This window comes from Sarcophilus harrisii, chromosome 6 (assembly GCF_902635505.1).
Source record: "Sarcophilus harrisii chromosome 6, mSarHar1.11, whole genome shotgun sequence".
NCBI lineage: Eukaryota > Metazoa > Chordata > Mammalia > Dasyuromorphia > Dasyuridae > Sarcophilus > Sarcophilus harrisii.
The window spans coordinates 100,262,478-100,406,656 of NC_045431.1; positions in this window are offsets into that span (position 1 = coordinate 100,262,478).

The window sequence follows — 144,179 nt, forward strand, 5'->3', positions numbered from 1 at the left end:
TGAAGTCTGGGCCACAAAGAGCTGGACAGGCCAAAGCAAATGATTTCTTTTAGCAAACACTTTAATACCTCCTGAGGCTTCTCAGTCTTGCAAGGGAAGGCTTTTACCCAATTAGTAAAAGTGTGAACAAAACCCAAAAGTAGTTTGAAGCCCCCTGAGAGGGGTTATGAGTGTAAAATGTATTTGCTAGTCCTCCCCCAAAAAAGCCAGATAGGCTTCAAGAGGTGGGGGTGGGGGGAGGGGGAGAGACATTTAATGGCCCTTTCAGAATTTACAAGGGCACAAATTGGGCAGACCTGACAGATCTGTTTAATTGTTTCTTTTAGTTTATGAACAGTGAGATACATTTCTTTGCGGAAACAAGGGATTGGAAAGCATTTTTTTTCCTCAAGTAGATAGCATGGTGTAGGCCAAAAAGAAGTTTCCACTGACTTGTCTCTGCGATTAGAAACTGGCCTGAGAGTAAAAGGGTATACCACTTTCTGAGTTATATAAAGGGGTATAAGAATCAGAGAGCTCTGGAATTAAAGTTGCCATGGTCAGGAGCAGCAGGGGGAGCTGAATCTGCAAGCTCATTTCCCTTAGCCTGAAGTATCCTTCTGGTGTCCTTTACAAAAATAACAGAAACAAAAAAAAGGACAGCTTGCAATAGCTGTAGAATCCCTTGCATATTTAATAGGAGAATTTTTTGCTGTCAAAAGTCCCCTTTTTTCCCACAAAGCTCCACAAGTGTGTAAAATATGGAAAGCATATTTAGAGTCGGTATAGATTATTCACTCTCATTCCTTTCCCCAATTCTAAAACTCTAGTAAGGGCAATGAATTCAGCTTTCTGGGCAGAAGTCCTGGGGGAATGGCTTAGTTCCAAAGGACTATTGAGGGTCACCACAGAATAATCTGCCTTCCCCAGTAAAGACCCCCTAAGTCCTAGCCCTACCTTCCATCAATGTACAGGGTAAAAGGCCTTAAGTAGGACTAAGCCTGGGGCAAGAAATTAGTTTAGCTTTCAAGGTCTTAACAGACTGATAAGACTGTGTGGACCTTCAGACAAAGAAACTTCATAGCCCTGGATGGGGGAGGGCTGCAGCCAGAGAAGCCACTCAGGTAGGGCTGAAGATCAAGATACCTACATACTGGATAGCCAGGGCCTGTCCAAATGTGTGAGGGGCTGTCATGGAACTCCTGAAAGATTTCCATGTTATGGACATGACTGTCCATGTTAATTGGTCAGGAGTTTTATTCCCCTGGATTTGCCCCCTTCAAAGGCAAAAAGAAATTGTGAATCTTTATGCAATGGTATGTAAAGGAAAGCATTTTTAAGATCTAAGGTAGAAAACCACTGTGTCCCCTGGGATATCTGTATTGGGCCCATGACTTCCACTGACCATTTGCTCTGATTATAGAAATTTGCTATAAGAGAAAAAGCATATAATAGCATCCTTTAGGCCTCAGCCTGAGAGCACATACATGACAGGATAAAATATCCTTAGATCTCTTTTACAGATGATCATGCAGTAATAATTCTACCTCATAGCCAGACTCAGGAATAATCAGGTGGGAAACAAAGACAGAACTGGGAAACTGAGTCAGAAGCATCCCAACACAAGCAGAGGCTAAGGTTGTCCTCCCAACTCTTGCCCAGATAAGATGTCTATCTATGATAGTTCAGGAAGGCTGAGTAACTTATGGCATTTCTCTTGAATGGTGGGTTACTGATTTAATGATCAGGCAATTAAATGTAAAACTCAAAAAATTATCAGTTACAATTAGAGATTTTATCCCTAATGGCAAATTCTATTAATTAAGCCTTAGGGCTAGATACATTATTTTAAAAGTTTACCAGGACTTACACACATAGGAGATTTTGTTTAGTATGATTGATTTATGTTTAAACTTATCCTGGTACAAAGGATCAATCATTATACATGCTTATAAATTCTTGGCAAACTATAAAGCCTAAACAAGCTAATTTCTCAGGGCTGATGCTTACCCTGATGGTTTCAAGAAAACTGGAAAGCTTACAAATTAGGGGAAGTTGACAGAGACCCCAGGGAAGTGGCTGAGCTTGCTATTGCCCACCCCAACTATTCTTAGTGTTTTCATGGGTTTTGCTGTTTGATACCTCCCCCCACTCTGTGAAAGGGGAAAAAGCTGTTACGTACCTCATACATGTAGGTGAACTGTACATGTAGGTGAACTGATAATAATGATTTCACCTCACTCTTCTTGTTCCATACACAGTAATTATCAATTTTTGATTTAACATGATGACAATAACTCCAAATAACTTAGTTAACAGTTAAAAAATTTTCCTTATATTCAAATAGTCTTAGCTGTAGTTTTTATTCCCTTAAATACATTTCCCTTTTTTTTTTTTTAAGGAAGAAAACAAGACAATTCTTAAAATTGAGATAGAACAGATTTTAAAATTGACTTAATTCTAGTTAATGAGATTCCCTAGATTCTGACTAAATGTTCTAGACACTGAATTTTCATTTGGTAATTTTCCAATTTACTCAAATAATTTCTCTTTTGTGAGCCAGGCAAAGGCGTAAAGATGAATGTTTTTTAGTGACAGGAGCCTCAAAAGTCTGACTCTAGATAACAAGAGTTTTTAAAGTAGTAGCAAACTGTTTTTCTGTTTTCCTAAAATTCCCAAACTCTTCTGTCAACACTATCAGTGCAAATAGATTACATTTTACCTATCCTTTTAATGGGTTTTAATTAGAGATCCTTTAAAATTGCTTTTAATATCATATCTCAGACAAATTTCCAAATTACTTTTACACATACATAGAAATCATTTATCTGTTCGTCAAGTCTAAAATAAAAAGAAACCCATAAGATATGAAGCAATTATATCCAATAAAGCAGTTAAAATTCATATAGCATATTTTATGCTAAACACTTTTGCAATCGTGTGGTCTTCACAAAAACTATTATTTACTTTTATAAATCAGAAAACAGAGATAAAATAATTTGCCATAAATTACATAGCTAATTCATATACACAATTGAAATAGAGAATGGTGGTCTTACCAAATGCAGAAGCTGACTGGCTTTCTCAACTCACACTGCCATGCTGTGTGGTGGTACCAGAGGTATCAGAATTCTTGCCAGGTAATTCCTGAACAGAACCTGCTGCAAGCTGGGGTGAGTGGTACCCTTTAATAGTAGTTTCAGGTGTCAGGGTTCAGAGACTGCTAACAATGGAATCTGACCCCCACTCTACTCCTATTCCCCCAAGCTGAGTTAGGGAGGTGATTGGGAAAGTTTGTCTGGGGTCCCCACAGATGCTTCCTCTATTTCTACAGATGAAGCAGAATTTGAGTTTTAATCTGATCTGAGATGAGAGGACTGAAACAGAGGAACTTGGACTACATTGATCTTGTTAGCAGTCATCAAAAAACACTCAGAACTTCCGAGAATAGAATGAAGACTATCTTTTAATACCTTCTGGCATGCTTTCCCAAAGGAACAGACGGGGACTCCAGACAAGAGGAGCCGAGGTTAGCAAAAAGTTGCTATTTACTCAGTTTGTTTTTCTTTTTTCTTTTCTTTCAGAATGCAGTAAATTCCTGGAATTATCCCTAATGTTTCAGAAATTTTTCTCACAATCTTAAAATGATGAATTGCTAAACTTCCTAATCATTGCTTTCAAAATTTTGAGAATCTACTAAGATATTATTTTACGTTTAATTAGCTAACTTTTTTGTGTAGCAACCAACTTGGTCAGAGCTAAAGTCCACAGGAAAAAGTTAGGCTTTTAAAGAAATTTTCCCAGCATTCCAAATACAGCCTAGAGTTTTTCTTACTGGTTGCATTTCAAATCTTTCCAGGTAACAAAATCTAGTTTATGGGACTAATATAACATAGACATTCTGCACAGAGAAGCAGACACAGACAAAATGACATGAAAGAGGACTTTCCCATCTTTGCCAAAAGCCATAAAATTTTGGCAAAAGCTATCCTATAGCACTTTGTCTTTTCTGGCATCCCAGAGATGGTGAGAGAGTAGAAAAGGTTTCCTAAAAACTTTCTCCCAAATTGCAAGAATTTCCCATTCTAAATGTCCCCAGTCAAGGAAAACTTCTGTGCAAGGAGCTGATGGTAACCCAGACAAGTCTTCTCCCATTGGTTTGGGATGTCCTAGCTATAGAACTGTGGAAGAATAAAATGGGGGTCTTACCTTGCCAATGAGGGAATCAAATCAGGAGAGGTCAGATTCTCCCTGTATGGGCCATGAAGGGAACCCCCAAAGGTTGAGGTCACAGACTGGTATTGCAAGGTGTCTCAAAAGAATTTACAGGTTTGAACCCATTTCTTAGTCAAGGGGCAAAGTTTATTGTAATTGTAAGGTCAATTAGAAGCAGTCTAAATTCCAAGAAAATTTAGCAAAGATACAGAAGCAAGAAGACACATTTATCTAATTCTTTATGGTAAGATGGTATATATATATATATATATATATATATATATATATATATATATATATATATACTAATTTTATAGCCCAGAAATCGAACTGAGAAGGGATCTCTGGAATTTGGCTATCATTGACCAATAGATTATCCTTCTGAAAGACAATGAACTGAGGAGTAGTCTATTCACTTTTGTCTCAGGAGTTTGATTTGTGGGACTATCCTAAAACTGGAAGATTTTAGAATTTTCAGATTGGGTGTGGGGGGCCTCAATCACAGATTTTAAATCTAGAGGACATAGAATCACTGACTTATTGTTAGAACAGAAGTTCCTAAGGTCAAAGGACCTTAAAATTATTGCTATATCTCCTAGAAGCTATATTATATCAATTTTGCTCTCTCCCTAAGAGCAAAATTCCTAAATCCAGTCCGAGATCATCTACCCAAATCTCCTCTGACTTTGTCCTTCAAGTACTTTTCCAGCTTATAATTGTTCTTATCCATGAAACATTTCTCCAATTTCTCCCTATATTATCCTTAAAGCATTTCCCAAATTTTATACTTCAAAACAGATTCTTTCAAAACCTCCCTTATTTCTCTCTTTCTTTGTTTCTTTTTATAACTTTTTTTATAATGTTTCTTTGTTTCTGTTTCATTTATAAAAATTTCCCATTCCCAAAATATGGTACAAAATTGTATTTGGATTTTGTCACAGATATTTACTCATTAATAAAGGTACCTTTTGACAGGGAGAACACTTCACTATGATTATCAATCTTTACACTTCATCTTTGCTCTTCCATGAACCTTATCATGTGACTACATTACTGTGGCCAAAACATATCTTTACTCAGATACCAGCCTTCTGATGAAGCTCCGATGCCTTCTTTTTGTCTGCTTCCCTAAGTCCTACATATCAATGAATGCATGGATGAATGAATGAAATATTTATTTATATGTTCTATGTTTCTGGCACTGTGCTAAGTATTGAAGACATAAATGGAAAAACAAGCTATCCCCTATTCTCAAGAAGCTCAGTTCTGTCAATAGCTAGGAGATTCTAAATGCAAATGAGCTGGAAAGCCCTATTTTTTTTTTTTTTGTGTGTGTGTGTAATGTCAATTCAGATGCTAATGCATTTTCTTTCATATTATTTGCATTGAAAAAATTATATCAGCTAGTTATACTGAACCATCCTGAACCATTTGACAATATCAAAGACTTGTTTTGAAGGATTATATTCTAGGCGCTCAAAAGCTGTGTCTCCTTTGGAATTGGGAGCTATATCCACAGAATAGCTGCCCAGTTACAACTCTTCAATTAGTTTTTTTTCTCTAGAAAATGGCCATGATGTTTGTTTACTAGCACTAATGGTGATCTGAAGTTCTAGCTCAGTATATAAAGGACTAGACAAAAGTTTTAAAACGGAAAACATATTAGCATAAAAAATTGGTTTAATAAGTAGGAAGGTAGGATTTTGGATATGTTATTAGTTTTGCCATCCATTGCTACCTTTCCTATCCTTAAAAATAAGTTCTAATTCTCTGAGTTTTTAGGAATAGATTCAAATTTATGACATTAATGAGGTCCTGGATTCCTAGGTAGAGTTGGCAGGGAGAGCCTGGAGTACTGATAAAATTACTCCCTGAGGGAGTATTTAAAAAGGATCAATTTAACATTATTCACTCTCTATGGAGTTTGTGGGTAGCCCCACCTTTCTATGTCCAGTCTGAAATTTAGAAAGACACTTGACACTGAAATTCAGGTATTAAGGAAAATTTATTAAAGGAGAATCTTCAGGAATCATTTTAGTGTTTCTGTTCAGAAGTTGGTTCCATTCCTCTTTGGGAAGGGGGAGCACTTAGTAGAGAAGTAAGAGAAGCTTTATACTTGTAATCTTGGAGCAGTCCCCTCTCTTCAGAGAATGGATTGGTTCATTGCTCCCAGGTAATAATATTTCTGTGTTCCAACTCTATGTTTCCCTTTAAATATGTATAAACATGTGCCATGTTCAAAAATAGTGGTGTGTTGTTTAATATGCAGTTAATAGAAAATTGTGACAAAAAGGAATAAAAAAATAATAAATGGTTCTTTCTAGGTTTTGTGAAATGAGACAGTGAGATATTTGGATATTTACTGAGGAGGTGATCAGATATTAGAAAACTTGAAATCCATAAGCATTTTGTTATTGTGTAATGCTGAAGAAACTGAGCAAGACAGAGATTAGAGACCAATTCAATAATTTATTAAATGGAGAGAAATACTGGGACCAATGGATCCATGTTGATCCCAGGGCTAGACAAGACTATCATCTCAAGGAGTCAACCCCAAGTATCTGGGCAGCAAGCTTTTTATGGAATAACAAGAACAATGACATTACTGATATTCTAATGACATCTGAAATGGATAAACCTTTATCTTGTCAAACATTAAGGAATGCCTATACAACCTTTATCTCAAACATTAAGAGGGGATGGTTATAACCTAAGGCAGAATACCGAAATAGGACAATTGAGGAAATGGGTCACCCCATAAAAAGGGAACTTTGGCATAACAATTGCTGTTGTTTAACTATAGTTTGGAAGATAATTTGCAGAAATAAAGAATATACTGAAAAAAAAAATTAAAAAGCACCATATACTTTTGTTTTAGTTTTTAAGAAATAGCATTATAAGATTGGAGCAAAATAAAAGCCAATAAATCTGGTGCCCAGGATAATCATCAATGAAATACATATTTTTTTTATTAAAGCTTTTTGATTTTCAAAACATATACATGGATAATTTATCTTTTTTCATTTCCTGAGGAAATTATGATTAAGTGACTTGCCCAGGGTCACACAGCTAGGAAGTGTGAAGTGTTTGAGACCAGATTTGAACTCAGGTCCTCCTGACTTCAGGGCTGTGCTCTATCCACTGCACCACCTAGCTGTCCCATGGATAATTTTTCAACTTTAATCTTTGCAAAACCTTGTGTTCCAATTTTTCCCCACCTTCCCCCCACCTTCTCCCCTAGATGTCAAGTAATCCAATTTTTGTTAAACATGATTAAAATACATGTTAAATCTAATATATGCATACATATTTATACAATTATCTTGCTGCATAAGAAAAGAAAGTAAAATGCAAGCAAACAACAGCAAAAAGAGTGAAAATGCTATGTTGTGATTCACTCTCACTTCCCACAATCCTCTCTCTGGGTGTAGATGGCTCTCTTCATCACAAGTTCATTGGACCTGGCCTGGATCCATGTCCATTGGAATTGATTATTTTATATATATATATATATATATATATATATATATATATATATATACACACACACACACACACAGAGACATATTTATATCTATATCTATATCTATATATCTGTGTATATATATCTTGTTGTTGCTGTATACAATGATCTCTTGGTTCTTCTCATTTCACTTAGCATCAGTTCATGTAAGTCTCTTCAGGCCTCTCTCAAATCATCCTGCTGATTGTTTCTTATAGAACAATAATATTCCACAACATTCAGATACCATAACTTATTCATCCATTCTTCAACGTTCAGTTTTCAGTTTCTTGACACTAAAAAGTTATTCTCAAATGACGTTTGAAGTCAAATTCAGTTGGGGAAATTGATATAGGACCCTAGGACTAAAGACCTTTTTATGGGTAGAGATGCTGGGATAGTACCTATTGTAATGAGGAAGCCAAGACCCTGGTTCCAGTGATACTAATAGGAAAGCTACAATGAGAAAAACAATAGCATAGTACTGGGGACACTTCAACAAGAAGAAAAATCAGACTGAGATCAAGCCTGGGAGGATCTCCACTTTACCTTAATAAAACTTCTTAGTGAGAATGGGAATTATGGGAATGACAGTATCTGTTATTGAGGAATGTCAGGGAGTCTTCTCAACTTGTCTTTTTGAGTCGCTATATTTTCCAGAAACATTGGACACAGAGCATGCAAGAGCATGTGTCAACAAAAGAGCCACCCTGAGCTGACTTATTTGTTGCTTGTATTCCAGGCTGGAATCCCCTTGTGTTCCTGAAACTAGTCTGCTGTACTAGGCTGAGAAACTGCATGTACAGCTGGAGCCCTTTAAATAGACTTTTCTATCCTCATCTTCTAGCAGTTACCAGGGGAAAATAATTCATTCAGCTTTTGCCACCACCTTGCTCCTCCCTTTCCTACTTCTACTTCATCTTTTCCCTCTTTAGGAAGAAATTTTTGTCTTCTCTTCCTTTCTGTCTTTCCTTATTGACATAAATCTGCAAACTTCTGTATATCTCTGTTCTGACTTGAGGGTTCCACATGCCTTGTTATTTCTCTTATAATAAATCTGTTGCAAAGCAGTGTCTCATAAACTTGTGATACTGTTTTTGGTTAATTAATTATTCTTACTTACTGGGAACTACCTTCAGATACTTCAGCCAGCTGAAGGAATAAAGGATGTCTTCACTTTCCAAATTCTAACACAGTGTGGCAAAGCAATAGTCATCCTGCCCTAGTTTAACTCTGAGCTTCTTATGAAGAGGAAATTCAAAGTCTCCCTTAGACACTTTTGATCTTGGTTAATCTGAGCATATATAGTTTCTTTGTTTCATGGATCTCTCATGCATTTGGAGGGTTGCTTGCTAGATCCACATAACCTAAAAGGACCTTGAAAAAATTCATTTTGCTCCTGGCAAAGGAACGTGCCCATGACCATACTGATAGCTGTGATGGTTTGTGAAATTTGTATGGTAACAGTTCCCTTCCAGGACAAAAGTTCACTACAAACTGCATTGGGAATAAGAGTGAGAAATCTAAAATGCTTAATTTTTATCCATGTCACACATTGCCATTATCAGGTCATCTCTTCATTGGAAGGGCACATAGAAATCCCCAGAAAGTGTAAACTAGAAGATGTATTTCTTCAAAGAGAAAATTTTAGTAGTACTTACCTGATGATTTTTCTATAATTTGAATTTAAATCCTTTCTTATTAATAAATTTTAAAACAATCTAAAATTGTCTTTGAAAAGAGCTAAAATTTTCAATGGTGTCTTTAATATAATTTCAAAATCAAAGAAAAAATCATTCTAGTTTAAACTAGGCTAAACTTTTTTTTGTTGTTGTTATAGGGTTGCAAGGTGAGATCAAGAATCACTCTAATGTGAAAATTAAAATAAATCTTTAAAGCTTCATTCATTCTATAAGAATTAATTAAGTATTTTTTGTGCATACTAGATGTTAAGCATTGGGCCACAGAGGGGGAAAAAAAAACAGTTTGTAGAACAGGGGAATTTGGAATGACTTTCCCCAGAAAAAAAAACCATGTTGTAAATGATAACTGTTTCAAGGCTAACATACAAGGGTCTCTTTAGCCCATGAGATAATTATGTGTGAATGAAAACTAGCAAAAATAATATCATTGTAATAATATTTGTAATTATAAAATAAAATTATGAACTTGAATTGATAGCATCAATACTTAATGAAATCAACAACATTCTTTAATTAGAGAATGAAGGTGGAGGTTACCAAAGATGTTTTAAAAAGAACTGTGTAAAGCATCAATGACTTAATAAGTAGCACATAAAAAGTGAGACGATGCCTAAAATGAGGGGGTGCAGAAGATAGAGCACAACATATGGCATCAAGAAGCCTAGAGTTCAAATCCAGCCTCAAATATTTATCAACAGGATGAGGCTAGGCAAATAAATCCCTTTTATCTTTTTCAACTTCAGTTTCATTATGTGTAAAATGATTTGTCCAAAGAAACACTGTTAATGATTAGACTAAGACTTCAACACAGAATTTCATGACTCAAGAACTATGATTTTGCTACTATACTATCTTACTTGATAATAGTTACTTGTTTTCAGAATTTGGGGTGTTACTTTTATTTGATGAAAGCACATTCTTATCAATACTCAAACTTATCAGCAATAGATTCAGAAACATAATAGAGAGATATAGAAAAAGGGGAAATGGATATAAAGGAGATAGTGTAGTGTAGAACTTTTTTTTTTAACTCATGACAAGATAAAAAGAAGTTATTCATGGGTATGTGTGTGAAATATTCTCAGAGATAAAATTATCTGAACTATGAATGGTGAAAGAACAAGGCCTATGGGTACATATTTCCCCTAGTTCAGGAAATGTAAATATATATATATATATATATATATATATATATATATATATATATATATAATGAATTAATTTTGAGTTGGTTGATTAGTTGATTGGTTGATTGGTCACTCACAGGGGTCCTCAAACTACGGCCTGTGGGCCAGATGTGGCAGCTGAGGTTGATTATCCCTCTCACCCAGGGCTATGAAGTTTCTTTATTTAAAGGCCCACAAAACAAAGTTTTTGTTTTTACTATAGTCCGACCCTCCAACAGTCTGAGGGACAGTGAACTGGCCCCCTATTTAAAAAGTTTGAGGACCCCTGACTCAGTGTATGAGGTGCCAGGAAATAGAATTCCTAGTGTAGAAGAATTCCCTACCATTGCATAACAGTAACTGATACCTGGTTTCAAATGTAACTAATAGATTTAGAATTGTATGGAAAACTGAGTTGTCTCACACAGACTCATGTACACACACACACACACACACACACACACACATACACACACACACACACACACGCACGCGCGCGCGCCCGGTTTTGTGACTATAGAGTTGGCTTTGCATATGTGATCCTTGGCAAGTTGCTTAATCTTTCAATATTTTAGACAGCTTAATTTTTTCTTTTTTGTTTAACCTGATATTTTATATGTTTAAATTACTCACATATTTTCAATACTTTTAAAATGTCTTTTTCTGATTATACATATATATTAACTTGCTTAATACATATTTCTTTATGAATAAAAACAAAAGGGAAAAACTAGGAGAGAGAAAAAAAAACAGAAAAAAGAGGTAAACATAGGATGTGTTCATTTACATTCAATCTCCACAGGTCTTGATTGAATGCAGATGGTGTTTTCTATCCAAAGTCTATTGGGGTTGTTTTTGATCACTGAACTGCTGAGAAGAACCAAATCTTTCAGAGTAGATCATCACACAAATCTTGTTGTTACTGAGTACAATGTATTTCTGATTCTGATATATTCCTCATTCTGCTTGTTTCTTTCAGCATAAGTTCATGTAAATCTATTCAGGTCTTTCTAAAATCAGTTTTTTTTTTAATAGAACAATAATATTCCATTACTTTCATATGCTACAGCTTATTCTTCCTTTCCTCAATTGATGGGCATCTGTTCATTTTCCAATTCTTTGCCACAAAAAAGATACTGCTACAAACATTTTAGCACATGTGAGTTTTTATCCCTCCTCTATGGTTTCTTTGGGATACAGACTCAGTAGAGGTCTGCTGGATTAAAGGATATTCAGAGTTTTATAGCCCTTTGGCAATAATTCCAAATTACTCTCCAGAATGACTGGATCATTTTACAACTCCACCAACAATGCATTAGTGCAGTTTTCTCACATCCCCTCCAATATTTGTCATTATTTTTTCCTGACATTTTATCTGGTCTGAGAGGTGTGAGGTGATATCTCAGAGTTGTTTTTCTTTTTTTTAATTTGCATTTTTCTAATCAATAGTGATTTAGATATTTTTCATATGACTATAGATGACTTTAATTTTGTCATCTGAAAATTATCTGTTCATATTCTTTGACCATTTATCAACTGGAAAATGACTTGTATTCTTGTAAATGACAAAATTCTTTATATATTTTGGAAATTAAACCTTTATCAGAAACACTGGCAGTAATTTTTTTCCCAGATGTGCATTTCCCTTTTAATCTTGTTTGTGCTAGCTTTATTTGTACAAAATGCTTTTGATTTAATGTAATCAAAGTAGTTCATTTTGTATTTCATAATGTTCTTTAGTTCTTCGTTAGTCATAAATTCCTCCCTTCGAAATGAATGCAAACTGTTTGCATTTTTGTTTTTCTTCCCAGGTTATTTTTACCTTCTGAATCCAATTCTTCCTGTGTGACAAGAGAACTGTTTGGTTCTGCACAATATATTGTATCTAGGATATACTGTGACATATTTAACATGTATAGGATTGCTTGCCATCTGGGGGAGGGAGTGGAGGAAGAGAGGGGAAAAGTTGGAACAGAAGTGAGTGCAAGGGATCATGTTGTAAAAAATTACCCAGGCATGGGTTCTGTCAATAAAAAGTTATAATTATTAAAAAAATAATAATAATAAATAAAGAAATAAATTCCTCCCTTCCCCAAAGATCTGATAAGTAAATTATCCCTAGCTTTCCTAATTTGCTTATGGTATCACTTTTTACTCCAAAATCATATATCATTTTGCCCTTATTTTGGTATGGGGTATGAGATTTAGGTCTATGCTGAATTTCTGACATATTATTTTCCAGGTTTACCAGCAATTTTTGTGCAATAATGAGTTCTTATCCCAAAGCTGGAAGTTGGGGGTTTATCAAATACTAAATTAATGTAGTCATTGATTATTGTGTCATGTATATTTAATTTATTTCATTGATCTATCACTTTATTTTTTAGCTAGTACCAAATGGTTTTGATAACTGCTGCTTTTTAATATGATTTTAGATCTGGTACTGATAGCAACCATTCTTTGTATTATTTTTTTTTCATTAATTCCATTGATATTTTTGACCTTTTGTTCTTCCAGATAAATTTTGTCCCTGTTTTTCCTAGCTATATAATATATATATTGGCAGTTTGGTATAACACTGAACAAGTAGACCAATTTAGGTAAATTGTAATTTTTATTATCTTAGTTTAGCCTATCCATGAGTAATAGATATTTTTTTTTGAGATTTTTATTTATGTTAGAAGAGTTTTGTAATTGCGTTCATATAGTTCCTGGGTTTGTCTTAGCAGATAGACACCCACTTATTTTATTTTGATTAAAAGTTATTTTAAATGGAATTTCTCTTTCTATCGCTTGCTTCTAGGTTTTGTTGGTAATATATAGAAATACTGATGATTTGTGTGGTTTTATTTTATAACCTGCAACTTTGCTAAAGCTGTTAATTGTTTCAAGTAGGTTTTTGGATGATTTTCAAGGATTCTGTAAGTATATCATTGTATCATCTGCTAAGAGAGAGAGTTTTATCTCATCGCTTATTCTAATTCTTTTAATTTCTTTTTCTTTTCTTATTGCCAAGGCCAACATTTCTAGTGCAATATTGAATGATACTGGTGATAGTGGACATCATTGTTTCATCCCTGATTTTATTGGGAAGGAATCTAGCTTCTAAAATTATAATTATAAGCATTACAAATAATGCTTGCTGTTGGTTTTAGATAGATACTGATTATTATTTTAAGAGAAACTCTCTTTATTCCTGTGCTCTCTAGTGTTTCTAATAGGAATAGATACTATATATCATCAAAGCTTTTTCTGCATCTATTGAAATTATCATATGATTTCTATTGCTTTTCTCTTTAATATGGTCGATTATCACAATAATTTTCCTGATATTGAAATCCCTGCATTCTTACTATAAATCCCACTTGGTCATAGTGCATTATCCTAATTATCTCCAGGACCAGATGGAAATTATTTTGGGGGGAGTTCATTGATGATTTATTCAATTTCTTTTTTCTGAAATGAGACTATTCAGGGAATTTCTTTCTATTTCTGTTAATCAGGGAAATTTATATTTTTGTAAATATTCATCCATTTCAGTTGGATTGTCAGACTTGCTGGCATATAGTTGGGCCAAATAGCTGCCAATTATTGCTTTAATTTCTTTTTCTTTGGTGATATGTTCACCCTTTCCATTTTTGATGCTGGTAATTTGATTTTTTCTTTTTCTTTTCTAATCAAATTAACCAAAACTTTATCTATTTTGTTGGCTTTCTCATAAAAGCAACTCTGTTTGTTAATTAATTAATAATTAATAGTTAATCATTAATTAAAATAAAATTTTGTTAATTAAACTATTTAATTAACTTATTAATTATTCAATAGTTTTCTTCATTTCAATTTTATTTATCTCTCCTTTGAGTTTCAGAATTTCTAATTTGGTATTTAATTGGGAGTTTTTAATTTTTTCTTTTTTTTTTTTAGGTTTTTTAGTTGTATGCCCAATTCATTCATCTCCTCTTTTTATGTTTTATTCATATAGCTATTTAAAGACAAAATTTCCCCTAAAAACTGCTTTGGCTGCATCCCATAAGTTTTAGTATGTTGTCTCATTACTGTTAATCTCTTGGTTGAAATTATGGATTGTTTCTATGATTTGTTGACTGATCTACTCATTCTTTAGAATTAAATTATTTTATTTCCAATTAGTTTTTAGTCTATCTTTCCTTGGCCTTTATTGAAAATAAATTTTATTGCATTGTGGTCTGAAAGGGAAGCGTTTACTATCTCTGCTCTTCTGCATTTGATTATGAGATTTTTATGTTCATTCATTCTGTAGGTACCATGTACTGCCTAGGAAAAAGTGCCTTTCTTTCTGTCCTTATTTTTTCCCCCAGAGTTCTATCATATATAAGTTTTCTCTTTCTTGTTTATTTTGTTGTTAGATTTGCTTCACTCTGAGAAGGGAAGATTTAGGTCCCCCAATAATAGAGTTTTGCTCCCTATTTCTTCTGTAACTAGCTTAGTATCTTCTCTAAGAATTTGGATATGCTATCACTTGGTGCATATATATTTAATATCATTAATAATCATTGTTTACAGTACCTTTTATCAAGAGGTATTTTTTTCCCTTATCTCTATTAATTAGATCTATTTTTACTTTTGTTTTTATTTGAGATCAGAATTGCTTCCTCTGCTTTTTTTTTTTTTTTTTTTTTTGCTTTAGCTGAAGCATAATAAATTCTATTCCAGACTTTTACCTTTAATCTGTATGTGTCTCTTTGTGTCAAATGTGTTTTGTGTAAACAACATATCATCGGATTCTGACTTTTAATCCACTTTGCTATTTACTTCCTTTTTATGGAAAAGCTTATTCCATTCACATTCACAGTTATGATCACCAGCTCTGTTTTGCTCTCCATTCTATTTTATCTCTTGCATATATTTTGTTCTCTCTTTCCATCCTGTCACTCCTTAGCAGTGTTTTGTTTTTAATCCATCCTTACCATCACCTGACCTAGTTTCTATCATCCCTCCCTACCTTGTCTTTCCCCTTTCTCTTATTATTTCTGACATCCCTTTCATCCAATTCTCCCTTTTCTTTTCCCTTTCTCCTTCTACATTTTTCTACATTTCTACATTTTTATAAGGTAAGATAAATTTCAGTACCCAAATGGATGATTCAGTTATTCCCTCTTTGAGCCAAAACTGCTGAGATCAATCTTAGGACAATGCTCATCCCCCTCCTTTCTTTCCCTCTATTGTAATAAATCTTTTGTGAATCTTCATGTGATCTAATTTGTCCTATAATATCTTCCTTTCCTTGTCTCCCTGTAGTCCTTTCTCACCCCTTAAATGTTTTTTTCCTTGATATCATCACATATGTCCATTGTCCATAATGTCCATTCACAACCACACCCTTTGTTCAATGATGGCATCTCTATCTGCCTCAATAACAGATACAGTTCTTAAGAGTTACAGTTATCATTTTCCTATCTAGGGATACAAACAGTTTTAACCTTTAAGTAATATGTGTATGTATATACATATATACATATATACATACATATAAACTGCCAGGTCCTGAGTAATCCTGACTGTTGCTCCTTGATACTTGAATTGCTTTTGTCTGGCAACTTGCAGTATTTTTAACTTGAGATTGTATTTCTGGAGTTTTGTAACAATGTTTCATGGTATTTTTCCATGTGCAAGCTCTTTCTAAAGGTGATGAATGGATTGTTTCAATGAGTATTTCCCCCTCTAGAATATTGGGACAGTTTTCCTTAATTATTTCTTGAAAAATGCTATCCAGAGTCTTTTTTTTTTTTTTTTTTTTTTTTTTTTTTTTTTTTTTTTTTTTTTTTTTTTTGTCATTGCTTTCAGATAGACCAATAATTTTTAAATTGTCTATTTTGGATATATTTTCCAAGTATCAGATGTTGTTTTTTAGATGTTGTTTTCTTTAGTGATTTTTTTTTTTTTTTGCATTTGGCCAATTGTATTTTTTAAGGAATTGCCTTCCTTTTCCAAGCTGTTTATTCTTTCTTGCATAACTCTCATTTCCCATTTTTCTTCTATCTCTCTTATTTGCCTTTTAAAATATTTTATGAGCACTTCCAAGAATACTCTTTAGGGTTGAGACTAATTCATCTCATTCTTTGACATTTCCTCCATGGAATTGTCTGAGTTGGTGTGAAGGTTCTTTTCTGTTTCTTGCTCATTTTCTTTCTTTTTCTTTTTGTATTTCTTATTTTTTTTTTTCCTTTAATAGTTGAACTCTGCTCCTGGAGGAAAGAGGATGCTATCTCAAGCTCACTGTACAGTTCTGAGCCTTGGTTTTGAACACAGATGCCCCTTGTGTTTGGTGTTTTTCTAATAGTAATGGTAGCTTTATCTGATCTTTCCAGGAAAATCCTGGTTTCCCAGAAGTTGCCTTCTGAGTTCATACTGGGAGCTGCCCTACTGGTTTGCTCCTCTACTGAACCAGGATTGAGAGTCTAAGTTGCTGATCTGCTATGTTTAAAATGCTCTCCCTGGCTTTCTTGGACATTATCTGAGCTGAGCTGAATATCCCTTTCATTTTAGTGGGACTAACCTTTTTTTTTTTAAGTTTTCCTGGAACTGAAGAGTGATTTCATTCCATCATACTCTGTTCAGAGGCTTGCTTTCATATAGTTTTCAAGAGAAACAGGGAGATTTTGAGCACTTTCCTGACTTCACTCTACCTTTGTGGCTCCATGCTTCTAGACAGCTTTTTTAAAGTTATGAGAAAAGGTGTCATCCTTCATTGGAAAGCAGGCAGTTTCCTCAATCTAGAATTCCATAATAAATGTTAAATCACAGGTCTATTCCCTAACTTAATAGCTAGCTAGCTAGACAGATGGATAAATGGGGAGGGGAGGGAGGAACAAGACTGGGGGGGGGGGTAGAGAGAGAGAGAGAGAAAGAGAGAGAGAGAGAAGAGACTATGGATATACACACACATATATATATTTGTGTGTGTATATGTATTATATATATGTGTGTGTGTGTGTATGTGTGTATCTATAAATAAACTTTAAGTTGAATCCAGAGATATATAAATTCAGAATCTTTGTCAGACATAAATTATTATTCTAAGTATTTAATCTAAACTATTGTGATGGAAGCTAAGAAAACAGCTGGAAGGTGCAAAATCCCATCATTGTTGAAAAATTGGCAATTACAGAAGAGAACCATCAGTGATTCTCTGTCCTCCACATGGGTTTATATTTCAGAATACAAGGGCATTTCCTGGTGCTTTCCCAAGACAGCCATCTTTTTTTTAAAGATGAAAGTTTCTGGATTTCAATCAATTTTATAGGCATATATAAGACTCCTAAAGGAAGTGCAATACAAACTAGCTCTACTCTCTACTTTACTCTGGGGAATGTGTATTCCCTAAGAGCAGAGGAGAGAAACTTCTTTCATCTCCTCCTCTCTTATTCTGTCTGAGTCTCCTCTCATTTTTTATATTCATCTTGGCATGGAAGAAAGGAATATGATCCCTCTCTCCCATATCCGTAGTTGATCTGGTTGTCTAGAATAACCCTTTTCTTTAAGAAGTGGCAGAGTAGGCTCATGGAGCTTTAAGTCATGCAAATTTTAGGGCTTTCAGCCTCTATGTCAAGATTGTATTCTCAAGTCAAGTAGTATCCTAAGCTCCCTGCCTTACTGCCTATCCAAGTGGCCAATTTTAGTTATTTTAAATGGAATAATTGATGTTTAGCAAAAGATCTTAATGATAATTTTTCCTACCTTGGAGGAAAAAAATAAACCAAAATGAACAATCATTATGCTCCATAGTAGCCTAATTTGGTAAATGAGAGTTTCTACAGATGAATTTAAAGTCCTTTCCAGTTCTGGAAGATTCACAAAGCATTCTCTTTGTGATCCAGAGAGGGATGTAGTAAAAGCAAATGATATTGTAGATTCTAAATTTTTACACATAATTATTACTGATCCATATTTTACAGATGAATAAAACGAATTTTAGAGACTTGCCCAGTGTTGTACACTGTACAGGACAAGTCTGACCTACAATCAGAATCTACTGTTTCTATTTCTACTGCTGTTTCTATTTTACTATAAAGTAATAGTCCTATTTTATTCTAAATCTCATTGTTAATTTAAGACAGGGACTAGAACCACTGCATCATTATAACCTTTCAACTTGTTACCTAAAAAGATATCTACTGAGGGATAAAAGATATATATGGACCATGTTGTTCATTCTTAAAGAGGTCCATGACATCAAGAAGGTGATGGCATGACATGGCAAGTGAGTTGGATGTAGTGAGGATGGACTTTGCAGTCATTAGCCTCACTCTGTTCCAGAGTCATGCTAGCAGTCATTTAACTGGATGGAGAGGTATTCTCTTTTCTTGAAAAAATAGATCTTCCTTCAAAAACATTCTAGGTTTCACCATGTCCTGCTCTTCTCTTCATGAAACAGAAATAGGCAGAAGAAGATCCAATGAAAAGATAATATCTGCCTCTTTTTCTTTTTTTACGTTTTTGTTTTTTTCCTTCCAAGTCTCTATCTCTCTATTAGATGATTCACCATCAGAGGACTTCGTTTTTCTAAACTATCAGTAGCTTAACAACAAATTATTGGATAAGTGAAAATCTCAATGGTAAGAAAGAACAAAGAAAGGAGATTTTGCAAAAATCTTGATTTTCAGTGAAATTTTTAAATATTTGTTGGACTGTTAAATAAAACAACAGAATAACAACAATAATAAAGAAATCAGAGATCTTGTTCAATAATCTTACATATTAAGTAATCTCATACATTTGTTATCAGGAAATATTTTAACAACATTAATAATAAATTTATATTTTTAATTTAAATTATTTTTTTGTTTTTATTTCCCTTTTATCTCTAGCTTTTTCCACCACAACCAGAGACTAATCTTTTATGACAAATAAAAATGGGAAAAAGCAATTTAGCTGCAATATTCCACAATATTAATGTGACTCCAAGCAACTCATTTAACTTTAGTTTGACTGAGGTTCCTCATTTGTATAATGAGGATAATAATCATACCTAATTTCCAGGGTTGTTATGAGAAAGAGATGAGATAATAATTATAAAACACTTAATAAAATATCTAGTATATCATAGGCACTATGTAAATGTTAGCAATGATGATGTAATACAATTTTTAATTATGCTCCAAATAATGGATATTTGCCTTGTATACACTTATTTTTAACAATAACAACAATGACAAGAATAAAGCTGTTATAAATATAAATGATAAATGTGGAATTTTTCCATTTGGGGCATTTTAATATATATGTATCTATTAGTGAGATCTCTGCATCAAAGAATATGGATATTTCAGAATAGGCACGCTAACTGCTTTCCATAATGTTGGGATCAGTTTTCAACACCATGATCTCCTCTAAGAATTTTAATAGCACCTGAAGTAATCTTCCTATGGTATGGCCTGCCTGGTTAGTGTCAAAGTTGACATTTTCTCATAGTTGTAACTTCTTGATTGATTGGTTTTAGTTTTTGGCTTATCAGATTAAATTATTCTAGGGCATTTATAAAGAGACAATGTTCAATACAATTTTAGGATTAATTGGGAAATCAAGGATCAATGATGTGATTGGTCATGAATATGATAAATAGTATAGAAGGTTCCTGGGCTCTGAAAGACACATCTGTGCTTCTCAATTGTGAGTTGCCTTTCAATTTGTTTGTTTAAGTGCACCTTTAAGTTTGTGTGTCTAAGATTTTATGTTATCTCATCAACCTCTTCTAGGACTACAATGTCATGGATTATTTTCCAGAATTCTCAAGCATCAATTTGTTACATTCTAACTTATGTCTAGAAGCCTTAACATATGTTTTCTGAATAAGTAAGTTTCATAACTGTTTTTTCCCTGAAACATCAGCATACTGATCAATTAAGCAGAAAGCTTTGCAATAATGAACGCAAAAACAAAACAAAACAAAACAAAACCAAAAATAAGCAAATTTCATTAGTCAGAGTTTGAAAGTATTGAGACATGTACAGAAAATACACATAAACAACAACTAATGTGTTTCAGAAGAATCCTTAGCAGCTATTTAATTATCATGTAAAGTAAACTATGTGGTCACACCATTTATGTTCCTTTTGTAAAAAAAAAAAATCCACAAGTAAGTTTCCATTAATAAAGAATCAACTTTCAGTATTATGACCAAATTTTTAAAAAATAAATAAAAGAAAGATTTGGAAAAAAAAAAGATTTTAAGTCTCAAAGAGGAAAGGCATAGAAAAACTATAGATTATTGATTAAGCAAAACATTTGTCCAGCATCTAAGATAACATGAAACATACATACATACATATGTGTGTGTGTGTGTGTGTGTGTACAGAAAGAGAGACAGAGAGACAGAGAGACTGTGGATGGTGAATTATGAACACAAAGCTAAATAGCTTTAATTTAATATGAAGAACAACAGAAAAATTGAATGCAGGAAGAAGTATAACATATGGAGTGACCTCTTTCTTTTTTAATAACTTTTTTTTTAATTTTCAAAAGAGATGCAAAGATAGTTTTCAAGATTCACCCTAAAAAATTTGAGTTCCAAAATTTTCTCCTGCCTTTCTCCCTATTCCCCAGACCACAAATAATCAATTATAGGTAAAACATGTGCAATTCTTTATACATTTCCACATTTAACATGTTGAATAAGAAAAATCAGATAAAAAAAAAAGATAAAAAATCAAACAACAACAAAAAATGAAAATATTATATTGTGATCCACAATCAATCCCCATAGTCCTCTCTCTGGCTGCAGATGGCTCTTTCCATCACACATCTATTAGAATTGGCCTGAATCACCTCATTATTTCAAAGATCCAACTCCATCACAGTTGATCATCACATAATCTTGTTGTTGCTGTTCTCTTGCTTCTACTCACTTCACTTAACATCAGTTCATGAAAATATCTCCAGCTCCACTTGAGACTTTATCAAATCTCAAGAAGAAAAAGCTAAGAAGAGAGATTAAGAAGATAGATAAAGGAAAAAAGTGGTATGGATTAGAGTAGGATAATTATTCAAGTATCAGTGGAAAATTTTGAGTTCATTGGGATTTGCCCATGAGTTGTAATAGTAGTATTCCTTGAAGAGGGTGGCAAGAAATAGGTGGTTAGGAGAAAATTAAGTTTCATCAAGTATTAGAAACTGGAAGGAATGTAAAAGAAAGAGAATTTCAATCAAACAATGATTTGGAATTTACATATGGAATATACAACAACTGTTTTACTCCATGACATTTCAATACTTCTTATTTTGTGCATTACTTATCATGTACCTTAAGGGAAAAAAAAATCTTCAACTCAATCCTTTTCAGAGATAATCAAAGATTTCATGCAGAACTTAAAAGTCTTAATTCCTAGGAAATTAATGCTAACAGGGAGATTGATTCATATTCAGAAAATGACTTTTGGTCATGCTGCCAACTGCTATATGTATTTGTATAAAATCTATTGAAATTTCAGTTCACACAAGGAATCTTATCATGTCTTTATGAACACACTTTTTCCATCATCTCAAAGTTAAGGAAGAGTTGTGACTTCAATACAGATCACTATCATTCTGTTATTACATGTGAGATGTGGTAAATTTAGGGGATACAGAGCTGATCTTTACAATTTATACTCTTTGTGACTCAGGAAACTAGCTAAAACTATGTAAGTTCCAGATGAGTTACCAGTCTTCATGAACAGCAAAGCTTTCTACAACAGAATTTGTTCACGCAAATAAAATCATGCACTTACCATGGACTTGAATTCTAATCATTCATATTTTCTTCTCTATTTATGTTTTAGTCAGTTATAATGGATTTTATTTAAACTTTTAAACATTAAGAAACTCTACAGTGAAATAAGCTTTAAGAAATATTAAAATGAATTATAATTTGATTAATCTAATTTTTATGACATTACCTTTTAAAATATTTTGTTTTTTTCAATTTTTATGTAAAGACAAATTTTGATATTTATATTTTAAAATTTTTTGAGTTCCAAATTTTCTCCCTCCCTTTCTCATTCCCCTTCCCTGACATGGTAAGCAATTTAATATAATCTAGACTTGTTCAGTCACATAAAACATATTTGTCAGGTTGTAAAAGAAAGCACAGGCCCAAAGGGGAAGGACAAGAAAAAATACAGAAAAAGAAAAACCTTGTGTTTTGATCTGCATTCAGATACCATCAATACTTTCTTTGGAGGTAGATAGCATTTTTCATGATTTTTCATGGGTCCACTGTATTACTGATAACAGCTAAGTCATCCACATTTGATTATCATAAAATATTGTCACTGTGTTCCAGAAGGTCCTGCTCACTTTACTTTGCATCAGTCTTATAACTTTTTTTCAGATTTTCATGAAGTAGCCTATTTATTTTTTATAGTATGATACCATTTCATTATAATCACATATCACAACTTCAGTTTCCAATTCTTTGCCACTAGAAAAAGAACTGCTATAAATATTTCTGGTACAAATAGATCTTCCCCAGCCCCTCTTTTAAAATTTATTTAGCTTACATACCTAGTAGTGGTATTTCTGGATCAAAAGATGTGTAGAGTATGATGGACCTTTGGTCATTATTCCAAATTGTTTTCAGGATACTTGTATTAATTCATAACTCTCCGTAATGGGACATTAGTACCTTACCAGCCACATTCCATTCAATATTTATCACTTTCCTTTTTTGTCATATTAGCCAATATAAGGGGGTGAGGTGGTACATTAAAGGTTTTTTTTTTTAATTTGCATGTTTGTAATCTATAGTGATTTAGAGCAATTGTTCATATGACTGATTTTTTCATCTGAAAACTGATTATTCATGTTCTTTAAATTCAATAAGGAATGACTTCTATTCTTATAATATGATATTTGAGAAATGACCCTTTTAAATTTAATATAATTAAAATTATCCATTTTCCATACAGTAACCTTCTATCTGTTGTAACACAAATTCTTCCCTTCATACTTCACAAGCAGACTATTTGTTGCTTTCCAATTTGTTTTCGATGTCATCTTTTACATTTAAACCATGTACATATTGTGATCTTATCTTAGTATACAATATAAAATTCTGGTTTATACCTAGTTTCTGCTACATTGTTTTCCCAACATTTTTAATAGGAACTTCTTATTCCAAATGCTAGGGTTTGTGTATTTATCAAACATTGGATTAATGATCATTTAGTACTAAATCTTGTGTACTTAATCCAGTTCACTGATTTATCATTCAATTTCTTAGCCAATACCAAATAGTTTTGATAAATATATCATTATAATACAATTTGAAATCTAGCATTGCAGGCTACCTTCCAATTTTCCTTTCCCTAATACTTTTGATATTATTATTCTTTTTTTCCTAGATGAATTTTGTTGTTGTTTTTTGTAGCTCTACAGAAAAAAAAATTTATAAGCTCGAATGATATAGTACCAAGTATTTTGATTTAGATAAAAGCCATTTTTATTATATTAGCTCTGACAAAACACGAGCAATTAATATTTTATAATTGTTTACATATGACTTTATTTATGTGAAATATGTTTTGTAATTGTGTTCATTAGTTCCTGGGTTTGTGCTGAGAATAATATTTTGAATTGTCTATAGTTATTTTAAAAAAGGACTTTCTATTTCTAGCTCTTGTTGCTAAACTTCATTAGTAAAATATAGAAGTGTTAGAAATTTATGTGGCATTATTTTATAGTCTTCAAATCTGTTAAAGCATTAATTATTTCAAGTAATTTTAGTTGATGATCTAGAATTCTCTCAGTATATTGATTATATAATTTGCAAGGAGTGTTAGTTTTGTTTTCTCATTGCCTATTCTAATTCTTTTAATTTCTTTTTCTTCTCTCCTTGCTAAAACTCACATTTTCTGGCACAATATGAAATGAGTGATGATAATGAGCATCCTTGCTCCACCCCTTATCTTTATATTATTCCCATTACAGACAAGGCTTTATGATTGTTTTCTTTAGATACTACTTATCATTGTTAGGAAAACTCTATTTCTTTGTTCTCTAATATTTTTAATGGGAATGAATATTGAATTTTGTCAATCTTTTTTCTGCACTTATTGAGAAAATCATATGATTTCTGCTAGTTTTGTTAATTATATTATCAATTATACTGATAGTTTTCCTAATATTAAACTAGTGCTTCATTCCTGTTATAAATCTCACCTGCTCATAGTGTGTGATCTTCATGACATATTGCTGTAATCTACTAGCTAGTATTTTATTTAAGTTTTTTGTTTTAGTATTCTTTAAGGAAATTGTTCTAGTTTTCTTTCTCTCTTTTGACTCTTTCTGATTGAGATATTTGTGTCATAAAAGGAATTGGTCGGACTCTTAAATAACCTCAGACTAGAAAAATAATTTGAACAAGCTATAAAACTCCCCAAGAAAAAATCCCCAGGGTCAGATGTATTTAAAAGTGAATTCTGCCAAACATTTAAAGAACAATTAATTTCCACAGTATATAAATTATTAGGAATAATAATAATGATATTAATTTATATACTATGGAAATTTTATGCCAATTTTTGTGCCATGTGGTGATGACCCTTTATTCTTGAAAAGGATCAAAATAGCATCACTCTCTTAGAGTTGAGTTACTTTGTGTTTCACTGTGTCTGACCAGACCAATATGAGGTCAGAATGCTCTGCAACAGTTTGGACACAAATTATCCCTCTGAGCATTTGGGATGGATTCTCTAAGTGTATCTTCTATTTTTTTCTGAGCTACTTCAATTCTGCTTTGCTCATAGAGCACAGTGCCTTCTCTGGTGAGAACATGCCATGCTGGGTGATCCTGTATCAGTGTCTCACATATCATACAATTGATTCTAAATTTCTTGAGAGATCTTGAGAGTATCCTTATAATATCTTTTTCTGACCACCTTGTGAGCAGTCCCCTATGTGGATTCTCTTTAAAATAGTCTTTTTGGCAGGTGTACATTTGACATTTGGATAATTTGGTCAGTTCATTGGAGTTCTGTTCTCTGTAGTTGAATTGGAATACTTGGCAGTTCAGTTTAAGAAAGGATATAAGTGTCGGGTATCTTATTTTGTCAGTTGATCTTCAGAATCTTTTTAAGCTACATACTGTTGAGAGAAAGATTCCTACATTAATTTTTCTCCAGATGTCTATCATATCTAACTTAAAAAAATATATTGACATCTTTAAATTTGTTCTTGGTTATTTTGTGCATAGATTTATCTTCTGAGAGTGGAAAGTTAAGGTTCCCTATTAGTATAGTTTTACCATCTATTTTCTCCTATAACTCATTTAACTTTAAAAATTTGATTGCTATATCTTTTGGTGTATATATGTTTACTATTTTAGGAAGATACAGTTTTTTTCCTTATCTCTTTTAATTGATCTGTTTTTGCTTTCATTTTGTCTGAGATAATGATTGCTAGCTTTGCCTTTTTATTAAACTTCAGCTGAAACATAATACATTTTGCTCTATACTTTTACCTTTATTCTAAGTCTCTCTGCTTTACATGTTTTTTTTTCTCATATACACAATATTGCAGGATTCAGATTTTTATTCCACTCTACTATCCATTTCTGTTTTGGAGTTACTTCATCCTATTTATATTGACAATTATGATCACCAACTGTATGTTTTTTCTCCTTATTTATACATCTCTCCTTTTCTGACCTCCTTTTTTTATACATCTCTCCTTTTCCTCCCTCCCTCCTTCCCTTCCCCTCTCTCTCTCTCTCTCTCTCTCTCTGTCTCTCTGTCTCTGTCTCTGTTTCTGTCTGTCTGTCTCTCTTCCACTCTCTGGCCAGTTCCCTGAGTAAATGCAGTCATCATAAAGGAATGAACAAATATTCTTCTTGGTGGATCCCCCAAAAGGAAACACCCTGTACCTGGAAGGTTGCTTCATCTTAAAATTCACATATCAAATGCGAATTCTTAGCATAGTGCCTTCTTTGTTCACAACCTCTTAAAAAATCCCTTAGTGTAAAGGTATTTTGAGAATCTTACCCAGAAAGGACTGTATACCTTGCCTGAGATTTTTTTTCCTATTCAGAGACTGAATAGCTTAACAAGAGATTTTTCTAGCCAAAAAAACCAGGAGTTGTTACTTCTGTGGAGTGGTGATGATGTATGTTGTATGTTGTTTGTTTAGTATATTGTCTTTATTGTTATGGTGCTATTGTTATGGTGTGTTTGTAAATTCTGTATTACTTTTATGCTATAAGTTTCTTCTTCCCTTATGTCTTGTTTAAATCAAGGTTCTGAGCAGTAATAAATTTATACCCAGACCCTTTTAAGTCTGTGCCTGTTGAATGTGAATTCTGACACTAGATTACTCTCTCTCTCTCTCTCTCTCTCTCTCTCTCTTTCTCTCTTTCCCATCCTGTCCCTTTTCTTCTGACCATCGCCTCCCTCAATCTGCCTTCCTTTTTGTATCTTCCTCTTTTTCCTATTCCCCAGTTCCCTTACTTCCCTAAAGAAAAGGTATATTTCTTTACCCAACTAAATGCATATGTTATTTCCCATCTTGAGTCAAGTCTGGGAACCATAAGGTTCAGAATTGTTCTTTTCCTCTGTTCTTTTTCTCCATTGTAACAATATTTTTGGGGTATCTTCATGAAATATAATTTATTCGTTATACTTTGTGCTTTTCCTCTTTCTCATCTTTAACTTTTTTATATCATCTCATCAAAGTCAATTTATGCCTATCTTCTCTATGTATTCTCCTTCTTATTGCTGTAAGACTGATATAATTCTCAAGAGTTAAAGGTATCATCTTCCTCTTTAGAGATATAAACTGTTTAACCTTGGTGGGTTCCTTATGGTTTCTCCTTCCTCTTTACCATTTTTTGCTTCTCTTCAATCTGATATTTAAAAATCATATTTCTGTTTGGTTCTAGTCATTTCATCAGGACTGCTTGAAAAGTCATCTATTTCACTGAATAATTATTTTTTCCCCTGAAGGATTATCAGTTTTATTGGATAGGTGATTCTTATTTTTAATCCAAGCTCTTTTGTCTGTTGGATTGTCATGTTCCAAGTCTTCTAATCTTTGAATGTGGAAGCTGCTAAGTCCTGTCATGATTGTGGCTTGATATTAGAATTTTTTTTATCTTGGATGCTTGGAGTATTTTCTCTTTGAACTTGAAATTCTGGAATTTTGTTATAATATTCTTGGAAAGATCTTTTTCAATATGTGATCAGTGGTGATCTTTCAATTTCTATTTGCCATCTGGTTTCAAGATATCAAGGTATTTTTCCTTGATAATTTCATGAAATATGACATCCAGGCTTTGTTTTTGTTTATCATGATGCTAAGGAAGTTCAATAATTCTTAACTTATTCTTTATTAACTTAAGCTCATTCTATTTTCCAAGTTACTTATTTTTCAATGCAATGCTTCATATTTTCCTTTATTTTTATCTTGATTTTATTGGATTCTTGATGTTCATGAAGTCTTTATCATCTATTTACCAAATTATAATTTTAAAATATTACTTTCGTCATTTAGCTTTTGTATTTCCTTTTCCAATTTTACTTTTAAAGAATTTCCCTCTCTTTTCCAGTGTACTATTTTTTCCATTTAGCTGATTTTACTTTTTAAGGAATTATTTTTATATCCCCCTTCACAGTTTTGTGCTTCCTTTACCAAGTTTTTGATTTAAAAAATATTATTAAAGCTTTTTATTTTCAAAACATATGCATAGATAATTTTCAGCATTCACCCTTGCAAAACATTGCGTTCCATTTTTTTTTTCTCTCTTCCTCCTACCCCCTTCCCTAGACAGCAAGGAGTTGTTGATTTTTTTTTTTTTTGCATAACTTTTATTTCTTTCCCTAATTTTTTTCCATCCTCTTCTATTTCATTTTCAAAATCCTTTTTGAGCCCTTCCAGGAATTTTTTTTTGGGGGAAGGGAAGGACAGAGACCAATTCATATTTCCCTTTGAGATTTTGAATGTAGGTGTTTTGACATTTTAATCTTCTGCCTAGTTTGTGTTTTGATCTTTCCTGGCCCCATAGGAACTTTCTATTAGCAGCGTTTTATTTTATTTTGATTTATTTTTTTTTTCTCTCTCATTTTCCAGTTATTTCATGACTTTTAAAAAGTTTAGCTCTATGATTTGTGCAAAGAACACTCTTCCAAGCTTTTTCCGGAAGGGGTCAGGGATTGTTGCATCAGGACCTCTGAACCTATTGACTGACCCATTATGCTTACGCTGGTGGACCTGGCCACTTCCCTGCTATATTAGCGACTGGAAGTTTCACAAACAGCCCATTGTGTTGCTAAGCTACTCTGCCAGAGCTGAGAAATGCTGGTTGTTGACCTAGTTGGTTTGCCCAGACAATTCTCATGTTGGACTATATTCTCCTTTTACTACAGTAAACCAGACCTTTCCTAAATGGTCCTTCTAAATTGTTTTGGACTTGAAAATTGTTTCACCCGAACATTTTATGGATTATTTCTCTCCAGAATTCATTCTGAGGCATTATTAAAGTTTCTTGGTATTTTGGAGCCAGCTTACATTTCAGAGAGCTGATTGTAAAATACTTAATGTTAGAATAGATACTTCATAAATCATCAAATGGGCAGATAGCTGGTACAGTGGATAGAGCTCTGGGTCTGGGCTCAAAAAGACTCATCTTCTTGAGTTTAAATCTTGCCTCAGAAACTTATTAGGTATGTGATTCTGGACAAGGCACTTAGTTATATATGCCTCAATTTTTTCATTGGTACAAATGAGTTGGAGAAAGAAATGGCAGAACATTGTAGTATTTTTACCAAGAAGACTTTTAATATGGTTATACAGAGTTGGACATGATTGAAATGACTAAACAAAAACTATAAATACTATAAACAGCAAATAATATAAAACAGGGCTAGATTTATGGCTGATTTTGTTGATTGTCTAGACTTAATTAAATGATGGAGAAAAAGTTAAAGATGGAGAGTAAACTTGAAATAATATCAAGCATACTTTTTTTTTCAGACAGCTAGTTGTTATACAACACATATCTCTTGATATTGTGAGTCAAGAATCAATGGCAAGAGAAATAAATACTGGACACAGCAGTTGTTTTGTTCCTCCCTTCTTCATAGTAAATTCAATAACTGTATATCTTAGTCCCTATACTCATTTTCTGTCCATTATTTTTTTCCAGCAGAAAAGAATTTTAGAGAATTTTCCTTCTAATTCTGATTGTTGCTTACTTTCTTTGTAATTTCAGACAATAATTTTAATGACTTGATGTATCAATTTCTTCATTTTACAAATGAGGAGACTGGACTGGGTAAATATTAAGATCTTTTTTGGCTTCAAATCTATGATTCTTGATCTTAGGTCAATTAGTCCATCAATAAACACTTATTAAGATTAAGCTCTTCTTATGTACTAGGCACTATGATAAGTGCTAGAAATACAAATAACAAAAACAAGTAAAAGACAGTACTTAATCTCAACTTGCTCACAATCTAAGGGGAAAGACAACCAGCAAATGGAGTACTAAGAAGATATTTACTCAATAAATAAGGAAAGAGGTTAGATAAAAGAAGGCTCTAGAATTAAGCAGAGTTGGGAAAAGCTTACTCTAAAAGATCAGATTTTACTTGGAATGCAAAGGAAACAAGGTAAGTTAGTAGATGGAGTTGAAGAAGAATATTCTTCAATTTCTAAGCAAAATTAAAAGCTAGAGAATATATCTGGATATAAGAGATAAAGTATCTTGTTTGTGGAACAGCAAAAAGGACAGTGTCACTGTGTTGAAGAGAACACTGAGAAGAGTAAGGTTTAAGAAGACTATAGAAGGCTACTAGGTTATGAAAGAATTTGAAGGTCAAACAGAGATTCTCCATTTGACCCTAGAAGTGACTGGAAATAACTGGAGTGTGCTGAGTGAGGTGACATGATTTAGTTCCATACTTGAGAAAAATCACTTTAATGGCTGAATGGAAGATATATTGGAGTGGGGAGTGACCAATAGCAGGCAAACTCACTAATAGGTCCTAGTAATAGATTCTTTCTTTCAAATGTTTTTCATCAACTGATATCCACTAAAACCTAATATTGTCTTGAAGATACCATATGTACAGATAGCACCTGAAAGACTGTCTTTCTTTCACATCCTCCAAGATAAAGCAGAGAAGGCCTGCTCTTTTCATTTCAATGTCACCTTCATACTCTTCTTTTGTAGCCACAACTGCATCATCACTTTTAAAGTTGTTTTTTTTCTCTTGTCCAGATCATTTTATAAAAAAATTTTCCTCAGTTACCTGTCAAGAAAATATTTAGTACTCATTTTTATAAGTTTTTGAGTCTTCTTCTCTTCCCCTCTTCTGAAGATGATAGACAATTTGATATGGTTTATACATGTCCTGTACATCCTTTTTATTATAATCTTTGGATCCTCGGGTCTTACATCTTAATTTTTTTTGTAAGTCAAATAGTCTGTTCATTGTGTAATTTTTCAATCCCCTAAAATACACAGAATTTTAAATCTGCAGTCTCACCAAAAAAGGTTGGTTCCGGGGCCAGGGGGGAGATAAGCGCAGACTGGGAGAGAAATTAGGTTCTGAGGAGAGTCTCAAAACGAAAGTGAAAGCACAGATCTCAGCACAAACTCCCAGCCCCAACCCACAGTACAGGGCTTTTCCTTGGGGCAGTTGTGATCCTGCATGGCAGGAGGACTCAGCCCGGGTTAGCCTCCAATCTGTGCAGTGGGGGGCTCGGCTTGGGGCCATAGAGCTTTCCCAGGGTTGATTTGTTGGGCAGAGACGCTGGGGTAGAGTTCTGGGCAGAGTGCAGTAGAATCGGAGGTCTAGGGTCAGCTGCTAATACTCACAGTCCCACAAGAGGCTCTGGCCTGGGGCAGTGACACTTTCACCCCTTAGTCTCTAGCCTAGGGCAATTGCTAACCCACACAGTGCAACTGGGCACTTCCATAGCTTGGCCAGTGCTGAATACACCTCCTGTTGGGGGAAGGGAAAACTCTCACTCAGCACTCCCATACCTTGGAGCTGGAAATCGGTTTACATCTCTCCAGTAATGCAGAGGAAGCTGGTAACCCCCTTGACTAGGAGACATACCCTAAAGGGTTTAAAACATGAATAAAAAGATGAAAAGAACGATTGATAGCTTCTATGCAGAAAAAGAGCAGGTCAGCAAACCTGAAGAGACAGCAAACAGCAAAAATGCACCAGACTGTCCTCCTTTACATGATGCTCTCATAGAAGAGACCATTAAAAGTCTCAAAAGAGAGTTAGAAGATAAATGGGGAAAGGAAAGAGAAGCCTTCAAGAGAGCAACAACTTCCTGAAATAATGAATTGAAAGATAAAAAATTCCAGGAAATGCAGGGAAACAAAATTTGTGAATTGGAAAAATAAAAAATCTCAAGAAAGTAAGAATTGTGAATTGGAAAAAATAAAGAATTCACTAGAAAGTAGGATTTGTGAATTGGAAAAGAAAAAGAACTCACAAGAAAGTAGGATCTGTGAATTGGAAAAAGAAAATAATTAAGTAAAAAAAAAATTACTGAAATGGAAAAAATTCCACAGACCAAAACAATACATTTAAAAACTCAATTGGACATATACAGAAAGAAGTAAAAAAAGCTAATGAAGAAAATAATTCTTTAAAAATTAGAACTGAACAAATAGAAACTAATGATTCATTGAGACAGCAAGAAGCAGTCAAGCAAAACCAAAAAAATGACAAACTGGAAAAAAACATGAATTATCTACTTTCAAAAACAACAGACTTGGAAAATAGATCTAGGAGAGATAATCTGAGGATTATTGGACTTCCGAAACTATGATGAAAAAAAGAGCCTAGATACTATTTTACAAGAAATCCTCAAAGAGAACTGCCCAGATGTAATAGAATCAGAAGGTAAAATAGGCATTGAAAGAATTTATCTAACATCTTCTGAAAGAAACCCTAAAATAAAAACCCCAATGAATATTGTGGCCAAATTTCAGAACTATCAGATTAAGGAAAAAATTTTACAAGCAGCCAAAAAAAAAACAATTTAAATACTGAGGTGCCACAATAAGGATCACCCAAGATCTGGCTGCCTCTACATTAAAGGAGCGAAGGGCCTGGAATCTGATATTCCGAAAGGCACAAGAACTTGGGATGCAGCCAAGAATAAACTACCCAGCTAAGCTGAGCATTTTCTTCCAGGGAAGAAGATGGACATTCAATGAAACAAATGGAATTCCATTTGTTTCTAAGGAAAAAACCAGAACTAAACACAAAACTTGATCTCCAACCATAGAACTCAAGAGATGCAGAAAAGGTAAAAATAACTCTTGAGAATTGTATTTCTGTTGATACATATAGAGTAAAGGTAAAAGGCTGGAGCAAAATCTATTATGCTTCAGGTGAAGTCAAAAAAGCAGGGGTAGCCATCCTTATCTCAGATCAAGCAAAAGCAAAAAATTGATCTAATTAAAAGAGATAAGGAAGGTAACTACATCCTGCTAAAGGGCAAGCATAAACAACAAAGCAATATCAATATTAAACATATATACAAGTGGTATGGCATCCAACTTCCTAAAGGAGAAGTTAAGAGAGTTGCAAGAAGAAATAGACAACAAAACTGAATAGTGGAGATCCTCAACCTTGCACCTCAGAATTAGGGACAAATCAAACCACAAAACAAATAAGAAAGAAATTAAAGAAGTAAATAGAATATTAGAAAAATTAGGTATGTTAGATCTTTGGAGAAAATTGAATGGAGATAGAAAGGAATATACTTTCTTCTCAGCAGTTCATGGAACCTATTCAAAAATTGACCATATATTAGGACATAAAGACCTAAAAATAAAATGCAAGAAAGCAGAAATAGTAAACTTCTTTTCAGATCATGATGCAATAAAAACTACATTCAACAAAAAGTTAGGGGGAAATAGACCAAAAAGTAATTGGAAACTAAACAATCTCATCTTAAAGAATGATTGGGTGAAGCAGCAAATTATAGATACAATAATTTCACCCAAGATAATGACAATGATAAAACATCATACAAAAATTTGTGGGATACAGCCAAAGTGGTAATAAGAGGGAATTTTATATCCTTAGAGGCTTACTTAAATAAAACAGAGAAAGAAAAGATTAATGAATTGGGCTTGCAACTAAAAAAATTAAAAAAAGACCAAATTAAAAACCCCCAATCAAATACTAAATTGGAAATTTAAAATTAAAAGGAGAAATTAAAAATATTGAAAGTAAAAAAACTATTGAACTAATTAATAAAACTAAGAGTTGGTTTTATGAAAAAGCCAATAAAATAGATAAGCCTTTGGTAAATCTGATTCGAAAAAGGAGGGAGGAAAATGAAATTAGTAGTCTTAAAAATGAAAAGGGAGAACTTTCCACTAAAAAAGAGGAAATTGGAGAAATAATAAGGAGTTATTTTGCTCAATTTTATGCCAATAAATATGATAACCTAAGTGAAATGGATGACTACCTCCAAAAATATAGACTTCCCAGACTAACAGAGGAGGAAGTAATTGCTTGAATAGTCCCATTTCAGAAAAAGAAATAGAACAGGCAATTAAACAACTCCCTAAGAAAAAATCCCCAGGACCAGATGGATTTACATGTGAATTTTACCAAACTTTTAAAGAACAATTAGCCCCAATGCTGTATAAATTATTTGATAAAATAGGGAATGAAGGAGTCCTACCAAATTCCTTATGACACAGACATGGTACTGATAACTAAACCAGGTAGGTTAAAAACAGAGAAAGAAAATTATAGACCAATCTCCCTAATGAATATTGATGCTAAAATCTTAAATATTAGCAAAAAGACTACAGAAAATCATCTCCAAGATAATACACTATGATCAAGTAGAATTTATACCAGGAATGCAGGGCTGGTTCAATATTAGGAAAACTATCAATATAATTGGCCATGTTAATAACCAAATTAAAAAACCATATGATCATCTCAATAGATGCAGAAAAAGCATTTGACAAAATCCAACATCCATTCCTATTGAAAACACTTGAGAGTATAGGAATAAATGGACTTTTCCTTAAAATAATCAGCAGCATCTATTTAAAACCATCAGTAAGCATCATATGTAATGGAGACAAATTGCAACCATTTCCAGTAAGATCTGGAGTGAAACAAGGTTACCCACTATCACCGTTACTATTTAATATTGTATTAGAAACGCTAGCTTTGGCAATAAGAGCTGAGAAAGAGATTAAAGGAATAAAAATAGGCAATGAGGAAACCAAATTATCACTCTTTGCCGACGACATGATGGTATACTTAGAGAACCCCAGAGATTCTACTAAAAAGTTATTAGAAATAATCCACAACTTTACCAAAGTTTCTGGTTATAAAATAAACCCACATAAGTCATCAGCATTCTTATATATCACTAACAAAATCCAACAGTCAGAGTTACAAAGAGAAATACCATTTAAAGTAACTACTGATAATATAAAATATTTAGGAATCTATCTGCTAAAGGAAAATCAGAAACTTTATGAGCAAAATTACAGACCACTTTTCACACAAATTAAGTCTGATCTAACCAATTGGAAAAATATTAAATGCTCTTGGATAGGGCGAGCAAATATAATAAAGATGACAATATTACCTAAACTAATCTATTTATTTAGCGCTATACCAATCAGACTCCCAAAAAACTATTTTAATGACCTAGAAAAAATAACAACAAAATTCATATGGAAAAACAAAAGGTCAAGAATTTCAAGGGAATTAATGGGAAAAAAAATCAAATGAAGGTGGCTTAGTTGTACCAGATCTAAAATTATATTATAGAGCAGCAGTTACCAAAACCATTTGGTATTGGCTACGGAATAGATTACTTGATCAGTGGAATAAGTTAGGTTGAAGGGATAAAACAGTCAACAACTATGGCAACCTAGTCTTTGACAAACCCAAAGACCCGAGCTTTTGGGATAAGAACTTACTGTTTGATAAAAATTGTGGGAAAATTGGAAACTAATATGGCAGAAACTAGGCATTCATCCACACTTAACACCGTACACCAAGATAAGGTCAAAATGGGTTCATGACCTAGGCATAAAGAAGGAAATTATAAATAAATTAGAGGAACACAGGATAGTTTACCTCTCAGACTTGTGGAAGGGGAAGGACTTTATGACCAAAGCAGAACTAGAGATCATTACTGATCACAAAATAGAAAATTTCGATTATACCAAACTGAAAAGTTTTGTACAAACAAAACTAATGCAGACAAGATTAGAAGGGAAGCAATAAACTGGGAAAATATTTTTACAGTCAAAGATTCTGATCAAGGCCTCATTTCCAAAATATATAGAGAATTAACTCTAATTTATAAAAAATCAAGCCATTCTCCAATTGAAAAATGGTCAAAAGATATGAACAGACAATTCTCAGATGAAGAAATTGAAACTATTTCTAGTCATATGAAAAGATGCTCCAAGTCATTATTAATCAGAGAAATACAAATTAAGACAACTCTAAGATGCTACTACATACCTGTCAGATTGGCTAAGATGACGGAAAAATATTGATGATTGTTGAGGATCCGGAAAACTGGGACATTGATGCATTGTTGGTGGAGTTGTAACGAATCCAACCATTCTGGAGAGTAGTTTGGAACTATGCTCAAAAGTTATCAAACTGTGCATACCCTTTGATCCAGCAGTGTTACTACTGGGCTTATATCCCAAAGAGATTATAAAGAAGGGAAAGGGACCTGTATGTGCACGAATGTTTGTGGCAGCCCTTTTTGTAGTGGCTAGAAACTGGAAACTGAATGGATGCCCATCAGTTGAAGAATGGCTGAATAAATTGTGGTATATGAATATTATGGAATATTATAGTTCTGTAAGAAATGACCAACAGGATGATTTCAGAAAGGCCTGGAGAGACTTACACGAACTGATGCTGAGTGAAATGAGCAGGACCAGGAGATCCTTATATACTTCAACAACAATACTATATGATGATCAGTTCTGATGGACCTTGCCATCCTCAGCAATGAGATCAACCAAATCATTTCCAATGGAGCAGTAATGACCTGAACCAGCTACACCCAGAGAAAGAACTCTTGGAGATGACTAAAAACCATTACATTGAATTCCCAATCCCTATATTTATATTTTTGATTTCCTTCACAAGCTAATTGTACAATATTTCAGAGTCTGATTCTTTTTGTACAGCAAAATAACGGTTTGGTCATGTATACTTATTGTGTATCTAATTTATATTTTAATATATTTAACATCTACTGGTCATCCTGCCATCTGGGGGAGGTGGTGGGGAGTAAGAGGTGAAAAATTGGAAAAAGAGGTTTGGCAATTGTTAATGCTGTAAAGAAGTTACCCATGCATACAACCTGTAAATAAAAGGCTATTAAATTTAAAAAAAAAAAAAAAAAAAAAAAGGGGGAGAGAAAAAAAAATATTCACCCTGTTAAAAAAAAAAAAAAAAAAAAAAAAGTATTGTCCCAAGGGTAGAAGTTCCTAGTTGTGATTCTAGTTATCATATAGAAGCATGGATCAAAAAATATATGCCAGAAAATTGTCATATTTGAAAATTAGATTCCTAAAATGTTCAGCAAAAATTCAAATGTTGATTAAAAAGCTGCCAGTGAAAATGAGAGTATATAGTAATGTTTGTGGTCATAAAGATGGTAACCTTGATTGTCCTACTGATCTGTATACATTATATATTTTGACTTTTATATTATGATAATTTTTTAAAGATCCTCTCAGGGTTATTAAGGAAATCAAAAGCAAAGGAGTAACAATTGAATTAGTAAGGATTTTTAAGTCTACAGGCTTTCTGGATTATACTTTTAATGAATTTAATTGATTAGAAATTGTACAGATGCTTAAGAAATCAATGTGAATTAAAAAAATGTTTCCAGAATTCAGACTAATATGTAATCTAAATGTATTTGCTTTGATTGTCTAATAAAAATACTTAAGTAGAAATAACACTTTTGCTTCAATGATCTTTTCCCACTTTTAACAGACATTCTTATAAACATTCCTATGAACTTCAATGGTTTTGATGTATTTTACAATCCACTTATATCTTTAAAGGTAATTCACTTTTCTTTTGATTTTTACATTCATTCATTAAATGCTGATTCAAGTAAAAGAGAATTACTAAGGTCAGTATCACTTCTTAAAGAAGTAAGAGAAAAATGAAGCCAGGAGCGTGAAGTTTTCTTGTTTATCACAAACACAAATTAAAATAACAGAAAATACTGAAATAGATATGTTTGTGTATCTGTGTGTTTGAGTTTGTGTGTGTGTATATACAATGTTATCTTTTGAGGAAAATCTATATGTGTGTAAATATTATATATATTAGTATATTATATTTTATATACACATACATGTATGTTTTATATATATATATATATATATATATATATATATATATATATATATATTATATAATGTCTGGAGACAGAGACAGAGGCAGAGGGAGACGGAAACAGAGAGACAGAGACAGAAAGACAAAAAAAGCAGAGACAGAAACAGAAAGAGAGAGACAGAGATGGAGATAGAAATATAAAAAAAGAGAATCAGAGAAACACTTGGAGATAGATGGAAAGCTAGAAAGCAAAACCTATTGTCAAGTCTTGACTGGCACATTGAAACATACTGGATGTGTGATCATGATCAAGTTACTTAACCTGGAAAGGTTATTCCCAGAAAAGTCTTTAAGACCTTCAAGTATAAAGAGTTGCCACTTTGTATTAGTGGAGGAAATTTCTTCACCAAGAATCCTCTAAATAGATGAAATCACAGGCTCAGAAAAATACATTGTGTAGTCAGTGTGATTTTAAAAAATTATCAGAAATGTTTTCCAAACTACTTTGGACCTACCCCAACATTTTGTATTTCAACTATCAATTCCAGTTGCTAACCATATTTAGTTATATGTAGAATATTTTTTCATAACACTATTTCTCTAGCCACTGGGGAGTTGCAGGACAGAGGCCTGGATTTTGCTTGTGGGAGGTAGGAATTGCTTCCAATTATGATATTGCAATAATATATCCTCTTCTGTGGATTGATTTTTATGTTCTTTTAAGAAGGAATCCTCATCCCTACTCCTTGCAAAGAAAGATTCTAAAAGGTAAAAAGAGAATACTACAAAGGTAACTAATTTAATCAGGACCCACTAGGAATTCCTGAGTTGGGTTAAATGAGCAGTATAGATTATAATGCTCCAATCTTTTTATAAATTTCTTATTTTATTCAGTATCCATTGTTATATAATAATGATAACTCACATTTATGTAGCACTTTAAGGTATACAAAGTAATTTATGTGCATTAATGACTGCTGTTGATAATAATAATAGTAATAACTGACATTTCAGATAATGTTTTCAGATTCACACAGTCCTTTATTTATATTGCTTCATTTGATCATCCAAACAACACTATTCATACTTTGGATATAACTATTCTTCTTCTTTTTTTTATTATTTAATAGCCTTTTATTTACAGGATATATACATGGGTAACTTTACAGCATTAATAATTGCCAAACCTCTTGTTCCAATTTTTCACCTCTTACCCCCCCCACCCCCTCCCCTAGATGGCAGGATGACCATTAGATGTTAAATATATTAAAAATATAAATTAGATACACAATAAGTATACATGACCAAAACGTTATTTTGCTGTACAAAAAAAATCAGACTCTGAAATATTGTACAATTAGCTTGTGAAGGAAATCAAAAATGCAGGTGTGCATAAATATAGGGATTGGGAATTCAATGTAATGGTTTTTAGTCATCTCCCAGAGTTCTTTTTCTGGGCATAGCTAGTTCAGTTCATTACTGCTCCATTAGAAATGATTTGGTTGATCTCGTTGCTGAGGATGGCCTGGTCCATCAGAACTGGTCATCATATAGTATTGTTGTTGAAGTATATAATGATCTCCTGGTCCTGCTCATTTCACTCAGCATCAGTTCGTGTAAATCTCTCCAGGCCACTGGGATTATATCCCAAAGAGATTATAAAGAAGGGAAAGGGACCTGTATGTGCACGAATGTTTGTGGCAGCCCTTTTTGTAGCGGCTAAAAACTGGAAACTGAATGGATGTCCATCAGTTGGAGAATGGCTGAATAAATTGTGGTATATGAATATTATGGAATATTACTGTTCTGTAAGAAATGACCAACAGGATAATTTCAGAAAGTCCTGGAGAGACTTATATAACTATTCTTCTATGTGTATTACTATTCCTATTTTATAGATGAAGACATGGAAATAATAACTAAAGAGCCAGATTTTGTACAAAACTAGGTTCTTTGACTCCAGATCCAGAACCTTCTTACTGTATTACCTTGCCCCAATATAAACATTGTTTGAATGAATAAATGAATGAATGAAATTATAGGTAATAGGATGATAATGGAAAGGTAGATGGTTGGGAAAGGTCTAATTATTTATTTTTTAAATGCAGTATTTTTGAATGGGTTTGAGTTTTTGCTGCTTAAAAATATTGCATTGATGGTGAGTATAGTTGATTGGTGCTACAAGTTGAACATATTTTACTTCCTATTGTTAATCTAGAAGGGAAACTTTGTGGTAAGTGGAAAAATTGTGGTAAGTGATTGACTCATGACAAAATGTACCTTTTCAGTATCAATCATTAAAGTTACACTAAAAAAGCAGAATTTTTATTTCTTTCTTTATTTTTTGCTCTTGCGTCTTTGGTATCTGTCTATTCAGTGTCACTGGCAGTATCATAAGTTAATCAACTGGCACTGAAGTACAGCAAAAGAATAACTGATCCCTATTCAGCAAAATTATTCATAATATTCAGTGAAAAAAAGTAAAGACATTCAGTAAACTTTCAGATTTTTAGGTCTTTCTATCAACAAACCAGAACTCAGTAGAAAACTTAACCTATAAGAGCCAATATCCAAGATTAATTTTAAGGAACTTAATGTGGACAAATTATTTATTTTTTCTACATGGAAATGTATACTATATATTTACGATTGACTCCAGAAACTGGGTAGCCCTAAAGAAAGATTTTACAAATGAGGTAAAGCAAAGGAATAAATAGAGGCATTAGAGGGAAAGAGGAATTTGTAGTTCTGAAAATCTACTCACATCAGGAATGGGTTAACTAGGCAATATTACTTATATACCACAAAAGGTATAGCACTATCCAAAAATCTACTTTAAAAAGGGGGGAGAGAAAGGCAGAAAGGAATGCAAATGTGGGGAGGGAGAAAAGATAAGGGAGGGATCTAAGGGTAAGGGGAGATTAAGTAATAGTAAGGAAAATTAAGGAGCATAATTAAATGAGATTTAGCAGAGATAGGAAAGATATGCATAAATACTAAAACATAGATCATGAGTCAAATTTATTAGGTAAAAAAAAAAGCAAAAAAAACACGGCTAGTAGTCATTTATCTTAGACATCATCAGCTTGAAGATTCAATCAAGAGAGAAATTTACATTTTTGTCAGCCATACTAATATTGTTTTTGATGCATATTTAAATATGGGTAAATAAGTGTTTGTGTGTATATGTATATGTGTGTAGGTTTGAGTATATATTCATGTTGCTCTATGTATGTGTGTGTGTTTATGTGTGTGTGTGTGTGTGGTGTGTGTGTCTATTAAATTTAATTATACTTAACTACAGCCTGCTTGGGAGATATATGAGGGGGATGAAAAGGGGAAAAGAACAAAGTTTTTAAAAAGTGCACAGTAGAAAATAAAAGTAAAGGATGGACAGAAGTAAAGAAAAGATGGACACTCATTAATATAATTTCTTTTACTATTATATATCCTTTCTTGAACTGGAAATTCATTGTTATATTCTGAATCCTCCTTGACATTCTGCTGGGTACATGACAATGTTCTATTTTGTTTTGTTTTATTTCCTGTCTTTCTATTTTCTATTAAATTAAAATAATAAAAAGGTAAAAATTTTCAAAAAAGAATAAATTATTTCATCCTAATTCAGATTCAATCAGAACTTTAGATTTTAGGAATCAGGGATCCATGTGTCATGTAATTGAGGTGAGGAAATCAATTTTCTTATCCATAAAATAAGTCACTAAATAACCTACAACTTGTCTTCAGATTATAAAAATACTTCTGTGCTACCTAAGTGAAATCCAGAACACTCAAAACAATTTAACCTAACACACCATGCAAAAATAAAACCAACTGATTGAAGAATGTTTACTGTTAGTCAGTAAATTTATGAAGCAGCTACTATGTGTCCTCAGCACGGTATTAAATGTTAGAAATACTTTCATTTTCAGAGGTATTAAAGTTGGTTAAAAACCAAGGGAAGACATATCTTTTGATCTCTCACTGACAGATACTTTTTTCTAAAATGATTCAAACACATTGGTTCTTGTTTCACAACAAAGCAACTTTATATGTTTGTGCTTCTACTAAGAAAAAAATTAAAAATTACTTCACCAAGACTACCCAAGAAGCCTTTTGAGAAACATTATATCCAATTTTCATGTAAAAGTCAAAGACTGACAATATTTCATATGAAATGACTATTTGTCAAACCAATTTACAAAGTATTTTTTTTTTTTTACCAAAAGGCTACATTTCCACAAAATATCTGTGTTGCTAATCTAATGTGAAGTGAAAAAAAGAAAGAAAATCTGCAGTAAGCTGAAAGTCATAAATTTTGTTGAAACATTTATCTCTAAGAAATCATTGTCTTCATAGTCAACTGCCATTTTTCTGAGAGACTCCACAGTTTTCAATTATGAAACCTTAATGTGATGTTGTAAAATAGTCAATCAGACTGAACACTCTCCAGTTTGTTCCCATTGACTTTCTTTTCATAGAAAAGGTTAATTTGTGTAAAAAATAACCTCAGCAATGCATTTACCTAGCATAAATATAAAAATAGTATTTTTTTTAAATAGTTGAGATGGCATTTTTTTTTAGATTTGCCATTTTTCAAATTAAATGTGATTGTCAGTTTTTTACTAGACAAAAGACAACCAGTCTCTCTAATCAATCATCAGAAAGCTAGATATGATGAGACCTTTTTTTTTTTTTTTCTTTTCATCACAGCAACCCATTATAAGATATCATGGAATGGTGACTCATTCAATAGTAGGAAATAGAAATGCCCAATACCATGAAGGATACCCATGGTAGCAAAAGCTGGTCACATGGGCTTTCAGAAGCAATTTTTGTTTGAAAATAGTTTTATTTCATCCATTACCTTGTCTTCCTAATTTTTTATATCTTTCCTTATTTTTTGTATTATCTGATGAACAAGTAATTCCTTTGCAAAAATAAACTTCCTTTACCTTCTGAAGTCATTTGACTTTGGCCTGGCATTCTGGTGGCATCTATATATTCTGGAGCCATGTATCCATTACCCATTCCCTTCCCCACTGATCTACTCAGGGTTTTCTTTGCCACTTCTGCCTAGGATATCATATAATGCCTATGAATAGCCATTTACTGAGATAGAAACTTAAGATTTCTATCTATAGCAACCTTCTTAAATCAAAGGTATCCAACTCCCCTAAATTAGTAAAACAAAACAATACAAAACAAAACACACACACATAAACACACACACAAACAAAAAATAAAACTTCCTAGTGTGACCTGAAGTCAATATATTTTTATGTGTATTTGGAAATGTTTAACAAAATAAATTTAAAAATACAATATAAAAAAGATAATATTAATTTGCCTTTTGTCAAGTTACCATCCAATCTTCAGGGATCTTACTTATAAAGACTCCATTGGGGCCTCAAAGAATACACTAAGGTTTCTCCAAACCTGCCCAATAATCTGCCCAGTAATACAATCTAAAATATTATGATCTCTTCAGGATTATATTTTAGTGTGTTACTATTTCCTATTTCCAATATGAAAGATTTCTCCTTAAGGGCAAAACAACCTACTGTTCTGAGGTTGGAAGCTGTCCTTGGTGGAAGATACCAAGATCTGTAGTTCACCTACTTGTTCCTTTGGAAGCTTCTTCCTTTCTCATTCAAAACCCACTCTCATTTTGGTCTTCTTGGCCTTAGACTTTAAAATTAGGCTCTGATTATGAGTTATTCACATGACTTTGTACTTCAGTAATCTTCATTTCTATTTTACTAGATACTGGAAACTGTTACCTGGTACATTAGGTTTTGATATCAGATATTGGAATATAAGAGCCTTGAAAACAGGGAATATTTTCCTAGCATATATTCACATCCCTATTATTTACCATGATGAATGACACTTAGTAAATGCTTTACAATTCATTCCTTTTGATTCTCCATTTCCTCACTTAAAATGGGGAGGTGTTTTAAAGAGGATAGCATGCTGTTTCAAGAATTAGGAAAACCAGAATTCAAGTTCCTATTGTGTCTATAGTCAAGTCCCTAACCTCAGCCCTCATCAGGAAGGCAGAGGGTGAAGTTCAATCTGTCTTAGAAGGTTAGTCTTTCTATTTACCTTCAATTTTTCACACTTCTCTTTAAATCTAGTTATATTAGTTATTTCCTGGTTTGATTGACTCTAGACAGTGTTCTCTTCATTCTGAAATATGAAATACATGGAATAAATTTGTCAAACTAGAAATATTTATGTACATTTTTTATTTAATATAAAAAAGAAAGTGTAGCATATTTATAAGAATTCAGAATTGGAAGTCATTTTATGTAGTGAGATCAACAATTAGAATTCATGAATTTGTATATCATTCTGATCCTAAGGATGAAAACATTCACACTTCTTTGCCTTGCCTAAGCATGCAGGTATTCATTCTATGTAGAAAATGAACAGCTTTAAAAGGCTGAAACATTTGTTCAAACAAACTTTAAGTTTCAATTACCTTTAAAGCTAGTTGTTAACATCTTATATATCTCAAAGATCCCGGTCACTGCTAAATTCCTAAAGAATAAAGAGGACCAATATGTAAAGTTCTTTCTGACTTCATTTCCACTATTATTGTTTTAAAAATGTCTAAAATATTCACTATCAAAATATGGTTTTACAACTTGACAATTAGGAAATATATTGCTTGCCAGACAATGCCCGTTTAGCATGTTTTTTTATAGCAAAATAGAAAGAACCCTGAATTTGGAAGAGAGAAATATTTGGAATCTAATCTAACCTCTGGCATTTCTTTGTTTTCCAAGCAGAAGAGAGCCAACTACCCTGCCTAAATCCAATTTCCAAATCCCTAGAAAAAGAAAAAGTTATCATATAACTAAAATCAGTGGTTTTAACTCCTGGGGCTCTAGTGAGTTTCAAATAAGATCATCTCTTCAAAGTGATTGGAAGATAATAAAGCATTCTATAAATATTAGCTATTATTTATATTGATCAGCACAAAACCATCATACAACAGCCATAATATATCCTGCACAAGATGTATTTTGTTTTTGCTAAAGATATGAATAATATTGGAAGAACTGGCTTTAAGATTTAAAGGGAATTTTATGAAATAATTAATTTTTTGTTTTTGGTTTTTTTCCCCTGGTTACATGCAAATTTTTTTTTCTTATATATGTACATTCATTTTTTATATATTTTCATATGAATAAAGTCAGAAGAGAAAAATCAGAACAAAATGAAAAATCACAAGAGGAAAAAAGATGAAATTAATAGAATACAGAATAAATACTTTCTTCAATCTTTTAAAACATTTTTTGAGTATTTTCTTTGTCTTTTACTTATCACAACAACACTGTTTAAATCAGTAATTAAAAGTTAAAATGAATAGAAAAGAGCATCCTTTCCTCCTATTGGAGCTGAGGGGATCAGAATAATCTAAATACAGAATTTGACACATGTTAAGTATGAAAGAAAATCAGAGATTTCAAGATGAGGTAAGTAAGGTATATATTCTAGGCATGGAGGTCAGCCATTACAAATATATGAATGTCAGAGATGGAATGTCATGTGAAGAACAGAAAGTAAACCAGTATGACTGAATCATATAATATATGGAAGATAATTATATATAAAAACAAACAAACAAAACCAAAACAAAACTCCAGAAAGATTAGAAAGTAACAGTTTGGAAGATATTAAAATACAAAAAGAAGAGTTTATATTTGATACTAGAAGTAGTAGAAAACCACTGGTGTTTACTGAATATAGGGTGACACGGGAATAAATGGGCTTTTGAAAATTCATTGGAGGCCATGTGGGAGAAAAATTGCAGCTGAGAATGACTTGAAATACAATGCCAAAAAAGGAGCATGTTTCAATTGTCCAGGTGAGAGAAGATAAAGGGTTGAAATAGAATGGTAGCAATATAACTATAGATGCAAAAAGCTTGTTTAGATAGAAACAACAATATTTTACAACTGATTGAGTGTGTGGTGTAAGTAAAAAAGAAGCTGAGGATAACACTTAGGTAATGAATGTGGATGATTGGGGGGATGATGGCACCTTTTTATTTATAAGGAATTTGAAAGAGAAAAAGATCTCACCAAGTAACAATAATAGAGATAGAAAAGAGGAAAAAAACCTTACGTTAGAGTCTTGTGGATCCATAGTTATTGGACATGACATAAGATACCTCAGCAAAGGAGTTTGGGAAGGAACTCTCAGACAAATGGAAAGTGGATCCAGTAAAGAACAATTTCATGGGGGGAAAAAATGACAAGACAAAGTGTTCAAGAAGAGAGGATGAGCAATACTCTCAAGTGATGCAGAGGAATTCAGAAAAAAAAATATTGAGAAAAAAGTATAAAATTTGGTTGATCATTGGCAATTATAGAAAACAGCTTAAGCTGAGTTATGAGTTTAGAAGCTAGGTTATAGATATTTGGAACATAGGAAGTGAAGATATTAAATGTCAGTGTTTTGGTTTTCTTTTTAAATTTGACCAAGGAATGCTTAAATGTTAATTATATTGCAAATTTATCTTTTCCCTTTAATAGGATTTGTCTTTTAGTATATTGTATACAAATATTTGATGTGGTTGTTCCTTGAACATATTTATATGTTACCCTATGTAGTTCTGAATGAGCTTTCTTGATATAGGCTTTATTTCTTCCTACCTATTATTTTCTCTTTTATTTCAAATTGGAAAGTGTGAAGTTTGACAATTACATTCTTGGATGCTACAATTTGAATTTTCTTTTCTCAAAAGTATTTTGGTACTGACTGCTCCCTTTCCCAATATGTTTTCTCTTTTATCACCCTCTCCCCGTTCCCATATTCCATTCTCCTCCTATTTTTCTGCAGGGTAAGATAGATTTCTATTTCCCTATTGACTGTGTGTGTGTATATATATATATATATATATATATATATATATATAATTTCCTCTTTGAACCTATTCTGATAATAAGTGTAAGGTTCAGTCATCCTCTCACCCTCTCCTTTGCCCCTTTACCTATTCTTTAAAATCTTTTTTTGTTTTTTTTATGGCAGATAATTTGCACTTCTCCCTTTTCCTTTCTCCCAGTATATTCCTCTCTCACCCCTTAATTTCATCATTTTAAAAAAAGATAATATCCATTCATTCACCTCACAGCTGTGTCCTCTGTCTACATATATATGTCTTCTAACTCATATAATAATGAGAATGTTCTAATGAGTTACAAGTATCATTCTTCCATGTAGGATTGTAAATAGATAAAGCTTATTAAGTCCCTTATGACATCCCTTTCCTAATTATCTTCTTATGCTTCCCTGGAGTTCTGTATTGGAAAATCAGATTTTCCATTCAGCTCTGCTCTCTTCATCATAAAAGATTGAAAATTTTCTATTTCATTGAATGAGCACTTTTTCTTCTGAAGGTTTAGACTCAGTTTTGCTGGGTAGTTGATTTTTGGTTGTAATCCTAGCCCCATTGGTCTCCAGAATATCATATTCCAAGCCCTCCACTGCTTTAATGTACAGGCTTCTAAATCTCTTATAATCCTGACTGTGGCTTCACTATACTTTCTGGATGCTTGCAATATTTTCTCCTTATCCTGAGAGTTCTGGAATTTGGCTATAATATTCTTGAGAGTTTCTCTTTGGGGATCTTTTTCAAAAGGTTTTTTTTTTACTTCCTGCCTCTGGAATAACAGGACAGTGTTCTTTCATAACTTCTTGAAAGATGATGTACAGGCTCTTTTTTATCATGAATTTCAGGTAGATCAGTAATTTTGTATCAGTAATTTGGGATCTCTTTTCTAGGTTATTGTTTTTCCAATGAGATATTTCACATTTTTTCTATTTTTTTCATTTTTTTTTTTTTAGTTTTGCTTTATTGTATCTTGTCATTAGCTTCCATTTGCTCAATTTTATTTTTTTAAGCAATTATTTTTGTCAGTGATTTTGTACCTCCACTCCCAATTGGCTAATTTTGATTTTTAAGGCATTTTTCTCCTCATTAACTTTTTGCACTTCCTTTTGTACTACCCTCAATTCTTTCCCTAATATTTCTTCTGCCTCTCTTACTTGATTTTCAGAATCCCTTTTGAGCTTTCCCTTTTGAACCTAATTCTTATTTTTCTAGGAGGCTTTGGATGTAGGAACTTTGACTTTGTTATCCTCTTCTAAGTGTGTTTTGAACTTCCTTGTCACCATAACTTTCTTTTTCTTTTTAGAGTGCTTTCTAAATATTTTTAAAATATAGCTTTTTTAATTGACAAAACATATGCATGGGTAATTTTTCAACATTGACCCTTGCAAAAACTTCTGTTCCAACTTTCCACCTCCTTCCTTCCATCCCCCTCCTCTAGATGGCAGGTAGTCCCATACATGTTAAACATGTTAAATACAATATATGTATACATACTTATACAGTTATCTTGCTACACAAGAAAAATCGGATTTAGAAAGAAGGTAAAAATAAGAAGGAAAAGAAAAACAAAAATGCAAGCAAACAATAACAGAGTGTAAATGCTATGTTGTGGCTCACACTCATTTCCCAGTGTTCTTTCACTGGGTGTAGTTGGTTCTGCTCATTACTGATCAGTTGGAACTGATTTGGATTCTTTCATTGTTCCTCATATAGTATTATTATTTAAGTGTGTAATGATCTTCTAGTTCTGTTTATTTCATTTAGCATCAGTTCATGTAAGTCTCTTCAAGCCTCTCTGTCTGTATTCATCCTGCTGGTCATTTCTTACAGAACAATAATATTCCGTAACACTCATATACCACAATTTACTCAGCCATTTTCTAATTGGTGGGCATCCAATCAATTTCCAGTTTCTAATCACTACAAAGAGGGCTGCCATAAACATTTTTGCACATACAGGTCCTTTTCCCTTTTTTAAGATCTTTTTGGGATATAAGCCCAGTAATAACACTGATGGATCAAAAGGGTATTCACAGTTTGACAACTTTTTGGACATAATTCCAGATTGCTCTCCAAAATGGTTGAATTTATTCACAACTCCACCACATTTCCCTACATTCCCTCCAATTTTTGTCACTATCTTTTCCTGTCATTTTAGCCAATATGAGAGGTATGTAGTGGTATCTCAGAGTTGTCTTAATTTGCATTTCTTTGATCAATAATGATTTGGAACATCTTTTCATATGGGTAGAAATAGTTTCATTTTCATAATCTGAAAATTGTCTGTTCATATCCTTTGACTGTTTATCATTTGGAGAATGGCTTGATTTCTTTTTTGTTTGTTTGTTTTTTCTTTTTTTTTCTTATAAGTTTTTATTGGCAGTACATATGTATGGGTAATTTTTTACAACATTATCCTTTGGAGATACTGTGACATATTTAACATGTATAGGACTGCCTGCCATCTGGGGAAGGGGGTGATGCGCGATAAAGTCGGAACAGAAGTGAGTACAAGGAATAATGTTGTAAAGAAATTTTTTTCAAAATTAAAAAAAAATTATCCTTTGCACTCACTTCTGTTCTGGCTTTTCCCTTCCCTCCCTCCACCCCCTCCCCCAGATGGCAAGCAATCCCATACATGTTAAATATGTTATAGTATATCTTAGATACAATATATGTGTGCAGATCCGAACAGTTCTGTTGCTGCACAGGAAGAGTTGGATTCAGAAGGTAAAAATAACCTGGGAAGAAAAACAAAAATGCAAACAGTTCATACTCATTTCCCAGTATTCCTTTTCTGGGTGTTGATTCTGTTCATCATTGATCAATTGGAACTGAATTATATCTTCTCTTTGTTGAAGATATCCACTTCCACCAGAATACATCTTCATACATTATTATTGTTGAAGTTATAATGATCTCCTGGTTCTTTTCATTTCACTCAGCATCAGTTCATGTAAGTCTTTACAATCCTCTCTGTATTCATCCTGCTGGTCATTTCTTACAAAACAATAATATTCCATAACATTAATATAGCACATTTTATTCAGCCATTCTCCAATTGATGGGCATCCAATCATTTTCCAGTTTCTTGACACTACAAAAAGGGCTGCCACAAACATTTTGGCACATACAGGTCCCTTTTCCTTCTTTAGTATCTCTGGGGTATAAGCCCAGTAATAACATTGCTGGATCAAAGGGTATGCAGTTTGATAACTTTTTGACCATAATTCCAGATTGCTCTCCAGAATTGTTGGATTCGTTCACAACTCCATCAATAATTCATCAGTGTCCCAGTTTTCCTTCATCCCCTCCACCATTCATCATTATTTTTTCCTGTCATCTTAGTCAATCTGACAGGTGTGTAGTGGAATCTCAGAGTTGTCTTAATTTTCATTTCTCTGATCAACAGTGATTTGGAACATTTTCATATGAATGGAAATAGTTTCAATTTCATCATCTGAAAATTGTCTGTTCATATCCTTTGACCATTTAGCAATTGGAGGATGGCTTGATTTCTTATAAAATTAGAGTCAGTTCTCTATATATTTTGGAAATGAGGCCTTTATCAGAACCTTTAAATGTAAAAATGGTTTCCCAGTTTGTTGCTTCCCTTCTAATCTTGTTTGTATTTGTTTTGTTTGTACAAAGGGTTTTTAATTTCATATAATCAAAATTTTCTATTTTGTGATCAATAATGATCTCTAGTTCTTCTTTGGTCACAAATTCCTTCCTCCTACACAGGAGTGAGAGTTAAAAGTATCCTATGTTCTTCTCATTTATTTATAATCTCATTCTTTATGCCTAGATCATGAACCCATTTTGATCTTATCTTGATATATGCTGTTGTGTGGGTCCATGCCTAGTTTCTGCCATACTAATTTCCAATTTTCCCAGCAGTTTTTGTCAAATAGTGAATTCTTATCCCATAAGTTGTGGTCTTTGGGTTTGTCAAATGCTAGATTACTATAGTTATTGACTATTTTGTCCTGTGAACCTAACCTATTCTACTGATCAACTAGTCTATTTCTTAGCCAATGGTTTTGGTGACTGCTGCTTTATAATATAGTTTTAGATCAGGTATAGCTAGGTCACCTTAATTTGATTTATTTTTTCATTAGTTCCCTTGAAAGTCTGGACCTTTTGTTCTTCCATGTTGGAATCTTTACAAAGTGTTAACTCATTAGAGTTGATAGAGACAATAATTATCTAATTTAGCATGATTCAGTATGATTGATCTGATCCTATGAGGAGATGTTAGGGGCCAGAATTTGAAACAAGGTACTAAGTGAAATTGAGGAGACAATGTTTAAATCTAGTTTAGCATTGATTTAATCATACAACAAATAATGGTTTCCCAGTGATATAATGATTGGTGTGTACTCAGTGAAGAGCATATGAGCAAGAAGCTCTCAAGGCCAAAAAGCACTCTGGGACACACAGAAGCCCACAAGCCCACTCTTGTAGGCAGAATCAGATTCATTCCATCTTCCACCTTTGTGCTGGCTGGAGACTGAAGAAAGCAGAGGCAAAGGACAAACTGCAAGAGTTCTTGGAGAAAATAAACATTTGGATTTTATCAGCTGGCTGCATTTGAGGTGATTATTACTTTGAACTGAAACTAAGGTTGCCTCCAGAAAACCTCCCCAAGAAACTTGCTCCCAGAGAGAATCATTATATTATAGAAAAGAAGAGTACACTACACTTCCAGATGAATTTTGTTGTTATTTTTTCTAGGTCATTAGATTAGTTTCCTGGGAGTCTGATTGGTATAGCACTAAATATACAGATTATTTTAGATAGTATTTTAATCGTTACTATATTTGCCCAATCTATCCAAGAGCACTTAATATTTTGTCACAATAACTTTCAATAGTCAGAAAATTTTTTGTTAACTCCTCATTTTCTCAGTCTATTACTTGGCTTTTAACTCTTTGTTAAAGTAGGACTCTGTTTCCAGGATGGAGGGTGTACTGTCCCAAGCTTCAAGAGTTTTGTGAAGCCGTTTTCAGATATTTTTCTAGGGACCTGACTACAAGTCCCTCTTTCTGCCCTGGAGTTATTATGAGTATCCCTACCATAATGTAGGTATAAGATCTAGTGTACTAACTCAACACAGTTCTGCTTTCTGAAGCTCATCTTGTGGCTTGGGGCTGGGGCTATACTGACATGTACTCTGCTGGAACTGCACATTGGACTCCCACCCTGCTTTCCTTTCCACCTTTCCTGCTGATCTTCCAAGTCCTCTTTGGTGTCCCTGAGCTGAGAAATCTGGAAGTCATAAGTACTGCCACTGATTCAGAGGCTGTACTGAATCTGATTTGTTGTCAGGTTCACCATCTGGAGCCCGGTCCAGGGCTGGGCCTGGGTGCAGGGCTATATTGGCACATCTCACACCAAGACTGCAAGTTAGACTCCCAAACTGGTATCACAGACCTTTTCTGCTAACTTTTTAAGTTGTTTTCTGCTGGAAAATGTTTTGCACCATCTTTTTGGGTATTTTGATGCCCTAAAATTTGTTTAAAGTTATTATTTAAAGGAATTTGAAGGAGAGGTTGGGCAAGTTCCTGTCTTTATTCCATTATCTTGGCTCCCCTCTTTATTATATTTTCAAGATGTCCATTTCTTTGGCAAAATTTTCTCATTTGTCCCTGAAACAGTTTTTTCTCAAATATTAGATGAAAGAAAAGAAAAAAAATTATGACAAAGAAGAAAAGAATTATTGAAACATTCTTATTAGAATACTGCGAAAAAGAAATAGCCAGAAGAAAATTCAGGCAAGCAGGATAACTTTGAAAGTCATATTTTAAACTTATTGTATACTTAAAAAGAAAAGTAAGTTTTATGTAAGAGATTTGTACTTTCACATTCAATTCTTGATTTGTTCATTGTATATGGAAATGTTAATTTTATTAGCATTTGCTATATTCAGACTAAACATAACAAAATTGCTATGTAAAACAAATCAGGATTTTCTGAAGAGTTTGATTTGTCTCCTTATCTCTTCCTTTATTTCTTTTAGTAACTTCCAATCCACTCTATTCTACTCTTTGTTTTGGCTTTGTACCAGTAATCATTCCTGAGTTACTCTCATATTTTCAAATTTTACCATAAGAGTTTTCAGTCCATAGTATTAGAGTATTATTTTCATCACTTACTTTATTTTCTCCATTTATTCATTCATTTCTTTCTTTCTTTCTTTCTTTACTCATCAATTTGTTTCTTTTATTTTTATGCTTGCTTTCTTATTAAAACACTATTGAGAAAGGCTAATTAAATATTTCTTCTGAACTTTAGATTTGTAAACTGTTATGGTTATCATGGATCAACACAAGGACTACATTTAGGGCAGAGTATTGTAATAAAAATATTTAACTTTGTAGACTAAATTTGAATATTAGAAGGAACCTTAGAATCCATAGCACTTCCTAATGTCACCAGAGGAATCTTTACTATGATATACTTAAATGGTTATCTAGACTTTGCCTGAAGAAATCCAACAAATGGGAACTCATTTCTCTTCCAGGAAGCCTATTTTGGTTGTGGACAACTCTAATTATTAGGAAGTTTTTATCCCCCTGATACTGAACCTAAATCTATGTAACTTCCAGCCACTGATCACACTTCATCAATGAAAACTTTATAGGATGAATTGTAAACATAATTGAAAGTATTCTTACTGATGCTCAGTGAAACGAGCAGGGCCAGGAGATCCTTATATACTTCAACAACTATTCTATATGATGATCAATTTTGATGGACCTGGCCATCTTCAGCAGTGAGATGAACCAAATCATTTCCAATGGAGCAGTAATGAATTGAACCAGCTATGGCCAGCAAAAAAACTCTGGGAGATGACTAAGAACCATTACATCGAATTCCCAATTCCTATATTTTTGCCTGCCTGCATTTTGGATTTCCTTCACAGGCTAATTGTACAATATTTCAGAGTCCGAGTCTTTTTGTACAGTAAAATAACAGTTTGATCATGTATAATTTTTTTTATCTAATTTATGCTTTAATATATTTAACATCTACTGGTCATCCTGCCATCTAGGGGAGGGGATAGGGGGAAAGAGGGGAAAAATTGGAACAAAAGGTTTGGCAATTGTCAGTACTGTAAAATTACCCATGCATCTTGTATATAAAAAGCTATTAAAAAAAGAAAGAAAGAAAGTATTCTTACTCCAATAATAAATGAATATAAAATATAAATCAAAATCCTATGATTATGGATACCAACATTTAAGAGCTGGCCTTGAAATCAGAAAGACCTGACTTCAAACCCTATTTCTTACATATATTTAAAATAATTGCTTTTATACTGGCTATTTATAAACAACTCACTAACTTCTGTGTAATCTAGACAAATTTCTAAAATCTAGAGTTACAGATAAACTCCTATTCTAAAGCACTACAGAGTATGTCCACACTGGGAGTTATACAAGGGAAAAATCACAGATAATAATCAAACAAAAAATAATGGTCAAAGCATGATATTCAAAAGATTCTGAAAAGATAAATCTACTAATTTCTTCTTCTTGCTCTCTTCAAAAAAAGGGAATTTTACCCATATTAGTAATATTGGAATATAAGCTTGAAATAGGATTTTTATAAGACAATTCAAGTAGAAAATTGCATCATAAACCTTGCCCACCCTTTTCATAAAAAAACTATTTTTCCCAAGGAGGATCATGTAAGAGAGCATTAATAACTTAGTAGAAACTCATTCTTCTTACTTGGAGAAAAGCAAAGCCACTCCAAAAAAAAAAAAAAAAACATTTTATAGGTAACAACATCATCCTCACACTTAAAGAAAAGCACCTTGTAAATATAGATGGAAAAATGCTTCCTGATTCTAACAATTCCCTAGTCATAAAAGGAAGGAAGAATCAAGGACACACAAAAACACCATAATGGATGCAATTTTTTCAAACTCTAAGAACATTCAATTGAGTTTGAGTTCAGATAGAATAAGAAGTAATTTTATGTAGTACTGGAATTTAAAACTTTTGCATTACTAGAGCTAGATTTTTGACAGAGATAGCATCAAAGTATATTTTAACTTGATTGTAGCATATTTAGGGAGAATGCTATGGTATCATAGTATAATAGTAACACATATTTTTGTTATAAAGATGGCACATTTTAATTTTTAGGTTTTGTATTATCAACCAACATTTGCTAAGCATCTATTACATGAAAGTATCATTCAGACATGGGAATACAGAAATGCTTGTGATAGTGCCTGTCAGGAAGAGGCTTTGGAATAACAGCAGTAGGAAGGAAAGGGTTAACAAAAATTTTCATTTTCATATTCTCAGTTAACTTACTATACTTATATTGATCTTTTCTAATGCAAACATATTTCTGGCAAAATGTGTAATGAACACTGGAGGTTTGCCTGACCTCGTTATTAGAATGGTATGAGGCAAGTAATTTTTATTAGAATTTCAATTAGCTTTCCTACTCTTATGATGTTTTACCTCTATCTTTCCTTTTCAGTATCTCCTAAGGTTACTTAGAAAGATCTTTTAGGGAGACTGTGTTAAAAGGTACAACTACAGAACACACTATTTCAGTTTGTATATAAAAATGAGGTCACCATATGTTAACCAAATCAGATTCATTGAAGAGAAAAAGATGACATAATTCATGAAGAATTATTCAGGGACTCCTAATTGGAAAAAAGGAAGGTCTCAGCTTAATGTAAAAGGAGAAAGTGAGATAGAAGTGCCAATATAACCTAGTGAGTATATCTGAAATGGATTTTAAATATTATTGTCATAGTGGCACATAAAAAAACTGGAAAAGACATGAAAACAAAGGGCAACATCCTGATGATTATTGCTCTATTTTAAGCTTCTGGGAATTGAAATTTATAATTCCAATTCCCTAAGGTATTTCTGTAATAAAAGAAAATTCAACTTGGTAATCTGTTCTTTGCATTAAAAAATCAGATTCCAGCACTTAGAAATGAATTAAGACTTGGTCCTCATTCTGCAGATCTCCCATCTTCTCATTTTATAGATGAGGAAAACTGAGGCCCATAGATACTACATAAAAAAAGAAACTTGTTTCTGCTACTACAGGTAGTAGCTAGATTATAAAACTTAGATTTGAATCTGAATTGGTTCCCTACACATTTTTTTCCCTTGTTCACAGTTTTGTGATGAGCTTTTAGGAACACTATAGCAATAATCCAAGACCATATCCTTCCTAAGGGCTGTACCACATCAACAACATATCTACAAGCTTACTGTTTATTGTTTAAAATTGTAAAAAATTATAAAAAAAGAATTGTTTTCAAATAAAATTTCAAGATAATAATAAGCCTAGTCTATAGGTAATTAAAAGTAATATAAGCAAGCATAGAAAGGAACGACAATAGGGGAGAGAAAGAAGAGCTGGCTGAGGAAAAGGGATAAAGAGAGAGGTGGAGGAGAGAACAAAACATCTAAATTCTCTTTTAGGTCACAGACCAACAATATGCCTTTTGCCATGTATAGAGTCTACCCGCTTGAAATGTTACATCTCCAAACCTCCTCCATAAAGAGTGAGTAACAACCATACATCTCATCTCAGGCTAAGCAAAAATAAACAAACAGACAAAGAGATCACATAATATTTGAGGTGTAGTCAGACAAAGGAGAAAATAAAAGAAGCAAGGGTTTCCTAAAGTTTTCCTAAATTTGTAGCAAACAGTGAAACACTGCTCCCTACCTCCCTGTTATGGCAAAGATAAATATTGTCCTTTGGAAATCTTTAACTAGCATTAAAACACCAAGGGTACCTGGTGTTTCAAAATAGGGAAATGAAAAAACAAGTGATTCTATTTTTCACAGCTTCTTAGTTTTATCAAGCGTTCTCATTCTTTTCTGTAGTCACAGACTCTTCATGCCAAGTACAGCTACTTAGGTAAAACGTTCTTCATCTGTACACCAGATACTACCATTCTCTTCTCCCCAAGAATTTTGATTCAGCAATTATTCCCTTTCTCATATATTTCCAATTTCTCCCTCTCCATTATCTCCTTCCAATATGCCTCTAAACATGCTCAGGATCTCTTCTAGATTCCCACCTTCAACCAGAGAATAACTTGACCCTTCTATTCTATTTTGGATACTGCCCACTGTCTCTTTCTGTTCACTGTTGAACATTTTGAATAATTTTTCTAGTCCTAATGACTTCATTTCCTCATCAATATATCTTCAGTCTCTTGGAGAATGATTTCCACTATTCAACCAACTATTGAAACTACTCACTCAAGTCACCAGTGATCTCCTAATTGTCCAATCCATTCATATTTCCTCCAGGGAAGAAAGAAACTTTAATTTACCTATTATATTTTGACATAATAAATTTTTGAAGAAAATTTAAATAGACTAGATTGTGATCTAGAAAGAACTCTGCCAAGATAGCCTTTATTCTCGCCTCTCTCACTGTCTCATTCTCTATATGCTTCTTTTTGCTGTTATCCTTTTTTTATAAGTATATGCCCGATCTATCCACTTAGATGTAAGCCCTATGAGCACATAACTCTACAGTAGATAACATTGCCTAATAAATGTTGACTAGTTGCTTTAATTGCTGCTCATTTTCTTTGATCACTGAATTGTCTGTTATTGACTACATCTCTGTACTAGATATTTTCTCTTTAAAGACTAGAGATTACATATTCTCCTTCAATGTTTGTTTCCCTAGACTGTTGTTCTATTTCTTATTTCTTATTAGGGTCATCCTTAAGTGCCTGCTTTTTGACTTTTTTTCTCTTTGTCAGGGTTCTTTGTCTTAGCAACATCTTTCTGTCCCATGACTTCAATTCATAGAGCTCTGCAGATGACTTATAAATGTTTTCCTCTAGTCCTGAATTCTATATCTAGCCTCAGACCTGTATCATCAACTGCCTGGGTATTCCTATATGCTGTTCAAACTCAACATGTTGAAAATTTAGCTTATTGTCTTTTTTCTTGACTGAACTCTCCTTTCTGTCTTTAGCTTCTGGCACCACTACTCATTTCAGAAGTTTACTTCTGATACTCATCATCCATCTGCCTTTTTCCCTCCTTCCCTCTCTTCTTTTCTCCTTCCCTCCCTCTTTCCCTCCCTCCCTCCTCTCTCTGTCTCTCTTTCTTTCTCTCTTTGTCTCTCTCTGTCTGTCTCCGTCTCTGTCCCTTCTCAGTCTCCTGTAAGATTCAAATAGCGACCTATCAGTTTTACCTCTGCAATGATTCTCACATCAATCTGTTTTGTTCTGTCATAACTGCCATTACCTTAGTATATAAGGTCTTTTACCTTGTGTCTATACAATTTGAGTGGTTTTATTACAATTAGACTATTATCCATGTCTTTTTTCTTACAACATTACCTGTACCTTGTTTGCCCTCATTTTCTCTCATTTAATTCCAATCTGTTCTTTTAAGTCCAATTCAAATGACAGCATTCATCTTTGAGAGACAGAATGATAAATTGTAAATGTTTGCCTTGCAGTCAGAGGACCTGAATTCAAATCCTGTCATCTTCTAATTTTGAGTAAGTCACGTTAATTTCTTTGAATTTCAATTTCCTCATGTGTAAAATGAAGAGGTTGCATTTGATAGTTAAAAAGTTCCTTTCAGTTTAAAATCTATGATCATCTATTGTTCCTTCTCCTATGATTACCAGTTTCTTCCTCAGACTTTAAATTTTTCTTCAAAACAAATACTTTGAAAACAACAGTGCTAAAGGTATTAGAGATGTACTCTTTTCCCTTTAAAATAATAAATCTTGTGTACTAGAGAAGTTGACATTTAATTTACCCAAGGAGTAAGACACAATGTTGGCACCTTGTATGATCAAGTTAACATCTTGTCTAGCTTTTATCTTTATTTATTTTATTTTTAGTCATTCAATCAATAAGTATTTATTAAGTTGTTTACTTATTTACTAATATAATAAATATTTATTGTCCATTTTATTGTTTATGCATTTGTTTATCTAATAAATATACTACTAAAGTTTTCAATTTTTATATTAAAGCAACTAACATAGCACTAAAATTTTCTGAAGGACTGATGGTATACACTGATTAAAAAGAATTTCTTCATCAGGAATTTCCTACACCATTGAAATTTCATATGGATAAAATTTACATATATGTGTTCAGCATATATTGTTTTGTAGATCATGTTGTAATCAGGAATAGAGAAATTGTTAGAATTTAAGAAGTACTTTTGTCAGGATTACAAGACAAATATTAAACAGTGGAAAAATATTGAACATTATAAAAATTTTAATCAGGATGTCATTATCAAACGTTTGATATTGTCTTTGAGAAATGTATCAAAACCTTTTGAGGACAATAAAAATAATGAATAAAATAAATTATTTGCATTGACTTACTAAAATCTTACAGCAACCCAGTTAGCTACAAAGTAGAAATAATATCATTCTCACTTTAGAGATGAAGATACTGAGGCTCAGAAAGACAAATGAATTTTCTCAGAGGTACAGAATTATAAGTTGGGCATCAAATTAGATCTTTTATGGTCAGGTAAAAATGATGGCAGGTTTTATCTATTGGGTCCTTGATAGCATTCTGAAATGCTGAGATTCTTCTTTATTTTCCCTAAATATAAAGTAGTTCATATGTTAATTTAAGCTTTCTAAGATAAGGAAAGTCTTTTTTACTATCATATTTAGTTTCCCTAAAAGTGTCAAGCCAACCTTACTAATGAAAAATTTATCTTATCAGGGAAGCAGTGGTATTCCTAAGTAATGTGAATCATTCATATTTCCTCCAGGAAAGAAAGAAGCTTTAATTTACCTATCATGTTTTGACATAATAAATTTTTGGAGAAAATTTAAATAGACTAGATTGTGACCTAGAGAGAACTCTTACAAAGATAGCCTTTATTCTCTCCTCTCTCACTGTCTCATTCTCTATATGTTTTATTGTGCCGTTATCCTTTTTTTATAAGTATGTGCCCTATCTATCCACCTAGTTGCAAGCCCTATGAGCATATATCTCTACAGTAGATAACATTACCTAATAAATATTGACTAGTTGTTTAAATGAAAAATAGAGACTGAGCTGTAAAATTTGTCATTTCAAATGAATTTTTTTGCTGTACCCTTTCAACATTTGTTATTCCAAACTATCTAGAGATATTTAAAAACTTTATCAAGTTCTATGTAAAAATAGATTTTTTTAGTCAAAGTTGTATAGCATATAGAGAAAAGTGGTTGAAATAGCCTTGACCTTGAAATCCGAACTGAAATTTAATCCAAGCTTCAATCCTTCCCAGGAGTAAGAACAGGGGAAGTCACTATACCTCCTTGGACCTCAATTTCCTCTTCTATAAAATGGAGAAAATAATAGGTATCTCATAGAATTGTTATCAGGACAGAATGTGGTTATGATAAAGTGCTTTACCAATCCAAAAGTGCAATATAAGTGTTAGAAAGAATTACATTAGTAATTTTCTTGTTTCATGTCTTATCTTTTCCATCATCAATCAAAATTACCTGTACCTATAGCAAACCCTAAGCAAAGAACAGTATTAGATTTTCCTGGTGTAGTGCAGATTTTTTCATATTGTAATATTACATTGAAAATATTTCACTTCCTCTTTATAGCTACTCCCCATTGGTGTATAGGAATGAAGATGTTTATCTGGGTGCGTTCTTCTTTCACACACACACACACACACATACAGACACATACACACACACACAAAGTCATTCTCTGTATAGGTCCTTGAAAAAGAAGGCATTTAATTTTGTCCTAGAACAAAAATCACAACGATTCTTATGAAGTTATAATCTGAGTTTGTCTGGAATTTGGAATTTGTGTAAGAATGTTAATGATTCAATAGTCAAAGGATACTGGTAGCCAGATTAGGCATGGTGAAATATTAAACACACAATGTATTCCTCTCTGCCTGTAGGGAAACTACTGGATTGTATCCAAATTAACCCTCTATCTTAATTGTTACCATATGTATAGATTTCATGTTTTTCTTCATAACTGTCAGTTTAGATTATGATAAGCAGAGGTGAAAAGGCATAGGTGATATATTGGGATGCTAACTGGTATAAAATGACAGAATGAACCACATAATTATTTGGGTTGCTTTACTTCTGGAATTCTAGAATTTTCTCAATTAACTCTTCTGTTCAAAACCAGTTCTCTTTGAATTCTCCCTCCCATATCTTCTACTTTCAATTACTGTGCAAATCTATAGATTCTGCCCCTACAGTATATCTCATATCTATTTCTTTCTTTTGATTCTTACTTACTCTGCTCTTATTTAAGTTTTTATTATAATTTCTCTGTACTGTAATAGTAGTTTATTAAATGATATTCCACCCTCCATTTTATTCTTTTTTTCTAATACATCTTACAAATACATCTTTAATCCATACTACACGTTTAGTTAACATACCAATCTAATCTGCATCAAGTTTACACTTCTTTCCTGCAATTCTTGTCTTTGATCACTCTACTACTAAAACATCCTTAATTATTTGCTATTGCTTACCTTAAAAATAATCCATTCTCCTTACCTAGGCATTCAAAACACAAGGCATAATATAATTGTTCTTCCAGCTATTATCCTATTACTCTCAAATGAAAATAAATTTTTCCTCATTACCTGAACACATTTTTCTATCTACACTTCTGTTTATACTAGTGTACCTCTACTTCCTCCACCTCTTCCATTTAAGACTAATTCTTCCCTTCCATGGCCCAGCTTAACTACCACCTCTTCCAAAACACCTTCTTTGGCTTTCCAAGTTGAAAATGATTTCTTTGTCCCATAAATACTTAGAAAACTTAGCTAACTCTTAATAATTTAGTCACATATTTTGGGGGCTAATTACTATATTTTATATTTTAAGTAGTTTCTAACTTGATATTTTATACAATATTTAATTTTTTTCTAAAGTTAGTTTTATTATTTTCAATTAACAAAAATCTATTTTCTCTGCCTCCTATCCTTCTGCCCCTTCCATTAAGAGAAAAAAAGGAAAAGAAAAGAGAAAAAAACAGAAATTTTGTAAAAAATATGCATAATCAAAAATAAAAAATTCCACCACTGGTCATGTTAAAAAAATACAAGCCATATATGTATCTTGAATTCATCATCTCTCTGTAAGGAGGTAGAGAAATATGTTTCATCACTTCATCATTGGTTTTCTTGAGTTGCAATAAGTTAGAAAATCACATTTCTTAAGTGTAATGTAAAATTCTTTGTCTTTAAGATTTTGTCATGAGGCAGAAGAGAGAAGAAAGAGAAGAAAAAAAGGATAAAATATACAACTTTATTATATATTTAAAAGCAGTAGACAATAGATTTGCCATTTCATGTGTAATTTTAAAATTATGCTACATTATGGAGCTACTTGATTTATTTCACAATTTTAAAAATAACTAACTACTGGGGCAGCTAGGTAGTGAAGTGGACAGAGCACCAGCTCTGAAGATACGAGGACATGAATTCAAATTTGGTGTAACCACTTAACATTTCCTAGCTATATTACCCTGGACAAGTCAAAGCTCAATTGCCTCAGGAAAAAAATAATTATCAATTAATTAACCAAAATAATTTAATTAATTATTAATTTTCATATTTAACAATTTTATATTTATAAACATGAATTGATTGTAGAGGGCTGAAACTCTGAAAAAGGTATGCTTAAATCAGACAAGAGAGCACTTAAGGCTAATTACCTATTTAATGTAAGATAATGGTTCTATTGGCATATATTTAGATGATGGCTCTCCTCATGATTGGCGCCTGATGAACGGGTGGTAGTGAGGTAATCATAGACAGGATTGGAGGCTGGGGGAGAAAAGTTAGACTCACTTGGTAGCAGGACAAGGAAGAGAAGAGAGGCTGGAAACTCTGGACTCTAGAATCCAGGATACATCTTTGGCAAGCTGAGTGGCAGCTTGGCTGCCTCCCTTACTTCTCCCCCTAAAGACCAAGGACTTTGATTTATCCTAAATCTGGCTGATCCTGAGGCCCTCCAGGGAGCTAGTCTGGACATTATATTTGGCCCCCCAATGTGGACCAAGAACCTTAATTTCAGTGAAGAAGCCCTGTGACCAGGGAATAGGGTGAGTATTAAAATAGACAAAGAGGGAGCTTACTTTGTTAAGGGCTAAACTAGTCATTTTTGTTTTCTAGCTGAAATGGGGCAGATAATAGGAAGAGATTTTCCCCCACCCACACCCCTACCCTGAGGGAGCCCTATAGAAAGCATACTTAAACTAATAAAGAGGCAAGGTTTGCTTGTAACTTGGGAGCAGATTGGTGGACTCTTGGATATAATAGAATGCACAGACCCTAGAGTCTTCAAGGAAGAAGAAATAGAGGCAAATAATTGGAAATGAGTAGATCAACTATGTGAATATAACAATAATAATGGTCCTGATTCAATTTCTAAGTAAACATTATATATATGTGTGTGTGTGTGTGTACATATATATATATATATGTATATATATATAATGTATTTATACACACAAGATAATACAATTGGCCTTAAAGATTCCTGCAAATTCTAGAAAAAAGAAAACTTCTGAGGAGAACAGCCAGACAAGGAAGCATGAAGAGAAAGAGGAAGAGAAGGGACAGGGTAATGAAAATATTGCCAAAAGGCATGGCGAGTTAAGTGAACTTAAAAGGGCCTGGTGATTGTCACTCTCACAGCCCAGCTTCACCTCGCCTACACTCCAGCAAGCTCTTGTCCCTCCCCTATCCACTTCACCTTCCTGGGTGGAAGAAAGGAAAGGAGTGGAAAGGGCAATGATATCACCAGCACCTCCACCCCAGCAACCTTTGACCCCTTTGACTTGATTGCAAAAGGCACTACTTAAAGGGACAGAGGAAGGATAGAATACAGCTGATTTGAGAATAGTAATTTATCCTGTAATTGAACAGCTTAACCCTTCAGATCAAGAAAGAAGAAGATATATTATCTTATGTTAAGATGTTATTACAGAATTTGGCTTTTGAAATTTTAACCCCTAGTGACTGAAAAACTATAGAAAGAACATGCTTAGAACCTGGACAAAACTTGTGCCTTTCTGAATATAGTGAACTCTGTAGGATAAAAGCACAACAAAATAAGCAAACTGTAGTTAATACATCAATCATCTGTGACCAACTAACAGGTGTACATTCTTATGCAGACACTTCAGCACAGATTAATTACCCCATAGCAGCATATAAGCAAATTGCTTCTGCTGGTATCAAAGCATGAGGCTTTACCTGTCCTATGCTCACTATCTATATAAATGGCATATATTGGTCGACACAGGTCCCAATCATATAGTCATTAGAAGTGACAATTGGCCCAGTCATTGGCCAAAGATTACAGCAGACACCTATATGTCTTCATGGTAGGATCAATAGCAGCTGTAGTTAGTGATACCCCTTTGAGATGGATATTTGAAGGCAAAACAGGGGTTTTCACTCCTTTTGTAGTTGGAAAAAGTCCCCATCAATCTATGGGGAAGAGACATTTTGCAACAGTTGAGATTATAAATAAGTACTTCAGTTTTTTAGTCAGGGATGCTGTTGAAGGCCTGTCAACCCTCTCACCTGTTCCTATTCAATGGAAAACTGATACACCAGTGTGGATAGCTCTTTAAGGAACTTCAACAGCAAGTGAGAAAGAATCTAGGTAATGTTTATATCTTGCATATCCACTCTCATAGTGGACTTCCAGGTTCTATTATTGATGGTAATTCAAAGGCAGATAGCCTTCTAACCATGTTGGCCAATACTCCTTTATTTCAGGCAGCCCAAGAATCTCATTCTAAATATCATCAGGCTACTTGAGCTTTACATTTTCAATTTGGGATAACAAAAGAGGAAGCTAGGAGCATAGTAAAAGCCCTCTTTTCCACATTCCTATGCTTCCTCCAGGAAAGAACCCTTGGGGTTTGAGCCCAACAAAATTTGGCAAATGGATGTGACCCATTATAAATATTTTGATCATCTGTCTTTTATCCACCTTGTAGTAGATACTTTCTTAGGATTAACTTTTGCAATACCAGCAACAAAAGAGACAGCCCAAGTGGTCCCTTAATTCCTTATACAAGATTTTGAAATTATGGGTGTGCCACAAGCAATAAAAACAGATAATGGACCTGCATATACTTCTAAACATTTTGTACACTTTTGTGCACAATATAAGATTTTACACACTACTGGCATACCCTTTAATCACAGGTAATTGTAGTGAGGAGAAACAAACATCAAGACACTCCTCCAAAAAAGAAAGGGGGAGCCACAGGTAACCCTAGAGAACTTTTAAATTTAGCTCTTTACACAATTAATTGATTTTGATTTTTTGATAAAGATGCACTGGCTCTAGCAGATAGGTTTTATAACCCACTGGAAGGTCAGTGTCCAGTGCAAGCACCTCTGTTATCTTTAGATAATTGCCAGGTAATGTGGAGAGATCCAGAAAGTGATGAATGGAAGGAAACAGATAGGTTAACTGCTTGGGGAAGAGGGTTTGCTTGTATCTCTACAGATGGAGAAGCAATCAGATGGGTACCAACATACCATATTCACTTTGTCCATCAGAGACAGATATAGCAGACCCTTTAAATGAAGGAGAAGACCCAAAAAACATCATGTGGTTCTATCACTGATTGTGCCCACCACTGAAAGAGCATGGCACTTATGGCAATTGACTCATGGACATCAAAAAGCGTTAATTAGATTGATGCAAAACTTCAAAACTCTCAGGAATCATTGGATTCCCTGACACATGAAGTAATGGACAATAGATTGGTTTTGGACTATCTTTTGGCTGCCAAAGGAGACATATGTGTGATTGTTATTTACATACCCTCCTTCTAGGACTTTTAAAAATCTTTTACAATCCCATGTTGATTCATATTGTTTGTTATATCACTACTTGCATGTATAATTAATATTTGTTACACTACATTGAGCCTGCACCGGGTGCGAGAAAAGTCATCACTACTAGCCTGTGCTTTATTGCTATGTGCTTGTGTAATACCTCCCATGCTGATGGATTTGTGCATACCTGTTTCTAGTAAGACCTTTCAGCCCAGAAACCTGCTAACAATATCTGGCTTGACTCCTCACTTCCCTTTGGTGTTTTTCATCTCTCTTCCTGAGAAGTCAGGGGGGTGTGATCACCTTTTTTTTTTTTTTTTGGTGTTTTCACCCCATTTCCTGAGGAATCAGGTAGGGTGTGATTACCTCCTTTTTGGAGTTCTCACCTCACTGAAAAGTCAGGTGTGAGCACCTGTGTTCTAAAACAAAAGAAAAAGGGAGATGTAGAGGGCTGAAACTGACAATGACAAAAGTTTTATAGTGTTAATGTTGATGCTATGGGAGTAAAGAGAAAAGATTCAACTTCAAGGACTTTTCCAAGTAGTTTCACATGATTTGAATGTGATGGTTGCAAAATTTTAAAATGTATATTTGAAAAAAAAAAACTAAATATAAATGTACACACACACACACACACACACACACATTGTACTTTGATTTTTCAACATGTTGTAGAGATGACATTGGCTTCTTAAGGCTAGATCAGGATAAGAAGGTCTATCAGTTTTCAAGGTTTGTGGTATCAGCTTGGTGACAGATTGGGTTCTTGGTATTGATGAATCTGGTGAAATTTTAAGAGACTTATCAATAGAAATGAGACACACTTAACTTAGGTCAGTACAATGATCAGACTTAAAAGTTTAGAATGCAGACATAGGTAACTGTGGCCCATAAATTGTAATCTAAATTACTTCATTTACCATCCAAGGTTAGGAAAGCATTTACCATGAAGCAGTAAGATTTTTGAAACATAACCCTGAGATAGACCTCACATGCCTCAAATAGAAAGCTAAATGCTCTTTCTATGTCCTTGAAATATTAAATCAGATTACATGCTGCTTGTGGGCAGGAATTATTTCATGCTTTGTATTTGTATTATGAACATAAGAGTGCCTGACACATAAAAGACAAATAGTAAATAATTGTTGTTTGATATATAAAGTCACAATTTTATATATATATATATATATATATATATATATGTATATGTATATAAAATCCATATATATGCATACACACATAGACATAGACACATCATATATATATATATATAATATGTATATATATAAATAGATACACACATGGATATATATATATATATATTGTTGGATACATACAACACATACACATTCACACAATAATTTTAAATTTCATTTACTAAAGTAGAGATGGGTTGGAATCTATGTTGAAGGAGAATGTATCCCTCCCCAATAGAATCATAAACCATTAGAATGTTAAAAATAAGTATAGAAATAGAAGAGAAAGAAAAAGAAGAAAAGTTTAAAGAATCCCAATTTTAGCTGTAAATGGAAATATTATATAATGGAAAGAGATGTTAAATGATGCTAGAATAACAACTGCAAAGTACATGCCCAGATGGTTATTTTAAATAATTGGTATGGGTACTGATAACTCAACATGGGCTTTTGTAGAGCACCAAAGAAGTTGGAAAACTTCTTTGAACAGATGTTTAGGGGATATCTAGGAGCACTGGGTATTTTTACTCCATCTTGCATTTAGTAGCTAGTATTTTTGTTTTTAATAGTCATGAGCCTCTAATTAAAATACAATAAGAACAAAACAGCAACCCTAGAGAAAATCTTCTCTAAGCAGTAGGGTAGAATGGGGGCAGGAAACTAACTGAAATAAATCCAACAAAGTTAAAGGAAAAATATTTTTGAAAGAGATTAAAAACTAAGTGTACAATTTGTTTTTAAGAAACCAGAAACATTATTGTTTTATCCTACTATCAAAATAAACGAATATATTTGAAATTATTGGATATTTTTACTTTATTGGAAAAAATCTTAATATTCCATGAATTTGTTTTGCTTTTGTTTTAACTAATGCTTTTATTGTTAAAGTCAACATCTGATAAGAAATCACCAATTCTGTATCTAAGCAGTTCTGAAATTTTTCTGTGTCTTATGGTCTTAGAGAATTTTTGGAAGACATTGAGGGTATATGTCCCAGAACTGCCCAACAAACATGCAAAAAGAGGAAAAACATAAGCCTAAGTCCCTCTGTCCCTGAGAACAGCTTTATGATAATCAATTGATTATCGACAATCTTTAAGTGCCTACTAAGTGCCAGGAACTGTGCTAAATGCTATAAACACAAAAATTCCTTATTTACAAAGAGCTTAAAATAAGGGATCACATACCATGTGGCTGTCTTCCTTTTCCATGAAATCAGAATTTTTAAAGTGGTCAAGAATAAGTAAAAAATGTCTATATGGCCAAAGGCAACTTGAAATAGTGGAACACATGTTGGCTCTGGAATCAAGGATGCATTTGAATATCAAGTTTACAGGGAAGTAATATGTATTGGGGAATCAGGCTTTATTTCCTTTATTGATAAACTTGGGGTGAGGGGTTAGATAGTCTCCAAGGTCATTGAATTATAGATCAAAACCTGAAAGGATCACAAAGGCCAATATTCCATCCCTCTCATTTTACAGATGAACCATTGGACTTTTCACCATAATTAATACATAAAGAAGTAATAATTAATAAATTATAAGTTTCACCATACTTAGCACCTACTAGACAAAGATTGTTGTGAATATCATGTGGATGAGATGTGTATCAAATGGAACCTCAGACACTTACTAGCTATTTCTGGTAAAACCATAAAACCTCAGTTTATCTCCAATTTCTTATCTGTAAAATGGGTATGACAGTAATATAACTAATTTCTTAAGGCTATTATGAAAATCAAAAGAGATTGAAAAGTGTAAAGCTCTTAGCACAGTTCCTACCACATAGGAAGGCATTTCATATACATTATTATTACTATTATTTTTATTATTCCCTTTAAGATCTGATCCAAAATGTTCTCTCCTTATTCCCTCACCACTTCAAATGCAGGGAGAAAAATTGAAAGACTTTGCTCTCCTCTTCTCCACATTCCTAACAACTAATTCTATGGCCATCTCTATTTCATCCTTTCTTTTTCCAAACTGAGAAAGGAACTTCTGCCTTTTCTTACCACTTATGATATTGATTTACTATTAAGATTTCTTTTTTAAAAAATTCTGAAATAACAATTCATTTCTACTTATTCTTCTGATTTTTTTGTTTTAGATTATTTACTCTGCAAATCTTCATTTCTTTACTATCTATGGATAAATTTCAGAGAGTCCATAAATTTGAAACTTTTTAATATTTTAATAACTATTTCAATATAATTGAACTTTTTATAATCTTATGTAATTTAATTTTGAAAACATTCTCAGAATGGATTCATTATCCTTATGAGATTACCAAAAGAGTTTAGATTACAAAGAAGCTTAACAATTCCCATCTTAAACATTTTAACCTATTAATGCTCAGTTACCTTTATAATGTAATTCAAGCAATGTACAGGCTTTTGTTCTTTAGTTCTGGATCTATGATCTATGAAATACACAATATATCAGGGAAATACCTCATTATGGTGGGTTCTTAAAAATAGCATCATTGGAATCTAAGATGGGTAAGACTTTATTGTGTTAGAAATGTTTGAATTAGACTATCAGAACAGACAAAATTGATTTTCAATGACTAGATTAGCTAGGTACTTAGAGGATCATTCTAAATCATTTGACTACTTAGTGATGAATTCTTTGATCATGGAGACCTAGGAAACAAGAAAACAAAAAGTACACAATGGATTTTAGTCAAGTTTTTCTCCCTAATACTTTTATTGTAATATTGGCCAAGTGATATAAAAAGAATTTTGAGGATGTTAAGACTTATCATTTTAGGTCATTTTCAAGGATTAATTTAACTATGTATACTATAAGCATATAATATTAAAAACATGCTTTTAGTAAAAGCAAGTAAATGTGCAATTAATCTTGGAATAATGATACATGATGAGCAGTATTGCTTGGTTTTTAATTTTATTTTTGGCTTTTAAAAAATGTATAATTGTTTTAGTTTTTCAAAACAATCACAAAAGATATTCATTGAAGGTTATGTATTGTGATATAATTTTAACTTGTATAGAAAAGAAATTCCTTCTCTTTAGATGGTGTTTGCTATAGTTAATAGAATCTTGCTTATGTTTGAAAAGAATAAATATGAAAAGCAAAAAACAAGTTATGTCCGGTTAGAATAGTTTGTATAAGGAAGAAAGTTGATCATTATAGGCTGGAGTTTTATAAATCTCTGTCTTCTCTAACCCTTACCTTTCAAATTTTCTTCCCCTATCCTCAAATATGATGTGTTTCATAATCACTATCTTTAATTTTACAGTTACGGAGAAAATTCTTGCAACATGTGAAGGAGAGAAATAACAAAAAGTATTCCAACTACTTTACTTCCACAGATCCTAATCTCTACCTCACTGCACAGAAGTATTTAAACTCATACTTTGACCTTGGAAAAAGATCTGGATCCATGCTGTTACAAAACACTTTGAGAACTTAAACCTTACAAAAAATGAAATCAGTAAAATCATCTCTTGGATAGCTTTTTAGCCCCTGTTCTGTCCCTTTCTATTAGGTAGCATGCCTCATTGATTCTTTCTCGGCCTATGTTCCCTTCTGTGTATTCTGTGTCTCTGAGTATCTATTTTTTCTGTCTCTCCATCTATGTTTCTGTACTTGTACTGTTTCTGACTTGTCTTTCTCTCTCAAGTTCCCATTCACAAAAATGTTCTCAGAAATCAGGAGGAAAACACAACTATGAATGATCACAACTTTTTCTGACATTGAAAAAATAAAATATTAATAAAAATTTAAAGAACTGAAATAAATGTTGAAATGGGCACTCATCTATTTCTCCCTGAAAGACAGAAGAGTAGACAAGAAAGGACAAGCAGAAATCATTTCTGTTATTGTTCTTGGAAAATTCACACGTCTACAATATCTTCCTTTTCTCAGTTCAGTTAGGCATTCCTATTAAGGTTTAACTTTGTAATTGAAATAGAGGCAGTGCAAGTAATGGTGGCTATGGCAGCAACTTTTCACTATCTCTCTCCTATTTTCCCACTTTTCACACACTCAAATCAAATTTTTCATTTTATTGCAAAAGAAAATGAGAACTCTATAGAAACCTCTGTGACCTTGGATAATTTTGCACTTTTTTTTTTTTTTTTTTTTGTCTTTCCAATCTCCCCTTCTGGGGACAATCACTGATTCATTATTTCCAAGTCTTTGCAGACGTATGTTGGGGATTTCACTTTTGCCAACAGAAACTGTTCACTAATACTCTCTGACAAAGAAATTAATCAAAAATTAATTTGATTACCTACCATGTTCCAGATTTTGCTATAAGAAACAGGAAAGTCTTTTAAAAGATTTATTTCACTATTTGAACAATAATTCTATCTTGAATTTATGTAGTATGGTAAGTGAGTTCCTTCCTAAGATCAACATTCCAGGAAGTGTCCAGACATCTATTCTTGCTTCTCTTTGGGCTTCATTCCTGACTCTGTGGAGTTTTCCATCTTGCTCCAAATTTCCAGCTCCCATTTATGTGGTGTACATTCAAAGGGAAATTCCTTAAATGTAGAGGCTCCTTTAAAAAAAATTAATTTGTATTTGTTTTTCTAAATCTTTAGTACCATGTGTGATAAAGTAAGGAAAAGAGATGAAAAAGAAACTCAAAGAACAATACCAACAAAGAACAAACAAAATACATGTTCTCTGTTTTCATTGTACCTAGGAGAAGTAACAACATTTACATATATACTTATATTATATTTTTATTATATTATTTTATATTACAAATATGTGTATTGTTATATTATATAAAGAATTCACATATGGTGAGCACCTTGGGGGATTTGTGTTTAGTCATATTTAATGCTTCATGACTACAATATTATAATGTTGTCCAAGGAGTTTTCTTGGCAAAAATCTTGGAGTGGTTTGCCATTTTCTATGCAAGCAAATTAAGGGAAATAGTAGTTAAGTGATTTGTCCAGGATCACACAGATAGCAAGTATCTGAAGCCAGATTTGAATTCGGCTTTTTCTGACTTTAGACCCAGGTTTGTACCTACTGAGCTAACTGATTGCCTAGGTGGAATACAAAGTACCTACTTTGATACCTATTAGATTAGGTTAAAAAACAAATCCTTTATATCTGAGAAAATTTAGGGAGGATTCATGGATGAACTTGATTAGACATGGGGAACTTGAACTTTTTCATTAAGGAGGCAATATTAAGGTCCAGATAACAAAATAAGCAAAAGTGAGGAGGTAGAAAAGTACATGGTATATTCAGAAAATTTTCCTCTTTATTTTCCTCCTAACTATAATATTGATCTATTAATGGTTATTTATTATTTCAGTTTGGGTAGAACATAGAATATTAGGATGAGCATGATTTTTTGTATGACATTCCTATGACTCAGGCAGGTTAAGTGTTCATTAGATAATTATTATGTGTCTACATCTGGCAATATAGCAGATGCTATATTGATTATATATATATATATTATATATATAAATTCTTCTCACAGTATATTGTATGCATCTCCTGTCCCATAAATGACATAGAATAAGGAAAAAAATGGATGCACATTTAATGTTTATGTGTGCATATTTGTGCATGTGCATAAACACAGATACCTATACTTGCATGCAAATATGGTTGGTGAGGGTAGAGGAGAACTTTTGGTTTCACTGCCCTATGGTATAGATAAATTTACTTATTAGTATCAGTGACTAATGAACTGACAGCAAAGGATTTTAAACTCATAATTTAAAATACTTTTTTGGAGGAAGACAGTTTATGATAAGGAGTAAAACAGAAGAAAAAGAAAATTGTCAAAGAAAGTGAGAATTGGAAGTCAGGAAATATTTGGCAGAATGAATAGTAGAGCATATAATTTAATATGTGAATTCAGTTTCAAAACATCTGAGTCATATTTAATTATACCTTTGACTTTCACCTTCCCACTGATTTCTTTTCTTCCTATTTCACTCTTAATTTTCTTATTTGCTAAGTCATCATGTAGTATAGATCAGTGTCTGATATATGGTAGGTGCTTAATAAATGCTGATTTGTTGACTGGTAAATATTAGTTCCATAAAATGGAACTAAATAAGTTTTTCATAGTACCTTGAGTCAATGTATCTTACTAAACTAGAGTAATTCCACTCACATTTAAGAGATTATTCTTTTATTTGCTGAAAGATGCTTTCATTTATATAAAAAATATTTTAATATGAGAGCAGGCATTAGGATTTGGGATTCTATCAGCATTAATATTTAGAACTGGTGCATTTTTTTAATCCTACTTTGGTTGTGTTTTCTTTTTATGTTAGACTGACTTGAATATGAAACATTGACTTAGGCCCTTCAATGAAATAACTATATTAAATATTGAATTTGAGGAATACATCATGTTCAGGTCTGTGGGCTAAAACAATAAACAATTCTTGTATTGCAGAAGCATGCAATTTAATAGGCAAAATATGATTACATATGCATTTGAAGACAAAAATCTTCTAAGTGCAAAGGAAGGATCATGTATCATTCTTAAGAAATTTGATAGAAACATACTTTTCAGTCAGGGGGCTTATGGAAGTCGATGGAGGAATGGCATTTTAGTTAGGATCAAATTTTTAATGGATTATATTATGGAAAGAAGGGTAGAAGAGTTTGTCTATTTGATGGATAGGGATTAGTGTTAACAAGGGTAGGCATATGGAAAATAACAGGATGAGAACAGAAAATTTTTATTTGTTTGACTTTTTTTACTAGTATAGATATTTATTCTAGGAAAATTTCATGTTATATTCCAAGAAGATTCCATAGTTGAGTAGCATTTAAAATCTTTAAAAACCTTGACCTATCAATAAAAAAAAAAAACACTCATAAGAATTTTCCTTTTTGAATCTAGGAAAAATAAATTAATAAGCCATCTGTCTTTTCTAAGGTAACTAATTTTTCATTTCATTTGTTACTACATAAGTTGCATAAATAAAGCTGTGGAAGCAACTAGGTTAAGCATATGAAAACATTTTATAAACTAATCACTGTATAAATATTTAATAAAAATTAACCACAAATTGAAATACCACAATCACAAGAATAATAAGTAGGGCTTTTGAAATAGAATGATAAGGAAACAAAAAAGTTTCCCAATTATTCTAATTCTTCTCCTGAATAATCGTTATCCTATAACAATTTCTTGAAATTTTATTAAAATGGGAATTCCTCTTTGTGACTTAGGAAAAGATAAGATAGATGTTGAATAAAATTCAATGCAAGTGACTAAAAAATAGAACATCCAATTTTCAAGAAAAAAGGATCAAGTACTCAAAAAAGTAGATTTCTGAACTTTCCAGTGACACATAAAGAAAACATTCAATTTTCTTCAACTATTTGAGTTGATTCTTCAGTGAATGAAGTGTAAGAGAGTGGCCTGATTCTTGAAAGCTTACTTTTTTTAAAGTATGTGATGTCTTTTGCCATTGTATATATAACAATCTTTCTGGGTTCACTCCAAATTGCCCTTGAACTAATAATGGGTTACAGACCGAGAGTGGCTGCTACTTTGGATTCAAAGGGAAACCCTGTGGGTGGCTACTTCTAACACTTTAACTTTCTGAGCCCCAATCCCCTATAGTGTGTGTCCCATTAAGAGTAATTAGCTTTTTGTAAAGGGATTTACTGATTTAGTACAAAACATTGCCCAACCCCTCACCAAAAATAAAAGGAGCCAAGAGCAGAATGGGCTCAAACTTAGCATGCAAAAGTGATTAAGGATGTGTGTGTGTGTAAATAACTCAAAAATTTTGATGCTGGAAGTCAGTTCTCCCTTCTTAGAATTTGCACTCAGCTTCTGTTATATGCAGCTCTCTGCTGGATAGGCCATTTAACTGACTTCTGAGGATTTCCTACTTTCCTAGATCAATATTCAGCACTTCTCTCTGTCAGAAGAAGTCCCATTCTACTAAGCTGCCTTCAGGTGACTATCTTTCTACATTTATCTGTCTTCAATGTGTCTTTCTGATCTACTACTTGCTTCCCCTACCAATAGATACTGCTGCTCTGGAGACACCATAGCTGCTGCCTCTGACACCTCTCAGGATTTTTGCAACTTGCTGGCTCATTTTCAATGCTCCTAGCATTCACTAAGGAATACTTGTTTTCCAAGTATCAGTAGATAGCAATGAAAGAGATAGACTTATAGAGAGAGAGAGAAAGAGTTAAAGATAGACACACACATACACACACACACACAGACAGACATAGCCCTATGTTAAGACTTTTATGGAGACCTGTGTGGGAGGTAAGGCAGCTGATCATCCTTCACCCAACTCTTGGGACTAAATCAAAATAGTCCTATGTTTCACAGCTTAAAAGTAAGAGCTTCTAAAGCCCAGTAGCTTGCTTTTATATACTCCCTAAAATCATCAATTCTTCTAACTCTAGTTAGAAAGCTATTCATCATCATTCAGTTGCATTGTGAATTGTGAAGATTATTATTAGTATTAAAAGATTATTTCAGTGTTTAAAATCTTTCTTCACAACAATACTATAAAATAGATAGTATGAAGATTATTTCTACTTTACAGATGATCAGTTAGAGAAAATCGTTGAATGTTTTTGAACATAGCATGCTTCTATCTGGATGTGAACAACCTTATCCTCCACTTTCTCTCTCCCCCCCCCCCCAATTCTGGGAAACTTGCAGCATAAATTCAAAAGAAGATAATGATGTGAAATTATTTACAAAGATTTAAAGATAAAAGAAATATTGTACACAGCCCAAAAAAGAATTTCTGGAATAGCTTTAGAAAGAGATTAAAAAAAACCCAAAAATTAAAAAATCAAATAAGAGGGATAGAGGGAAATGGGAAAAGAAATGAGATCCATGCAAGAAAAATATGAAAACAGGACTAATATCTTGATTTTTTTTTAAAAAAGCACTAAAGAGAATAACTTCTTAAAAAGCAGAATTAAGTATAAAATTTAAGTCTTAGCTCTGCAACTTACTAGGTATGCATCTTTGACCTCGCTGAAGAAAATATTTATTTTTTCCTGAAATTATCTTTATTATTTCCACAATTACATTCCATCAGTCTTGTACCATGACTTCTTTCGTCATTCCTCAGTTGATGCACATACCTTCAAATTCTAATTCTTCTTCACCACAAAAAACTGCTATAAATGTTTTACATATAGGTCATTTTTTTTCTTTCATCTTTAGAGTGCAGAAAGTTAGTTCTTTAGATGACAGACCCTCAGTGCTTCCCTATATTGCCAACATTTCAACAGACATTTATTAAATACTTATGTATTAAGTACCTAGATTTGTATTCCAATCACTGTTTTAGAAGTGAGCTTAAACAAATGAAGAATGCCATTATCCCTTGACCTTGAGCTGTTTAAATTCTAATGGGGGGTATAGCATGCAGAAATAATGATATCAAAATAAGAGTATAAGTGTCAAGGTGCTCTTGGAAAATTTGAGGAAGGAAATAACATGGTCAGCTGGGGATATCAAGGAAACTTCACAAAGCAGATGACACTCAAAGGAAAAGAAGAATTTAACAAACAAGGAAGAAAAGAAGTGCTGTAGTTGAAGCATAACATTCATTATCTGAACAAATTTTTGGAGATGAGGACAAAGGTACAGATAGAAGTTTACTTTTTTTTTGGAAGAAGAGTAAAGGGGTATAAGTCTGAAAGATTGATTTACTTCAATTTGTGGAAGCTCTTAAATCATTATAGTATTTCTGAGATGATACCCTTGATATACCAATAATTATTCCAAATAGCATTAGTGTGAACACTCTTAACTTTTCATTATTATTACATTTATTATTTACAATTGCAGTGCATAATTTGCTCTGCATATGTTTCCTCATGTTTTATGGGGTAGATGATATAAATATCATTATTTTGGCAAGTAAGAGAAATGATAGTTTGAAGCAACTTGCCAAAAGATGCATACCTAGTAAGTTTCAGAGCTAAGAGTTAAATGCAGAGTTTTTGACTACATGCTAAGCTTTTTTTCTACACAGTTATGCTGTAACAGCAATGTCATATTGTAATGAACATTAGTAAAACATTATTCATTTTATATATTATTACAATGACATTTCTAATGGAGATTGTTAGTCACATCATACTTTTACATTACCTATTTTTGAGTTCTAAAAGGAAAGAAATGTGCTCAGTATTTTAAAAATACTTTCAAAGCCATTACATATCAAAAATGGACAATCAAATGCAAATCAATAACTTTGAATTCAACATGAACCTTCTTTGAAGTTACTTTAAGCCATGCAAGGATAATTGACACAGTCAATAATCTACTCAATTCCTAAAAAAATTAAAAACAAAAACAAAATTGAATAATCTTTTTTTTTTAACCCCTCCACTCCCTAGCAACAGTTTGGAATTCATTCAGTATTTAGTCAAGGAGATTAATTGCAAAGAGAAGTACAAGTGAAAATTTAACATCACTTTGGTTAAGAAAGTAAATTTGTATTTGTCCCTTTGAATTTAATATTAAAATAAATTACTTAAAAGCAAACAACAACAAAAATAATATGGCCAGAGAGTCGGAGTGCATATAGATCATATAGTTCTCCCTTTTGATATTTTGCAAGGCAATTTAGAATTAGGAGGAAAAAAAACAGCTTCTAGTCATAGATCTGCCATTCGCTCTTTCTGAGATATTTGGTAAATAATTTCCTCTCTTTTGGCCTTGGCTTTCTCATCTGTAATATAAAAGTTTGAGTATAATATCCTTAAGGTCTCTTTCAGCTTGAAATTCTAGGATTTTATAGCTTGGAGAATGAGTTCAGGAAGATGTGCTCATAACATTTCCATTTTCCCTATGACTTTATTTCTCTTGCTTCTTCCAAGTCTCAGTTCTGAGACTATTTCTATGGATATAAACAAATCAAACTCTCTAGGACTCAGTTTCCCCATATAAAGGAATTATGTAAAAACTATATAGTTTCTTCTAATTCCCATATTATCTTTTTGAAGCCAGTTACTACTTTTACTGTTATATCTCCTATTCTCTAGACAAATATTCCAATTCTTTCACATCTCTTTACAGATCAATGCCAACTTTCACTGATTTATTGATTTATGTCCTTTTAGAAATGCCACTTATTTCTGGTATAATAAAACCAGGAATAAATGCAAAAAAACCCTACTTATGATCCAGATCCTTTAATTCTATTAGTATAACAGATTATTATGTGAGTAAATTTAGGATGGTTTGGACTCACTTGTTTTGTATCATTTACTTGATCAGAGTCAAACCTCATCAACTCTAGGAAACATGAGGCATGTGGCCAAGGAAAAAAAGTTTTCCCTGTGATTTTTGAATATGCTCTTTAGAAAGTGATAAAAGCTTCAACTGTGTCCCCAAGAATCGAAAGAAAAAATAGACAAATTTTTGAAAAAAAAAATCCATAGGAACCCATAGCTGAATAGATGTGGGGAAGTAGTCAGAGATGATGCTCAGGTTTTTTAGCTTGGAGAAAGAACTGCAGAATTGAAATAAGGATCTCAGAATAGGGAATAATTTTTAAAGAGCAGAAGATCAATAGAAAAATAAAGGGAAATGTTAGGATCAAGACAGATGCCATTATTAAAGCCGTTTTATATGTAACCTAAATTTGACAAAGCTCTTTTGTAATCCAGGTGATAGAAAGCTGAGTCAACCCTATAGTTAAGATTTTTATTTTCTGCGGTTTCAAAACTAACCTGAAAAAAATGGATTTTCAAGGAAAAATATACCTAAACAACTACTTGAAGTAAATATATCATCATTCTCTGGGGGCAAGATTAAAGACAGACTTTTTATTTTGCAGCTCATGGCTTAATCATCTAAAAGATGTAATGTAAATACTTACTTAACAGTAACTTTGCCTTGTCCTTGAATTGCATATTTCCCACTAATATAAATTGGTTTGCTTTGATGTTTTCCCAAGAAAATCTCTCTTTCCTCTCTGATGACATCTGAATTATTGAAAGATTGTTTCCTGACTGAAAAACTCAGAGAATGTTGGAAGGAATCTAAATCTATTTCAAGCTATATAAATAATTCATAAGCATTTCTTTTCCCTGGTTGTGGGAATGCTGCTGGTTATTTACAACTCATTCAAAGAAGAAAGAGATGGGGTGGGAAGTAGAGTAGGGAAACTTATTAACATTGGCCTGTTATTGGAAAAAGCCAGTAATTGATTTTTTTAGTGATTAATTCAACATGTATTTATAAAGAAATGAGCTGGAGTTTTCCTATTTTATTTCCAAAGGTTTTATCTGGTCTTCCTCCCCACCCCTCCATTGAATTGTGAACTACTTCAAAGAAGTAAACATTCATCCAGGGAATTATGTTGTAGATGCTATTTAAAAATTAGGAGGAAGGGAAGTTACAAAACCCCAGTGCTTTTAGGCAAAATCACCACCTCCAACATATATAATATTTAGATTTTGAAGGCAAAGGGAAAAATCATGTTTTATAAAAATCCCAAATAATTCTAAATCAGAAGATTTTCACTTTTTTTAATTATAGAAGAAAAGTAATTGATTAGGTTTTAAAAATGCTTTCTTCTGTTCTATGAGCCCTGAGCACTATTGTAATCTGAACATCTAATGGAGAAGAGCAAGCAGATTTAAGTAGAGGAAAAGTTTCTTTAGTTCAGTAACAAAAGATGAAAAGATAATGCATATAAAATTATCTTATTTTAATATGCTGACATTGGTTGAACTGTACTCTTCAAGCAACCAGAAATCTTATTTAAGGAAAACAAATAATGAAATACCATTCTAAAACAGCACAAATCACTTCAGTATTTTACATGGGTCATATCTGAAGTTTCAAATGTACTGGATCATGATGCCACAGTGCGGGTAAATAAAGACAAATTTGATAAAGTCCCTTTAAGGAGCATCAAATTTAGCATAAAGATTAGTAAAAGTTCACATTTTTATATAGAACTTTTAACGTTTTTCTTACAATAATCTTGTGAGGTAGGTAGTATAATTATATTCACCCCACTTTTTTTTTAACAGATAAGATATGAAGGCTCTGAGAGATGATGTGATTTGCTTATCATAAAATAACTGGTCAGCATTTGGGCCAGGATTGAAAACAAGATATTTGCCCTTATGAGTACTTTCTTTATCACAGTAGGCTGCAATACTAACTATATCATAGTAAGATCTCTTTAATGAAACACAGAACTTCATGATTCCCTTCTTCCCCATTCTATCCTGGACTCCATTAATCCTATATCACAATTATGATGGTAACACAAAATTCAGCCTTCCTATCATCTTGATCCATTACCCCACTGCTAAGATGAGTTTCAGACAAACTTTAGGAATGTCCTACGATAGTTTTCTGATTATAGGGTGGCAAATTTACATTTAAACATCCTTAAAATTATTTGCTACTGACCATCTAGCAAGCCACATTTCAGATTCATTAATTTTGAAATACTTATCAAGAATTTAATACACGGAAAATTCAAAAGATTAGTAAATTAATAAAGTTGTGAGAGTAGGATGAGGAGATATGGTTTCAAATTCTGCACCTGATATTTTATACATTGTGTGACTCTTGGAAAATTAGTTCATGACTAAACTTCAATTTCCTCATCTGTAAAATGAAGCAGTTGGACTACATCACTTCTAAGGTCCCTTCCAGCTCTAAATCTTCAATCCTTTACCAGATTTGGGAGGTAGCTTTTTTTTTATCCTGAATTTAACATAAATCAAATAGTACAAGGATTTTTGTATAAATAGAGAAGGAAAAAAAAGATTGCATATGAAATTGCAGTTCCCATTATGAATAGCATCAAAGCTCATTAGAGACTGTTCTCACAGTTTTCTTTCTTTGACTTTATGTGAAGATTGCGTATTTTAAAATCAATCGGAGTCAGGAATTCAGGTTAGGGGAAAATCCTCAGTTTTTATTCTCAGTGAAGAAAGATCAGAGGTGGAAGGGAATCGGCGAAAGCAATGTGTGCAGCTGAATCAAGAAGCTAGCTAGACCAGCAGCCACAAGACCAGCAGCTAGGAGTATGGAATCCAGGCCCAGTCTCTCCCAGCTTCTCTTCCTGTCTCTCTCTGCCTCCACCCATCAAAATCGTCATTTCATATACAACACATCAGGACTTGCACAGAGAGTGGGCAGGGATCACTCTTTATCCAATCATGTATATTAATAGAGTATAGCCCAATTACTATTTAGCCTCACGTACTTGGGACCTCAGTGCATCAACTCAAACTCAAAATTGTCCTATGTATTTATATAATAGAAAATGTTTGCAAAGGTTTCTTATTTTCCTATTTTTTCAAACAGTTTATGTAATTTTGGAATTAATTACTTTGATTATTTGATAGCATTAATTATTTATACTGAACTTTTCAATTTTTCCTTTAAAACTTTCACCCTTTTAACCTTCTTAATTCATTATTGCTTATTACTGTTGAAAATTCAGCCACCCTCCTAGGACACCATGTTCACAATGTGGGCATCATTCTAGGTGACTTAACAACTCTAACCCCTCTCACACTACCAATCTGTTGCCAAGATTTGTCTAGTTCACCATTACAACATTTTGCAGATATACTCTCCTCTTTTTTTCCTCTGATACTGCCACTATCCTAGTACAACATGTTTTCATCACTTACTGTCATATTATCATCCTCCTAAAAACAAACTCTTAAGGAAAAACAAAAAGAAACAAAAAACCCAACAATTTAAAATATCCTAAGAATAGATGAACCATTCTTTAATATGGCAAACAGTATCTATCTAAAACATAAAGTTATCATTAACACTATAGGCTTTTCTAATAAGATCAGGGAAAAGTAAGAGTGTTCCCTTTTCATTATTAATTTATTTTATAAACTTCCATAAACCAAAATTGTAGCTATAAAACAAGAAAAAATAAATGAAGAAATTAACATATGGAAAGAGAAAATAAAAGTTTCAGTTTTTACAGATGTTATGATTGTTAAACAAGATAATCCTATGGATTCCACTAAAACAATTAAAAATAATTTGAAGAACAATAAAAAGCATATTGATTAATTAAGACAGCATGATAAAATATAAAAATGAAAATTCACAATAAGAAAAATAAATTCCTTTAAAAATAACTACAGAATATATTAAATATCTTCATGTCTATTCACCAAAACAGTGTTTCTGACTGTGGCTGATCAGAATATGATCTCAGAAGACTCTACGATATGTCAGACACAAATAGTCCAAATGAATATTTGTAGTTTTAGCTACTACAATTTTGTTTCACTCCAAGAATATAACACTTCTTTGATTCTGGCCTGCCATGCTGGGGGATCCTCTACCAATATCTCCCATGTCTCACAATCAAACCAAAAGTTCTTCAGAAAGACATTGAGAGTGACCTTGCTTATGCAGGCTTCTGTGAGAAACCTTGCCTTGTCTGAATTCTCCATAAAATTGTCTTTGAGGCAAGGATGCATTTGAACAGTCTATCGGAGTTGCACTCTCTGCTGTAAAGTTTGAGTCCTTGGTAATGCTTAGCAGTATAGCTTGAGAAAGGACTTCATTGTCTGGTATCTTACCTTGTCAAGTTATTTTCCTAACACAATTCAAATGAAAATGAATCAGTTTCCTGGCAAAGTTGTTATAGACTCTGGGTTCCATAGACATACAAAAATGAGGTCAGCACAGTGGTTCTGTAGACAGACCAATTTGACAGGCAGCCTAATATCTTTTCTGTTCCACTCTTTCCTTCTGGAGCCTCCCAAACAACAAGCTAATTATGAGAATATGTATGTCAACCTCATCATCTCTGTGTACATCTCTAGAAAGCATATTGCCAAAGTAACTGAATTTATCCTCAGCATTCAAAATCTCTCCATTTGCTGTAAGTGAGAGATTTATGTAGGGATAATGTAATACTATTGGTAGAGAACTTCTACCTTCTTGTTGTTAATAATTAGGCCAAAATTAGCACAAACAGCAGAAAGTCAAATCATATTCTCTTCATATCAACGTCAGAGGTTGGAAATAAAATATAAAGTACCAACTTTTCCTCCACTTTCAAGTTAACTAATTTAGTGTGATACCCTAGCTTCAAGTCATTTTCATTCTAGTTGATAACATCCAACAATATTGCCAAAAACATCATGATAAAAGAATGGGAATAAGCATACATTCATCCCTCATTCTTTTGACTGGGAAAGTGGAAGAACATTTGTTCATTATCCAAAACTTATGAAAGCATGATGTTATGGAATTGCCTTACATTACTGATGAACTTCTCTGGGTAACCAAATTTTGCCGTGATCTTCTATAAGGCCTCACAACTGACAGCCCAAAAGTCCTGATCAGGTCAATGAACATTATATATACATCTCCGTTCTGTTCCTGGCATTCTTCTGGACTTGCAGGCAACAAACAGATATCTACTATTCTTTAGACCTTTCTGATGACCGTCTTCCAGGTGAAGGATCAGGAGGACTCTGGCAAGAATCTTCCCACCAGTAATTACGAGAGAGACTCCTATGTGATTGTCACAGGGCAATCTAGTTCATTTACCTCTATGGAGCTGGAGACTGAAGGCATCTCTTAACATTTGTGGATAATCTCTTATTGTTATATAGCCTGGAAGATTTTAATATGAACACTCTGTCTTATAAATCTCAGCTAGAATAGAATTAGCACCAAATGCTTGGTTACAGGAGAAAAGTCTATTGTCATTCAAAATCCCATCTTCAGTTAGGAGTTTGGCTAAAGAGAGATTGACCTCAACATGAGATATACAATCAGTGGCTTCAACATTGGTTAATGACAATCTTGTGAGGTCATTGTGAAAGTTTTCATTCCATCTCTCACATAACCTATCTTTATCATTAATCAATTTGGCTCCAACATCACAAAGTAGTTGGGATATAGCATAATGGGTCTTTGGAAAATAAAGTTCAAGGCATTATGAAAATGCTTTGAATTGAATTTTGTATTGGGATTGTATTTATCAGCATAAAGCAGAATTATGCTATCATTCTTTACTGATCCAAGAATCTTGAATCTTTTAAGTTTTGTTTACACTTTACCTTTAAAGGAGTTAAATGCTGTCTTCTTAGAGATGGATGAATTATCCTGCTGGTAAATACTGTGGAGTTCTCATTTTTCATTTACCAGCCTCTGAATTTCCCCATCATTTTTGCCAAACCAATTTGATGTTTATGAGTGTATTGGCCCAAATGAATAAATGTGGTACTGTATACTCAATCACTTCAGGATTCCCATTCCTTTTCTGCTTCATCATTTCCAGGCACATGTTGACTTAGCTTTTCCTCCAAGCTAACAACAATCTGTACAGATTTAAAGACTAGAGCTAATCTGTTAACCTTGTCTTCTGGTAGTCATCTTGTTTTGGGGTCACCACTTTTATTAAATGCAAATGTTTAGCTTATATGGGATAAATATATGATTTGTCCAGCACTCTGTGCCATTAATTCCTTATTGTTCTATATAATGAACAAGCTGATTATAGAAAGTCCTGGAAAGATTTTCCTGAACTGATGCTGAGCAAAACAAGCAGATCCAGGAATACATTGTACACAACAGCAAAAATGTGTAATTATGTACTATAAAATTCTTGGTTCTTCTCAGTGGTTCAGCGGTCCAAAGAAATCACAATAGATTTTTGACAGAAAATGTCATCTGCATTCAGAAAAAGAACTAAGGAGGCTAAATTTAAATCAACACATGCTATGTATCCTTCATTTTTCTGTTTTTTTTTTTTTATCTCTCCTGTTGTTTTTCCCTTTTGCTCTGTTTTTTCTCTCCCTACATGATTCATAAAACAATGTGCATTAAAAATAAATAAATTTGTTACATTAAAAATTTTTTAAAATAATTGACAAATCTGTAAATGATTTTCTTAACAATTACAAATTCTTGTGTTGCTAAAGAACCTTATTACTATCTAATTTTAAAATGATGAAAACTCTTGCTTATGGATTGTGTCAGTCCCAGTGGCAAATAAAACACACCAGAGAAATTCCTTTGCACCACATTCAGTAAAGGCCAAAAAGTAATGTGTTTTATCAAGACAAGGGTCAAATATAATGGATTTCCTTTCTGTCCCTTTTATTGAATTAGTAAGTAATGTGAGACAATTACTCTTTTGACTTTCTATTTACATTGTAAAATGCTTTAAGTATTTGTATGAAGAAAAATCAGTACTCTTAATTACACAGGAATAGATGGCAAAAAACTGTTCAAGCAATTCTCTTTCCCACATGTAGATTATCTTCCTTGAAAATTGTCAATATATTCTTATGACTAAATTTTCAGTCTCACTGTCCAGTATATTGTATAGGTGCCTTTCTCAACCAGAGGAATACTCTAATTTTGTAACTCTATTCCTTTCTGTAAATGACATGATTGCTTCTTAGTCTAATTTTTAGAATTTACTCTTACTCTGGGATATGCTCTAACTCAGGGTACTGTTTTTAATGCATTTTATCCTTTTGATCTTATGTGTGAGTTTATTTTCATTTATGTTCTGTTCCTTGAAAGTTTGATTCGCTTGTAGGATTGGAGTACAATTAAAGAAGGAAAAAAAAAAAAAAAAAAACATGAGAAAGGAAAAAAAAAACAAGTAAACAAACAACAACCTACCCAAATTCATTCTTCATAGTACTTTCTCTGGATGTACATGGCACTTTCCATCACAAGACTATTGGAATTGCCTTAAATTACTCTTGTTGAAAAAAACCAAGTTTATTAAAGTTGATCATCACATAATCTTGTTGTTACTGTGTACAGTGTTCTTCTCTTGGTTCAGTGTTATACTTAAAACAAGGATTCTTACAAGGTTCTAACTCAATGGAATTGATGAGATAATGGTTGTCTAGGTTAGCATGGTTAGCATAGTTCTTCAAGTTCAGTATGATTGATTTAATCTTACAACAAATAATGGTTTCCTAGTGATATAAAGATTGGTTTATACTCAATGTAGAGCATATAAGCTGGGACAAACTCAGCCTCTGAGTCAGAGCCAGATTCATTCACTTCATCTTACAACACTGAGGCTGGCCTGCTCTCCTGCACTTCCTTCACTGAGACCATGGCCTGTCTGAAAGCCTCTCCAGAAAGCTGGCCGGGGTCCCAGGCAAGGAAAGTATATTGAAGGAGATGATAAAGTATTTGGATTTTAACACCTGGCTATTCTTGTGGTGATTAATCTACTGAAAGGAAAGCTGCTTTAAGACCTCCAGAAAACCACTGAGAACATTACAGTTCAGTTCACTTAATAAAGCATCAGTTCATGTAAATGTTTCCAGACTTTTTTGAAATCAACTTGTTTACTATTTCTTATTGAACTCAATTATATTAATATACAATAACTTATGCAATCATTTCCTAATTGATGGGCATCCACTCAATTTCCAGTTTGTTGTCACTATAAAAAGGACAGTTACAAACTTATTTGCACATGTGGGTCCTTTTGTCTCTTTTATGATCTCTTTGGAGTATAGACCCAGTAGAGACATGCTGAATCAAAGGCTATGCTCAGTTTGATAGCCCTTTGGGAATAGTTCCAAATTATCCTTCAGAATGGTTAGATCATTTCACAACTCTATCAACAATGCATTAGTGACCCAATTTTCCCATATCCCCTCCAACATTCATCATAATCTTTCCCAATTTAGCCAAAGTGTTGTTTTAATTTGTGATTTTCTAATCTATAGTGATTCAAAGCATTTTTCTATATAACCAGAAATGTATTAAATTTCTTCATCTGGGGGCGGAGCCAAGATGGCGGAGAAGACACACGCGACTTTCTAAGCTCTTCTCTTGCCCTCTTTATCAATATTATATCGAGCCTCAAAAATAGTCTTGACTGCTACAATTCGTAAAGATAAGAAGTAGAACAACTCACCAACCGAAGAAAATCTGCAGTCACACCAAAAAAGGTTGGTTCCGGGGCCAGGGGGGAGATCGGCGCAGACGGGGAGAGAAATTAGGTTCCGAGGAGAGTCTCAAACCGAGGGTGAAGACACAGATCTCAGCACAAGCGCCCAGCCCCAACCCGCAGTACGGGCTTTTCCTTGGGGCAGTTGTGATTCTGCACCGCAGGAGGACGCAGCCCGCGTTAGCCTCCAATCTGTGCAGTGGGAGCTCGGCTTGGGGCCATAGAGCTTTTCCAGGGCCGATTTGCATTGGGCAGAAACACTGGGGCAGAGTTCCGGGCGGTCTGCGGTCTGCGGTCAGCGGTCTGCGTTCTGCGGTCTGTGGTCTGCGGTCTGTGGTCTGTGGTCTGCGGTCTGCAGTCTGCGGTCAGCTGCTAATACTCACAGTCCCACAAGAGGCTCCGGCCTGGGGCAGTGACACTTTCACCCCTTAGTCTCTAGCCAAGGGCAATCGCTAATTCACTCAGCCCTACTAAGCAGTTTGATAGCTAGGCCAGTGCTGAATCCACTTCCTGTTGGGGGAAGGGAAAACTCTCACTCAGAGCACTCCCCATACCTCGGAGCCGGAAATCGGTTTACATCTTTCCCTGCTCTGCAGAGGAAGCTGGTAACCCACTTGCCCAGGAGACCTACCTTAAAGGCTTTAAAACATGAATAAAAAGATGAAAAGAACGATCGACAGCTTCTATGCAGAAAAAGAGCAGGTCAGCAAACCTGAAGAGACCTCAAACAGCAAAAATGCATCAGACTGTCCTCCTTTACATGATGCTCTCATAGAAGAGACCATTAAAAGTCTCAAAAGAGAGTTAGAAGATAAATGGGGAAAGGAAAGAGAAGCCTTACAAGAGAGCAACAACTTCCTGAAATACGAATTGAAAAGGTAAAAAATCTTAGAAAGTAAGAATTGTGAATTGAAAAATAAAGAATTCACTAGAAAGTAGGATTTGTGAATTGGAAAAGACAAAGAACTCACAAGAAAGTAAGATCCGTGAATTGAAAAGACAAAGAACACGCAAGAAAGTAGGATCTGTGAATTGAAAAAGAAAATAATTCACTAAAAAAAAAATTAGTGAAATGGAAAAAATTCCACAGACCAAAACAATACATTCAAAAACTCAATTGGACATATACAGAAAGAAGTAAAAAAAGCTAATGAAGAAAATAATTCTTTAAAAATTAGAAATGAACAAATAGAAATTAATGATTCATTGAGACAGCAAGAATCAGTAAAGCAAAAACAAAAAAAATGACAAACTGGAAAAAACCATGAATTATCTACTTGCAAAAACCACAGACTTGGAAAATAGATCTAGGAGAGATAATCTGAGGATTATTGGACTTTCTGAAAACTATGATGAAAAAAAGAGCCTAGATACTATTTTCCAAGAAATCATCAAAGAGAACTGCCCAGATGTAATAGAATCAGAAGGTAAAATAGGTATTGAAAGAATTCATCGAACACCTTCTGAAAGAAACCCTAAAATAAAACCCCAAGGAATATTGTGGCAAAATTTCAGAACTATCAGATTAAGGAAAAAATTTTACAAGCAGCCAAAAAAAACCCATTTAAATACCGAGGTGCCACAATAAAGATCACCCAAGATCTGGCTGCCTCTACATTAAAGGAAAGAAGGGCCTGGAATATGATATTCCGAAAGGCACAAGAACTTGAGAAGCAGCCAAGAATAAACTACCCAGCTAAGCTGAGCATTTTCTTCCAGGGAAGAAGATGGACATTTAATGAAACAAATGAATTCCATTTGTTTCTGAAGAAAAAACCAGAACTAAACAAAAAATTTGATCTCCAAGAATAGAACTCAAGAGATGCAGAAAAGGTAAAATAACTCTTGAGAATTGTATTTCTGTTGTGGATATACAAAAGAATACATGTATAATTTGATTGTAATTGATATAACATAAAAAAGGGAAGTAGATATGGAAAAGGATGATGGCAGAATAAGGTGGAAGGAGGGATAAAAAGAGGGAAACCACATCCCACAAAGAGGCTAAGGAAACTTACTCATATCTGAGGGAATTCTAGAGAGGGAGGAACATTGTGTGAATCTTGCTCCATAAGAGTTGGCTCAAAGAAAAAATAATTGACATTTGTTTTAGAGAAAATTCTCTCTCGCCCTCATTAAAACGGGGAGAGGAAAAGGAAAAGAAAAAGAGTAATAAGGGAAGGAAGGGGAAAGACTCAAAGTGGGGAGGGAGGGATTATAAAGAGGATAAGATCGTGATACAAGAGGGGTACATAAGTTTAAAAGGGGAAAGAGGGTTGGGGGAGGCAAGAATAAGTAAAGCACAATCTGGGGTTATTAGGATGGCAGGAAATACAGATTTAGTAATTCTAACGTAAATGTGAATGGGATGAACTCCCCATAAAGAGGAGGCAGATAGCAGACTGGATCAAAAGTCAGAACCCTACAATATGTTGTTTACAAGAAACACATTTAAAGCAGGGGATACAGATAGAGTAAAGGTAAAAGGCTGGAGCAAAATCTATTATGCTTCAGATGAAGTCAAAAAGTAGGGTAGCCATCCTTATCTCAGATCAAGCAAAAGTAAAAATTGATCTAATTAAAAGAGATAAGGAAGGAAACTACATCCTGCTAAAGGGTAGCATAAACAACGAAGCAATATCAATATTAAACATATATGCACCAAGTGGTATGGCATCCAACTTCCTAAAGGAGAAGTTAAGAGAGTTGCAAGAAGAAATAGACAACAAAACTGTAATAGTAGGAGATCTCAACCTTGCACTCTCAGAATTAGACAAATCAAACCACAAAACAAATTGGATCTTTGGAGAAAATTGAATGGAGATAGAAGGGAATATACTTTCTTCTCAGCAGTTCATGGAAGCTATTCAAAAATTGACCATATATTAGGACATAAAGACCTCAAAATTAAATGCAAGAAAGCAGAAATAGTAAATGCTTTCTTTTCAGATCATAATGCAATAAAAATTACATTCAACAAAAAGTTAGGGGGAAATAGACCAAGAAGTAATTGGAAACTAAACAATCTCATCTTAAAGAATGATTGGGTGAAGCAGCAAATTATAGATACAATTAATAATTTCACTCAAGATAATGACAATGATGAGACATCATACCAAAATTTGTGGGATGCAGCCAAAGCGGTAATAAGAGGGAATTTTATATCCTGAGAGGCTTACTTGAATAAAACAGAGAAAGAAAAGATTAATGAATTGGGCTTGCAACTAAAAACTAAAAAGACCAAATTAAAACCCCCAATCAAATACTAAATTGGAAATTTAAAATTAAAAGGAGAAATTAAAATATTGAAAGTAAAAACTATTGAACTAATTAATAAAACTAAGAGTTGGTTCTATGAAAAGCCAATAAAATAGATAAGCCTTTGTAAATCTGATTAGAAAAAGGAGGGAGGAAAATGAAATTAGTAGACTTAAAAATGAAAAGGGAGAACTTTCCACCAATGAAGAGGAAATTAGAGAAATAAGAAGGAGTTATTTTGCTCAACTTTATGCCAATAAATTTGATTAATCTAAGTGAAATGGATGACTACCTCCAAAAATACAGAGTTCCCAGACTAACAGAGGAGGAAGTAAATTGCTTGAATAGTCCCATTTCAGAAAAAGAAATAGAACAGGCAAATTAAACAACTCCCTAAGAAAAAATCCCCAGGACCAGATGGATTTACATGTGAATTTTACCAAACATTTAAAGAACAATTGGCCCCAATGCTATATAAATTATTTGATAAAATAGGGAAGGAAAGAGTCCTACCAAATTCCTTCTATGACACAGACATGGTACTGATACCTAAACCAGGTAGGCTGAAAACAGAGAAAGAAAATTATAGACCAATCTCCCTAATGAATATTGATGCTAAAATCTTAAATAAGATATTAGCAAAAAGACTACAGAAAATCATCTCCAAGATAATACACTATGATCAAGTAGGATTTATACCAGGAATGCAGGGCTGGTTCAATATTAGGAAAACTATCAATATAATTGGCCATGTTAATAACCAAATTAACAAAAAACATATGATCATCTCAATAGATGCAGAAAAAGCATTTGAGAAAATCCAACATCCATTCCTATTAAAAACACTTGAGAGTATAGGAATAAATGGACTTTTCCTTCAAATAATCAGCAGCATCTATTTAAAACCATCAGTAAGCATCATATGTAATGGAGACAAACTGCAACCATTCTAATAAGATCTGGAGGAAACAAGGTTGCCCACTATCACTGTTACTATTTAATATTGTATTAGAAACGCTAGCTATAGCAATAAGAGCTGAGAAAGAGATTAAAGGAATAAGAATAGGCAATGAGGAAGCCAATTATCACTCTCTTGCCGATGACATGATGGTATACTTAGAGAACCCCAGAGATTCTGCTAAAAAGTTATTAGAAATAATCCACAACTTTAGCAAAGTTGCTGGTTATAAAATAAACCCACATAAGTCATCAGCATTCTTATATACAACTAACAAAATCCAACAGTCAGAGTTACAAAGAGAAATCCCATTTAAAGTAACTACTGATAATATAAAATATTTAGGAATCTATCTGCCAAGGGAAAATCAGAAACTTTATGAGCAAAATTACAGACCACTTTTCACACAAATTAAGTCTGATCTAATCAATTGGAAAAATATTAAATGCTCTTGGATAGGGCGAGCAAATATAATAAAGATGACAATATTACCTAAACTAATCTATTTATTTAGCGCTATACCAATCAGACTCCCAAAAAACTATTTTAATGACCTAGAAAAATAACAACAAAATTCATATGGAAAACAAAAGGTCAAGAATTTCAAGGGAATTAATGAAAAAAATCAAATGATGGTGGCTTAGCTGTACCAGATCTAAAATTATATTATAGAGCAGCAATTACCAAAACTATTTGGTATTGAGCTAAGGAATAGATTAGTCGATCAGTGGAATAGATTAGGTTCAGGGATAAAACAGTCAACAAATAATAGCAACCTAGTCTTTGACAAACCCAAAGATCCCAGCTTTGGGATAAGAACTTACTGTTTGATAAAAATTGCTGGGAAAATTGGAAACTAATATGGCAGAAACTAGGATTGATCCATACTTAACGCCGTACATCAAGATAAGGTCAAAATGGGTTCATGACCTAGGTATAAAGAATGAAATTATTAATAAATTAGAGGAAATAGGATAGTTTACCTCTCAGACCTGTGGAAGGGAAAGTCTTTATGACCAAAGCAGAACTAGAGATCATTACTGATCACAAAATAGAAAATTTGATTATACTAAACTGAAAAGTTTTTGTACAAACAAAACTAATGCAGACAAGATTAGAAGGGAAGCAATAAACTGGGAAAATATTTTTACAGTCAAAGGTTCTGATAAAGGCCTCATTTCCAAAATATATAGAGAATTAACTCTAATTTATAAAAATCAGCCATTCTCCAATTGAAAATGGTCAAAGGATATGAACAGACAATTCTCAGATGAAGAAATTGAAACTATTTCTAGTCATATGAAAAGATGCTCCAAGTCATTATTAATCAGAGAAATGTAAATTAAGACAACTCTAAGATACCACTACACACCTGTTAGATTGGCTAAGATGACAGGAAAAAATAATGATGATTGTTGGAGGGGATGCGGGAAAACTGGGACATTGATGCATTGTTGGTGGAGTTGTGAACGAATCCAACCATTTTGGAGAGTAGTTTGGAACTATGCTCAAAAAGTTATCAAACTGTGTATACCCTTTGATCCAGTAGTGTTACTACTGGGATTATATCCCAAAGAGATTATAAAGAAGGATAAGGGACCTGTATGTGCACGAATGTTTGTGGCAGCCCTTTTTGTAGTGGCTAAAAACTGGAAACTGAATGGATGTCCATCAGTTGGAGAATGGTTCAATAAATTGTGGAATATGAAAATTATGGAATATTACTGTTCTGTAAGAAATGACCAACAGGATAATTTCAGAAAGGCCTGGAGAGACTTACATGAACTGATGCTGAGTGAAATGAGCAGGACCAGGAGATCATTATATACTTCAACAACATAGTATATGATGACCAGTTCTGATGGATCAGGCCATCCTCAGCAACGAGATCAACCAAATCATTTCTAATGGAGCAGTAATGAACTGAACTAGCTATGCCCAGAAAAGAACTCTGGGAGATGACTAAAACCATTACATTGAATTCTAATCCTATATTTATGCACACATGCATTTTTGATTTCCTTCAAGCTAATTGTACAACATTTCAGAGTCTGATTCTTTTGTACAGCAAAATAACGTTTTGGTCATGTATACTTATTGTGTATCTAAGTTATATTTTAATATATTTAACATCTACTGGTCATCCTGCCATCTAGGGAGGGGTGGGGGGTAAGAGGTGAAAAATTGGAACAAGAGGTTTGGCAATTGTTAATGCTGTAAAGTTACCCATGTATATATCCTGTAAATAAAAGGGTATTAAATTAAAAAAAAAATTCTTCATCTGAAAATTACTTGTTTATATGCTTTGCCCTTTCACTAATAGAGGAATGGATTGAATTTCTTTAAATTTGAGTCAATTCTGTCTCTCTCTATATAAATGAGGCCTTTATTAGAAATATTGGGTATAAAAATTGTCCCCTGCTTTATGCTTACATTCTAATCTTGGTTGCATTGTTTTTATTTGTATAAAATCTTTTAAATTTAATGTAACCAAATTTATCCATTTTGTATTTTATAATGTTTGTTAATTCTTTTTTAGTCATAAACTCCTTCCTTCTTCACAGATCTGAAGTAAACTATAACTTGTTCTCCTAATTTGCTTATAGTATTATCCTTTATGACTAAAGCAACCTTATCAATAGGGTGTTAGGTGTTGATTAATGCCTAGTTTCTGCCATGCTATTTTACACTTTTCTGAGCAATTTTTGTCAGATAGTTTTTATCTTAGAAAATAGTTTTGGTTTTATCAAACACCAGATTACTATAATCCTTGATTATTGACTATATCCCATTGAACCACTATTCTTTTTCATAGCCAGTACTAAATATTTTGTGTTAGTTTTAGATTTAGTACAGCTAGGCCATCTTTCTTTGCATTTTTTTTCCAGTAATTTCCTTGAAATTCTTAACCTTTTGTTCTTCCAGAAGAATTTTGTTATTTTTTTCTAACTCTATAAAGTAATTTGCTGACAGTTTGATTGGATGACATATAGATAAATTTGGTTAGAAATGTATTTTTATTACATGAACTCAGCCTACCTATCAACATTTGATATTCTTTCAATTGTTTAGATATAACATTACTTGTGTGTAAAGTGTGCAATTGTGTTCATATAGTGCCTAGCTTTGTCTTGGCAGATAACCTCCCAAATATTTTATATTATTTACATTTATTTTAAATGAAATTTCTCTTTCTATCTCTTGCTGCTGGGCTTTGTTGGTAACATATAGAAATCAGGATGCTGGGCTTTGTTGATAACATAGAAATTAGGATGATTTATGTGAGTTTATTTTGTATCCTGCTAATTTGCAAAAATTGTGAATTGTTTCTAGTAGATTTTTAGTTGATGCTCTAGCATTCTCCAAATATATCATTATATCATTGCAGAGGGAGAGAGAGAGAGAGAGAGAGAGAGAGAGAGAGAGAGAGAGAAGGAAGAGAAGAAGAAGAAGGAGGAGGAGGAGGAGGAGGAGGAGAAAGAGGAGGAGAAGGAAGAGAGGGGGGAAAGAGGGATGGAGGGAGAGACAGGAAAGGAGGGAGACAATTTCAAACTTTCCAAAATCTGGGGATCCCAAGAAAGAGCTAACTTCTATCCATTTTATCCTGAAAGTTAGTGAATCTAAGAATGAATCCAAGGCCTGTGTCCACTTTCCTCTTTTATATGATCTTCTAAACAACATTGGCATAAGCATTAATGATACCTCTGTTTTCCCATGGTGGAAAGTATGAGAAGTGCAGTAGCTTTTATTATTGTTTTTGTTTTGTTTTTCTCTACTGAACATCTGTTTGGTTTTGAAACTAGCCTCACAGTTTTCTTGCTTATGATGTTCTTTATTCACAATCTTCTCAGAGTTGTGTATTAGATAATTTTCTGTTTCTCATTTTGCTCCCCCCCCCACCTCCCGCCATATTTATAGAATCAAGCTTCAAGAATCAAAATACATGATAGAAAGATAAAGGCTCTTATAAAATCTGTCTTTTTAAAAGATCTGACTTTGTTTCTTGGAACTGCTCACTTTTTAATTAACAATAAAATATTAGCTTAACCTTTTGTTTCAAAATGAATCATTTTTTTTTTTTTTACTGTTTTAACCATACAACTTAGTTTTCTACGTTTTTGTTGTTGCTGTTGTTTGTCAACTCAGTGCTCTAACAGTCTAGTTTGTGTTCATCTATATGGAAAATGAATTTTGACTGAGGAAATCATAATATTCTAAGGATGTCTATGAAGGAAGAGTTTCTTAATTCTTTCCATTGTGTTTAGCTGTTCTTATGGAGTAAAGGAAGTATTTTCACCTGTTTTGTTATTGTTTGCTTGCTTTTTTTCCCTCATTTTTGATCTGATTTTTCTTGTGCAGCATGATAAATGTGGAAATATGTTCATAATAATTGTATATGTTTAATTTTTTTGGATTAATTGCTATTTAGGAGAGGGGGTCAAGGGAATGGAGAGAAAAAATATGAAATGCAAGATTTTGCAAGAGTGAATGTTAAAAAAACTATCTTTCTGTGTATTTTGAAAATAAAAACCTTTTTTTTAAATAAATGAGTAAATCTGCAAATTGAAAAAAAATTTAAAATTACCCAAATACAATCTGAATTATTACCAGAAAGCAAAACTTCATTGGAATTGTAGGAGAGAAACATTGAGGTGAATTTAGACTTTTTTTTTCTCAGTAAATTTCATAGAGAGGATTTTATTTTATTTTTTATTTTTTAATAGCTTTTTATTTACAAGTTATAAGTATGGGGAATTTTACAGCATTGACAATTGCCAAATTTTTTGTTCCATTTTTTCCCCCTCCTTCCCCCTACCCCCTCCACTAGATGGTAGGATGACCAGTAGATGTTAAATATATTAAAGTATAAATTAGATACACAATAAGTATATGTGACGCTGTACAAAAAAATTCGGACTGTGAAATATTGTACTATTAGCCTGTGAAGGAAATCCAAAATGCAAGCAGGCAAAAATATAGGGATTGGGAATTCAATGTTATGGTTCTTAGTCATCCTCCAGAGTTCTTTCACTGGGCATAGCTGGTTCAGTGCATTACTGCTCCAGTGGAACTTATTTGGTTCATCTCATTGCTGAAGATGGCCAGGTCCATCAGAATTGATCATCATATTGTATTGTTGTTGAAGTATATAATGATCTCCTGGCCCTGCTCGTTTCACTCAGCATCAGTTCATGTAAGTCTCTCCAGGCCTTTCTGAAATCATCCTGTTGGTCATTTCTTATCGAACAATAATATTCCATAATATTCATATACCACAATTTATTCAGCCATTCTCCAATTGATGGGCATCTACTCAGTTTCCAGTTTCTGGCCACTACAAAGATAGCTGCCACAAACATTCGTGCACATAAAGATCCCTTTCCCTTTAGAGAGGATTTTATAACTTAAATAAAGAAGCAACAACATGCTAATAATGAAGATAATTGAAAAGCTTCCAGAGAGCTCAAGAATAGAATATTTTCAAAAGAAAGGAATATCAAAGAAAGTTCAAGTGGTTTATTTTCTGTATAAATTCTATCACTAAGGTGTTGTATAGTTAGGACCAAAAGTTTCTTGACCTTAAAAAATAATATTTTAAGTTCCTGTGGTTACTCACTGCTTCCTTTAGGTAAATCTTACTGTCAAAAAAAACTGAGAACTGGAGATTCAGGTGTCTATTGATTTTTACTCTATCTCCTGTGAGTAGTAAGATACTTTATTTCATTAATGTTTGATTCCTTGTAGATTTAATCCAGTTTTTAAATGGATAGTTAGCATATAATTCTATGTTCCTCACCAATGGCCAATAAATAAATACTCCTTTTCTGGTCAGATGAGAAAGAAAGTAAATAAATTATTGAAACTGATCATGATTAAGTAAAACATTTTATTTTGGTATTTTTGCAGGAATTGTTTTTTATTTTTTCTTTTTCCCCCCACTGTCTCATCATTGGACAATGTCATGCATAGTAGATAATGAATACTTGAAAATTTTGATTGAATTATTAAAATGATCCTTCAATGTGAAAAGAACATTCTTAGTATATATAAACAAGATAGTCTTTGAAAAAATTGGCCAATTTTTTACTCTAAAAAAAGTTATTATACTTTGAATAAAATTAAGAGAATCTCTAGGGAAGATGTGCTTTAATAATCTTAAATACCCTAAGAGTTCCATTATAATTATTTTGTGCAAGAATGAACAAGGGAAATTAAGTCGTGCTATATAACAAATATATTAGACTCTTGGGGCTTTTAATTTTTCTGCTTTTTTTGGGGGGGTAATGTTTCTGGTAATAGAATTGACTTATTATAGTGTCACTTAAATATCTGCAATATTTTGCATTGTATGAAAAAATTCCAGCCAACATACATCTTTCTGTTAAATTAACTTTATGATGTTTTAATAGAGATACTGGAAAATGGTTACATGAAAGAGTAAGATCATGGAATTTTCTATTAGCACAGTCATATGCTGAAGTGAAGGATATGCTTGAATAACCTTTGTGTAAGGTGTTGTTTGATAATATACACCATGAATATAATAATGTAAATTGAAAGAGCAACTATAAACTAAAATAGAAAAAAATAAATGTTGCAAAATTATAGAAAGCAAGACATGGCTTGAAAGAAGCTACACACATATAAATATGCATATATAGAGATATGTAGATATTTATACTCATATACATATACTTTCATGTCCAAATATGTATGTTTGTATTATGCTTATTTTTCCTAATCAGAGCCATCTACAGTCATCCTGATCTGTATCTTGCCACTGAACCTAGATGGCTCTGGATGGAAAAGTGAGGTTGGTGACTTTGCGCAGCCCTTCCTCATTTAAATCCAATTCACTTGCATGTCATAATATAACCTCCCTGATGATCCTTCTTAGAACTAAATCTTTCTAGATTTTTTTCTAAATGTATCAATTCATCATTTTCTATATTCCAACTTTATATTATCTACTTGTTTTAAATTATCTAAAATATTGATTAATATGGCTGATATATAATGAATTTTCTCCACTTTTTTTTTCTGATTGAAACTATTTAAGTTTATTTTGTCTTAGATCAATGATAATTATCCTTGCTTTTTTTCTAGTAAATTATATTCTTGATAATTATGTTCATGTGAATCTCTTGTTTCTTATCTCTGTAGATTCCTCTATCTTCTACTTCATCTTCCTATTTCTTAAACTACCCCTTCCAAGATCCTTCCCTTATCCTTTCCTCCTCTTTTTGCTCTCACCTTCTCTCTTTGTGTTTATCTTTTAATTTATATAACAACCCTTTCCTGTTCATTTATATACTCTTTCATACCAGCTTTTCTACTCCTTTCCCCTCTTATATCTTAATAAATTCAGAACATTTTTATCCACACATATGAAGGTATTTTTCCCTCTTTCCTGATGTTAGTAGGATTCTAGAACTATTACTCCTTCTTCACCATAAAATTCCTCCATGTCACTTATTGCTTTTGCACCTAATTCAAATAACCTAATCACTCTTTTTACTTTTTCCCTACATAGTCTTGCTTTTTACAATCACATCATATTCAGCTTTACCCCAATCTTTCTTTTAAAATACCCTTTACTAATGGCAATCTTAGATATATCATTTCCATTTCCATGTATAAAACAATAAGTTTTTCCTTATTGAGTTCCTTGAAATTAATCTTTGGTATTTGCTTGATATTTCTCTTGGATCTCATATGTCAAATTTTCTATTAAATTCAGGTGGTTTTGCCACAAAATCCTGAAACTCTGATATTTCATTGAATATCCATTTTTTTCCCATTCAGGATTATATTTAATTTTACTGGGTTGGATATTTTTGGCCACAATCCTTTTGCTCTTCAATACATAGTGAACAAAAACTTGCAGTCTTTTAATGCAGCTACTGCTAGATCTTGTGTGATTCTAATTGTGGCTCCACCATATTTGAACTTTTTTTCTTGTTGCTCATAATATTTTTCCTTGATTTGGGGATTTTTAAATTTAGCTATTATGTTCTTGTAAGTTTTCCTCATAAGACATCTTTCAAAAGTTATTGGTGGAGTTTTTCTTTTTCTACTTTTTTTCTCTTGTTCTAAATCTTTGGGACAATTTTCTTTAAATATTTCTTGTATTATTATAATATCAAGATTATTTTTGGTCATAGCTTTCAGATACTCTGATTATTCTTATGTTTTTTATGAGATGTTTCATGTAATCTTCTAGTTCTTTATTCTTCATATTTTGTTTTGATAATAATAATAATTTTATTTTATTATTATTAATTACTTTAATAATAATAATAATCATAACTTCACTGACTTCCCCTTGTCCAGTTCTAATTTTCAAGGAGACAATTTCTTCCTAAAGACTAGGGATCACATTTTCTAGTTGGTTGTCTTCCTTACATAATTTTGCATTTCTGAGATAGTTCTATTTTTTTCTTAATATCTCTCATTTGATTTTTAGTCTTTTTTGAGTTCTTTTATGAATTCTTTTTGGGCAGGTGACCACCTGACATTTCTCTTTGCTGTAGGAAAGGCTTTTTTATTTACTTCAGCATCCTCCTCTGAACATGAACTCTGCTCTACCCTATTTCCATAATAACTTGCTGAGGTTGGGTTTTTTCTCTTTTGCCTGCTAATTTTGTAGAAGATTGTGTAATCACTTCTAATTCTGGGATATGAGGGTTATTCCCTGTTGCCTCAGGTCCTCTTTCAGTTCTCCCCTCTGTCCTGGAACCCCAAACCAATAACCTCATCCTGTAAGTACCTGTAGCAATAGCTTCTCTGCCTCACTCACTGCTTCTGCACTCATATGAGGTGTGCTCTTCCCTTTCCATCTAGAACATCTGGTCATGGTATTCCTTACCAGCAGAGATTCCCTCAGTCATCCCAACTCATAGGAAGAACTGCCCATACTGTGAAAAGTGAAAGTTTTTGTGGTTGGGACTGAGGCTATTTCCCAATTCATATATCCCCTAGGCTTCCTGCTTATTGTTTTGAGGGAAGTAGCTTAGAGGGTTTACAATTCACAGGGCTGAACCTAAATCCTGATATCTTTCTTCAGCTCTTCTACATTTGTATCTGGAGAACCATTCTTCTGTTTCAACTTTTATTTGTTTTTAACCACTCTGGATTCACTCTGAGGTGTAATTTTGTCTCATGTGCAGGAGAAATCTGGAAAACATAGAATTTTCTGAACTACTATATTATTTCTCTGAATACCCTCTCCTCACACAGTTTTTCTAATACAATTTCTTTTTTTTGAGTACTTTTTTCTTTTATTAATATTAACCTATTTTTTACAATACCTCCATTCCAAATTTCTCTTCCTCTTTCCCTATCCAGAGAACCATGCTTTTTAACAAAGAACAAAAATGACAGAGAAAAGGCACAGAAACAGCAATCTTGGCAAGCCAAACAAGTAAGTGTGATATCTATGAAACATTCCATATCCATTCCAGTCTCCCCTGAGTTCTAATTCTACATTTCTAACTATATACTGGACATCTCTACTTAAATACTTCAAAGGCATGTCATCTTCATCCCTTAAATCTACTCTTTGTCAAGGGCATCACCATCCTGCCAGTATCTCAGGTTTGTAGTTTTTTTAATAAAATTTCATTCAAAATGGGATTTCATAATAACTATATATTTTGGGTTTTTTAATTTATAAGAAGTATTGAATTTAATTAATAAATAGTAAGGATTTGAAATGACAAGACTATAGAAACATTATTACAGCACTGTTTTGAAGAGGATTGCAATCTAATGAGAGAGAAAAAGCATAACTATTCTTTAGGGGATGTAGAGGACCAGAACTCTGCAAAAGTATACTTGAATCTAGGTCAACAAGATATTAAGCATATACTTAGTACTTAGTATGGTTATGTAATAGTTGTACATGCTCAATGTGCTATAGTGATATAATCATACTGAAGTATTTAAGGGACTATCAGACACAGAAGACTATCTCTCAATCCAAGGCAAAAGAGATGATGCCAGACTCCAGATTCAGACTCCATCTTTGACCAGCCACATGGTAGCTCCTCTGCCTCCTTCACTCCCCGTCTAATACCAAGGACTCAGGTTGATCCCAAGGTCCTCCAGAGAGCCAGTCCCGACTTTATATTTTGGTGTCCAAACGTGAGGCCCTAAAAACATAGGGCCTTGAAAAGCAGGGAACAAAGCAGTTCAACTGATGCAATCATAAGCTCAGTGGAGAAGTCCCCTATGACCCAGAAATAGGGTGAGTATAAAAATAGAGAAGCAGAAACTTTAGTAAGGGCTACACTAGTCACTTTTGTTTTTTAGTTGAAATGGGGCAAATACTAAGAAAAGAGCCTCCCCCCAAGGGAAATATGCAGAATGTATAATTAGGTTAGTAAATAAGCAAGGTTTGTTGGTAACTTGGAAGTAGATCACCATACTCTTAAATATATTAGAGTGCACTTCTCCTTGGCTCTCTAAGGAAAAAAAAATTAGAGCCAAATATGTAGGAACTAGTGGAAGAGCAACTAATTCAATACTATGAAACTATGGGTCCTGATTCAATTCCTGAAGAAACATTCCTTATGAACAATATAACACAATTGGCTTTAAAGAATCCCACAAGTTCTAAAAAAAGGAAAAGTTCTAAAGAGAACAGCAAAACAAGTAAGTGTGAGGAGAAAGGGGCGGGGAAGTAGGACTGACAAAGTAGCTGAAAAGCATGGAGAATTGGACAAGAACAGTACTGATGAACTTAAGAGGCATGGTGCTTCTTAACATTCACAATTCAATTTCATTTCTGGCTACATCAGAACAGGCACCCTTAGGGCATTCCCCATCTCCCGACTATCCTCCCTTAATTTCTCATTCCTGGGGAGAGAGAAGAAGAGGAAGAAGAAGGGCAGTGACACCATCAGCACCACCCATGCAGCAGCTTTTTCCATCCTCTATGACATGATTACAAAAAAGCACTAAAGATAAAGAGGAAGGACAGGATACATCTGATTTGAGAATAGAAACGTACTATGTGAATGAAGAGTTTGACTCTTCAGGTCAAGAAAAAATATATATTCTGTTTAATTTGGAAATTATCAAAGATCTGAAAAAAGCTTGCACTTTTTATGTGGCTACATCATCCTATGTTAAAATGATATTAAAGAATTTGGTGTATGAAATTTTAACCTCTGGTGATTGAAAATCTATAGAAAAAACATATTTAGAACCTGCACAAAACTTGTTGTGGCTTTCTGAGTATAGTGAACTCTGTAAAATACAAGCCCAATGAAATAGGCAACCTGGAGTTAATGTACCAGTCACCTCTGACCAACTAGCAGGCATAGGTCATTATGCAGACTTTTAGTGTAGATTAATTACCCTTTGACAGCATATGAACAAATTGCTTCTCCTGCTATCAAAACATAGGGCATCCTCCCAGGAAGACAAGATAGAGGGGAAGACTTCACGAAAATAGCACAAGGTTCAAATGAACCCTTTATTGATTTTGTGGGATGTCTGCAGACAGCTGTCATACAAACTATTGGTGAAAATGTAGCAATAGAAATTATGATAAGACAACTTGCTAAGGAAAATGCTAATGAGGTTTGTAGAAGGTATATACTAGGAGTATAGAAGGATGCTCCTTTAGATGATATCCTAAAATGCTGTGCCACAGTGGGCACAAATACCTTTTATACCCAGGGAAATACCTTTTATACATGGGAAGAGAGGGTCCCTTTTAATAAGGGACTTCCAGAGGGACTCATCCATGCTTTGAATGTGATAAAGTAGGGCATCTGAAAACTCAATGTTGGCATAGAGACAGAGTGAAAAAACAGGGTGGGAGAACAAGACCCAAAACCCTATGTCCAAAATGCAACAAAGGCTTCCATTGGTCATCAGAATGTAGATTGACTCAGGGAAATGGGATGTAGGGCCCAGCTCCAGGGCCCCAGGAAACAAACATTTAGGACATGATGGCAGCTGATGCTACACCCCAGAGAGTCATTAGAAGTTCACCACTCTGACATAATCAATCAGCCAAGAAGCAACCTGATGAAGAAAGGGATTACAATTGTGGAGAATAGAGTTGTATGCAGCTGGCACTACTGAGATATCCCATGGAGAGGTAAAATCTGTTCCTCTTTATCCTATGGATCCCTTGCCTCCAGGCATAGTAGGCTTGACCATTTTGCCTCCTGAAAGTGCTTATAAAACAGTGTCCATTCATACACTAATTTGGGAAACTGGGGAATGGGTAGTTAATACCTAGTCACTAATACAATCAGGAGAAGTAGACAATCAGGAGAAGTAGTAGCATCAGGTTTACTGATACAAACTCCTAATAGGCAATTTGGTGATATTTCCCCAGATTTTGACTCCCAACAACAGAATCCAGGAAAATTCTAGACTGCAGCTGTTACAGCTGACTGTCCTATGCTCACTATCTATATAAATGGCATATATTGGTCGACACAAGTGCCAATCATATAGTCATTAGAAGTGACAATTGGCCCAGTCATTGGCCATACAGCAGACACCTATATGTCTGTCATAGAAGGATCAATAGCAGTTGTAGTTAATGATAGTCCTTTGAGATGGATATTTGAAGGTGAAACAGGAGTTTTTACTCCTTTTGTAGTTGAAAAAGTCCCCATCAATCTATGGGGAAGAGACATTTTGCAACAGTTGAGATTATAAATAAGTACTTCAATTTTTTAGTCAGGGATGCTGTTGAAGGCCTGTCAACCCTCTCACCTGTTCCTATTCAATGGAAAACTGATACACCAGTGTGGATAGCTCTTTAAGGAACTTCAACAGCAAGTGAGAAAGAATCTAGGTAATGTTTATATCTTGCATATCCACTCTCATAGTGGACTTCCAGGTTCTATTATTGATGGTAATTCAAAGGCAGATAGCCTTCTAACCATGTTGGCCAATACTCCTTTATTTCAGGCAGCCCAAGAATCTCATTCTAAATATCATCAGGCTGCTTGAGCTTTACATTTGCAATTTGAGATAAGAAAAGGGGAAGCTAAAAGCATAAAAAAAACCCTGTACAGCTTTCCTTCCTATCCACACTTCTACACTGCCTCCAGGGAAAAATCCTCATGGTTTGAGACCCAATGAAATTTGGCAAATGGGGGTGTGACCCATTATAAATCTTTTGGTCATCTGTCTTATCCATGTTGTGGTAGATATCTTTTCAGGAGTCACTTTTGCAATACCAGCATGAAAAGAGACAGCCCAAGTGGTCACCAAATTCCTTATACAAGATTTTGAAATTATGGGTGTGCCACAAGTAATAAAAACAGATAATGGACCTGCATATACTTCTAAACATTTTGCACACTTTTATGCACAGTATCAGATTTTACATATCACTGACATACCCTTTAATCCTCAAGGACAGGCAATAACAGAGAGGAGAAACAGAGACATTAAGACGCTTCTCCAAAAACAAAAGAAAGGGGGAGCCACAGGTAACCCTAGAGAACTTCTAAATTTAGTTCTTTACACTATTAATTTTTTGATTTTTGACAAAGATGCACTGGCTTTAGCAGATAGGTTTTATAACCCTCTGGAAGGGCAGTGTCCAGTGCAAGCAACTCCACTATCTTTAGATAACTGCCAGGTGATGTGGAGAGATCCAGAAAGTGGTAAGTGGAAGGGACCAGATGGGTTAACTGCTTGGGAGAGAGAGTTTGCTTCTATCTCTACAGATGGAGAAGGAATCATATGGGTGCTAATAAGCCATTTTCACCTTGTCCATTGTAGAGAGATGGAGCAAACCCTTGAAACAAAGGAGAAGATCCAAGAAACATCGGGTGGTTCCATTGCTATTTGTGCCCACCACTGAAAAAGCATGACAGTTATCGCAATTGACTCATACATCAAAAATTATTAATGAGACTGGTGCAGGACTTCAATCCCCTCAGGAAAAATTGGAATCCCTGAAACATGATAAGACTGTTGCAGGACTTCAAATTCTGTAGGAATCATTGGATTCGCTTACACATGAAGTAATTGACAATAGATTGGTTTTGGACTATCTCTTGTGCAGAAAGAGGTGTATGCATTTGTTATTTCTATACCATTTTTAAAGGACTTATGGACATGTATATTCATATTGTTTGTTATATCACTACTTGCATTTACAATTCATGTTTGTTACACCACATGGAGCCTGCATTGGCTGTGGAGAGAGCCATCACTACTAGCCTGTGTTATATTACTATGTGTTTGTGTAACACCTCCCATGCTGATGGATTTTATATACCTGTTTCAAATTCAGCCCAGAGGAAACCCACTATCAATATCTGGTTTCACTCCCCATTTCCCTTTGGTGTTTTCATCTCCTTCCTGAGAAGTCAGGAGGGTGTGACTACCTGTGTTCTAAAATAAAAGAAACCTGGAGATGTAAAGAGCTAGACCTCTGAAAAGATGCACTTGAATCTAGATCAGCAAGGTACTTATAGTTAAGCATATACATACTTAGTATAGTGATGTAATGGTTGTGCAGCCTCAGTGTGTTGTAGTGATGTAATCATACTGAGATATTGAAAGGAGTCTCAGACATAGAAGACTCACTCTCAGCCACAATCACAAGAGAAGAAGCCAGACTCCATCTTTGACCAGCCTCATAACCCTCCTGCCTCCTTCAATCCTCCACTACAACCAAGGACTCAGGCTGATCTTGAGGTCCTCCAGAGAGCTAATCTGGACATTACAAGGGGAGGCAAGGATAAATGCAAACAAGGATCCAACAAAAGTATCTTCAGTGATGTGTAAATTGGCAAAGTGAGTATTATTATTTTTATTTTACAGATGAGGAATTTGAGGCTCACCAAGATGAAATGCCTAGTCTGAAGTACAGATGTGACACAAATAGAGACTTCCTGAACCTTGGTCCAAGACACTTTGTGTTTTAGGCTTTACAATCAGGCCTATGCCCTACAGTAGGATACAGCCTATACTTTATATGAGGAAAAACTAACTAGTCATTTTCTGTAATGAAATATTTCCCATATCTATTAACCTATAAGTTTATGTTTCTTATATTTATAACAAGGTTAGTATCATTAAATTAAAAATAAATCCATATAGGAACCTGTGATGATCAAATTTGGTCCCAGCAAATGAATAATGAAACACATCCATTTTCTCTAGATAGAATTGGAAGACACTGGGCAGAGTATATGCAATACTGTCAGACTCTGTCATTGTATCCATTGTTTTTGATAAACATTGTTTTCTTTCTTTTTTAACAAGAAAGTTTTCAGTGCTTAGTTTGGTGCTTGTGATACATTTCAATAGAAATCACTATACAAAGGTCATAAAAACCATGCGTAAACCTTTTTTTTTTAAGTCAGTACAGAAAGCATGGACCATAAGTGTTTTGCCATTTTATTTGCTATTCAATATGTTTTTCACATTTCTTTTTAAAAAAACAAACCCATTCCATATGGTGAAAGTTTTGATCCATTGTGCCCTCTGTCTCTTTCCTTTGCTTGACAAGATTTCATACAGATTTAATCAAGGATAAATAGTTAAATACATGGATTAGAAGATATCCATCTTGCAGTTCATCATACCAATCAAATGCTCCATGGAACATGATTTATAATAACCGTAATTTTAATAAGTATTACCAATGAATAATTCATTGCTATGAACTCTGGATTGAAAGCCTTTATTTATTTTTTTCTCAACAGAGAACTCTGGAAGAATACCTCTAAGAGATTTCACCTGATATGCAAATGTCATATCATACTCTTGTTTTTCTCAAAGTAGCTTCTCATCAAAAAAACAAATTAAGAAAAAAAAAGCTTTAGGTTAATTCTTTCCTCTTTTCCTTCTTTTTTTGGAATACTAATCCATATCTCACTATTTTGGTCTTTTTTATTTTAAACAGTCTTCAAGTTTTTCATCATTAAATATTTTCTTGATTTCATAGATTTGAATTAAATTATCAGTAGCCATTAGAAACACTTTAAGGAGAATGAAGAAATGAAGTACAAGATGCCTGGATATTATTTTGAAACCATAATACAGCATTTAGTGATGATATATAATATAATCTAAATATACCAATGCAGAACAAGTTGGAGAGAGCAAGTCAAACTGAGAAGTTGTTTTCTAGATATTAATATGATAGTACAGTGTGCATAGAAAGAACTCATGCCTCACTTAGTTTTATGCTAATGAATTAATTTTCCTGAAGAGATTTTGCTTTTAGTGAAGATTTGCAAATCAATCAGTATGTCTCTTACTAAAATGCAAATAACTACAGTGATTACATATCTGTGTAGATTATTATTGGTTATAGAAGTAAAACAATAATTCAGGGCTGGGAGATTCAAGGCAAGCAAAAGAATGTAAGGCAGGGCTCTCATTAGAATACCTTTCCTGGAGATGTTCCAGGATCCTGTTGTTCAAATAGTATTCAGATCTTAGAAGTCATAGAGCCAAAGAACTAAAGACAGAAAGGACATTAAACCTCCTTAATCAAATTTCATTATTTTAGATAAAACTTTGTCAGAGTGGGAGTTTCATTCAAACTTGTAATTAAATGTAAGGCAAATGGTCTTAAATTCTTTTTAGCCTCCTCTGTCTTTTGCTGTTCACTTCTTTATAATACCATTTTCTCAGAAAGGAAGCAAAATTTATGTATCTTTGTCTAGAGTCAAAAATCACTTATAAAATATAGCGTGCACATGAATAAGAGATAAATTCCTGACTTTTGTGATGGCGAAGAGCCAAGTAGTGATGAGGATAAAAAGAATGAGCAAGACATAACTTCACTTTGTTCTACAATATGGACAGTAGTTATATCCAGGCAAACAGCAAATTCTATACAAAACTCATTATTCCTTATGTTGGTCATTGAACCAGAGAAGGCTCCGGTTGTTCATGACTATTCAGTGTCTTGATGGTGGTGCCTCATTTAATTGCATCTTTCTGACCCATTTCTATTGTCCTTTTACTAAAAGTTTCTGGGCTTTCGCTCTGTCACAAAGTTTTCTCCTTTTCTTGATCTTTCTGCCATTGTTTCTAGCTAAGAACACTATTTTTAATCAGCCCTTTAACTAATAGAGATACTGATTTGTATCAAGAAACCGAGGTGGAGACTGGGTTATTCTCCATCTAAGTGTGAAAATTAATAGCACAGCTCAGATTACAGAAGTGATTTTGGCCCAGACAGTTGGACACAAATTAGAAAGGCATAGGTATGAGAGATTAAGATGTAGCTCATTATCTTGAGTTATTCTTTCTACATGCACAGGTATCTTGAGTATCTTAGATCAGCTACTATGATATTGCTTAAGGAGAGGATTTCCCATTGCTTATGCAATAAGCATGTTTCCTATCAGAAAGCCCATCAGTAGAATTTGTTGTCTAATAACTTTTAGGAATCTATTTTTAATCTTTTTTTGGTTTTTAATTTTTATTTAAAAATCAATGAAAATCTGTTTTCTCTCCTACCCACTCACACACATTGAGAAATAAAAACAGAGCCACTGTTAAAACATGTATAGTATTATTATTATAAGTTATCTGAAATTGCCAGTCATAACAAAAGTCCTTAAGTCTTCAAAGTTGTATGTAGCTAATCTGACATTCAAAGCAACCTTTGAAGCCTAGATGTAACAACTATTAATCAATACTCTGCTGTTTGTGCTAATTTGGGCCTAACAATTAACATCAAGAAAACATAGTTACTACACCACCTGGCATCAGACTATCCATATGTGGAACTATCAATTAGAGCAAATGGTGAAATTTTGAATGCTATGAATAAGTTCACTTACCTTGGTAGTATATTTTCCAGGGATGTACACATTGAAAAATTAGGTTGAGATCAGCAGGATGATTTTAGAAAGTTCTGGAGACACTTATATAGACTCATGCTAAATGAAGTGAATAGAACCAAGAGAATATTGTACACAGCAATCATAAGATTATGTGATGATCAACTATGATGGATTTAACGCTCTTTTCAACAATGAGGTGATTATGATCAATTCCAATAGCTTTGGAATGGAGAAATCCATCTGCATCTAGAGAGAGTACTATGGGGACTGAATGTGAATCACAACACAGTATTTGTACCTTTTTTATTGTTATTTGCTTGCCTTTTTTTCTTTCTTCCTCTTTTTTTTTCCTTTTTGATCTGATTTTTCTTGTGCAGCATGATAAATGTGGAAAGATGAATAGAAGAATTGCACATGTTTAACATATATTGGATTGCTTGCTGTCTAGGGGAGAAGAGTGGGGGAAGGGTGAGAGAAAAACTTGGAACACTGAGTTTTGCAATGGTGAATGACAGACACTATTTTGAAAATTAAAGCTAATATAAAATAAATTTAGAAAAGAAAAGAAAAGAAAAATTAGATTGACACACATTGCCAGAGTTATTGCTCAGTATTTGGGAAGCTCCAAAAGAGAGTGTGGGAGAGGAGATATATTAGACTGACTACCAAATTTAAGGTCCACACCAGCCATTGTACATCGTTTTTCTTGTATACCTGTAAAACTTGGACAATCTATCATCACCATGCCAAGAAACTGTATTGATTCCATTTGAATTGTTGTGGGGAGATTCTGAAGGCAGGATAAAATTCCAGACAAAATGTTTGTTTTTACAATTTTAATTTCACACTTATTTTACAATATTGTTATCTTATAACTCATCTTTTTATCACTTTTCCCTGCATCAGATCATATTATGATTCCTCAGTATCTCTAAAATCATCTCTTTCATAATTTCTCAAAGCATAGTAGTTCTCCATCACCATCATATACCATAACTGTTGAGCCATAATTCTATCGATACACATTATTTCATTGTATAATTCTTTGCTCTCATGTGAGAGATTGTAAAGATTTTGAAAATCTTTAATTAGATTGTTTTTATTTTATTCTTTTTGTTTTTCCTTAGGACAAATTCTTTCATCAACCTACACTCTACTCCCTATCTTCTTGTTTTCCTCCTTTTCCTTTCTTTTACCTGTAAATTGAAATTTATTTCCATAGTCATTTCTGTTTATTGTATATTTCTCTCTGACCTATACAGCTGAGAGTAAGGTTCAAGTGTCACCTGCTTAGACATCCTCTTTCTTCTTGCTTGTGTGGACATTAATATCCTTATTCTAGTCATGACATAGTTTTCCCCGACTTTCTCCCTTTCTTTTTCAATCTAATGCATTCATCTTCCTCTGCCTTTACATTATTCTTTTTAAAAATATTAAAACATTACTGAACTACTCCCACCCTTTTTGTTTTTAAATTATAAACAGCTTATCTTTATCTTTTATCATTTATGATTATTCATTCATGTTTACCTCAAAAAATGTTTCTCTTGACTCTTGTATTTGTAATTCCTAGTTTCTATGCAGCTCTGATTTTTACATTAGAAATGTTTGGATAACGGTTTGATCATGTATATTTATTGTGTATCTAATTTATATTTTAATATATTTAACATCTACTGGTCCTTCTGCCATCTGGGGGAAGGGTTGGAAGGAAGGAAGGGAAAAATTGGAACAAGAGGTTTGGCAAGTGTCAATGCTGTAAAGTTACCCATATAACCTGTAAATAAAAGACTATTAAAATAAAAAAAAAATTTAAAAATAGAAATGTTTGGAAGTCCTCTAATTCATTCCATTTCTCCTCATTTATAATTATACTTTTTTAACTAGATAAATTATTCTTGTATGTGAGTTTATACCCTTTCTCTTTTGGAATATGAGATTCTAAGTTAACTATATAGCATTAACCAAGTTAACCTTTCTAGGTGTAGCTCATAAATCATGTATGATCCTGATTCTGATTCCTCAGTATTTTACCTCCCCCCAAGATGCGTGAAGTAATTTTTGACTCAGTAATTCCAGATTTTTTTATTCTTAGAATGCTTTATTTTGGATTTCTTTCATGAGGTGGGTGGTTTTTTAGATTCTTTCTATTTACATTTTGCCATTTGAGCAGTTTTCTTCAAGAATTTTTGAATACAGTATTGCAGTTCTTTCCTTCTCTTATCTTTTGTCTTTTTAATCTTGATTTACAGATCTAAATTTAGGTTAGGGTTACCTTATATTTTATTTTATTTTTTCAGTATTTTGACTTTAATATTTTTTATCTCATAGAATCAGTATCTTCTATTTGGTTCATTTGAATTTTCAGGCTACTTGTTACTTGGGCTACATTTTGTACTTCTTGTGCTAAGAATTTAAATTCCATTTCCAATTCCTTCTTCCATAGAACATTTTCTCCTTTTCCATGTGCTAACTTATAAAAACATCTTTCAGCTTTTTCCCCCTCTTCTTTCCTCCCTTCCTTCCTCTCTTGCTCCCTCCCTCCCTCCCTCCTTCTCTCTTTTCCTTATTTGTTTCCTTTCCAGTGGTCTCAAAATGTTTCCAGGGTAAATGTTGATTTCTGATGACCCTTTCTGAGTCTTTAAATTTCTGATTTGAGTTTGGGTCTGAGCAACATACCTGTAGACTTTCCTCAGATTTCCTATAGGTTGTTAATAGATCCAGTCTGTATTAGCCAGTCAGAAAGCTTTTCAATGTAAGAGTGACATGATTACAATCCTAACCCTTTTCTTTGGTTCTTTCCTTGCTTATTACTCTTCAGGCTTCAAACAAAAATAGAAAGTAAAACTAGCTCTCTCTTCTGCTATAGCATGAGCCCCAGCATCTGCCTGCATCTGCATTTACCACTTTCTTATTACAATCCTGAATCAGAAGATCCTTCTGTCCCCTAGACCTTGATAATGAGCAGTAGAAATGCCAGTTGCCACTGATTTCCTCATCCTATACAAGATTAGATCCTTCAGTTTGGAGTCTGTGGCGTTTATTTGCTTTGGTTAACAAATTTGTCCAGTGGTGGAATGTTCTGCATAAAAATTCCTAGCTAATGTATGTTCACTGGGTCTACAGAATTATTAATCTGACCCCCTATGGTTTTTTTTTTAATGTGTGTGCTTGTGTGTGTGTGTGTGTGTGTGTATTCCCTATCAGCTTATTTTATGTTATTTTCTATTTGTTTATCCATCTGAAAGAGTTGTAGAGCAGAGCTAGGTGTTACTTCTTGCTATTCTAATATTTTTAACTTTTTAAATGGATGAGTATAGTTCTATGGTACTCAGAGTTATATCTATCAAACTCAATTTTGTCTTTTTCATATTCTTTATTCTAATTCTAATATTAATTTTATCAGCACAAGATGAACATATATGATCATATTTTGTATAATTTTGTTGTAATAATATGCTTAATCTATATGCTCAGTAACATTTCCTCCCACTCACCCACTATTTTCTTAACTGATATCATTCCTGACATTCTATGTTTAGTGATGGAATATATTTTTTTTTTACTTAGCCCATTTAAAATATAGTTTTGTAATTCCCTTTCCCTATTTCTCTAAATGCTTATTTGGCATTCATGCATGACTTCTAATTTGAATAAATGATAATTATTTCACTACCCCTTGATTCTATTTAGGTCATCTATTTATTTCTTTTCCCCTTCTGTGACATTCTCCAATTTTATTTTCATACTATCCCTTTTTGTGCTTGTTTTTCCATTGCTGCATTGTCATATTCAATATGGGACATCTTCCCCCAGAAACTACACTGCTTTATTAAAAATTTCCTCCCAATATTTCAAGATATTTTACCATATATGTATGTATGTATTCTTTCTATCCTATATATATAGAATAAAGTGCCGAGCACGGAGTAAGGAATACCTGAATTCAAATCTGCCCTGAGATAATTATTAGCTCTGTCACATAACTTCTATTTGCTTCAGTTTCTGCAAACTATTAAACGGGGATAATAATATGATTTACTTCCCAGAGCTGTGAGAATAAAAATGAGATAATAGTGGTAGTAAAGTGCTTATTTTCTAGTCTTTCTTCTGGGATTCCAGCTGATGATGTCATATTTTTCATTCTTTCTAAATATTTCTCCTTACTTTTTTTTTTCTGTTTTTATTGTTATTGCTTTGGTGTGAGGGAAGATTTTTATAACTCAATCCTTTCTTCAAAATTTCAGTTAACTTTCTGTGTTTTTTCCTGTAAGGATTTCCCTCTTTTTCTCATCTCCTGTTCCCAACTATTTTATGTAAAGAATTCCTCAAATATTTACCTTATTTGGAACATTTCTTGTTTTAAGAGATGAAGGAGAACTGAGTTTAGGTATAACCTCTCTCTCAATCATATTGGCAGAACTTATTACTGATATGCCATGTTATACTTTCTCAGTTTCTAAATATGTCTGTCATGGGTTAGAGTTTTCATTTTTTGATGATTATATTGTGAAATTAATATAGATTGATGTCTAATGAAACAACAGTGAGACAACAATAATGAATGTTAGAACAGTTGAATTTTGATCATTTTTTTAACCAATTATTCAAGTCGTGAAACTGTTATACTATTGAAGTATGGATAGTAATAAAACATTATTCAGCTGAAGCTTAAGAGATTATTATTTTTTAAAAAATCATAGGATCCTAGAGGTGAAATACATCTTAGAGACAATTGAGATAAACTTTATCATTTTACAGATGAGAAAAGGGAGGTAGGGAGAATTTAAATAATATATCTAGGTTCACACATTAAGTAAATTTTTGAGGAAGAGTTTGAACTCAAGTGTAACTCAAAAAAGAGATGATATTTTATGTACTTTCAAGTTATCAGATAACTTGATATGCATTATCTTGGTTGCTCTTTACAGCTCTTTTAAGTCAATGTCATTATAGACTAAATTTTACAGAAAAATGAATCAGAAATTCATATATGAAGTTTAACACATTGATGAGTAGCAATGGCAAAATTTAAGAGATGAAGGAAAACTGAGTTTAGGTATAACCTCTCTCTCAATCATATTGGCAGACCTTATTACTGATATGCCATGTTATACTTTCTCAGTTTCTAAATATGTCTGTCATGGGTTAGAGTTTTCATTTTTTGATGATTGTATTGTGAAATTAATATGGATTGATGTCTAATGAAACAACAGTGAGACAACAATAATGAATGTTAGAACAGTTGAATTTCCTCTGTTCATATTCAAGTATGTTTTATACAATATTTAGCTGTGAAATATTTTTAACAGAACACATTACTTGAATATTAAACAATTATAAGTTTCATAATAAATGATAAGGAAAAAGATCTTCCTAAATAAGTTAGTCTTAAGATTTCCTTTTTTAACCTGGATTTAAGTTCTTCCAGATCAGTAAATTTGCAAAATATTATTGCAAATGAAAAAAGGTGGAATAAACTTTCCTCGACACCATGAAAATCTAGGTCTCAAGTGTAACTAAAATACATACTAGCTGTGTGATTTATGACAAATCACTTCACCTCTCAGTTCCCCAGGTAACCCCCTAAGACTATAAATTACTGCCATGTTGTTGATCTGAACCAGTGAAGAATCATTTGGGAGTTTCCCTTACTGAGAAAAACTGGCACAATCCCAGTCCTTATTGCAGCAATTAAATGCCATATGAAAACTAAGATATAAAAGAAAAATTTAAGGCAATAAAGCATTATCATTTTATTTGCAGTATTCTCCAGTATTTGACCCACTGTCCTGATGCCCAGAACATTTTGAAGATGTAGATGTGAACATGAGTACACTTCTAAACTGACCATGTCTCCTCACATAGGTTCCTTTAGTCTTCTCTCTCTATGACCAATCCAATATTTCTGGGCCCTTCTGGAATAGGGATACTTCTGTCTAATTTTTCTCAGCATCTCCACTGAAAAAGCCTCCAACAAAAGAAAAATCTTAGTACCAGAATATAAATTGGAGCAGAACCAACAACTCCAATAACCAATTACATGTCTCTGCATGTAACCTCTAGGTACCTATCAAACTTCATTGCTTTGTTAACTACCTGAAATTTTTTTCTTTATCTCTGAGATTGTCTCAATTCATTTGTCCTACTGTCTATCTTGAGCTAAGGAAAGTGTTAAAGATAAGGTCAGCTATGAGTTCATTTCATTGACAGATAATTAAGGAACTTCAGTTCAAGAAAGTCAGCTCAATAGAAAACTGGAAGCAAAGTTGGTGTCCATCAAATGGTGAACTGCTGGAAAAACTAGTATATTTAATGAAATATTATTACATTCTAACAAAAGAGATAGAGTTTCTGAAATTCAGAGTAACATTGGAAATATTCCATGACATGATGTAGAGGAAGGAAAACATAACCAAGAAAACAATATATTCAATTGCTATAATAATGAAAATTCAACAAGTAAAAGGCCGAGTGACCCAGTTTAAATGATGAAAAACTTTATTTTTTTTTGAAAGAAGGTGGTGAAAAAGAGGTGGTGACTGTTAGTGTAGAATAAATCATATGTTGTCAGTTTTGTTCACTTTGTTAATCAGTTATATTTAATTTATTTTTTTGTTTTCCCCAACTTTTTTAATCACAGAATATTCAACAGATGATATGAAAAGAAATATAAATAAAATATGGAGGAAAATCAGCTGAAAACTGGGAAGGAAAATATATTTATCAACTACATTTTGATCAGTGACTATAAAAAATGCTCTATTCAGTAAATATGATAAACCAAATCTAACTAAAAGCTTTCATTTTTGTTCTTTGCAACCATCCAATTGGGCATGATCTAGGTTGACATGCAAAAATACTACATAAAGATATACACAGTACACAGCATCTTGAATGTCTTGGATAAACAATGTTTCTTCTTTTTTTAATCTTTGAAATAGTCAAATCTACAAATGATTAATGACTGATAGAAAAGATGGAGATTCCTCACTTCGGAAATTTATTTACTTTGTCAGCAAAGCATTAGTTTACTACTTTAATAGGACTGGAATCATGGTTGTACTTTTATCTATGGATAGTGCAACTTTTATAATCAGTGTTCATTTATGGTTAAATATAACTCTTGCCCTCTATAAAATTTGAAACATAAGCTTTTAAGACAAGAGCTGTCTGGAAGATCCTCTCAAGAATATTCATTTTAAGAGCAACAGTCAACCTTTTTCTCCCTTCTTTAGAGAAATGAGGGACTATGCATACTACATAATGTACTTGGTTTTGTTCCTCTTCCTTCCCTTTACCACAATCTTTGTTTTAAGACAGAGAAAAGCAAAATAAATCCCACAAGTCAACTTCAGTCATCTACTTGTTTTTGTATGACCCATAGGCAAATAATGTTAAACAACATGTGGTAGGCCAGATTTAGCCAGTAGTCTGTAATTTGCTAAAACCTATTTTAAGGTATGGTTTTCAGGGATAGAAAAAAGGAAGGTAGAAGAATATACTGGAATATTTAAATGATTTCATATAAAAGATATAAATGAAAAAAAAAACTGGAAAAATAAAATCCAGGAAGGAGTCACGTTTAAAATAAAATAAAAAATTAAAATTATCATTTATTTATTTTTAAAAATACTGTATAAAGTATGATTTTTAAAATGTTCAAGATTCCATGGGAGTTAAGTCACATTCAACTTTTTGCCACCATTTATGCATGCTTAGCCAACCTACTAGACACCATTAGTAAGTTATAAAAATTGACTGTTATAGCAAGAAGCAAAACATAATGCATTCACTTCTTTTGGACTGACTCATCCATTATGTGAGGTATGGATTTATTTATTCACTCACTCAGGTGGAAAAATATTTTGTTACTGTTGTTTTATGACCTCATGTTGAAGTGACTTTGATTTACTATGTTGGTATTCTTGTAGGGTTTCAAAGTTAAATACTAAGTACAATTGCTAATATAACTGGAACATATTTGAATTATAAAGATAACAGAAATGATCTCAATATATGTTGAATATTAATTGTATGTGTCTGAAATAGTTATTGAAAATTAATTTCTTTAAGTAGGAAAATAAAAACAGGACCTCCAATTTAAGAGAATTATGCCCTTTTTTGAGTCTGAAGGAAACATGATGATTGTTATGCAGATAATATATTTATTATCTTAGAACTTATTATTTCATACTAGAACTCAAAGATATGGTTTAATATGTAGCCACATCCACATAATAGGAATGAATTACATGAGATATAGGTGACTGGTTATATTAACACTATCCTATTCCAAATATAAATTTATACCTCAGGCAGCAAGAATAACAGGTTTGTAGGGCCATACTAGCAACAGAGACAGAACATTTTTGGACTGAAATTAATGCAGTATAGGGTTGGCTTGTACATTAAGAAATCCCTCTTGTCTCTCAAAGACATGAAATATTAATACACTTTCCTGAAGAGCTGAGTCCTTATACCTGGATGTTTACATCTGTCATGCCATATCTTTCTTCTCTCTCAACTCACTACCTCAAAAGGTTAGTTAATTTTTATTATTTTGTTATTTTTAGCTAGTCATTGGTGCTAAATTATTTTTTTTTTACTTTTTTGAGGATGAAAAAATGGGATTAGAAATAACCTTGGAGGTAATTTTAGTTCTTTGATTCAAAGCTGTTTTAATGGAAAGAGAACTTAACACAGAATCAAAAGATCCATATTAAACTTTAATTCTGTCATTTACTAGGTTTGTGACCTAGAACTTAAATTTATCAGTTTCTGATATTGAATTTTTTTTAACAAAGCTAAGGACTTTGGTGACAATAATTTTATTTTATGGGTCTTTAGTAGTTGTGGATATAACCCTTGCAGAAATATTGGCCAGACTACATCTCTACAGGGCTGCTTCCAATATTGAAGACTGCATGGGTTTTAGAAGCATTGCTAACTCCAAAGATCATACTCAGGCTCTTGGACCATCTCCATAAGAATCTGAGAGGAAAAGATAATATAATGTGGCTGAGACAATTTTACTAATTTAAAACATGCTGTCTTCTGACTCTCCTTTTGAGTTTCTTGATACATCAGCAAAGTTGGCTTTCCTACTTGTATGTGGCAATCACTTGGTGGTTTTTATGGATGACTTGTCCTTTCTCCATAGAAGTCGTTTTCCTAGATGATGACTATGTTAGTCGAGATAGAAGTAGAACTAATAGTCTTGGGGGTGGGAGGTGTTCCACTGCCAAGGATGCTCTCTATTTCACTCCTGGTAGGGATTGATCAGCAATTGTTGTTAATGGTGATGAGGAACTTTACCTCACCTCCACAATGATTTTTAACTTCAGTGATGGCTATGGGGATTGGAAAGGATCACAGATTATTTCACTCCTCTAAGGCACAGAAATCAAAATTCCCTCCTTTATGAGGTTTTCCCTTAGGTTGTCTTACCTAACATTTCCAATGTCCCTATTACTTTCACATCCAGGAGTCTGTGACAACAAGCTCAAACTGGATGGACAAAGCTGATTGTTAATTATTCAATGGGAGAACATTTGTACTTTGGATCAACAAATGCAACGAATTGAAACTGTTTTTGTTGATTGTCTAGATCTATGAAAGTATTGAAGAAAATGTTAATGTTAATGTATTGACAGCCACTTTTTAAAGACTTTTTTTTTGTTTAATAACCTTTTATTTACAGGTTATATGTATGGGTAATTTTACAGCATTAACAATTGCCAAACCTCTTGTTCCAATTTTTCACCTCTTACCCCCCCCCCCTCCCCAGATGGCAGGATGACCAGTAGATGCTAAATATATTAAAATATAAATTAGATACACAATAAGTATACATGACCAAACTATTATTTTGCTGTACAAAAAGAATCAGACTCTGAAATATTGTACACTTAGCTTGTGAAGGAAATCAAAAATGCAGGTGGGCAAAAATATAGGCATTGGGAATTCAATGTAATGGTTTTTAGTCATCTCCCAGAGTTCTTTCACTGGGAGTAGCTGGTTCAGTTCATTACTGCTCCATTGGAAATGATTTGGTTGATCTCATTGCTGAGGATGGCCAAGTCCATCAGAACTGGTCATCATATAGTATTGTTGTTGAAGTATATAATGATCCTGTTGGTCATTTCTTACCGAACAATAATATTCCATAATATTCATATACCACAATTTATTCAGCCATTCTCCAACTGATGGACATCCACTCAGTTTCCAGTTTCTAGCCACTACAAAGAGGGCTGCCGCAAACATTCGTGCACATACAGGTCCCTTTCCCTTCTTTATGATCTCTTTCGGATATAAGCCCAGTAGTAACACTGCTGGATCAAAGGGTATGCACAGTTTGATAACTTTTGAGCATAGTTCCAAACTGCTCTCCAAAATGGTTGGATTCATTCACAACTCCACCAACAATGTATCAGTGTCCCAGTTTTCAGCATCCCTCCAACAATCATCATTATTATTCCTGTCATCTTAGCCAATCTGACAGGTGTGTAGTGGTATCTTAGAGTTGTCTTAATTTGCATTTCTCTGATTAATAATGACTTGGAGCATCTTTTCATATGACTAGAAATAGTTTCAATTTCTTCATCTGAGAATTGTCTGTTCATATCCTTTGACCATTTTTCAATTGGAGAATGGCTTCATTTTTTATAAATTAGAGTTAATTCTCTATATATTTTGGAAATGAGGCCTTTATCAGAACCTTTGACTATAAAAATATTTTTCCAGTTTATTGCTTCCCTTCTAATCTTGTCTGCATTAGTTTTGTTTGTACAAAAACTTTTCAGTTTGGTAAAATCGAAATTTTCTATTTTGTGATCAGTAATGATCTCTAGTTCTTCTTTGGTCATAAATTCCTTCCCCTTCCACAGGTCTGAGAGGTAAACTATCCTGTGTCCCTCTAATTTATTTATAATTTCCTTCTTTATGCCTAGGTCATGAACCCATTTTGACCTTATTTTGGTGTACGGTGTTAAGTGTGGATCAATGCCTAGTTTCTGCCATATTAGTTTCCAATTTTCCCAGCAATTTTGTCAAACAGTAAGTTCTTATCCCAAAAGCAGGGGTCTTTGGGTTTGTCAAAGACTAGGTTGCTATAGTTGTTGACTGTTTTGTCCCTTGAACCTAACCTATTCCACTGATTGACTAATCTATTCCTTAGCCAATACCAAATGGTTTTGGTAACTGCTGCTCTATAATATAATTTTAGATCTGGTACAGCTAAGCCACCTTCCTTTGATTTTTTTTTCATTAATTCCCTTGAAATTCTTGACCTTTTGTTTTTCCATATGAATTTTGTTGTTATTTTTTCTAGGTCATTAAAATAGTTTTTTGGGAGTCTGATTGGTATAGCGCTAAATAAATAGATTAGTTTAGGTAATATTGTCATCTTTATTATATTTACTCACCCCATCCAAGAGCATTTAATATTTTTCCAATTGGTTAGATCAGACTTAATTTGTGTGAAAAGTGGTCTGTAATTTTGCTCATGAAGTTTCTGATTTTCCCTTGGCAGATAGATTCCTAAATATTTTATATTATCAGTAGTTACTTTAAATGGAATTTCTCTTTGTAACTCTGACTGTTGGATTTTGTTAGTGATATATAAGAATGCTGATGATTTATGTGGGTTTATTTCATAACCAGCAACTTTGCTAAAGTTGTGGATTATTTCTAATAACTTTTTAGTAAAATCTCTGGGGTTCTCTAACTATACCATCATATCGTCAGCAAAGAGTGATAATTTGGTTGCCTATTCTTATTCCTTTAATCTCTTTCTCAGCTCTTATTGCCAAAGCTATCGTTTCTAATACAATATTAAATAGTAACAGTGATAGTGGGCAACCTTGTTTCACTCCAGATCTTATTGGGAATGGTTGCAATTTGTCCCCATTACATATGATGCTTACTGATGGTTTTAAATAGATGCTGCTGATTATTTTAAGGAAAAGTCCTTTTATTCCTATACTCTCAAGTGTTTTTAATAGGAATGGATGTTGGATTTTGTCTAATGCTTTTTCTGCATCTATTGAGATGATCATGTGGTTTTTGTTAATTTGGTTATTAATATGGCCAATTATATTGATAGTTTTCCTAATATTGAACCAACCCTGCATTCCTGGTATAAATCCTACTTGATCATAGTGTATTATCCTGGGGATGATTTTCTGTAGTTTTTTTGCTAATATCTTCACTTTTTAAAGACTTACCAGCATATCTCTGTTCATTCCTAATCTGTAAACTGATCAAGTTGTTCTTCTACTTCTTATCTTCTGAATCCAGTTTTTCATATCCACTAAAGCTTGAAATACTCTCTTGTACTCTTATGTTCCTAAACTCAATTCTCCATAATTTAGATATTTTCACATCTTTAATTTTCATCTTTTCCATAAAACCTTTCTGAATTATTTAGAAGGAATCTGAATACCGTGTGTGTGTGTGTGTGTGTGTGTGAGAGAGAGAGAGAGAGATAGATAGATAGAGAGAGAGAGAGAGAGAGAGAGAGAAAGAGAGAGAGACATATGATAAATTTTCATTGAATATGAAAAATAATGTCCCTTATACCTGGTACTCTCTTATTTCTTTCTATTCCTCCAAAATAATCAATAATTTCAATACTCATGCATATGATTTAGTATGCATCTAAAATATAATTTGATTAGCATAATTATATGTATGAGAGACAGTATTACAGTGGATAGAGGGTCAGAATTAATACAAGGAAATTTTGCCTCTGTGATTTATTGGCTGTGGAACCTTGGACAAGTCACTTAAACCCTTAGTGGACCTGGTGACTCTAAAAGACTACACATTAGAGACAAGTTGCTGGTCTATATCAATGAAGGTAGTTTGGAATTCAATAAATCAATGAAATCATGAGTCTAGATAACTTCTCTTCCCAAATGCCATATAAATGTATATGTATATGTATGTACGAGTGTGTATTATTCTAATTCTCTTTCTCTCTCTTTAAAAATGTCTGTATAATTTATGTACCCTTTGGTTCACAAGAAGATTTTTTTGTTTTGTTTTAGTTTGTTTTTTTTTTCCTATTATAGAAATATAGAGATTAAGGATTGTATCTCCATGCCCAGGGAACTAAGCAAACAATTTTATGAGTTGACAACTAGAGGAAAAAGTGAAAGGAAAGAGGGATCACTTCTATTTCACCTTTCTCACTCCCCAATGGCCAATTGACCATCTTCTGTACCTTTATATTATTAATAAGTTATTTAGTATATTATATTATTAGCCTTACCATCTCCCAAAATTCTACAAAAAATTCAACTGTTTTAAAAGGAAATTTGGTTTCTCTCCAGCTTTTCTATAATGCCAAATGAGATTACAGACACTTAATAATTAAATATTTTTTGTAAAATATTTGTTTTATATATATGTCTACTAAGCTATGACAAGCATTTCATAATGAAGTTCTACATTTTTTCTAATTTAAGATCTCATTAACATATAATGATCATAATGTGATTTTATACTCTATTCTGTCAGCATTTTCTCTATTTTTTTTCCAGCCTTTGCACACATAGGGCATGATGTTTTAAAGTTCCCGTACCATATGAAATCATCTATTCTGTAACCTGGATAAAAAGTGTCTTACTTGAAGCCTTACCAACTATTTAGCTATGGCCCACAATGGAATTCATTCAGATTCATCAGTGAGGTCAGGAATTTAATAGAAACATTTAACACAGCTTCCTCATCCTTTTAAGTGGCCCTTCCAGTTCACATAGAAGCCCTGTAAAGATAAAGTCTAAGAATTAGTCTTGCTGTTCCTGGAATATATTAAGCTTGTTTTGTGTCATGAAAGGTCCTCATTTTCAAGAAATCAGTCTTAAGTCTCTTGTGTGCCTAAGTGCATAAGGTGAAAATGTTTCTAAATTGCATAAAATGTTCTTGAGAAGTGTTATTTCTTTGACTTTCATTTTCTATCTATACCTTGATTCATCCCTTCACTTGCAACCTCAAGGGCATAGTGGTGGTTAATAACAAGTCACACATCACTTCCTTGTCCTTTAGGCATTTGACAAAAGGATAAATTATTTATAATTCCAATAATATAATTGCAAGTTTTCTTGCTGCTACTTTCAGAAGTGAGGGTCTTGATTGAAATTAATAATAATTAAGATAAATGGATAATCCTTATTTATCACTGTAATTAGATAGAAACATGTTGAGTGATCTTCTCTGGATGACTTATATAATGAAAAAAATAGTTATTGAAAGGAGATATGACTGAGGAACCCCTCATATCTGTTTGAGATAACATTACCTGATTAATGAGAGTGGTGGCTACAGTATGGATAAAGAATAATTTATTCTATTTCCTAAAACCTCTCTGTTGCACATCATATGGCAATTTCAATCACTTTTACACAATCAGGAAGGGTAAATGATACCAATGATGCTTATTGCTATGAAGGAAGGGCTAATTAAGGAGAGAAAAAAATGAGCCTTTTACAAAATGACTTTTGCATTTCTTTATAACTCTGGAGGAGTTGGTTTGCAGTAGGGAATGTTTTATCAGAAATTTTGAAAGAATAGAAGAAATACCTAGGGGGTAGAGTCAAGAAGGCACGTGACTTTCTGTGACCTCCTCTGATCTTTCAAACCAACAGTAGATTAAGCCTCTAAACTGGTTTTGAAGTCAAAGATCCCACAGATATTTGGAGTACAACATATTTCCAGAAGATACCTTAGAAGAATTTCAGAACTGGTCTGTTTCAAATGGGCAGGGGGACAGTCTGCCAATTCCAGACCACAGCACAGGGAGACAGGGACAAGAAGCTAGGGTGGGGATTCAGAGCATTGCAGCTTCCATGCACCTGAGAATCTTCTGTGAGCCTCTTAGGCTACTCTGTCCTAGTTGTAAGCAGGTTCTTTGGCAGATTTCCCACAAAAGGCAAATTGTAAACCACTGAGGCCCAAAATAATTTGGAACCTAGCCATGATAATCCAGCACCAGAAGACAATCAACAAAACTAGCTCAGGGCAGACTAAAGCAGTTGTTGCTCCTTTTCATTAACAGCAGACTTCAAGCCTTAAAGAAAAAGAGCAAAAAAACAAAAAGAACTCTCACCATAGATAGCTTCTATGAAGAGAGAGAACAGACCTCAAATCCTTAGGTTTCTAAAAGCAAATCAACTCTAGATAAAGCCCCAAAGAGAGATATGAGTTGGTCCCCATTTCACAAGGCTTTCTTGGAAGATTGGATAAAGTATCTTAAAAGAGAGCTGGAAGAAGAATGGGGAAAGGAAAGGAAATCTTTGCAAGAAGGGATAGGAAAAAAAACAAATAACTCCCTACACAGTAGATTTTATTAAACAAACAAACAAAAAATATAACACCTTAGAAAATAGATATCAAAAAGATATTAAGTCATTGAAAAACAAAATTTGTGAAAAGGAAAAAAAATGCAATGAACAAAACAATTCAATTGGCCAAATACAAAAGGAGCTAAAAAAGGTAACTGAAGAAAATAATACACTAAAAATTAGAATTGAACAAATGGAAGTGAATGACTCAATAAGACTTCAAGAATCAGTCAAACAGAAACAAACAAAAAAAAAACCCTGAAAAAAATACAAGAAAATATGAAATACCTCATAGGAAAAACAACTGGCCTGCAAAGAAGATCTTGGAGACAAGCTAAGGATTATTGGACTTTCTGAAAAGTATGATGGAAAAAAAAGAATTTAGATATTATCTTACAAGTAATCATAAAGGAAAACTTCCCTAATGCCTTGGAATCAGAAAGTAAAATAGCTATTGAAATAATTCACCGATCACCTCCTGAAAGAGACTCCAAAATTAATATTCTAAGAAATATCATGGCTAAATTTCAGAACTACACAACAAGGAAATGATATTGCAATCAACCAGAAACAAACAATTTAAATGCCAAGGAGACACAGTCAGGATTACTCAGGACCTACTAGCTTTCATCTTAAAGGATCAAAGGGCCTAGAATCTGATATTCTGAAAGGCAAAGGAACTTGAATTATACTCAAGAATAAGCTATCCAGCTAAAATAAACAATATCTTTCAGGGAAGAAGATGAATATTCAATGATATAGGTGAATTTCACCTATTTCTAATAAAAAGACAAAAACTGACCAAAAAATTTGATCTCCAAACATAAAACTCAAGAGAAGCATAAAAAGGTAAAAAGGAAAGAACTCTTGAGAACTATATTTCTGTCATGGGTATACTTAGAGAGTGTTGATATAATTTAGTTTTATTATCATAATATGAAAAAGAAACTAGAAATGGAAAGGGGATCATAATGGAAAAAGAGGAAAAAAGTAAAATAAACAAAATATCTGGAAAGAATATTTGAAAGAATAAATGAACTGATGTGAAGCAAAGTGAATAGACTCAGGAGAACCTTGTAAAAAACAACAATATTATATCACAATTAACTCTGAATGAATTGGCTATTGTTAGCAATAGTGATCTAGGATAATTTCAAAGGTTCAAAATGAAAAAAATTTCCCTTTCCCCAGAAAGAACTAATGAATCTAAATAAAAATTGAATTATAATTTTTAATTTTATTTTTTCCTTTTCATTCTATTTTTATTATAAATCTAAAATGGAAATATTCCTATTTTGTTTTTCATGTTTGAAAAGGATCAATGAAATCATGGTGTTGGGGTAAAATCATGGTTGATGGGCAGTGTCTTGACTGTCCTGTGAACTGGATTTAAGTGAATCAGAATTTCAAACCTCATTCTCTTTTCCAGTCATCAAAATATATGGGTAGGGCATAAGTCAAGATGGTAGTGATGGCCTGGGATGTGTTGATGGGAAATGACTATTTTCCCCTGTCAGGGAGAATCTCATCTGGCAATTACCAGATATAACCAGTTCCCAGACTATCCTGTTGATATTGAGTGATTGTGAGGATGGAACTCTTTTGGCTATCCCTCAAACCTCTGTACATCTTTAAATAACGTTTGAGATATTGATTAGCATAAGTTAGATTTGGGACCTGGTCTTCCAAGTGCATTCAATATGATTTCTTAATTCCTCACTTTTGAGCTCCCTGGCTCTTTCTCTCCTCGAACCCCACCCTCCCTACCACCCCCCTCCCTGGCATCCCTTCTTCTTGAGTTTATGCCTTTACTCCTGGGAGCCTCAAGTCTATATTTTCCATGTAAAAACGATCTGTTTAAGATGAAGATGTTTGCTAAGTTTGTTTAAGGACTAAGTCTACTGTGTGGTTAAACTATCTCCCTCCTCATAGTCCCTTTTAATTGCGAGTGTGGATCTAACCTGCCAATCTATGGCTTACTCCTACTTCATAACATATTTTCTTTCTCCTGGTTGGCTAATTGTGAGTTCCCCTGGGGAATTTGCCTTATTCTTGCTAACTATATGCTCTTCTAAATCTATTTTGTATTTGCCACTCTTGGTGCCTCTTTTGTCACTTACTTGGTCTGTAAATTCTTCTCCTAAAACTATCCTTTTGGCAGAGAATGGACATTGTGAATTTGTTATATGTTTATTTTGAATTGGATATTGATACCTCCACCCCATGACAGTGGATGACCTTTTTTGTCTTCCATATATGACCAAGTTCTAAATATTCCACATTGTCTTCTTTCAACCATTCCTCCTATGGAAGTCTTCATCTGCTTAGGGTAGAAATTTCTCTAACTCCAAAGCCACAAACTCATTGCTTACTCTCAACCTGCTTTACCCCATCTGTTAAGATAGTGTTACTAGGATTTGGTAATAGGTTAGAGTATGTATTTACATAAATAACTGTAATATAAAAACATAAAGATGTTAAATAAACTGTTAAATATAAAATGCTTAAGTCATTTATCTTGCATCATTAAATTATACCTTGAGCAACTAAACTAGGATTTACAGAAAGGGTAAAGCATTTTAATGTAGGTGAAAAAGGAAAATAGATCAAAATGAAGAGGGAGGGTTAAAAAAAAAGGGGGAAAAAAGGCCAAGAAGATGAAAAAATTATCTTCAAGGTCAAAAGGGAAAAAATATGGTAATATCTGAATGAGCTGTCAAGAATTTTCAGTTTTCTGTCATTTTGATTCCTTTTATTAAAGACCTCTACTTCCTACTGCATATAGTATATGTAGTGTGTGCTCAGAAAATCAAAGGAGATTTCTAAAGAAATGCTGAAGTCTAATTATGTATAAGCATTGGTGCAGATGAGACATTTGGTGAGCTTTCAATTTCAGAGACAAATTTAGACAGTATAGACTTCAAATGTGCCTGATTCTTCCTTCCAACTTTGCTACATTATTGCTAAAGAGGGGACACCTAATTGAAGTAAATTATTTAAGTTGGAGCTCAGTAGAGAGTTTAATTTTTTTTCTAAGACAATATTGCTTGTCAGAATGATCATTTTCTTTAGTCTGGGGAGATTCAACCTGACTAAAATTGTGAGAAAATAATTACTAACTCTCTTCCTTTTTCACTCATTGAATCTATTCTCTCAAGCTTCCAATATAGCAGTTTCTTCAAGCAAATTACAGATGGTTAAATGTTGAAAAATCAGGCATTTCTCTGCCCATAAGACTAGATTATAAGCGAGCAGCATTCTCCTGCAACATATAGTATGAGGTATGCCTGAATATGTTTAAAACAGAAATATACAAATCAAGCATAGTTCCAAATTGTTTTCCAGAATGGTTGGATTGGTTCATATCATTATTCTATTCTTCAAAACTGGATTTTCTTTTCTAGTTGTTTGATTTTTTTAATTTTTATTTTTAAAGTTTTTTTTTTTAGTTCCTCTATGAATTTTTCGTGGCAAGTAGCTATTTAACATTATTCTTTGAGTGTAGGAGAAACTCTTTTTTACTTCAATTTCCTCCTCTGAATATTAGTTCCAATCTTACCTATTCCCATAGTAATTTTTTATAGTTGAGTTCTTTCTCCACTGAGAATTTTTTAATGACTTTTTTTTACTTATTTTTTTTAAAATGACAACTTATTAGTATAATCACTATTTATCCCAGGGTGGAGGAGTTGGTTCTTCTAGCTTCACTTCAGCTCTCCCCTCTGATCTGGGATCCCAAATCAAAAACACTACCCTTCTGCAAGTGCTCAGAGCTAGGAGCATCTCTGCTCCACTTCTTCTGCACTCATCAGGCTTGATGATCCCTTCTCATCCTGGTTTGCCTCTCAGCTGCACAGCTGGGTCTGACATTCCTAATCAGCTGCAGTTCCCTCAGTCTTTTATGAGTTCTTCTATAAATTCTTTTTGACAGGTAGCCATTTAACATTCCTTGTTGGAATAGAAGAGGCTTTTTTTTTCCTTCACTGTCCTCTTAAGATGAACCTGATCTTCCCTATTTCCACAGGAAGTTTCTACAGTGAGATTCTTCTTTGACTGTTCTTTTTCTTAAAATGATAGCTGTTAGTGTAAACACCTCTAATTCTCAGGTGAGGGTAAATGATGCCTCTGGCTTTGCTTCAGCTTTCAAGAAACACATTTTTAATAAGATGTAATTTTCTAAATATGAATACGCTTGGCAGACTATAGACTGTGTTAAAACAAAATTGATGTATCTATACTTCTTTCATCTTCCTGTTACTTTATATTTGATTTCAGGAAATTATATTTTTCATGTGCCAAACATACTTCCTCTCTTTGAGTTTCCATGTGAGTATGTATGGAATTAGAATATGAAGATGGGGAAAATCTATTTCCATACTAAGCTAACACATAGAATGTATTGTTCATTACAAACAAATTTCCTCCACATAGTAATGCATGGAGAAACTTTATTGTCTTTGCATTTATTTGTCAATCAATCAACAATTATTGATTAAACACTTAACTGTGTTCTAGACACTGTATTTCTGGATACTATAATGATCCTTGCTGTAAAAAGCTTAAATGCATATCTTCTATGTTAATTACTCAGCCATGAACTTAGCAATCACTCTATTGTCATCAAAAAGTAAGATTCAAGACATTTATTGTCAACTTGCAATTCCAGTGCAAACAAATAATTTCTATGTTTATATAGGCTACCTCAAATTTCTTCTTCTACAGACCCAATGACATACTTAGGCTCTAAAAAATTGTTTTTTACAACCTCTAGCTAGAAAGAACTAGCTCAAAGATCAAGACTTTCAAAATGTTTTAATAAATGTATGAGTGGGAGCAGTAATTATTTCAAAAATAGATTGCTCAGAATGTGTTGACCTCATTATGTTTCCTAGGTATCTCCTAAAGAAATGGTGATGATAAATTAGATATTAATTTTTGCTAGTACTTTGTGTTCCATAAAGTTAAGGGCTACAGGAAAAAAACCAAGATAATATTATTATTTGTCATTTTCTAATCACAACCGAATTTTAAGTGTCTAATATCAATTTTTCTCACTCCTCCTAACACCTCTCCTATCATATTTAAATTCATCTTTTCCCCTGCTAAATTAATAAGCAGTGAAAAGTGTTAGTTTAGCTCAAAATGACCAGAATATATTATTTTAACAATTGTTCAGAATATAGGGATGAATTTTATTTGACCAGTCTTATAGTACACTGTTTTAATACTAGGAGGTTTGAAATTCCATCTTCTCTCCTTCCATAATGCCAAAATGCTGCATATTGTTATGTTCTTTCTTAGGTATGTCTTTGCTTGTGAACTGGCTCTTCCTATATGCAGAATTTCACAAAACTTGAAAGAGCATTGCATTTTTACAACTGTGATTTTTACAACCCTGTAAAGTTTTACACTGCATTTCTTAGAGTGAAATGTATTGTTAGTTCTGAATGAATTCAATTGATAAGAAAAAAAATCAAGATATTAAAACTTTAGTGATTTAAGGGATGTCTAAATCGAAAATGAAATATATAATATAGTGTTTTCTCAGATCCCTTTATGATGCAACAAATGATATATTTGTGTTTTTATATAATGAACATAACAAAATATCATTAAATAATTTGGGAAAAGTAGAAAAAATACTCAAATGAACGCTATAAAATAGTCCAAACAATATACATATTTTTTTAAAAAATCCTTACAGTATCATTAGAATGGGGGAGAAAACAAGAGTATGATGAATAAATATATAGGAACCCTTGACATTTTCAGGAGATGAGACCTTTTCCTTATCCTTTTCAGCAATATTCTTTCAGCTCCAAAATAACTTTCTATTTGGACTTACATGGGTCTGTTGACTGCTTGACTTCAATTGAGTTGCCCAGGTTCTTTACTGCTAAATGACTGAGATAATAGAACTAGTATGGTGTGAGAGATGGTTCTCAAGCATGAGGCAAAGAGTCTCTGGGCAATCTCAATGAATTAATCTGAACATTGAAGGAGTCAGTTAAATAATCTTTGAGATTCTTTCTAGATCTAATATTCTTTAAGCATAAGATAAGAGATCTGAATCTTCATCCATGAACTACAAAGATAGATAGATAGATAGATAAAGATATAATAAACTGGTAGCTATATATATGTACATTTATGTATATGTTACAGAGGTAATTGTATTTCAATGTTGCCTTTAAAATTCTATTTTATTTTATAGATTTTAAAATATTTATCTGTTTTTGAAGGATTCACAAGACAAACAAAGGAATTCATGATACACATAGGAAAATACTTAAGTATCCTTATCTATGAAAATCAGACAGTTAGAGTTAAGGCTAAGAACTTGTACAAAATGTAAAAGAAGTCATGCTAAAATAAAGATGATAGGAAAATGTTATAACTATTTCTCTGAGAAAAGGACAGAACTGTTAGATGTCTGGATTTGAAGTAAAAACTCATGAGTTAACTTGTAAATGCTGGCAAGTCATTTCATTCCTCAATATACCAACACAATCTTTTTAATAGTATTTTCTCCATATTACATGTCAAGAAAAATATTAGCATGCATTTTCTTTTTTTTTTATTAAAGCTTTTTTTATTTTCAAAACATATGCATGGGTAATTTTTCAACACTGACCCTTGTAAGCCTTCTGTTCCAAATTATCCCCTCCTTCTCCCCACCCCTTCCCCTAGAGGGCAGGTAGTCAAATACATGTTAGATATATTAAAATAAATGTTAAATCCAATATATGTATGCAAATTTATATAGTTATCTTGCTGCACAAGAAAAATCAGATCAAGAAGGGAAAGAGCTGGGAAAGAAAATAAAATGCAAGCAAGTAACAACAAAAAGAGTGAGAATGCTATGTTGTAGTCCACACTCAGCTCCCACGGTCCTCTCTTTGGGTGTAGATGGCTCTCTTTATCATTGAACAATTGGAATTGGTTTGAATCATCTCATTGTTAAAGAGAGCCATGACTATCAGAATTGATCATTGTATAGTCTTTTTGTTGTTTGTTATGGGCCAGAACTCTGAAACAAGGTTTTTTTCAAGGTGCTAAATCAGTAGGATTGATGAGACAATGGTTATCTAGTTTAGCATAATGTTTAATAGTTCTCTAAGTTCAATATGATTGATTTAATCTTACAACAAATAATGGTTTCCTAGTGATATAACGATTGGTTTATACTCTATATAGAGCATATAAGCTGTGAGAAACTCAGCCAAGGGAGGCAGAGAGATTCATTCCATTGTTCACGTTTGTGGTGACTGTTGGATGAAGCAGAAACCCTTGGACTCAGAGTCACTTCATCTCACACCACAGCGGTGGCTTGTCCTCCTGCATTTTCTCCACTGAAAGCAAGTCTCATCTAAAGGCCACAAGAAAGTTAGTTGAACACCAGGGGAAGGAGACAATAAAGACTTTTGGACTTTAACACCTGGCTATTCTTGTGGTAATTACTTGCTGAAAAGAATGCTGCCCCAGAGACTTCCAAGAAAACCACTGAGAACATTATAGTTGCTGTGTATAATGATCTCCTGGTTCTGCTCATTTCCTTAGCATCAGTTCATGTAAGTCTCTCCAGGCCTTTCTGAAATCATCCTGCTGGTCGTTTCTTGCAGAACAATAATATTCCATAACATTCATATACCACAATTTATTCAGCCATTCCTCAACAGATGGGCATCCTTCGGTTTCCAGTTTCTTACCGCTACAAAAAAGTCTGCCACAAACATTTTTGTACATGTGGGTCCCTTTCCCTCCTTTAAGATCTTTTTGGGATATAAGCCCAGTAGAAACACTGCTGGATCAAAGGGTATGCATAGTTTGATAACTTTTTGAGCATAATTCCAAATTGCTCTTCAGTATGGTTGGATCCATTCACAGTTCTACCAACTATGTATCAGTGTCCCAGTTTTCCCATATCCTCTCCAACATTTATCATTATCTTTTCCTGTCATCTTAGGCAATCTGAGAGGTGTGTAATGGTATATCAGAGTTGTCTTAATTTGCACTTCTCTGATCAATAATGATATGGAGCACCTTTTCATATGACTACAAATAATTTCGATTTCTTTATCTGAAAATTGTTCATATCTTTTGACCATTTGTCAATTGGAAAATGGCTTAAATTCTTATAAATTTGAGTCAATTTTCTATTTATTTTGGAAATGAGGCCTTTATCAGAGCCTTTGGATATAAAAACGTTTTCCCAGTTTATATTAGCATTCATTTTCACAAGATTTTGAATTCCAAATTTTTCTTCCTCCCTCCCCCAACTCCCTTTTCTGAAGATGATAGGTAGTTTGATATAGCTTGTATATTCGCTATTATGTAAAACTTATTTCCATATTAGTCACAGTTGTGAAAGATGAAATGGATCAAAAGGAAAACTTGAGAAAGGAAAAAATGTTTCAATCTGCATTCAGAATTTATCAGTTCTTTATCTGAATATGGATAACATTTTTTAATGAATTCCTTGTATTTGTCTTTAGTCATTGTTTTGCCTACAAGAGCTGGACCATTCATAGTGCATCAACACAATGCTGCTGATATTGTATATAATATGGTCTTGCTTTTGCTTGTTTCACTTTGCATAAAAAGATCATTAAAATCTTTTTAGGATTTTCTGAAAAATGCTGTTTGTCATTTCTTATTTTACAATAATATTCCATTATAATTCATATAACACATTATTTAGCTATTCCTTAATTGATGGGAAACTCAATTTCCAAAATTTTGCCATTACACAAATGACAAAAATATAAATATTTTTGTACTTGTAGGCCCTTTTTAATGAGCTCACTGTGATGCATTGCTAATAGTCGAATCACTAGATAAAAGAATGTACACAGTTCCCCTCCCCCCCACTTTGGGCATATTTCCAAGTTGCTTTCTAGAATGGTTGAATCAGTTCATAATTCTGACAATATTACATTATTAATCCACTCTTTTTTTGTTAATGTTAGACAATCTGAGAAGTGTGAGATATCAAACTGAATTGCTTTAATTTGCATTTCTCATTTTCTTTTTTTTTTTTTTTTTTCATTTCTTTGGTTTTGTTTGACTGATTCTTGAGTCATTCATTTCCAGTTGTTCAGTTCTAAGTTTTAGTGAATTATTTTCTTCAGTTATCTTTTACCTCCTTTTGTATTTGATCAATTGATTTTTTAAATGAGTTGTTTTGTTCAATGATTTTTTTTCATTTAACAATTCTGTTTTTCAAAAAGTTTCCTTTTTCTATTTTGTCAAATCTATTTTGTGAAGAGTTATATGCTTTTACCGTTTTGTCATGTCTATTTTGTAAGAGTTATTTGCTTTTTCTATTTCATTAAGTCTATTTTTAAGAAGTTTTCTTCAGATAATTTCTGTGTATACTTTTCCAAACCATCTTTCAAATTTCTCATTTTCTTTCCCCATGTTTCTTCTAACTCTTTTTTAACATTTTTTAAAATTCATCCAAGAGAGCCTTGTGAGAGGGGGACCAATTCATATCACGGTTGGGACTTCATTTGGAGATGATCTGCTTTTAGTGTCATTGGGATTTGTTCTTTTCTTTCTCCATAAAAACTATATCTATGGTCAGATGTCTTTTTGCTTTTTTGCTCATTTTTTTAAAGGTTGAGATCTGCTTTTAGGGCAAAGGGAAAATTGTCTAAGCTTCCTCTACAGGTGAAAGGAGCTGTGCTGGGTTGGTGCTGACTAACTTCCAGTACTGGATGGGCTTGGCCAGATCCCCTGTTATTCTGGGATTTGGGAGCTCACTATTTCCCTTTTGTGTTTGTGTTGTATGTCTCACAGCTAATCTGCCAATCTACTGGCTTGCAACCAGGACAGAGTAACCAACACTTCTGTAGATTCTTCTGGTTATATTCCCTGGCTCACAGGATACCACACTGTCCTGGGTCCCTGTGCTCATCTGCTCTGGATCCCTCCCTCCATGCCTGATTGAAACAGAACTTTTCTGAAGTTCTTCCAAAATATCTTCTGCTGGAAATTTGTTACACTCCAAATATTTGTGAGTTCAGGAGTGATAGAGGCTTGATTTGGTCTTGATTTGAGGAATATCAGGGAGAGCTCAGATAAGACATGTTTCCTCTCCACCATCTTGGATATGCCCCTAATTTGCATTTCTCTAATCAAAAGGGATTTCGAGAACTTCTTTATATGCATATAGATGACATTGATTTCATCAGTAAACTGCCTGTTCATATTTGATCATTGATCAAGTGGTGAATAACTTGTATTATAAACTTGACTCAGTTCTCTCTATATATTTGAGAAATGAAGCTTTTATCTTGCTGTAAAAATTGTTTCCCAGCTTTCTTCTTTCCTAATAATCTTGGTTACATTGATTTTGTTTATCCAAAAGATTTTTAATATAACATAATGAAAATTAACTATTTTGCATTTTGTAATTCTATTTCTTGTTTGGTCATGAATTTTTCCCCTCCCTAGAAATCTGGCTGGTAGACTTTAATTTGCTTATGGTGTTTCCCTTTATGTCTAAACCATGCTAATTAAGGCAGAATTATCATTTTTATTATGTGGGATTTACCTACACATGAGTAATATATTTTTTCCAGTTGTTTGTTTCTGCATTTATTTGTGTAAAAATGTTTTGTACTGAGTTCATAAAGTTTCTGGATTTGTCTTAGTTGTAAAATATTTAATATTGTCTCCATTTACTTTAAATGGAGTTTATCTCTTGTTGCTGAGCTTTATTGATCATATAAAGAAATGTTGACTATTTTTGTGGGTTTATCTTCTATCTTTCAACTTTCATAATTTTTCCATCCATATTCATTAGAGGAATTATTCGATAATATTTTTTTCTCTGTCTTAACTTTTCTTATTTTAGGTATCTGAATCATAATTGTGTCATAAAAATGACTTTGGTGCCACTCCTTCTTGGCTTATTTTTATAAGTAGTTTATACAGTGTTGCAATTAATTATTCTTTAAATGCTTGGTAGGATTCACTTGTGAATCCATCTGGGCCTAAAGATTTTTTGGTAAGGACTTATCTAGGTAATTTATATTTTAATAAATATTCATCAAGTTCATTCAGATCTTCTGATTTATTGGCATATAATTAGGGAAAATATTTCCTAATGATTGCTTTAATTTCTTCTTTATGGGTGATTTCACCTCTTTTTTTTTTTTTTTTCATTTTTGATTCTGGATGCTGTGTTTCTGCTTTCTTTTTTAAAAATGCAAATTAATCAATGACTTACTTATCTTTTTCCCCCCATAAAACCAGTTCCTACATTTATTTATTAGCACAATAATTTTTTATTTCTTTTATTATTTAATCTCTCTTTTGAGTTTTAGGATGCCAATTTGGTGCTTAGTTAAGGCTTTTTAATGTGTATTTTTCAAGTTTTTCTTATTGCATGCCTAGTGTATTGATCATTTCTTTTTATATTTTGTTGATATAAGAATTGAGAGAAATAAATTTTCTCCTAAGTGCTCCATTGGCTGCATCTCATAGTTGTTGGTATATTGTCTCCGTATTTTCATACTCTTTAATGAAATTATTGATTGTTTCTGTCCCCATATTGCTTAGGATTAGATCATTTAGTTTCTAATTAATTTTTAATCTATCTTTTCACTGCCCTTTGTTGAATATGATTTTTATTGCATCAATATGAAGAGGATACATTTTTTTTTTGCCTTTTTACATTTGATTTTGAGCTTTTATTCCATATCATGCGGTCAATTTCTATGTAGGTGCCATTTGCTATTGAGAAAAAGCCATATTCCTTTCTGTTCTTATTCAGTTTTTCCCCAAAAAATTTATCATATTTAACTTTTCTAACATTTTATTTACTTTCTTCTTTCTTTCTAGTTTTCTTTTTTTTTTGTTGTTGTTGTTGTTGGTTTTTTTATCAAATTCTGAGCTGGGATAATTGAGATAAAATTCCCACTAATATAATTTTTGCTGTTCATTTCTTCCTTTAAATCATTTAACATTTCCTTAAGATTCTGAATGCTATCCTACTTGGTACATATATGTTTAGTACTCATATTACTTCCTTATCTATGGCACCCTTATGCAAAATATAGTTTCCTTCCTTACCTTGTTTCTTTGGATCTATTTTTGCTTTTACTTTGTCTGAAATCAGTATTACTACCCTGGTTTATTTGTTTGTTTCCTTCACCAGTAGAATAATAGATTCTGCTCCAGCCCTTTTTGTTTACTTTGTGTGGGACTCTGTTTCAAATGTGTTTCTTGTAACCAATATATATTGTAGAATTCTGTTTGTTTGTTTTTTTTGGGGGGTGGGGGTAGGGGAAGGTGATTCACTCTGCTATCTGCTTCTATTTTATGAGAGAGTTCATCCCATTCACATTCACAGTTAAGATTTCTACCTGTGTATTACTTTCCATCTTGTTTTTCCTCTTATTTATCTTTTCTTTCTTTTCATCCTTTCCCTTCTCACAAGTGTTTTGTTTCTATCACTTCTCCTGACTTGCCCCCCCTTCTTTCATTCCTCCTCTGTCTTTCTTAATTTCTTTTCTGGTCAGATAAGATAGATTTCTATTTTCAATTGTGTTGACTATTCCTTCTTTAAGCTAATACTGACGATAGTGATAATTACTTCACATCTCACAATTTCCCCTCCAAGATTTTCATGCTTCATGATGTGAAGTAATTTACATCACTTCACCTCTCCCTTCTTTCTGAATTCAGTGTATTTCTCTTTTTCACCACCTTTTTATGTCATTTCCTCAAATCCACTTTATACCTACCAAGTTTTGTTTATGTAAATTACTTTCACTTGATAAAATTTTTAAAAATTACATGTATTATCTTCTCATTTAGGTATGTATACAATTTCACTCTCTTGAATCATTTACATTTTCCTTTCCCTTTTTACCTGCTTATACTTTTCTTGAGTCTTGATATTGAAGTTCACGTCAAACTCTGTTGTTAGAGTGAACCAAATACTGTCTTTGGTTTCTTGGATTAAAGGCTGCAGGCCCTGCCTGTTTATCTGAACTTGCACTGATGTTGCCCTGAAGACATCTCTCATGTCTGGTGCTGCACTGACATATAGGATATAGGGGTGGTTGGTGCTGCTGGAGGCTATAAAGTTCTTGCAGTTTGTTCATGCTGAGCAAGGTCCTAATGTTAATATCTGACTTGTGTTGAGGACAGTTGAGTCTTTCTGCATTTCCTTGGGTCTATACTAGAGTCTATGGTAGTCTGGTCCTTGGAAATTACCTGTTTGCCTGCAACTACACTGAAGCATGTTGAAGTACATGTTGTTGGCTGCCTATTTATCTGAATGTATGAAGAAGAACATGATGTTCTGGCCACGGGCATATACCTGTTTTCCCAGTTCTGTGTATGTGGAAGTCTGGCTGCTGGAGAATACCTGGTTCTCTGGGGTTTCAGTAAAGCATATAAAGTTGACTGGTTCCCTCAGCTATGATAAGTGTGTGGGGGGGGGGGTTCCTTGTGTTGAATTCCATCCACTCAATTACATAGTTTCAGAATCTTTTGCTGGTTTGCTGAGGTCTCCCCCATGGCGACCTTTTAATATTATAAGCTGTAAAGAATATGAATATCATCATTTTAAAGGGATTTCTATCTTTGGGATTTCTCTATATTAGTGAAATTCTAGGTCCAACCTCCATACTTTCTTCTTCTCTCTTTCAAAAAACTAAATGATTAATAAATCTGATGGTATTCTTCACAAATTAAATACTTAAAAGTAGATTTTTCTGTGATATATGTAAGTAATTTGTAAGTTAGTAAGTAAAAAAAGTTTTCAAAGTGTTTTGATTGAATGCTTCCATTATAGGTATCTTTTTGTCAGAAAAAAATGGAAAATGATGATTTAGATTATATGCAATATATGATATGATTATATTAGTGTAATCTAAATATGAATTTCCCCCCTCTCCAAGAAATTGTTATATTCATATAACTCTTAAGTGTGTCAGAAGTAATTATGAAATAGTATGTTCTTTTCTAGCTATTGAATAATATCCAAATGAGGAGAGGTGAAAGAGACTGAAAATATTTACATTGCTAAGAAAATTTTTTTCACCCTTCTGTTAAAGAACAATGAGAAGTTACTAATTCCACATTTACTAACTCTACACAGTTGATTGCTTTATTATTCACTCAGTTGCCAGTGATAGTTGTAACTATGGACTGGGAAGAAAACTGCAACATAATGAATATAAATTTACAGCAGCTGAAGATAAAACTTATAAATAAATGAACTGTGATCAGTGTGAGTAGATCAGTGCGGAAATGGTGATAACCATATGGATCCTGAGAAATCCATTAAAGGATCTATGATATTGAAAAAGATGTAAAGCATGCTATAATGATGAATGACAACTTGGAAGATACATTATCAGTTTAGAACAAACAATAGAAAACTTTATTAAAATATTGACAATTGAAAAAATAGATTATAAGAAATAGTTTTCAAAAATTCAATGATATAGAACAAGTTCTATTATTGCAAAGTTAGTAAAAATTAATAAAAAATAAAATTAGATATAATTAAAGAATCATTACTCAGCAGAAAAGGAAAATGATAAATGTTGGAGAATATGTAGGAAAATTGGAACACTAATCCATTGTTGGTGGAGTTGCCAATTGATACATTTTGGAGAGAAGTTTCAAAGAAGCTTTGGAAGATAAACTTGAACTGTTCTAGAATGGTCACTAGAAGCAAGAAATCAATCATATCAATAATTAATTGAGCACTAATGTAAAGAAAAACAATACTGAAAGATATCAGAACTTTAAATAATACACATACCAAGTATGACCAGATCAAAACATGTCTCTTCTTCTGACAGAATACCAAGGATATATATATATATATATATAAAATGAAACAAGTTACAATGCATGGTTAATCAATTGGTTAAAAAAACATAATTTATGAAGAAATTCATTTTTGCATTTCTAGATAGATATTCTTCACTGTTTCAAAATAAGAGTAAGAGTGACAGCATCATTTTTAAAGAATTCACAAAGAAATGTAAAACCAAACATACAAAGTCAACATACTCAAAAATAAAGATATTGAAACTAAAACTATTTCTTAAGATAATAATATAATTGATTAACAAACAAGTATTTTTTTTTTTTTTTTACTTTGCTGAGGCAATTGTGGTTAAGTGACTTGCCCAAGGTCACACAACCAGTAAGTGTTAAATGTCTGAGGTCACATTTGAACTCAGATCCTCCTGACTTAATGTCAGGGTTGGTACTGTATCCACTACACCAACTAGCTGTCCCAAAGTCTCCAGAACTCTGGAGAAGTATACTTGAAACAAAGTATTAACTCAGTAGAATTGATAAGACAATGGTTATCTAGTTTAGCATAGTGATTAATAGTTCTCTAGTTCAGTATGATTGATTTAATCCTATAACAAGGTGTTAACTCAGTGGAATTGAGATAATGGATTCTCTAGTTTATTTGTACTTAGCATGAGTATATAAGAGCTAAGAGATCTGGGAGGGAAGACAAACTGTGAAATAGACAGAGGAATGGAGGCTAGATCTCAAGCTCTGGGATTCAGACATAGATTGGAGAACAGACTCCAAGAAGAGACTGGAAGATAAAGACCCTCATGATGGCTTTCCTGCCTCCTGCACTTTGAGAGAGGAGACTTGACCAGCCTCTGGTGGCTCTCCTGCCTCCTGAAAGAGGGCCTCCAGAAAACTTCCTGAGCCCCAGGCAAAGGAGACTGTGAAGGAGATAATAAAGATTTTGGGCTTTATCTCTGACTATTCTTATGGTGATTATTCTGCTGAAACCAAGCCTGGTCCTGAGGCTTCCAGAAAGCTAACTGGAATATTACAAACAAGTATTAAAAGAAAACATGACATTGGTTAAAAAATTACTATGAACAAAAAAGAATAATTTAGTGAGACGAAGAAATTCAGAAGCTAATAGAAATTAGTAACAAGGTGTTAAAACCAAAATTTGCTAACATTTAGTACTAAATTTATTTTATAATTATATTTCAATATAATAAATTTCCTTTGTAGTTTTATATGATTAATTTGATGCTATTTAAAACATTATTCTATGAAGAAATGCATTTTGCCAAAAAATGGAATAAAAGTGTCTATAATACAGCTTCCCTCCCTCCTTTCAAAAGTTTTAGAGCCCCTTGAAAAATAAAATGTATTAAAGTGACTTTAATGCATATAGTAATACTTTAGTGGTTTGAAGGATGGTGGAAAAGTAAGAGTAAATTGGAAAAAAAATGCAAGTCGACTACACATCTGTAAATATATGGAAAGTATACAAACAAGAATTTCAAATTTGGAGGATAAGATGAGGAGAAAAATAAAAAAAATCATGGATTTATTAAAAACATGAAGAAAAAAATAAAATGACCACCATAATTTCAGTAAATCATAGTTTTTTTACCAACATGTTGAAAAAATATGGTTTTCAAATTGATAATTGCATGCTAACAGAAATAGACCTCAGTTTTAGTATCTTGAGATATATTATTGTTAACCTTCAGTTTTATGGTGACAAGATTTTTTTATACATAACTAAGAATCAAATCATTATGTATCAAATATTTATCTGAATTACATAAGATTTTCCCACATGAGAAAATTATAGAAGAAATAAGTATGTGTATATATAAATATAAATACACATATAAGTGTATTGTGCACATCTGTATTTATACATTAGGACAGTTAACCTTACATTTTTCGTTATACATATCAAAATATAAGTTTTTAAAATATTCTCTACTTGAAAGAATTTTAAGAATATTTAAAAACAAAGCTAAATTTTAAGATCAATGATAAATATTAAAAAAGTAAAAAATCTCAAGGAATGATCACAGCTATGATTAGTCACTATTTCAATGTTTATATCATAACAGGATAATAAAGCAACAAAGACATTTTGATTAATAAGTGGTTTGATGTATCTATTATTGGGAATAATACAATGTAGCAGTATTGTTTTAATACAAGGGAATATGATAGAAAATAAGGAGCAGCATGAGATGAAGTGATTGAATAGAATTGTCACAAAAAATTAATGGAGAAGAAAAAATACAAGGAAGTTGTTAAGAAAGTCAGGTGAGTGTGTGAAAAAATTTTGGAGTTCTGTGAAATTGAACAGTGATGGATCAGTGATTGCATCAATATAAACACTTCCAAATTGATATAAATAAATGTGATTTGAGACACTGAATATAGAAAAAAATCAAAATCAAATTCATTGCATGTGAATTGTATGTAAACACATTGCACATAGGTTGCAAAAAATAAAAATTATAATAAGTAGAATCTGAAAGTTAAAAAGAAAATGAGGAGGTGTCATATAAAAATTAAATGTTTGCTATTATTCTTTCAATTTGTTTTATATATTCTACTTAAACAACAAATGAAGGAATTTTATTATTTCCAGCATTTTTTTTTTTGCTTTTATTATTAAGGACTTTCAAATATCAAATAAAAATATTTTAAAATAAAAATACAGAATTCATTTTGCTTTTTAAACAAAAGCCCTGATAGAATGGACTTTAATCCTTTTCCAGGCTTATCCACAATGGCATTTACTTAGGTCTGATCAAAGTATTTCCCTCATGTTTTGTATTAGGTATTAAAGGATTTACTGGTGTTAAGTATTGTGTAATCAGTTTATGTGTGGTACTTTGAGAGATTCATAGTCACACCAACTGATGTTGAGAGGGTAGGAATAAAATACTTTCACAAGGAGCATTTTTAATGGAGAATTTCTGATTATCTATCTATCTATCTATCATCTATCTATCTATCTATTTATCTATCTATCCATTCATCTATCTATCTATCATCTCCCTCTTTCCATTCATCCCTCTCTTTATATTTTAGACTTCTTGGTTCTTGCTATTCTGTATACATAGAACTCTATTTTATGATGTGTGACACACACACACACACACACAAGACACATGAAATCCATGTTTTGTCCCAAAATAATATGGAAAATTCCCTCCAGGGAAGAACCCTCGTGGTTTGAGACCCAATGAAATTTGGCAAATGGATATGACCCATTATAAATTTTTTGGTCATCTGTCTTTCATCCATATTGTAGTAGACACCTTTTCAGGATTCACTTTTGCAATACCAGCAGCAAAAGAGACAACCCGAGTGGTCACTGAATTCCTTATACAAGCATTGGTAATTATGGGTGTGCTACAAGCAATTAAAACAAATAATGGACCCACATATACTTCTAAACATTTTGCACACTTTTGTGCACAGTATCAGATTTTACACCACTGGCATACCCTTTAATCCTCTAGGACAGGGAATTGTAGAGAGGAGAAACAGAAACATTAAGACACACCTCCAAAAACAAAAGAAAGGGAGAACAATAGGTAACCCTAGAGAACTTCTAAATTTAGCTTTTTATACAATCAACTTCTTGATTTTTAACAAAGATGCACTGGCTCTGGCAGACAAGTTTTATAACTCACTGGAAGGACAGTATCCAGTGTGAACAACTCCACTATCTTTAGATAATTGTCAAGTGATGTGGAAAGATCCAGAAAGTGGTGAATGGAAGGGACCAGATAGGTTAACTGCTTGGGGGAAAGGGTTTGCTTGTATTTCTACAGATGGAGAAGGAATCAGACGGATGTTTATGAGCCGTATTTGCTTTGTCCATCAGAGAGAGATGGAGCAGACCCTTGAAACAAAGAAGACCCAAGAAACATCTGGTGGTTCTATCCCTGATTGTGCTCACCACTGAAAGAGCATGGCAGTTATGGCAATTAACTCATGGACATCAAAAATTGTTATGAGACTTCTGGACAAGATGGTGGAGAGGAGGCACACATCTACTTAAGCTCCACGTTTTCTCTCTGATTTTAATTCATGACAAGCCTCGGAATTAATGCTTGACTGAAAAAAACCCCACAAATTATTACCAAGAGAAGACATCCTTGAACTTTGCCAGAAAAAGTATGTTTTTGCTCGAGGTGGGGGATGATTTTAGATCAACTGCAGGCTGAGGGAAGGCAGCAGCAGCCAGAGCACAGCAGCTCACAGCTGAGCAGACCTGAGCGGGGTCTCAGCATCTCTGCAGAGAAAGTTTTACTACAGTATTGGATACTTTGCCCTGGCAGCAAGCCAGTAGAGAAGTAGAGAAGCTAAAAACACAGGGGGTGAAAACTGTAACCCCAAAAAGCTAGTGTTTCTCGGGATATGGCCACACCCACCCACAGTGTCTCAGCACCCTCTCAGAGTCTCAGAGCTCAGATGCAGTGAAGCCATTGCTGTCCTGCTAGTGCCTTGTTGCTGCCCCCCTGCAGCAGTCTGTAGAGGAAGCTTGGTAACACCATCCAGCTCACAAAAAAAAAAAAAAAAAAAAAAAAAAAAAAGCAGATAACATTTGTTTTGTTTTTTTGTTTTTTGTTTTTTGTTTTTGCTAGTTTGTATTCTTTGATTCTTCTCTGACATAATGAGCAAAAAATTTAAATGGACGTTAACCATTGATAGCTTCTATAAAGAGAGAGAGCAGACTTTAAACCCTGAGGTGACTAAAACCAGACTGACTCCAGATGAATCCCCAAAGGAGGATATGATCTGGTCCTCAACACAAAAAAACTCTCAGAAGAAATTAAGAAGGCTCTTACAAAAGAGCTAGAAGAAAAGAGGGAAAAGGAAAAGGAAGCTTGGCAAGAGAGTCTGGATAAGTCATCCCACTCATTTAAAGACAGAGTGGATAAAGAAATAAAATCCTTGAAAAACAGAATTAGTGAGCTGGAAAAAGAAAATAGCTCTCTAAAAAATAAAATTGGGAAATGGAAAAAAAAATTCCATAGAACAAAACAACTCACTTAAAAACTCAATTGCACAATTAGAAAAAAGATATTAAAAAAGAGAGTGAAGAAAATACTTCATTGAAAATCAGAATCGAACAAATGGAATTGAACGACTCGAGGAGACACCAAGAATCAGCCAAGCAAAACCAAAAAAAAATGAAGCAA